Source organism: Peromyscus eremicus, chromosome 7, assembly GCF_949786415.1.
Source record: "Peromyscus eremicus chromosome 7, PerEre_H2_v1, whole genome shotgun sequence".
Taxonomy (NCBI): Eukaryota; Metazoa; Chordata; class Mammalia; order Rodentia; family Cricetidae; genus Peromyscus; species Peromyscus eremicus.
In genome coordinates, this window is record NC_081422.1 from 93,246,692 (window position 1) to 93,362,432 (window position 115,741).

The following is a 115,741-nucleotide window of genomic DNA, read 5'->3' on the forward strand; positions in this document are numbered from 1 at the left end:
TGGCATTTTGACAGAAGCAAAGGACTGCAGGGAAGGTGTCCATGGACACCAGAACCTGGAACTCACTGACTTGGAGTCGAAGAACGGAACCCCATACAGCTATGCATGTGAATCAGCTGCCAGCCCACTGCCTGAACAAACTTGCAACCCTGAAAATGGAAACCGCATGAAGACCTGCTGCACAGCCCTGTAGATGCCAGACATTAGCACAAGCCTGCAAGCATTAGGACAGTCCTGGAAGGAGCCGGCTTCTGAGCTGTGCATTCTGCTCTATTTCCTGATCTGGGAGGGAGGTACTTGGATATGTTGGCTCGCTTTGTGATGATGCTCTGACCTGGACCCCAAGAGACCTCTGAACTGTGTGTTGTTCTGCATATGACTGCTGCATTTCAACTCAAAGATGTCAGGATGTTGTTGTTGTTGTTGTTTTCTGTTTTTCTTGAGACAGGGTCTCATTATATAGCCCAAGCTGGCTCCAAACTCATGATACTCCTGCCTCAGCTTTTCCAATGTTGGAATTATGGGTATATGCAACCAAACCCAACTAAAAAGTTTTTTTTAATCATACTTTTTGCTGTGGGATGTCTTTCTGTATACTGTGAATATATATGGCTTCCATTTGATAATAAATAAAGCTGCGTTGGTCTATGGCAGGGCAGGAAGGAGCCAGGCAGGAAAATCCAAAAGAGATAGTGAGGGAAGAAAGGCAGAGTGGCAAAGCCACCACCCAAGGAGCAACAAAATGCCAGCATACCAGTAACACCACAGGCACGTGGCAACCTATAGATTAATAGGAATGGATTAATTTAAGATGAAAGCTAGCTAGCAAGAAGCTGAAGCCATAGAGCACCGTTTGTAATTAATATAAGCCTCTGAGTGGTTATTTTATAAGTGGCTGCACCTTGGGGCCGGGTGGGACCAAGAAACTTCCGGCTACAACTTTTTTTTTAAAATGTATTTATTTTTGTGGTGCTGGAGAGTGAACCCAGACCCTCATACATACTGGGCAAGTGTTCTGCCACATCCTACGTAAGTGTAGAGTCTTTAAAAAGCTAAAGGAGAAATGGGGGATGGTTCAGCAGGTAAAGTGCATGCCAGGCAGGCGAGCTGAGGACCTACGTTTGCATCTGCAGTAACCACACCTTTAAAGCCAGTAAGGCCCAGGAGCATAATCAAAACAACAAGTGTGCTTGCATGGCCCCCTGCCTTGCTCTGTTTGGTAGCACAGCTGGGTCAGTAACTGATTCCTCGATCTGGACTGAAGGCTTGCCCACAGGACTGCAAAGATTTCTCCAAGCACCATTACAATGTCTGATCCACAAATATGTACCATATTCTTTTTTGGGGGGGCGGGGGGTGGTTTCTGAGACAGGGTTTCTCTGTATAGTTTTGGTGCCTGTCCTGGATCTCGCTCTTATGTATATGAATGCTCTATCTGCATGCATGCCTTTATGCCAGAAGAGGGCATCAGATCCCACTAAAGATGGTGATGAGCTACCATGTGGCTGCTGGGAATTGAACTCAGGACCTCTGGAAGAGCAACCAGTGCTCTTAACCACTGAGCCAGCTCACCAGCCCCATATCATATACTTTTAGCCCCAAATTTCTTCCATCAGGACTATGGTTGCTTACAAAAATTTTAAATATATAATTCATAAACTAGGATGAGGGAAATGTAAATTATAACAGAAAAACAGTTAAGAGATTAAAAAATGTGCATATAGATCTTGTACAAGTATTTTCTGAATTGGATCATGACCCGAGCTTCTGTCCTCTCCTCACAGACACACTCTTCCCAGAGAACCACAAAACTTCAACCCCAATTAAAGTTATTTTTATCATGGGCCTAGGGAAATGGTTCCCAGTTTAATATTACTGGCTGGTCTTCTAGAGGACCTGGGTTCAGGTCTCAGCATCTGCATGAAGGCTTAAAACCTTCTGAAACTACAGTTCCAGGGGATCTGATGCCCTCTTCTAGCCTCAGTGGGCACCAGGCACACACACGGTACACAGACATACATGCAGGCAAAACACCCACACACATAAAATAACTACTAAAAAATGCTCATCCTTCTTCTCAATAAAAATGGCATATTTCTACCCACTCCCAAGAACTCAACATGCAGATGCCAATTTGAGATTCCTCTGGCAAAACAAGTGGAATTGCTCACCTTTTCTTCAACTTTAGAAAAAAATACGAATCACTCCACTAGGCACTAGTAATCTAGTCTCTAGAGAGGCTGAAGCAGGAGGATCAAGTTCAAGGCCAGTTTAGCTGCTGAGTGAGACAAAGACTCAGCGACCATCATGGGAGATGGGACAGAAAGATGGTGAGATGAAGGGCCTCAGGAAATCTGCTGTGAGATTGTGCCTTCTAGCCATGACAGGGAAGTGACAGCCCCAAGTCAACACCATGGCTGCCTAAGGAAGACCTGAACAATTTCAACTCCAGTTGACATCCCGACACAGATGGGGGAAATCTAACAGGACCCCACCCCCAGATGAAGAGCTTCAAGCAGTTAACTACTGCGGAAATAGGGAATTAGTCTTTCCAAGGAATGAGCTCCCTGATTGTTTATCCACTACCAAATGGTCACCCCTGAAGCATAAACATGCAGGTAAATACTGAATGGACTCAGCAGGCTGTGTTTGTGTTTATTCGTTTACCTGTATACGTACTGAATGGACTCAGCAGGCTGTGTTTGTGTTTATTCATTTACCTGTATATGTACTGAATGGACTCAGCAGGCTGTATTTGTGTTTATTCATTTACCTGTATACGTAACAAGAGTGACTAAAGAGGAGGCAGTTCATGGATTTGGGAGAGAGGAGGGAACATGGGATGGAAAGGGGGAAGGAGAAGGATGGGGGAACATTGTAATTTTATCTTAATTAAAAATTTAAAAGGGGATACATGTGACAGAAAATGAAAACCTGGAAACAAACTTTTCTTTCTTTTCTTTTTTTAATCCTTTAAATCACTTCATATAATTCCTAGGACTTAGTAGTTAATCTATAAATAAATATTTATTGAATGCAGTTAAAATATAAAAAGGGGGTGGGGCTGGAAATGCAACTGGAGTGGGAGAGTATTTCATAGCATGCCCAGGGCCCTTGATTCAGTCTCCAGGAAAGAAGAAAGGGAGGGAAGGAGGGAGGAGGGGAAATTCCCCAAATCTTGAAAGAGATATGGACATCATGGTAACTGAGGTATTTAGACCCCCACACAGAAATGACGAGAAAAGAACCCTGCTCCCATGTTATCCTAGAGTAGAATATCAAGAGTTCAGATAAATGACAGAATGCTGAAAGCTGGGGAAGGCAAGGCCATGATGTTCAGAGCCATTCAAACTGACAGGCTATAGAGGTGGGGAGTGTGATTCATTGGATATGACCACAGTGGACTCTGCAGCTTCACAGGAGTGAAGGGGTGGGAATCAGATTCCAAAGAGTAGAATTTGTGCTCAGTATCAGAATGTCCTCGGTTAAGACTGTGCCTATCAAAATGGCACTTTCCAGAAGGAAAAAAAAAAAAACTCAATTTCAGGACAGATATTATTATAGGTGACTCACTGCCTTCCACATTTCTGCTTTAGATAGCTCTAAACTATTTTTTCCCAGAGAACACAGTGTTTTTCAACCCCAGCTTGACTGTGAATGGACCAGGTAAACTGGTAATTGTCCCTTTATCTTTTCAGGAAACATTGCTGGAAATTTCAGCCAAGCTTAAATGTATCCAGAAGGTGGGAGCAGCCATGTAGACTCAGATAACGAAGAGGCTTGGCAACAGAGCACTGGCTCATGGGTAATGCTCGTATCTGTGGCATCCAGGAGTGTAATAAAGATTTTAATGGAAGCAGAACCATTCCCACAGAAAGGCTATCAGAACTCAGAACATTTAATAACAGGGGGCTCTCTATGTAACCCAGGTTGTCCACAGATTCACCATCCTCCTGCCTCAGTTTAAGTGCTGGGATTACAGGCATACATCATACAGGTGATTGGTCCTTTCATTTTTAATCCCTTCCCCACCTCCCCACCACAAAAGAGGACATAGGAACACAATGTACTTTGGTGTATCTTTTAGGAATTAACAAGTTATTCAGTCTCGTTTAAAAAAAAAATGCCATCAGCCAATGCCTTATGGACTTGAAGCAGCGAGCACAGTCCCCTTTTGCATTCTGCTCTGGGCCTATAAGAGACAGCACCACTGTGTTGTTGTTTTGCCCTTTGGTTAGCAGTCCTGACTGTGGTTGGCCTCTAAACCTAAGAGCGTGTCCACCCAGTGCCTCTCTCTTAAGGTAGCCCGAACCATCCAAGACTCAGAGCAGCTGGCTGTCCAATGAATAAGGACTTCCATCAGTCAGTCCACACATAGCCAAGCACTTGAAATCCCTGGACAGGCACCAAGGAGAGACTGAGTCTAACATGACACAAGGCAAGAATAAGTCACATTCCACACCATGAGCAACAGTGCTCTGGGAAGAAGCAAGAGGCTCACTCACATGCCCAAGTCTCTGTCCCCCAATCTCAGAGCTCAGTTCCTAGCTCTTCCATCCTGCACCCAAGCAGCTCCCTGCAGAGGCTCCCTACACTCCCAGCTTCTGTCCTTTCTCAGACCTTCGCTGGTGGCCCCAGGGAGGCCCTGGCCTCTACTCACCTACGACTCCCCACAGGAGCAGGAAGCCCAGCAGAAACACCATGGTGGCTGTCCAGTGGGTGGACAGTAACAGGAACTCAGCTGTCGTTCTGGGTCCCCAGCTTCCCCTGCATCTAGGTTATCTATCTACTGGCACCAGGATTACCTTACCCAACAGGGCAGGTGCATCTGGTCCCTGTGCCAGCTCCGCCCCAAAGTGAGGTTACCAGGGCAACCTGGCACGGCTGGGGGTGGGGTGTTAAGGGGAAATTCCCAGTGTTGCTTTTGAGCTGGGTTCCCTGACCTCACCTGTTCCGTTGTCCAGAGTTTGTGCCCCTCACCCTCTCACGGCCCCTGCCTTCCCTCCAGAAACCGAATGTAACCCACATTACCCGCCCCACTAAGTCGACCAGGTAGACATCTCAAGTCACCTGTCCCACCTGCTGCTGCTCACTGCAGAGCCTGGCCTGGGGTTCTAGGAGGTGACAGAATTGGGCAGCGGCATTAGCAATCTTAATGAGGTGGGTGAGATGAAGTAGACTGTGAGACTTTTCTCTAGTAAGGATCCCAATCCTGCAGATGGGACTTGGGAATTTCTTTGTTTTAAAGATTATTCTACCAGGGAAGTTGGTCGACACGAACTAGTGATTTAAACGTTGGAGTAGGCAGGGATGGGGTAGGGTGCAGAGTGGGAGGTGTGAGTACTCAAAGATCTTGCAGTAAGATAGGTCCCTCAGTGTCTCTTCTGTCATTCTGCTGTTCATTCTGGGTTGCTCTTCCTGGGCAGTGGCAACTGCAGAGAAACTCAGGGCTGCACCAGGAAAAGCAGCAGCTGCGATGTTGTAGGAAGACCTGGGATAGGAGTGGCCACCATCTGGGTGAGTTATTTAGAAATGGCCCCGACAGCTCAGAGTTGACATGAAAATCACACACACACACACACACACACACACACACACACACACACACACACACACACACAGAGACAGAGAGACAGAGACAGAGACAGAGACAGAGAGGGGAAGAATGTTTTCTGCCTGGCACATAGCAAGTAATTAAAACAATATATTAGAAAATGCTTTTTATTGGCCCAGAAAGCACAGGGGAAATTGATTAGGGAGATTAATAATTTAGCTGCAATACTGGCTGCATAGTAAGATTATGGGGAGAACACTTTATTTAAAGACCAATGGCACAGCCACACTCCAGGACATTCTAATTTAACATGTGTAGAATCCTGCTGACTTAAGGTGAGTCCAAATACAGACAAGAAGATGATATGATGGACCTAGGGAACTACCTCTAAGCCAAGGAAACAAGACTCCTACCCGATTCTCAGGTGCTCAATCTTTGGAATTCAAATCTTTACCTCCTCTCATTTTATGAAGTAGGAAAAGGTCAAGCACTGAAGTCATTCACTTGTTTAGTGATGATTGTTGTGGTGTTCTGTCTTACTCTGGGCACTCTGAGAGCAGAAGGTAACATTAGGTGGAGATGGGGAAGTGGAGATCAGCCACGCAACCTTCAGGTAGGCGCTCTAAGATACAGTAACAGAGAAGACATTGCTGCAGAGAAACCCAAGGGTTGGGGAAGTCCTGTTCTCCCACATAGGGTGGCTTCTCAACTCAAATCTAAAACTCAGGTATGAGCAATTGTCTATTCCAGTTTACTTACTAAGAGGGCAATAGAATTACATTATTCCGACTTCAGTTGGTGGTATAGGAGGATATGATTTTCTCCTTGTGCCTTCTACTTCTGTGATAAAACACCATGACCAAAAGTAACTTGGAGGAGGAAAGAGTTTATTTCAGCTTATAGTTCCACATCACAGTCCATCTGTGGAATACTGAAGGAAGTCAGGGCAGGAACTCAAGCAGGCAGGAACCTGGAGGCAGGAACTAAAGCAGAAGCCATGGAGGAGTGTTGCTTGCTGGCTTACTGAGTTTACTTTCTCATACCACCCAGGACCACTACCCCACGGGTGGTACCCACCCACATGATCCAGGCCTGTCCACAAGAATTAACTAATTAAGGAGAACCCTACAGGCCTGCCTACAGCCAATCTTATAGAGGCATTTTCCAAGAATGCCAAGTAACCTACCGGCAGAGATCGAGGCACAAGTGCCTGAGTTTAAGTATGCCCCAAGGGATCAAAACATGAGCTGGTTATGGCAGACATAAAAGCAAATCCAAGACTTATTTTAAGAGGACCTGCTGAACCACAGGAGACTACGTGGTGTTGTCAGAGTGTCTCAGTCACTGAAGGGAAGAGGAACTAGCTTGTAGGCAGAAGTTCTAATTTTAGGCTGGCAGGAATACAAACATTTCTGAAAATTAAATTAGAAAATACTAGAAACCATTTCTACTTGGTGGTTTGTTTTGAGTCGAGGTCTCATGTAGCTCAAGCTGCCTTCAAATTCACTGTAGCTGAGAATGGTCTCGAGCTCCTGATTCTCCGGAGTGCTGGGATTACAGACATCTACCTGAATAAATTGTGAAGAGACACAGTAATACATACACCCTAGGACAAAGAATAATCACTGTCCACAATGTGGCTTCTTGACTCTCTGTAGGGTGGTGCTTCCTGGCAATCTCATGCTAGCCTGACATCCCCCAATACTTTCACCAAGATCTCAAAGCCAACCTGAAGGAGTCTGGGCCTTTGGCTCAGAGGCAGAGAGAGAAAATGTGTTATGTAAGAAGTTTGTGGAATACAGCTTGCTCAAAGTCAAGGCCTTGTTCAAGCAGATGTTTGTACAGTCTAGAGTGCTAACTCATCTGGAGGGTGGCTAGCTTTCTGCCTTCCCTCTTCTCTTCTCAGCTAGAGACAAGCAATTCAGCAAGCGTGGATGGAGTATCTGTCAGTATCTTGCTACTGAAACACACCATTCTGGCTGGCTTTCCCACACGCATGTGCACATGAACGCAGTACAGCAGAGAAGGAAGATGGGGTTACAATAGCAGACTGATGGAAACACCCTGCCCCTTAGGCTTCTATCAGTCCAAGAGGCCTTCTAGACTGTCCATGGTGGAGCTAGGAGGCAAGGAAGCTGGGCAGAGGTCCTGAGCCTCAGCCCACTCCTGAGGTTGGTTTGTCTACTAACTTGGCCATTTTGGGAGAGTCCCAGTGGCAGTCGGTTCCAAAGACTCTGTTTCCCACAAAGAAAAGGCCCACATGTCCCCCAAACAGCCGAAACCACCCATTTATTTGACTGAGAACATTAAGAAGAACAACAAAATTAAACAATCTTTAATAAAATTCCTATAGAAAACTGAAGTCACAGGGCAAGTACTCAGTTGTCTTTCCCATGTCATTGAGGATTGAGGGCTCCCAATTTTCTTTGGAGAAGAAGCAGTAGTTTTGCTGGATCTTGACAGTACTCAGTCCGTGTGCTGCTAAGGCAAGCACTCCACCATTACTCAGAAAGAGCATCCATTTACACACCAAACCAGTAGTTCCTATTGCACATGTTAACATTACTTGTCATCTAGCACCCTAACTATATGGTACCTCAACAAATAAATTAAAGATTTCCATGTGGCATGAATCCACTTCAATTTGAACTAATACCATTGGAAAAAAAATCACATTATTATACATTTTAATAAATACAGTAAGAACAGCTGGCATATTACTAAAATACTGAAATTTGGGTTTGGAGTTTATTTCATAAATAGATTCCTTTTCATTTGCTCACTTCCTTGGATACATCTGCTCAAGTATTGTGTTCTATGACATGAACTCTCAGAGCTCCATAGAGAAACTGCATTCATATGTGCCTCAGTAGTGAAGCAGATGGAAGAGCTGAATCCACAGCTAACTGAAAAGTAACTTAGGAAAAGCTCTGCTTTTGTAAAACTTTAAAACACAGGCTGAAGAATACCAAAGAAACACCTTTTTATATAGAACTCCCACTAGAAATCTTATAAATATATATGCAGCATATATATATATATATATTATATTTGCCCCACCAATAGATTCTCAGCAAGTCTGGCTGGAATGATGCTATCATGATAGATAAATAAAACAAAATTAGTGAGTTTTCACAGATTTAAAATATTTCCTTTGAAAAATAATAAGTTCAACATAATCAATGTAATTTGTAGCTTACATAATTTAAAGGGAAGGGAGATACCTTTCTTGGAAGCCTCCTTTGTACAATCAGAACAGCCCCTAGCCCCCAAATGTCAGGGTAAGTTGTTGGCTGAGTGGCAGCGCTTGGTCACAACACTGAAAAGAAGTATTTACACCTCCCTGGTAAAGTACCAAATACTGAAGAGGGGAAAAAAATCCCAAACAGTCCCTAGTAGCATTCCTCGGCGTGCAAGGTCAGCAGGAAAGGGTCCTCCATGCTGTTGACAATGTTCATGATGAGTTCTGGAAGCATTCGAGAAACAGAGGGTGGGCATCAGGATGGTTCAGATTAGGCTCTGTGGGAGGCCTTGTTCTTGATCTCACTCTGAGTTTCAGGATTTCATTCCCTTTGCATTTCTGGCGGGGTCATGTTCAATTTAGTGCAAGTGCAAAATGGAAAGGAAGCACACTGACCAGTACATTAGGAGAAGGCCAGTGCTAAGACCTGTAGTCTTTGCGAACTGTGTGAGCCATCCAGTTCACCTTGGTGGTCCAGCTTTCCCTGAGTGCCTCATCAAATTTCTGTTTAAATTGTTTGAGTGCCTCTTCTTCACTCTTTCCCAAGGCAAGAGAGTCCTAAAGATGAAAGAGAAAAATGTCTGACTTCATCCACCCTGGACAGAGACATGCAAACATCATAATCTACAAGAGGCTGGCTGGTGTGGTTGGACAGGGTTTCACCGTTTTCTGGTCAGATGACTGAGGGTCCATTAACACAGCAAGTCAAAGGCAAACCAGTGGAAACCAAAGTGTCAGGCAGCTGCTGATGCAGAGTGTGGGCAATAAGCCCCAGCCTAGTGCCTTCCTCTGCACGCCTCTTCTATTGTGGAGAAATCACCTAAGTTAAAAACTCCTTGTGAAACTGCTCCTTCATGTGAACTTCACAGATTCCTCCTCCCCCACCCCACTCCCCTTCACCCTGGCTAAAAACCAGAGGAAATGACTTTGTTCCATTCCCTTTGGATATTTTATGACTGGAGGTTGACATCTCTTAAGTCTTCTTTGTAAAAAAAATTAATAATAATAATTACACTTATTTTGTGTGTATGTGCATGCCCCGCCTGTGTGTGTGTGTGCATGCCCCGCCCGTGTGTGTGTGTGTGTGCGCGCGTGCACGTGTGTGTATGTGCATGCCCCGCCCGTGTGTGTGTGTGTGTGCGTGTGCACACGTGTGTGTATGTGCATGCCCCGCCCGTGTGTGTGTGTGTGTGTGCGTGTGCACACGTGTGTGTATGTGCATGCCCCGCCCGTGTGTGTGTGTGTGTGTGCGTGTGCACACGTGTGTGTATGTGCATGCCCCGCCCGTGTGTGTGTGTGTGTGTGTGTGTATGTGCATGCCCCACCCGTGTGTGTGTGTGTGTGTGTGTGTGTGTGTGTGTGTGTGTATACGCGCGCGTGCGCATATGCATGCGCACACACGAGTGGCAGTTAGAGGGGATCTTTAAGGAGTCTGTTCTCTTTCCAGGGACTGAACTCAGACCCTCAGAGTTGGGAGCAGGCAGCCCTCCCATCTGGGCCATCTTGCCAGTTCCCTTTGGACATTTAGAATGGAATGGAGCTCTACCTGAGCTCTGTACCCACCACATCCAACAAACGCACAGAGAAAGGGCTTTTTACCTTCAGATACTGTATGTCTTTGACTGAGGTGAGCTCGGGAAGGCCTGCAGTCAACATCAGTGCAAAGAGAGTAATGAAGAGGTTCCCATGCCGCCGTAAAATCAGATAGGCATCTTCACAGCACTGGCGAAACCTTGAGTTCGGGTACCATCCCAGGCGTGAGGTGGGCATTTGCAAAGGAAAACAAGCAGATATCTTTAGAGCTAGGGCATCTCTGTGAGCAGAAGCTTCACCTGCCTGTGATGCTTTGAAAATAGTCCCAGACTAGAATTTACTAAAGAAATCAAGCTCTCCCTCTTCAAATCAGAAATAATTAATATTCTACAGTAATAGGCAATGCAATGCAACAACCTGGGCTTTTTACTTCCACAAACACGAAAACATTAAACGAGGGATTGTTATAATGCCTGGGCATTTCTGAACACCCTTCTGGGCTCCGCCGTACTAATCTCTGCAGTCCCTAAAAACCAAGTTGATGCTGTGCCTCCTTGTTTCGCTATCTCCCCTTTAAGACGATGACAGCCAAGAGCCATCCAACCCAATTCCCACGGAACTAGAAAGGTCAGTTCCAGCCTTTCCTGAGCATGCGGTCTAGTGTCCACATGATACACACTCTACTTCACTTACTTTTGCTCACAATACACTTTTGTTTACATTTATTTACTTATTATGTGTGTGTGGGGGGGTCAGAGGACAACTTGAGGGAATAGGTTCTCTCTTCACTCCATGGGATTCTGGGGATCAAACTCGGAGCCCAAGCTTGGTGACAAGCACCATTACCTACCGAGCCATCTCTTCAACTCCTTGTGGCCACATTTTAAGATGAAGAAACACAGGCATGAAGATAAGAGCTAGTGAACACACAAGCCATAATGTCTGCTTCAAGCCCAGACCCCTTACTCTTCCCCACACAGAATGACAGTAAAATACTTGTTCTCCCAGCATCTTACTGCCAAATATCTTGGTAGTTTGGGGATAGACTTTTCTGAAACAGGTAGAAGGTGCAATAAAACACAAGAACTTATCAAATGCTTAGGATTCTATCTCCCTTCTGGTCACTTCTGAACTGGTAGGATTATCTTGAGTGTACTTAATCAGCAGGGAGGACTGGGTGCTGCCATTCCCTGGCTGGGATTCTGGAGAATGGGAACTGAGCAGCAGCATGCTGCTCTCTGCAGACACACACACCCCTGCTACTATGACTCCCTCACTGCCAAGACTCCTAAGCTGTGAGCCAAAATAAGTTCTTACTCCTTCAAGTTGCTCTTGTGGCGGTACGTTTTCACAGCAACAGGAAGGCAACAAAGACTAAGGAAATGTGAGCCAGCTGGTGAGAGAAGTAGTTGATATTTCTCTTTGACACAAGGGCAATACTCACCTGCCAAATTTTTCTGTGTTTCCTGTTTTTCCTTGTTGAATGACATGAATGAAGTCATAAGTAAGAATAAAAGGTACTCGCTCTCTTTTAATTCCAAATTTAGACTTGAAATTTCCAAGAATATGTCCAAAATCTATGTGGAAGAGCTGTAAAACAAACGGGATTTTATTTTCCCAGTGAGTCGCAAATATTTTTATTTGGTATGACTTCTGCAGCGTTAAGCCCCAATTTAATATATCACCCTACTTGAGCCATTCCCCTGTCACAGCCTGCACAGGACCCACCTTATATATGTGGGCCATTCCCCTGATCACAGTCTGCCATGGAACAATCCTTTTCTACACTATGAATATGTATTACTCTCATTTGTTAATTAAAAATCTGACTGGCTGATAGTTGGGCAGGAAGAGACTGAACGAGAGAGCCAGACTAGGAGAATTCTGGGAAGGAAAAGGGTGGAGTCAGAGAGTTGCCAGCAAAACACAAGAAAAGAAAGATGAGAATGCCATACTGAGAAAAGGTACCAAGCCACATGGCTAAACATAGATAAGAATTATGGGTTAATTTAAGTGTAAGAGTTAGCTAGTAACAAGCCTGAGCTATTGGCCAATCATTTATAAATAATAAGAAACTTCTGTGTTAGTAATTTGGGAGCAAGTGGTCAGGACAGAAAAAACGTCCCTTTACAACAGCCTACACAGGACCCCCTTATGCACTTGAGCCATTCCCCTGATCACAGCCTACACAGGACCCCCTTATGCATTTGAGCCATTCCCCTGATCAAAGCCTAAACAGGATCCCCCTTATACACTTGAGCCATTCCCCAGCACGGCCTACACAGAACCCCCTTATGCACTTGAGCGATTCCCCTCATTACAGCCTACACAGGACTCACCTTACGGACTACAGGGTGCTTAGCATCTCTGGCCTCTACCTACTAGATGCTGTAGTACCCTCCCCACCCCAATTCATCCCTACTCAGAATAGCTGCAACTATCACTGCAAATGACAAACCATTTCTGGTTTAGACTGGTTTTGGTGGATATCCTTTTTCTGGCAACCTCCGGAGAAAAGATGCAAAGAAAGCAAAGCATGGTGGCTTAGGTCTGTAACGTCACTCCTCAGAAGGTTGTGGTGGGAGGACTGAGAGGTAGGGCCAGCCTAGTGAGAACCCACTTAAAAAACGAACAACAGAAACAATGCATATGAGCTCCAGCTCTTGAGACTTTGAATGTCTGAAAATGTCTATTCATGGGCCAGATGTGATGGCACATATCTTTAACCCCAGCACTTGGGAGGCAAAGGCAGGTGGATCTCTGTGAGTCTGAAGTCAGCTTAGTCTATACATAATGAGTTCCAGGACAGACAGAGCTGCAGAGTAAGACTCTGTCTTTAAAAAAAAAAAAAAAAAATTCTATGCTAGGGCTGGTGAGATGGCTCAATGGGTACAGGAACTTGTTACTAAGCCTGATGACTGAATTTGATTCCCCACAAACAAACATACACACAAAAACAAATGTAATTTAGAAAGTCTAGTCCATCTTATACTTGATTGCTTGCTTACTGTTCAAGGTCAGAACCATCTATCCTCCAAATTACAAAGGCTAACTTTTACTGTCTTAAAAAGTTTCCAACACAGTTATTGACAAGCTCTTGAAAGTCAACTGCCACGAAGCCAGACAACTTGATTTCAATCCCAGGACCTACATGGTAGAAAGATAACTGATTCTCACCTCCATAGATGTGCAGTGGCACACACATACCATGCAAAATAAATAAAATCTAAAAACATAAGGAAGAAAAACTCAGTCATTCTTAGCCCCTAACTCTCGCATGTAGGCTGCTATGTCTCTCGGAAAAGTCCCTTCACTAGAGCCAACTGGATTCTCTCCAGCATCTTGCAGAGGGTGCACTGGGTACCAGTGTACATAGGGGGATCATACTACAACTTCTGCTTCACCCCATTTCTAACCTGGCACCTTTGCCCTGGCCTTGACAGCACCCAGTATAAAATCAGTTTCTTCTGAAACTAAGTCTCCTAGGTCCTTTGGGAGGGTGAGAAAGGGATATGAGAAAATAACTACTGTGTAAAGTGAACAGCATGAGAAATGGGGTCGGGAGGAAGGTGAAAGACAGACAGAACCACAACCTAATGTTGTTACCCAAGCCCATGGCCCCTGCAGCACAGCGTACCTGGCCAGTTTTCTTCACCATGATGTTGTCACTATGCCTGTCACCAATTCCAAGGACATAAGAAGCTACACAGTAGCCAGCACAGGACAGGGTGAACTCCTCAATTGCTCGGTCCAGATCATCCCTGGAGACAGACACAGAAGCAATAGGAGTCAGGCCTCCAGTGATGGGGATGAGACCTAAACCATGCTGATTCTCTTAACTACGCAGAAAACTCACACCAGATGGCTCCAAAGCTGAATGAGCCACATGGTGCAGGACAGGTAGGTGAGTCAGGCTGGCTTCCAAGACACTGCCTCATGGAGCCTCAGCCATTTAAGTTCCTATCTCCTGGGAGTCCTGTGTCAGTGGGGCTTAAGCTTACATGAATGGTATTGTGAGAGGCCACCATGGCTTTGTTATATCATCCTGGGGCCTGGAAATACTTTCTTTTTTTTTAAACCAGCTTTTGTTTCAGATTTTAGCTTATTAAAGGCAAGGTCTTAGTCTATAACCCGGGCTGGCACAAAAATCACCAAGGAGCTTGCCTGATCTGGAACCCATGGCAATTCTCTCCTCCCTCAGACTCATAAACGCTGGGATTACAGGAGGAAGCCACATCAGTAGGGGCGGCCTCAGGTTAGAATCCAGGTTTCGGAGTCAAGCACTGTCTTTCTCACCGTGCTGGTCAGTGACCTCAATCAGAAGCCAGGATACAGTCCCTTTGGGGAAGACTGAAATTGATTCTATTCTCAGTGCAAGTCCCTGAACAATGTGGATGATAAAATTAAAATCTGATTTTAATTGAACTGTTTAGCCAAAATTACTTGCAAAGCACTTTCCATCACAGTCAAGTATTTCCTAGAATAGTGGTGCTGTCCATCACCCTAACCATAGATAAACTTATTTTTCTTACATTATTATTGAAGCAGGGTCTCATGGCGATAGAGCTCAGGCTGACCCTTCTGCCTCTACCTCCTGAATGCTGAGGTCACAGGCATGTGTCACTAAGTGTCCCTGGTCCTAGGGATCAAACCCAGGGCTTTGCAGATATCAGGAAAGCACTCTACCAACTGATCTATATCTCCAACCCAGAAACAAAATTTTAAATATTTTTCTTTTAGTTTGGAGAGATCATAGACTATACAGACTCATTTTTTTTAAAATATGGAACACTTCACAAATTTGCGTGTCATCCTTGTGCAGGGGCCATGCTAATCTTCTCTGTATGGTTCAAATTTTAGTATATGTGCTGCCAAAGCGAGCACCTCGTTTACTTTTTAAAATTAACCTATTAGGGGCTGGAAAGATGGCTTCTCAGGTAAAAGCATTTGGGGCTCTCTTAAAGAATCTGAGTTTGGTTCCCAGCACCCACAACCATCTGCAACTCCAGCTGCATGGCATCTGAAACCCTCTTCTGGACTCTCTGGGCACTTGTACCCATGTGCACACACACACCTACATACACACATGTACATTTATTTGGAAATAACAATAAGGCTGGGAATAACAGCACATGCCTTTGATCCCAGCACTTTAGAGGCAGAGGCAGGAGGATCACTGTGGTCTACATGGTGAGCTCAAGGATAGCCAGGACTACCCAACTTCTCCCCTCCCCCAAAAACTCCAAAACAAACCCCAAGAAACAAAACAAAAATAAATCTTTTAAAAGAATTAACCTATTAGAAACCTAAGTTCATAGGTCACATATAAATTGATGCTATAAACAACAGTTTCAATCCACTCTCTTAAAAATACTTACATTTCTAAACTTTGAGATAAAGTAGAAGTTTTAAGATTTTAATAAGGCCCATGAGGCATTCTGTCTTGACTGAGGCAATAAACAATGCAAACATGTCCTCTGTCTGGTCACTAGTGTCTGCTTGAGTATTTGTGTAAGGAAATGATGACAACAGACTCACCCAGAGTTGTACTCCTTAAGCCAGTTCAGGAGTGCGTCTTTGTTGAAGGCTGCTGTGGCAGCCACATTGCTACTGTTCAGCTGAATGTCAGCGATTGTCTCTGAGGTGCTCACAACCTCAATGAGGCCTGAGCGATCTCCTGTTGCTAAACAGCCATAGGGAAGCATCCTGGAAGGGAAAAATAGACCCAAGGGACCATGATTTCCATGGGAGGAAACATTAATCATGTAAGTTTTTCCTCTGACTTAGAAGAAAAGAGTTGCATTACTGACAGACTTGTCATTACTCAGCAACACCACAGGGAAAATAGAAGGTCTACCTTCTGCTGGAGAATCCACTGGGGCCAACAACGGAATGATTTACTGGAACGCTGCCACTAAAGCACCATTTGCTATCTAATTATGCTTGTGAAATATTCCGTTGCCTGCTCTGATGGACAGAAGCACATCAGATATACAAGGAGTCATCCATGCCCTTTTACTCTAGATCTTCAGAACCAGAGTCATTTCATGAAACATGTGATAGCATCTTTGTTAAGGCAACTTCACTCTCCAAGTATTCACACCCACAACCATACCATCACCCTTCACTCTCCAAGTATTCACACCCACAACCATACCATCACCCTTCACTCTCCTCATAAGCAACATTTAGTTTATCAGACTTAAAACTGATTTCGATCCAGGAATGCTAATCCCAGAACTTAAAGCTGAGGCAGGTTTGGGAGTTCAAGGTCATCCTGGGCTACAAAGAGAGGGAGAAGGAGTGAGAGGGGGAAGGGGGAGTGATGGGGGGAGGGTGAGAAGCAAGCGGAGGAAATGGGGAACACAAACGCAGAGCCTTAGTACTTCTGCACCCCTAGCTGCTAGCACCCCAGTCCAAGTCACTATTGACCTTCACTTCAGAACTCAACAGTTTCTTAGCTGGGCTTCCTGCTTTCCATGGCAGCAAGAGCTGCTTCACATGTCATCACACCACTCCTCTGGCAAAAGTTCTGTATGACACCCTAGCCCAACCAACCAGCAAAGGACAGGAGGAATGGGTTCAGGAAATGGCTGGTGTAGCTGTGAGATGTCAGACATCATTCAGAAGTAAGCAGTCCCTGTTCTCACGGAGCTTACGAAGCACAAGGCACAATGTGAGTGTGGTCACTGTGAGGAGATGCCCTGGCAGAAGCCCAGAAAACCTCTGCAGATGGGGCAGGGGAGATGGCTCAGCTGTTAAGAGCACCTGATACTCTTGGAAGTATCAGTTCCCAGCACCCACATCAGGCAGTTCACAACAACCTGTAACTCCAGCTCCAGGCGGATCTGATGCCCTCTTCAGACCTCTGAGGGCACCTGTACTCACATGCACAGACATATACAAATACACATAATTAAAAATTTAAAAATCTTCTAAAAATTTAAAAAGATATCTGTAAGAAAAAGAGATGGTTCAATGGGTAAAAATGTTTGCTATGCAATTATGAGGCCTTCAGTTCAGACCTCCCAACATCTACGTAAAAAGGTGGGTGTGGTGGGGAGACAAGGCTGGGGGAGCAGATGGGACTTGCTGGCCAACAACCTAACTCCAGGTCAGTGAGAGACTCTCTTTCAAGGAACAAGGTAGAGAGATAGAGTCGGATACCCAACTACCACCTCTGGCTCTACAAGTTCCTCTGTACCCCCTTTCCAGAGAGTTGAAGGCTTGTCTGAGCTACACAGGAGGAACTTAGCAAAACCCTATATTTGAGCAGACCTTTTGAGGAGGGAGGACAGGAAGGTCAGAGGACAGGGCTAGGCAGAACACACAAGCAGAGCGAGGAAAGATATGACATGCTGGAAAGATGCCGTGGGGGTCCCACAGGTCATGTGAGGATTAGAGAGACAAGAGAAAACTGTGGGGGGAAGAGGAGTGCGTTAGAGTATATAACAATCAGATAAAAGGCTAGAGATGTTTTAGTTTCTAAAATTACTTCTAAGAAAGAATTACTGTGTATTCCTTTAAATGAGAGCAACCCTGCCGAATTACATTCTGGCAAACTGAAATACTAATGAACTGTGTTAGACCTGTATTATTAATTAATTTGCTTCTCTTTCTTAAAAAGACAACTAAGGGACATTACATTTTCACTAGTGCCTGGCAGCCTGTTGCGACACAACCCACGTAAAGCAAACACTGCTGGGTTAAAGTGCACCCTCTTGCTTTCCTGCACCCCCTCGCATCCCACTTACAGCCCAAACTGGGCACAAGTCCAACAACTTCCTCTTCAAAGCAAGCAATGATGAAAGCAATCAGTGACTTAAGGATGGAACATTCACAATGGGAAGGAAAAACATCCTCATCCGAAAGACAGTTTGACAGAGTCATGCTGGGGACAAACTCCTGGAAGCCTCCCTAATCATCGCACCGAGGCCTCCTTTGCCCTGAGTGTCTAGTCTTTATAAAGGACATGACAGGACTTCTAACGGTCACCTTCCTTTCTCACACTCTCTGACCTGAGGACAATGTTACCTTCGTGGGAAAACAGGATTTTAGAATGAGACACACTGCACGAGAGGTTCTCCTAACCCTTTCTCCCTCCTTCACCACACTGATCTGAGTCAGGGTAGTGCCTCAAGAGAGTGCACACCCTCCTTACCTCGTGTTTGCACTGCTCGACCTGCTTCCTTCACCCTGACCCTTCCAGGGCCAACAGCGCTAAATGTCTCACACACAACTTCTGCACAGTCTCTCACAAGCGAGAACATTCTATCAGTACAGTCAGGCCTAGTGGCGCACACCTTTAATCCCAGCACTCGGGAGGCAGAGGCAGCAACCTCTGTGAGTCTGAGGCCAGCCTGGGCTACAGAGCAAGTTCCAGGACAGCCAGAGTTACATAATAGAGAGTTTCTGTTCCCCTTGCCTGCCTCAAAAATTCCATCAGTCAAACCCAGATGTATAAGTGAAGACAACTCCTCAATTTTTACTTTGGAATGTAGCAAAGGGCCAGGGAACACAGAGGACTGTCAAGTCTTCTAAATGTCAGACAGATTGGAGATTGACAGCTTTTCAGTTGACAGGAAAAGCTAACTGACTTCTAATTGTTCAGCCAAAGACATGGTGTCTCAACATGTTTATGCCTTATAAATGTTCTGCTTTTGACATGAAGGACACCCGAGTATCATGAGACATCCGAGAAAATGTAAATGAGCGTAAGGATTTCTGTTAACGGAAGCACGGTGTTGTTGCACGGCACTGGTGCACGGCATTGCTACTAAAATAGTAACATAGAGGAGGAACCCAAATATCTGAGACTGACTGAAGAGTGCATGCTGCACGACCCACTTTAACCTGAACACTGCTCAAAAGAAAAACAAACACAACAGGCAGACTGGAGCACAGATATTTATAGAAACGGCAGAGAAGGTTTGGTGAGAAAGATATAGAAAGGAGTTTGAAAGAACTCAAAGCCCTATACTTTAAAAAAATGGGGTCAGAGGACAAAATGCTGATACCGTCCCCCTGGACACTCATGTTTCCTGCTGCACAGGAACTGAGCACACATCCAGCACTCCACACACGGCTGCCTCTAAGGAAACAGCACTAAGCAGCCAGTCTTCAGCTGAGGCTTTGTAACTCAGAAAGGCCCATCCTACGGCCACATCTGCGACTAGCAAAGGATTGCCCAGTATCTCTGATAACGTCAGAAAGAACAAAGGAGTCACCAGGCCAGAGTTTGAAGTTTCTTTTGTTATAGGCTCCAAGGTGGTTTGAATGAGAGTGGACTCCATAGGCTCATGCTTGAAGGCTTGGTCTCCATTTGGTGGAATTGTTTGGGAAGGGTAGGAGGTGTGGCCTTGTTGGAGGAGGTGTGTCACTGGGGGGTGGGCTCTGAGGTTTCCAAAGACTCCTGCCATTCCCAGTTAGTGTTCTCTCTGCTTCCTGCTTACTGTTCCAGGTGAGAGCTCTCAGCTGTTCCTGCCACCATGCCTTAGCTCCACAGTCATAGACTCCTAACCTCTGAAACTGTACGCCCAATTAAATGCTTTCTTTTATAAACTGCCTTTGTCGTGGTGTTTTTATCACACCAATAAGTAACTAATACAGGATCCAATAATAGTCATTTTCCTGTAGTTTCTTTTACAGAGGAGAAATCAGTAAACTTTTAGGGTGGGCTAGAGGTTATTTCTAAGCACTTCAGGGTAACTCTACTGTTGAGAAATACAAGCAGCCACTGACAATTATGTAAAGAAAGGACTGTGTGCCATTAAGAGTTTATTTACCAGATTAGGTAGTCCATGTCCTACTTACTGAGCTCATGTTTCTCAAGCAGGTACATTTACTGCAATGGCTAATAATGACTGTTGACTGGTCTGAATGAAGAAATAACTATGGAATTAGTGAGGCATATGTTTGGTGTGTTGGGGTGGTGGGGGTTGGGGAGGTGGTGTTGCCAGAGAGGATTCACTGACAGGGAGGATGTGCCCTGCATGTAGGAGGCACCATCCCACTCACTGTGGTCCGGGATAGAACAAAAAAGAAAAAGAAAAAAGCCAGCCAAACGCTGCCACTCCTTTGTTCTCACATTCTCATCTGCAGAGAAATGAATAAGAGCCTCTGGCTTCCAAGGCCAGGAGCTGGTCTTGCCCCAGTGAGTTCCCCACAATGGCGGAATGACAGCCTCTCGACCATGAGCCCCAAACAAAGCCTTCTTCCTGCAAGCTGTTTCAGTCAGCATCTTCTGGGGTCTGTGTGACGCGCTTCAGTGTCTCTCCTTCCATCAGGGAGCTCGGCCACCCGAGCTTGTGCCGCAAGAGGCTCTCTACCCACTGACATGTCTCATGGGCCCTACATTGCTTCTTGGTAGGATCTGGTCACAACAACAAAAGCAACACACTCAACCCTCTCTCTGTGATGTATTCCTTATGAGTGGTTAAGGGGGGACAAAAAAGCCACCACTCATACATAACAGCGTTTTTAAGTAGTTAGTCAGAAATTCCTAAGTTAAAGGAAAACTATACCACAAACAGTGACCATTGGGTCCTTTTTGGGTGAATTTTGAGATAGGGTGCTAGAGCTGAAAGAAGTGGGCACATGCTCCCATCCCTAATCCAGAAGCAATCTTCAATTAATAACCACTTGCAAATGAAAATGTAGTTTCTTCCAAGGGAGTCTCACTGGGGAAACAAACTACTCTTAAGGGTAGGCTGCATGGCCATGGCCAACAGAAAATGAACTCAACGGTATCATAATGTCATGTCAGGGCTTTTCCTCTTTTAAATTTTATCTTTTGTTTGTTTTTTGTTTTTTGAAACAGGGTTTCCCTGTGTAGCCCTGGCTGTCCTAGAACTCACTCTGCAGACCAGGCTGGTCTCAAACTCAGAGACCTGTCTGCCTCTGCTTTCTGATTGCTGGGATTAAAGGTGTGTGCCACCACTTCCTGGCTTTAATTTTATCTTATTATTTTTTTATTTTTATGTTTTTTTTTCTTTTTACCCCACATCCTTTATGTATATATTATGGCTTCCAGTTTAGTGTTTTTAATGGAATTCCTGAGTGTGAAAACAAGTGGGTCTGTTTCTTGTACCTTCTCTTGTGGGTCTTTTCCTTCTGTTTGTCTGTTTTGCCCAATTCTGATGTTTTTCTTTTATATTATATTTTATTTTACTATTATCCCTTAGAAGTCTATTTGTTTTCTAATGATATATTAAAAAGGGGGTGGCTCTGGACGGGAGGAACTAGGAGAAGTAGAGGAAGAAGAAACTGTAATCAGGATGTATTGTGTGAAGGGAAAAAAACTATTTTCAATAAAAGGGAAAAAACATAGATCTCTTACTGCAATCATAGTTACAGTCCCATGAAAGGGGAAAAAAAAAATCACACTAGATTGTTCTAACTTAGTAGAACTAGAAAAGTATATTCTAGAAAGATCTAGAAACAAAGACTTCCTTTAAAATACAAACAAGGTGGCAGACGAGACAACTCAGTGGAGGAAAGTGCTGGCTGCCACACCTGAGGCCTGATCCCTAGGATCCACAGAAGAAAAAGAAGTCAACTTGATCCCTAGGATTCACAGAAGAAAAAGTCAGTCAACTCGATCCCTAGGATCCACAGAAGAAAAAGTCAGTCAACTCGATCCCTAGGATCCACAGAAGAAAAAGTCAGTCAACTCGATCCCTAGGATCCACAAAGAAAAAGTCAGTCAACTCGATCCCTAGGATCCACAGAAGAAAAAGTCAGTCAACTCGATCCCTAGGATCCACAGAAGAAAAAGTCAGTCAACTTGATCCCTAGGATCCACAGAAGAAAAAGTCAACTCTCAAAAGCTGTCCCTCTGACCTCCACATGTGTCCCCATGGTGCACCTATGTGCATGTGTGCGAGACACAAATGTTTAAAAAACACAGAGTAGACAATCAGGTATTTTGAGTGCCATCATATTTTGGCAAACAAAGGGTTACTGGACGTGTCTTCCCACACACGGTTTTCTCACTTTGATAGGACAGTAATATAAGAGAAAGACATGAATGTGGAGTCTTGACAATCCTGGATTTGAAATGGGCACTGTTTAATATTTTTTTAACCTTTGTTTTAAAGTCACTAACATGTTAAAAAAGAGTAACACAACCTTATGGAGCTGTGAGGTTTCCAAGAAATGATCTACATGAAGCTAACAAAGTGCTTTTGTTAGTCAATATACAGCAATGATTTCCAATCCTCTTACAAGAATTCAACAGGGTGCAAAGGGTGCAAAGACAAGTGGCTGGAATCCCAGCACTTGGGACGCTGAGGCAGGATAATAAATTCGAGTCCATCGTGCCTATAGAGCACATTCAATACCACCCTGGGCTATATAATGGACCATGTTGCTGTGGGATGTCGTTCTGTATGCTGTGAATATGTATTGCTCTGATTAGTTGATAAATAAAATGCTGACTGGCCAGTAGCCAGGCAGGAAGTATAGGCGGGGCGAGCAGACTAGGAGAATGCTGGGAAGAGGAAGGACATAATCAGGAGATGCCAGCACCACCAGGAGAAGTAAGATGTGAAAATACCAGTAAACCACCACCACATGGCAACTTATAGATTAATAGAAATGAGTTTAGTTATAAGAGCTAGCTAGCAAGAAGCCTGAGCCATTAGGCCATGGCCATAAGTTTGTAAATAATATTAAGCCTCTGAGTGATTATTTTATAAGCAGCTTCGGGAGAGATTCATCCTGACCGCAGGGCCACGCAGGATCAGAGAAACCTTCAGGCTACACCCTGTCTCAAAATGAAAGCCACCAAGCTTGAAACTGCAACCTGGCACATGATTCTAAATGTTTGTCGAAGTCATATTAATGTCCAAATCTACCCTTCTCTGGAATCTCAAGCACATGTAGTTTTAAGTATGATGAGGTTCAAGCAATGCAATGATTAGAAAGCACATTGTTAAAGACCATACTAACTGTTATTATGAACAATAATTAAAAGTGAAGGGAAGGACTCAACAGGAGGAAAACACCACAAAATAAGCAAACGCACTGGAGCACTCACCGAAGGTCCAAACCAGCCTCTTTCCAGAGAAGATCCATCAGTCGGAGCATCTGCAGAGTCAGCATGTCCTGCCGTAAATCTAAGGGAAATGCCTGCTAAGTTGCATGCACTTGTTATCTTGTGCACACACCCCACACACTTGTTAACTCAACATTAGGCATTCAGTCAAATTCACTAAACCCATTACCAAGCACTGTACTTTTTCTTCCAACTTAATCTTGCCCATGTTCACTGTAACTAACGGGCTCAGTGATGAGCAGTTCCCTGTATGGTTTCAGAAATCAAGTTTTCAACTGCTTCCCATATATGAACTATTGCACCAACCACAGGATACTGTGAAAGTACATTTCTACACATACTGTAGCATTTGTTAACTTTTCCCACCTTTAAGGCTACACAGAAAATTCTTAGGAAATCACACAACTCAGTGCATTAGGAACCCAGCAAACTGTTAGTAGTTGAATTTATTTATCATCATATCCATGAATGCTTCTAGTCTCAACACTCATGAAGCTTGAAAATTGCAAACTTGAAGCCAGCCTTGGCTATATAGTGCGATCTTGGGCCAAAATAATAAGTAATAAAAATTAAAGAGTCCTTTCAGCATGACATGATGGGATGCAACTGTAATCCCAGTACTTGGAGGTGGGGAACATAGGGGCATCAGAGTTCATTCTTGGTTATATAAGTTCAAGGCCAACATGGCTTACATAAAATTGTCTGTCCTCTTCCCCCCACTTCCTAAAGAGTACTTTCTTTTTTTCTATTTGTTTGTTTGTTTGTTTATTATGTGTGCAGTATTCTGCCTGCATGCCAGAAGAGGGCACCAGATCTCATTACAGATGGTTGTGAACTACCATGTGGTTGCTGGGAATCGAACTCAGGACCTCTGGAAGAGCAGCCAGTGCTCTTAACTACTGAGCCATCTCTCCAGCTCCCAAAGAGTAATTTCAAACAAAATAATGTCAAAGTAATAATGGTATACTATCTGGCTGGGTATGCTGGCACATTCATGTAATCCCAACACTGGGGGGGGGGGTGTTAAGTCAGCATCACAGGTTTGAGGTCAGCCTTTGCTACAGAGTGAGACACTATCTCAAGCAACATGACCCACTCTAAAGAAGTTCAATTAAGAAGTTGCAAGCACATATAATAAGTTATTTATTGCAAATCCCTTTAAGGACTCCGGTACAGAGATGTTAAACCTTCAAGACCCTAGAGTTAATCAGTTGGAGGGCTTGCTTGTGGCCATAGAGCCTATAAGCCATGACTGCCTTTGGCTGGTGCAATTACTTCAGAGGCATTTCCTTATAAAGTCTGGGTCATCAGCTCAATCCAAACACCAACTCTGGCAATGATATCAAAGTTGCTGTCACTGGAACAGGATGCGTGAATATACACTGAGATATCCTTACCTTTGCAAGCTTTCCATCAAAAGATTTAATATTTGTATTTCATAGGGCAAAACAGGAAGGCTTATTAGGTAACTAAGTAAACTGTAGAAGCGATTTCTCAGGAAGAAAGGAGGGGATCCTAGGGGATGCTGAGCTGACCTTATGAGCACTGGCAGTGGCCTCTTGGCTGCTATCATACTACTGAAACACACACCTTTCCAATATGATGTGAAAATTCCAGAACTTACCATCGCCATTTTTAAAGATCACTCCAACCGAGTCCTCTCCAAAACCTCTGTTGCTGTAGACCAGCCACAAGGGCTTCATCTTGGAGTCCATGTATTTGCACTTTTCAACACTGAAATCAGCAAGGGGGAAATCAACCACTTCAGCAAAACAATGTGTAAGACTAAAAGTGCCCCCAAACATCAGGCTTGCAAGCCCCTCACCTATTTCTTTCTGAATCTACGCAAGTCATAAAGAATTTTCTCTGAGTAGGAAAGGAACTCTGAGGACAGCTCTGGTTGGCATATAATAATGCCAATGGATGAAGCAGAAACCTAGGATCTGACCTTTTATTACCTCCACTTGAAATTTCTCCTTGTTTTCTTATACTTCCTTAACTTTTCATATTTAGTGAGTAAAAGATTAGCATACACTACTGTATTAAAATTAGGATTACAAATAACTCTTGATTTTTAAGGACATTTCTTATTTGTGTGTGTGTGTGTGTGTGTGTACATGTATTTGGGTACTGCAGAGGCTAGAATAGGGAGGGCATCAGGTCCCCTGGAGCTGGAGTTACATGCTATTGTGAGTCATCTGACATGAGTGATGGGAACCAAACCCTGGTCCTCTGCAAGAGCAGCAAGGGTTCTTAAATGTTGAGTCACATCTCAAGCCCTGATATTTTGATTTCACAATGAGGGATCAATTCTGAATACTGTTGTTGACAAAAATTATAATATTCCACTTCTGTATGAATGAAAAGATTGGAAATAGTTTAGAGATTCATATAAATCTCATTTTTAAGCAGGAAGTCAGTAAATAATGTGCCATGGTTTCCAACATTTTGTTCATACAGGATTTTCAATTCTTAAAAATTGATAATATAGCCAGGAATGGTGGCACATGTCTGTATTACCTGCACTCAGCAAGCAGGAGGATTATGTGTTCAAAGCCAGCCTGGGCTACATAAAGAGTTTGAAGCTAGCCTAGGCTACATAAGACCCTGTATCAAAACTAACTTGGGCTGGAGAGATGGCTCAGTGGTTAAGAGTACATATTACCCTTGAAGAGGACCCAAGTTCAGTTCCCAGCACCCAAGTCAGGCAGCTTACAATAGCCTTTAACTCAAGCTCCAGAGGATCTGATGCCTCTGGCCACTGTGAACATTGCATTCCTGGGCACAAGACCCCTGCCCCCCCCATAATTAAATATAATAAAATCTTTCTATGAAAGCTAGCTTATATATGTTCTTATATACAACTAAAATTATATATAATTGAAAGAAATTAATTTGCAGTATTACTAACCCCACAAATAAACCTAGCTAAGAGCTCTAGAACCTAATGAGTATAGACACAGTCTCTGCAGACTCTTAACATTTTCCTTCCTTATTACATTTGACCTCCTTGGGCTCACAGCCAGCACCACCAGTTCCCCAACATGGTAACTCAGAAATCTTTTCTGCATTGCTATGGTCACAGGCTACCCACTGTGCAGAGCAGAGACAGTCACTTACTAGAGTTCTGAGAGGATGACACATGGATTCAGAGGTGACTGCAGGTCGGAGAGGGCCTCCCGGTAAGCATTCTGCTTTAAGCAAGTGTGCATAGCCTCCTTTCCTTTAGCCCTGTTGAGCTTCATTGCATTCAGTTTGATTAAGCTATTTAAAGTTTTTAACTTATTGAGCGCTTCAACCTGAAAAATAAGGTTCCCATCCCAAAATTCATTCATGGTTAAAAATAATATATCATACAGTTACATTTATCAGTAGCTCTAACCAAACACACATACACAATCAGCTGAAGTTAAAAACCCTGCATTTAAGAAGGGTTTTACACATAGTATGTTTCTATCATTTACCGGTCAAGGTACCACTTTTAAGTTCTTTATTAATGATATTTTATAAATTTGACAGCAGTAACCAGGCATAGACTGGGTATCTTCAGACAGGTGTGAAACTGTACTCAACTCTACAGTTCACCAAGTAATGGAATCTGAAACACCTCCTCAAATCAATCTGAACCGCTCCATCTGGTCTACACCACATGACAGGCAATCTGTACAGAAGTAACCGCTGTTCCTGGTATTGAAACCTTAGCGCCTACTTCCATGTATGTCCTTGTCTCTTTTGTTCTAGACACAGCCTTTTATGTAGCCCAGGCTGGTCAGCCTCTCTAGGGCTGGAATTATAGGTATGTGTTACTGTGTCTGGTAATAACTCTCATCATGGGTCTGGAATCTCGGCTTGTTTTCTTTCCACTGCCAAGACAACAAGAACAGATTATGATTCAAGGTATTTGTTATCCAAGATGAAACCGCTTGCTTTGAAGCTGGGTGCAGTGGTACACACCTTTAATCCCAGCACTTGGAGGTTGAGGTGGGGGCAGAAACAGGTGGATCTCTGAGTTCGAAGCCAGCCTGGTCTACAAAGTGAGTTCCATGACAGCCAGGGCCACACAGAGAAACTCTGTCTCCCCATCATATACACAAAAAAATGATTTTATTTTTAAGATTTGTTTTATTTTTATTAAGTGTGTATATGTGCATGTGCCTGAGTATACGGATGTGTACCATGTGTATGGAGGTGCCCACAGAGGCCAGAAGAGGGTGCCAGATCCCCTGGAACTGGAATTACAGGTGGTTGTGAGCCACCTGACATGGGTGCTGGGAACTGAACCTGGGTCCACTACAAGAACAAGTACTCTTAACCACTGAGTCATCTGCCTAGCCCTAGAATCTGGGATAACCCTGGCTATCAAAACTTAAGCCAAAAAAAAAAAACAAAAAAAAAAAAACCCTTGTACTTGTAGTGTAGCAATAGCCAACTAGAGCAAAATCATTATTTGTAAAAGCCACTTTAGCCAAGCATGGTAGTGCATGCCTTCAATTACTGTGTATGTGGTGGTGAGGCAGTGAGGGACCTCTGTGAGTTCAAGGCCAGACTGGTCTACATAGGGAGTTTCAAGACAGCTAGGGCTACAGTGAGACCCTGTCTCAGTCAAAAAAGGAAACAAACACCCACTTTAGCCAGTTCTGACCGTGAACACCTATGATCAGGAAGCAGAGGCAGGAGAACAGCCATAAGTTTGACACTAATCTGGTTTATATAGCAAGTTCCTAGCCAGACAGGGCAATTATAGAGACCCTGTCTCACCCACAGAAGTTCCTGTTATTACTTAATAACTGAGGGTCCATTCATATTATATTATATAAAATTCATGAGAACACAACAACCATAGCCAATCATAAACCTGAAGGAACATTTTGTATGTCATTAAAACTAGAAACAACAAATGATAACAAACATATATAAAGAAAAACATAAAATATATGAGAGTGCTCGCTTCAGCAGCACATACACTAAAATTGGAACGATACATAGAAGATTAGCACGGTCCCCCGCGCAAAAATGACACGCAAATTCCTGAAGTGTTCCATATTTAAAAAAAACATAAAATATATGAGGCAAACATAATGCACACTGGTTTGAAATCTATTATCAGGGAACTCATTTTGTATCAGGTTTTTATTTTAAAACTTTGAACTTCCATGCAAGAAAACCATTAAGACGATGTATGGATGTGGATATAGTTTCCTACATGCAGGAAACTAGCATGTAGTTTCCAAAGCTAGGCTGAAACCTTGCTCATATAGAAAATGAAGATGGTTCTATGTAGCTTGCTGATAAAATCAAGATGGCTGGTGCTTGCCAAGTTAGCCATCTGTCAAAACCACAGAAACTCCGTTTTTCAACAGTTTCAGGAGCTGTACAAAAACTGGCAACAAGGAAACCAGATGAACACTGGTCTATCTGAACTATTTCAAATCAGAATTCCTTCCATGTTGTACAGTTGGTAACTGCTATGCCCCATTGATAAGCGTGTTGATATTCATTTCCTGGAATAGTATCCTAAAAGGCCATAAGTCAAAAAATACTTTTAAGCATTTCAACAAATGCCATTTTACAACTTTATAGCACTAACAAAAATACCACGGTGGGCTGGCAAAATAGCTTAGTAGGTAAGAGCACTTGCTGCCAAATCTAGAGATCTGAGTTCAATTCCCAGGACTGACTGAAAGGAGAGAACAACTTCAACAAGCCATCCTCTGACTTCCATATGCCATGTGGCAAGCTTGCACCCCCACCCACCATCAGTCAGGTAAGAGAAAAAGGGGGGTTGGGGATTTAGCTCAGTGGGAGAGCGCTTGCCTAGCAAGCACAAGGCCCTGGGTTCGATCCTCAGCTCAAAAAAAAGGGGGGAGGGGGGAGGATGGGGCTATAGCTTAGCAATAGACTGCTCACCTATGATGCAAGAGGACTTGGGATCAGGAGAGGAGGAAGGGGAGGCTGATTACATGTGCCTTGTTAGGAGTTCCACTAAATGCTCCAGACAATGAAGACAATATGCAGTCTGGTCTGATCCAATGAGTGAGGGAAGACGGTGGTCAGATGAGGTCAAACAAGTACGAACCAAGTGGGACCTTATAAGCCTTGGTAGAAGATCTGAGTTTTTCAGTGTTATGAAAAATTATTGTAGGGATTTAAAGAGGAACATGACATGAATGGAGAAAAAGATCACTTATCAGAGGCTGTGCAGGGCGAGGGAGGGACAAAGGGGAGGGTGGGAATTAAGGGCCCGAGGCAGAAGGTGAATGGAACGAGGGTGACGATTGTCAAACAAGGATGGCGGCCATGAACACTGGGTTCTGAATTGCAGGGTTAGTGATATCATCTCATGTTGTGAATAAACGTTAGCTATTACTACCACTCCCAGTGGGCTTTCCAAAAGGTGTCACAGCCATCTCATAAAAGCCTAAGGAAGTTTCTCTAACAAGGCAAAGGAGCTAGAAATGGTGGCACATTCTTGTAATCTCAGCATTTGGGGAAGGGGAATGAGGCAGGAGGATTACACGTTCAAGGCAGCATGGGTTTTACATACATACTGGTGAACTATCAGGAGAATAAATAAGACAGCATACTTAAAACAGTATGAACAGTATGATTCTTGACATAGGCTAATCATTTAATAACTTAGAGTAATATCAGCAATACCTCCAGACTGCAAGAGCATATCACAATTTTAGGCATGAACATATAGCTTGAAAAGGTAACAAAGATTCTGAATTAGAGAAATCATAGTACCTGTGGGTTTATACCTCAATAATCTGAGTCTAAAAGACATGATAAATTATATGCACCATAAATACTATACTTAAGAGTAAAAACTTTTAAAACATAAATATATTTGAAAGAATAACTGAGGGACATGAAAAACAGAGTCAAAAGACTGCCTCTATCATGTCCATTATGAAACATGTACAGACCATTAAAATTTAAGGCATCCTATTAATATAGAAAATATGAGAAATCCTGACTAATTGCGGTATTTGGCATTTATTTACACTTTAATTCTAAGCTTGCTGAAATTTCCTATATGACAGATTTTCCTAAAAGCATGTGCTGAAGGCTGGGAAGGAGTGTCGTGGCAGACTGCTTGCCTACCAAGCACAAAGCTTTGAGCCCAATCCCCATCTGAGCATAAATTAAGACACAGCACCACACACTCAAAAAGTTGGGGCAGGAGGATCTCCTGACCATGCTCGTCCTCGACTAAATAGTGAGCTCAAGGCCAGCCTGGGCTTCATGAGACTCAGTCCTTCTCCACAAAATACTGATCAGGTTAAGTGACTGAGAGGGCAATGGAGTATGTGTTCAGAGAAATCGCATTTGATGAACTTATCGATCGCTGTGCACTAAACTGAATTAAAACAGAGGCTCCTACCTGCTTGGAAAGCACCTTCATGTGCCCGACGCTTCCTCGACAGTACGCTTCTAGGATGACACCAAACTGTACGGACACGGCAGGAATGTGCACCTCTGACCTGCAGAAGTCAACATGCAATTGGTTTGTTTATCAAACACTTCAGACCACGGAAAAGGACACTGCCTTCTTTATTCTACTATGAAATACTCTGGTTCCAAGTAGGTCGGGAGCTGTTCTCCCAAGCACTTACTAGGAAGATGGTCACAGCCTGATCTGTTAAGTGTTAGGACTCAGAAGTTATGAGTATTTAGTAGCTAATTCTGTAATTGAAGAAAACCAACATCTGCACATTTTACTTGATTTGTCTTCTGAAGGAGAAAAGAGATGTAACACGAATTTAGAGAGAAGTGGGCAGAAAAATTAGTCTATTTGACTGGGGTCAGTAAAACCAATGCCTCAATTAGCCTTATCCAGTTTTCTCCTCTCTGCCTGTTGTTGGTGAGTGTGCACAGTGTGAGTGGGGCACAAGCCACAGGGAGCACGTGGAGGTCAGAGGACAACTGTGGAGAGTTGGGTTTCTTTTTCCTTCTTTTTTCTTCCTTACATGGGTTCTGGGAATTGAACTCAGGTTGCCAAGCTTGCATAGCAAGAGCCATTGCTCACTGCACCATCTTGCTGACCCTACTTTTCTTTTCTCACTTGAAGAATGGTGTAAAGCCTGGCAGAGGTGACGCACACCTTTAATCCCAGCACTCAGGAGGCAGAGGCAGGCAGATCTCTGTGAGTTCGAGGCCAGCCTGGTGGACAGAGCGAGTTCCAGGACAACCAGGGCTACACAGAGAAACACCACCTCAAAAAACCAAACAACAACAACAACAACAAAAAGATTGGTGTAATATATGAAAAAAAGAAGGAATATTTATTTTGTCATTCTCTGAGGAGTTAAAAATACTACTGAACTGGATGAGAAGACAAATTATAAATAAGAAAACAAATCTACCAACAAGGAAACTACTTCAGAGGAAATCCACTAAAATTAATACCTCAGTATTACAGAACTCATGCTTTCTTTGAAAAGCTTAGCCAAAAAGGAAGGCATTTTTTTTTCCTGGTAAATTTGCTTCAGTGGTGAACTGCAAATGAGGAGGGAAAAGGGGGACCCACCACTCTCATGGTCAACAAAGGCAACTTTAGCTTTTATTCTATTTGACTGATGCTTGACAGGCTCAGGGGCGTCTGAAAATGACCCGGTCAAGATAATAAAGTGATGGACTCGGGATGTAGCTAAATGGTAGAACACTGGCTAAACATTTGCCAGACTCTGTGTTCAAGTCCCACACCGCAAAGTTAAACGATACATAAACATGGGCTGAGACAGCTCAGAGGTGAAGTACTTGTAGTGCTCTTGCAGAGAACCCAAGACTAACAAGTGCCTGTAAGTCTAGCTTCAGGGGGATCCTAGGCCTCTGGCCACTATAGCCATCTGTACTCACATGTAGAAAGACATGTAAATAAACACAATGTAAAAATACATCAATAAAATCACTATTGTTTTAGTAAAACTGTGACTTTACTTAGTAAAGTAGTGATAACAGAATTCACAAATGGGAGCTGGAGAGATGCTCAGTGGTTAGGAGCACTGGCTGCTCTTACAGAGGACCCAGGTTGCATTTCCAACAACCACATGGCAGCTCACAACTGTCTGTAACTCCAGTTCCAGGGTATTCAATGCCTTCTGCTGGCCTCTACAAGCACCAGGCATACAAATACGTCTATACATACAGGCAAAGCACCCATACACATAAAATAAAATAGATTTAAAAGTATGTATTAGCCACAAACCTCTGAAAGGAATAACTAAATCAGCACACAGCTAACATATATTAAGACAATTCGTTTATTTTTAAAAAAGAGCACCTGAAGTTGGAAAGGAAAAGTAATTGGAGGAGAGAGGAGTAACTGAGGGGAGGGAATGGGGGGGAGTTGATCAAAATATATATGCAAGTCTAAGTATTAAATACTTAAGAAGAAAATTAGTTTGCTAGAAAGTATTATAATATATGCTACCAGTTTTAGTTTAAAATCCAGAAAGGATCATGGGATAGTTGTCTGGATTTCTTTGCCAAATGACCAAAGTAGAGTGTGGGTATGAAAAAGGAGGCCACTAAACTGTAAATGCTACAGATCGATTGGAAACCAGGAAGCCTCTGACGGCCCCACTGATGTCTTACACCCCACTGGATTAGTTATTAAAGCACATGAACCATGAAAGACTTACCTCAGATGCCAAAACAGAAACTGCCCAATCCTCCGGTTATCAAGTGCTCTTTCTAGCAGGAATCTAGAGAGGGCACAGTCAAGAAAAGGCTCGTATTTCAAAACTTGCACCAACTGTAGAAGATACTGAGAGAGTTCTTCGTCACTGAAAGAAACAAAAGAGGGAGAAGCTCAGCCCCTGTGCCATAAAAAGACCCCTCCCTGCCCAACTCACATGCTAATTGGCTACAACACATAGGTCTTCTGGGCCAGGCTTCTCACATGTTTACACTCACTGCACCACAGTGGAATACCGATTTCAGATAAAAGATATAGATTTCAGATGCAGGGAGGGGGTGACCAGCAGCAAGAACACATGTATGGGACATTCTTATCAAACCTCAGAAGATGTTATAACTGATGATGTGATGTATAATCAGCCAGGAGTCACGCCCCTGCCCCCAAATAGCTACTTTAACAAAATTCTTTATTTCTATTTTGTGTGAGACATGTATGTGGTGTGTGTGCCACGGTGTTCATGTGGGGGTCAAGGGACAACATGGTGGAGTAAATTCTCTCATTCTCCCTCTACATGGGTCCCAGGGGTCACTCAGGACATTCACTTCCTGAGCTACCCCACAGGGCCCTGAGCACAACTCTGATACTGCCAATGTATTTTGTATTTAGCCAAACAAGTATTTTTAAAATGAAAGCTTTAGTAATTTTTTTCTTTGCTATCATGTGGTTTTTAAGTAATTCATTCTTCCAAATCAGTAAACAACTAAAACCTTAACATCAGATAGCCTGAAGGCCAAGGAAATGAATGCACCTTCAGGCAGAGATTATAACAATTTCACTGCATAATACGTTATTATAAAGGGACTGAATTTACTCTGGCCAAGGCCACTGCCACCACAGGCAAGCCCAGTGGTTCTAAGGTCAGAATACCCAGTCCTCTCACTGTCCACAGTGCTTCCCAACTATTGGCTACAAAAATGACTAGCTAAGGTGAATCTGGGGTCAAACCACAGCACCAAATGAGAAACAAAACCCAGAGCACTAACATTTACCAGAGGGAGGTGTCAGAATTAGCCATATGGGGCAACATGATTATTTCAGCATCTCCCTCCGAAATCGAACACTTAACCCAGAGCACAAAGTGTTTTTCATCAGGCCTCCAGTGCAAATGCAGGGAGACAAAGCAGCTGGGGCTTCATTTTTAAAACTACCTGTACGTCAATCTTAATTGATCATCAATTAATTAATTATGAAGATCCATGTCCACTTATAAAGACCAATAGCTAGTATAAAAAACAGAAGCGAAAGTCAGGTAGTGATCGTGCATGCCTTTAATTCCAGCACTCAGAGGGCAGAGGCAGGAGGATCTCTGAGTTTGAGGACAGCCTGGGCTACAGAGTAAGTAAGTTCTGGGACAGCCAGGGCTACAAAGAGTCTTGTAAAACCAAAAATAATAATAATAATTAATAATAATAATAATGATAAATAAATAAGCAGTAAAAAAAGAAAAAGGGAAAAAACCCACAAACAGAAGTATAAAAATGTTTCTCTTATAGATCTGATTTTGCTTCTCAGACCACTATTAGAAAGTTTATATAGTTTCTTCTGCTAACAAACTATTGAAAACAGATCTAAAGCAAGAAGGGACCATAGCCAGACTGGGGGCAGGAGGATAAGTCTGAGATTGAGAACTAGCTAGCCTGGGCTACACAGTGAGTTTAAGGGCAGCCTGTGAGACCCTTTCTGAAAATAAATAAACAAACATGCCTCCATCATAAAATATTAACCCTTTTTATTTGGGGTGATTGGTGGACTACTGCAAAGGAAAGAGACAACACCGTCATGGCTGCTCACCTTGGAAAAGCTGGCCTCTGGGGTTGGAAACTAAGGTTTCAGAACTCTCTCCTATAGTAAACTAAACTGTTCGCGCAGAGCCAGCAGAGGGCACTACGATGAGACCCCACATGACCTGGCCACCATAGCTCAAACAAGCTTACCTTTCTAATGCAACATTCAAGGAGCCACCCTCTTTCTTACCCACCCAGGCAATTCCTTGCCCCAGGATGGTCCCATAAAAAGAGATACCTCATCTGTCGCAGGCAGCTTACGGCATATTCCCGGACGTACTGATCTGGATAGTTGAAATCCAGGAGCTCCAGTGCTTCCCTGGGGGGCAGTTTGGGCCAAATCTGCAGGAGTGCCTGAAGCTGTTTAAAATTAAAACTGGGTCAGAAGTTTGGTGGACAAAAGTAATCTTTCCTGGCATACGGGAATGGAGATGAGTCAAAAGGATGGAAAAATGTTAATTATTGATGCCTCAAACATTCTGGCAGATGCAGACTAACAAAAACTGTTTGTTTCTGAAACACTCTCTATATATGTTTAAAAGGTTACTAAGAGCTTAATGAACAGAGTGAGATACTGCAGACGTGGCTCCTACAACCACAGCCACCACATAATTTAAGGGGAAAAGAAGGAAGAAAAAGAAACAACCAGGAAGCTTGTAAAAGTAAAGTATAAACCGGGCGGTGGTGGTGCATGCCTTTAATCCCAGCACTCGGGAGGCAGAGGCAGGCGGATCTCCGTGAGTTCGAGCCCCACCTGGTACAGAGTGAGTTCCAGGAAGGCACAAAGCTACACAGAGAAACCCTGTCTCGAGGGGGAAAAAAAGTAAAGTATAAACATAAGTGAAGTCTCAAGCTAATTGAAGGCTTATCCACTAAAGAGGTTAATAACTCAACATAAAACTACAAACTTTACTTTAAATTGAATTATTTATCTGTTTGTTTGTTTATTTGTTTGAGGCAGGGTTTCAGATTTTTATAGCCCTGGCTGTACTGGAACTTCCTCTGTAGAACAGGCTATCTTAGAACTCAGAGATCCACCTGCCTCTGCCTCCCGAGTGCTGGGATTAAAGGCATGCACCACCAAGTCCTGCTAGTTTTAAATGAATTTTTTAAAGAAATCTATTACTTTACAGAATCTTTTATTAATCAGAACACATTTGAGTTCCTCAAGTCAGAATAAATATAATTAATCCATGAGAACTAAACAATGGCTACTTTCTTTTTAGTGAATAATAAATCTTATTCACAAATGCTAACTGGACAATGGACAACCAGGACTCTTGGGCAGGAGCTGGAACCACATGTGGCAGATGCGTAGATGTGGCCACACCTGGGTCATCTGGAGAGGAGGACTCTTAGCTGCCTCTGCCATGGCTCTCTGCAATGCAGAGCCCTCCTCCTGTGGCTATGATACATTTACAGGGCAGTCTCATGGGGACAGACAGCTAGGAAGAAAACTGATCTGGGGAGGGGGGGGTGATTTGTGGCCCTTGCAAAGCTCAGCACTTGGCAAAGCTTGCTCTTCAGTATTTGCTGTCTCTTGTTGGGTGTTCTTGAGTATCCTGTACCACTGACAGCAATTTACCGGGCAGAATCAGTACTAGAGAGCTATGTCGATTAGACTCCAGTGATCAAAAGATGTTTCTTCATCTGGCTGCTTATCTCAAAAGCAACTCAGCCAGGCATGCTGGTGCACGCCTTTAAACCCCCACACTCAGAGGCAGAAGCAGGCGGTTGTCAGTGAGTCTGAGGCCAGTGTGGGGAGTTCTGGTCCAGCCAGGGCTACATAGTAAGACCCTGCCTAAAACAACAATAAAAGCACTTGGGGTCCTATAATGAAACTGGTGACGGTACCCAGGTACCCAGGATCTGACTACACCCCCTTTGATAGATGGTGGCTCTCAAAATACTGTTACAATGGTTGTTAACATTGGGCATGGCTACCTCACCCAGATTCCAGGATCCCTGAAGTTTTGAAAGTTCCTGGATGGTACAAAGCACATGTAAGTATTTAAAACCTCAAAAATAGCTCCTGCAGGGAATTATCCAACAAGCTAGGCATCATGGTGCATATCTGCAACCTCAGCACTTTGGGGCTGAGACAGGAGGATTGAAAGTTTGAGAGCAGCCACAGTTACATAGTGAGAGCCTATCTTTAAAAAGAAACCAGCCGGGCGGTGGCGGTGGCGGTGGCGGTGGCGGTGGCGGTGGCGGTGGCGGTACATGCCTTTAATCTCAGCACTCAGGACGCAGAGGCAGGCAGATCTCTGAGTTCAAGGCCAGCCTGGTCTACAGAGTGAGTTCCATGACATCCAGGGCTGCACAGAGAAACCCTGTCTCGAAAAAACAAAAACAAAACACAACAAAAAAGAAATAAAAAATAGAAAATGTATCCAACAAATGGGGATACTCCTGTGGAAAGACACTTTACACAAGCAATCACTTTACACAAGCAATGTATACACATGTACATACAGACACACACATACACACACACACACACACACACACACACACACACACACACACGCTCACACACACAGACTATAGAAATGATTTTTTTGTTATTTGGGGAAAAGAAGGGGGAGAGGGATAAGGGATGGAGGAGAAAGGTGAAAGGGAAGAGGGAAGGATCTTGTTACCTGAGCTACATCTTCAAGTTTATTCCACTTGATCGACAGTAGGAGTTTCGGCAGAGACTGTGGGAAATTTTCTCGGCAGTCTTGCCGTAGAGTCCAAATTAGATCCATTTCATTCTCACACAGCTGAGACAGGGGGTCCCTGTCCAAGATTTCTTTCAGTACAGCAAGAAATTTTTTTCCACCACGACTCTTAAGAAAGAAAAATACTCATTAGAGAATTTAACTGTGCAAACCACAGGCAACCATTCAGCAAATTTATATGAATGAATTTATAATTGTCAGCTTTACTAGTTGAAGCACAAAACTGAAATTTTGTACAAAGATTAATAAAAGTGGATCCTTTTAAAAATTCTGCATTGCTCAATATTAAGTTTATGAGCTACATAGTAAGAAAGGTGCTTCTGTTTTTAAATCCAAGTGCAAACACTAGATGGCACTATTGCTTTTAGGTTAAATATATCTTATTTAAATATATCTTATCTTATAAATTCACTATTATTTATAAGCCCCCCGCCCCCCCACCGTGTGTGTGTGTGTGTGTGTGTGTGTGTGTGTGTGTGTGTGTGTGTACGCGCGCGTGTGTCCAGGATCTAGCCCAGGAGGTGTGAGCAGCACATATTAATAGCCCCGGAATAAATTTATGATAGATATTAACAAAGGTCTCAGAATAAATATATGGACTCTAGTCTTGCTTCCATGCTTCTGTTGTTTGTCATGTAGTAAAAAAGGAGCTGGAACAGAAATAAAGAGTAAATCATAAAACAGAAATGACATTCTCAACTTGGCAGAGTTCTCAGAGAGAAGACAAAGGTCCCTCACTATGAAGCTAGTCCATATTATACTGGCTTTGCTATGTGAAAGAACACGGCCTACTAAGTTAATTAAATGACACTAAATTAAAATCGTACTGGAAATCTATGAGGTGCGATAGTATCTACTGTGGGCCACTAACCCTGAAGCTGTACAGAAAAGGGTTTGCCACTCACATACAAGCCACCAGAAACTGAGCTGCATTTAGCCAGCGCTGGGATGTGAGACTGCTTTGGAGTTGTGTCTCCCACACACCATTCAACAGAGGAGGTGTCGGCCCTCACCCTGACATAGCTCTGTAGCGGGGAAGGCCAGACAAAGCTTGGTACTTACTGACACATTGGCACTGTCACTGCTGGCGATCTCGGCTGCCTTCTCAATGATCTGTTTTAAACACAGTAATGAAAGTTAAATTGTGGGTCTGATATTTGTAAAATTTCCAATGTTAATAACTACTTTGCACTTGGATTACAAGAGACTGCACACACTTGGCACTTCTAGCCTTTACAAATGGAAACAAATTTTAAAAATAAAACAACAAAAACCCAGTGTTTCTCTTGACAACAGAGAGGGAGGGGGAGCAAGCCTGAGCCCAGTCTAGCTACCCGCACGGCAGGGATGTGGTGAGGCGGAAAAGGACAATAGGGAGAGGAGGGAAAAACCAAACGTTTATTTAGTGGAATAAAGTGGAAGTCTAGGCTTGGCAGAGGTAGAGCTCAGTGGTAGAGCGTTTCCTAACGTGTGGGTCTGATCCCCAGCACTGCCATTAAAAATAATGTAGCAGGAAGGACATGGTGGAAGCTGAAAAGTATTTTTCAACTCCCTCAGTTTATATAGAGGGCTCATATTCTTGAAAGAATTCAAACTGCCTGACTCGGGGAAAGGAGGAAAGAATCAGAAGTTCCATGGCTGGTGACTGAGTTCTACAGTCCTAAGTAATTTACCTCCATTATCACGTGTTTAATGTGGTGATCCACAGCTTTTTAAAAATTTTAAAATGCTTTTGAGAAAGAGTCACTTTTACATGTAACCATGGGGGATTTTGAGGCAGGGACTGGCAATCCCCCTGCCTCAATGTCATCTCTGCTAGATTATAGGCGTGAGGCACCATGCTGGGCAGAGTAACCTTCTTAAAGACCCTGTAATGATACATTGGCTCCTGGGTGGGCACAATTCACTTAAAGTACAAATGAAGAAAGCAAGCTGAATTACATAATTAATTTGCATAATACTCTAAAAACCACCTCTGGGGTTTGAGTATACAGCTCCGTAACAGGGTCATGCTGGCTAGAGTGAGTCACTGTCTTAAAAGCCACTACCCTCAAAGTCCTGATAATAGTAACACTCAGCATTAATCGTCTCTTCTTTCATTGTACCTTTAATCTCTGAATCAACATGCCAGGCATGTTTCACAGAACACATTACACATTCAGAGTTATGTGTGAATACACTTAAGAGACTCTTTACATCAGAAAAGAGCTCAGAACAATTAAATCCCTCTTTATAAACACGGCCCCTGAACTGAAGAGACACCACCTTTCACTTGGTCTGTGATAAGCCAAAATCAATTGCCATAATCACACAGCCTTCCACTGGATAACAATGTCAATGTATGGAGAGTTTTGAAAGAACTAGACACACTGAGCTTGGACCGAACATTTACATCCAGGAAGAATTCACTTCCTTCATGCATAGTGGCCCTTTAGTTATCTTACCTTATCGAAGGGAGGGTAATAATAAGGCTGCTTTTTATTCTCTGGAAACTTAATATGCAAGGCAGTTGCATTTTCAGCATACGGGTTTGTCTGCACAGTGCCCATGGGATTCAGCATTTCTTCCAGCTCATCTAAAACAAGCAAACAATTTGGATCCTTGAGAAAATGGTTTTGAAAGTAAACGTTAAAAAAAAACAAAAGTCTGAGAGACAGGTGGATCTTTGTGAGCTCGAGGACAGCCTGGGCTACAGAGTGAGTTCCAGGAAAAGGCGCAAAGCTACACAGAGAAACCCTGTCTCGGAAAAACAAACAAAAAAAGTCTGGTCGGGTGGTGAAGGTGTGGGTCTTTAATCCCAACACTTGGGAGGTAGAGACAGGTGAATGAATCTCTGTGAGGTCAAGGCCACCCTGAGCCAGTTCCAGGACAGCCAGGACTACACAGAGAAACCCTGTCCCCCCAAAAAAAAACCAAAATAATAAAATTAAAATAAAGTAATTAAACAAACAAAAAACAAAAGTCTAGAACTGGTTTTCTTTCACGAAAATGTCCCTAAAAGCTGTGTCACTTGAGAAAGTTTAGCAAACTGCATCAGTAAGCATTTAGGCACATGCAAAGGGCTCGTTTATCTTGATCATCAAGCTAAATCTAACTGGAAAACAAATGCTTTTACTGTTTTCTAACTCTCCGGAGTGCTCATTCACAGGGACAGCTCTGAGCAATAAAGCTTGTTACAGAAGACACTGTTACTTAGGAGGTTTCCTTAAAAGCCTACAAAAACAAAATGTTTAAAACAAGAACACATTGAAATAAAAAAATATACACTCAAGAACTTCATGTCTGTAACAAAATAGTCACTGTAAGTCAATTTTGGAATAAATAACAGCTGGAAATGGTTGTGCATGCCTTTAATCCCAGGATTCAGAGGGCAGAGGCAGATGTATCTCCGTGAGTTTGAGGCCAGCCTGGTCTATAGAGTGAGTTCCAGGTCAGCACAAAGAGATCTTGTCTCAAAAACAAAACAAAACAAAATAAAACAAAACAACAAAAAGAATAAATAACAAAGACAATCTCTTTACTAAAATACAACAGTAAACCAAAGAAACACTGAGTAATGCACCAGTAAAACGCTAGCTGCTCTCCAGCACTAGTGGCTGTCCCTAGAATGTAAATCTTACCAGGAAACGAAGACCAGCTGTGCAGTATTATGTCTCCAGACCTCAGCTGTCCTTTGAAGTCAAAAACCATCGTATTTACCCATGCTACAGGATAATGCTGTTGAAAAAGGCATCATAACATAAATAAACCCAGAATGGACTTCAAGGCGTGACAATGCTCATGCCCCTATTCCAATGTTAATACAAGAATTTTCTGAAGTTCTAGGTAATTTCAAAAAATTCATGCAAAATGAAAAGATGATATAGATGAGAGCAATTTCAATTATCTTTATAACTATTAGGAAAAATTCCACAGGCCAATTAATATACCACAATAAAACAGTATGCCCACCAAATAGAAAATTTTGTTTTCTGTTTTTAAATGATGAATACAAAGTGGGTTGTAGAGTAAATCTAGCATGGGAGGAAGCTAGGCCTCTGGATACTGCAGGAATTACTTCTATTGCTAAAAGGGAGGCACCAGTGTCATGTGGGGACTCACACCTGCAATCCCAGCTCCGGAAGCTGAGGAAGGAGGACTGCTGGGAGTTTGAGGCCAGCCTGGGCTACAGAGCAAGTTTACAGAGCAAGTCTGGTTTACAAAATGAGAGCCTGTTTTCTGGGGTTTTGTTTGTTTGTTTTGTTTTTTTAAGATTGATTGATTGATTTATTATATATATGGTAATCTGCCTGCATGCATGCATGCCTGCAGACCAGAAGAGGGCACCAGATCTCATTACAGATGGTTTTGAGCCATCATGTGGTTGCTGGGAATTGAACTCAGGACCTCTGGAAGAGCAGCCACTGCTCTTAACCATTGAGCCATCTCTCCAGCCCCCCAGTTTTTTTGTTTTTAAAGCCAGGCATAGTGGTACATGCCTTTAGACACAGAAAAGCTAGCCATATAGTGAGACCCTGTCTCAAAACAACAACAAAAGAGGCACTACGCAATTAGGACTCTTATGAGACCAGCCTAGATCAGTCTGAGTGTGTGTGTGTGTGTGTGTGTACACATATATATTTTTCTTTTCAAACCTTTCAGAAGAATTCTGTTATCAAGATAGGAAAGCCCACAAAGGAACCAGCCCTTCTATGATGTTTGAGACATTAAAATTTATTTTTAGAAGGCTGTATCATAATAAGCAGAGGGAGTGCTTATATTCCCAGATCTTCCTTCCCACCTTTAGTGTTCTGTTGTATACTAGGCTGGTCTTAAACTCACAGGAAGATCAGGAGTTCAAGGTCATCATCAGCTAGTAGTCTAGGAGACGATCTAGAGACCTAGATAATCTCAGGCTAATCTGGGCTGTGAGCAACCCTATCTAAAGACAGACAGAAGAGAGACAGAGACAGGCCACACTTTCAGGGGAGCCTGAATGACACAAAAAGACCCTGTCTTTAAAATGATAAAAGAAATACAGGGAATATATGTATACATGTGCGAAGGTAGAGATATGGAAGATGACCATTTGACAAGTCTAACATCCTTTAAGGGATTCTGAAAACAAAGTTTGTTTATACTAAGGTGACAGCAAAGCAGAAGCAGAGACTGTCTATAACAAAAGGCTTGAATTTCACATTAGTACAAATATTCTTACTTCATCCCAAAACTAATGTCCAGTCATGCGTTTGTGTTTTTTAAAGTCACATCAAGTGTGCTGAGTGAGGTCAATCTATGATCTTTCTAAAATAAAAAAAAAATCTTAATTTTCAAATATATATATATACTTGGAAATTTAGTTAAGGTACTACAGACTAGCTGTTTTAAAAACGTCATCACTTTCCAGGTTCAGTGGCTCATACTTGCCAGTCCCATCATACAGAGGCCGAGGCAGGAGTGTCACAGTGGGTTCAAGGCCACCCTGAGCTACAGAGTGAGCGCTGGGCCACCCTAGGTTTTGTGCTTCTGTAGGAGGACATTGTATCATGAAATCCCCTCAAATAAATTGGAGAAAAGAACATAAAAAAGACATGAACGTGGAACTTTATCATCTTCTTGGAACTAGTTCTTAGGGTTCAAGTCACATGAAAGAACTTAACTTCTGTAATTATATCAGAGCCTTGAAATATCCTATTACATAAACAATTTTCTGAAATTATTGTATCATTACCACTTTCCCAGCTTTCCTGATGGTCTGATATTTAGAGGGATTAATAGTCTTTGTTGATTTCTTCGTTTTTACTTTATCCAAAACAGCGTAAACAGCAAAACATAATCGAGCCATTCTTGGTAAGTCACAAATATTAATATCAAATTCCAGCTGTTCATTCCAAATGTGGTCGTTTTTTCCTGATATCTCTGAGCTTACAACAGTCTTACACAGGAGCTCGGTTCCATGAAAAAGACCAGCTCTGACATGAACCTGTGAAGGGAGAGGGAAACAATCAGGAGTGAGGCACAACCGCAGGGCCCCTCTCCAGGCCGAGAACCCTGGAAAGCAGTGCAGCCACGTTAGACACTTGCACACAGACGTCAGTGAGCACTCACTACACGACGGTGAACTAATCCCGTGTCCCGTTAGTGAGTAGAGCAGCTACAACATCAAATACGCGTCAAAACCCCAGTGGTCTCCAGGGAGGAATGGGACTAAAGAAACCAGAAGAGGAGGCAGAAGCAGGAAGGATAGGATTTCAAGGCCAGCCTCGGCTACATTGTAAGTTTGAGACCAGCCTGGATGACGTGAGACCCTGTCTCAGAAAAACAAAATGAACAATAGGAAAAACAACATGAATTTGTCATTATCTGTCAACAGACAGCTAGAGATATTCTAACTATATGTATAATTGCCCCCCACATCACAAGATTCACAGACAGAACAATGCAGAGGATATGCAAATGTTTAGTAAGATGTCCTCAGCTGTCCTAGGGACGGGACAGCTTACCTACTAGCATTCACAAAGCCTCCAGTTTGATTCCCACCACTGCACATAAATTAAAATGGACATCTTCTCTAATTACCCTATTCCTGTACCTTCAGTAGTACCTTGACATGGCATACTGGAACTGCTTGCCAATCCAACAAGAAATGTCACAGGAAATAAAAATGAAAATGAATTAACTTCATTCAGTCACTTGTAAGTGTGTGCGCGTGGTCACGTGTGTGCAGACAGAGAAAAAGGTCTACATTGGGTGTCTTCCTCTTTTGCTTTCCATTATACTTTTAAGGCAGGTTCTCTCAGTGAAGCTGGACATTATCAATTCAGCATGGCCGGCTGGCCAGTAAGCTCCAGGGATCACCTCAGAAGAGAGACTGGGGCTCTCCTTTGAGGGGTCTGTACTCGGTATTGGGGCACATCTGACTTTCTTCTGAGCACCTCTTTCTCCCAATCCTCATGCTGAAGCCCCGACCTTTAATAAAACCTCCAGCTTAGCAGGGCGGTGGTGGCGCACGCCTTTAATCCCAGCACTTGGGAAGCAGAGGCAGGTGGATCTCTGAGTTTCAGGCCATCCTGGTCTACAGAGTAAGTTCCACAACAGCCAGGGCTAAACAGAGAAACCCTGTCTCAAACCCAAAACAAAACAAAACAAAACAAAAATGACCAACTTAAAAGAGTGAGGAGCAAAAGGAGAAGAAAAACAGCAATCCCGGGTGGCGGAGCATACCAGCTGAATGCACAAGGCCTACCGTTGTGAGCCCCAGCACGGCAACACAACACCCCGACAGGTACTAAGCAGAGCTACACCGTACGTGGCGCAATGACACACTTTTGGAGGCAAATGACCTTGTATCAACTTATTCCCAGACCTGCCTATATGGCATCAGCATGTAGCATTAATATATATCTACTCATTACGTAATCATCTAACTCTACCCTAAGCTCAGTTGATCTTTATTTCCTTAATCACTTACTCTTTTAGAAATTTTGTTTATATTGGTGCTTGTCTGTGGATGTCAGAAGGTGTCAGATCCCTGGAGCTAGAGTTAGATATGGTTGGGAATTGCCATGTAGGTGCCGGGAACTGAACTCGGCTTCTCTGGAAAGCAGACAGTGCCCTTCACCACTGAGCCATCTCTCTAGAGCTCCTTATGTTTTCTGTGAACTCCTGATCATCCTGCCTCCTCCATGCTGGCACCACAGTCATGCTCTACCATGCCCAGCTAGTTTGCCTATTAAACAAGCAGAATGAAGTGTCTTCTGCCGAATCCTACCCTAAACCCAGTTTTAAGCCAATGCACGTGCATAAAGAAGTTTTCAAAGGACACAATATTACCATTCAAATAAAAATAAATTACCACATGTCCAGTGTAGTCGCCTGAACAGGCTGGGATCTCCAATAATAATTCTGTTCAACTGCACCGTCACCTGCACTTAACCCACCTATGGTTTACATATCATATTAACTCACAGTATCATCCCTGTATCTGTTTCACGATGAGTCATTAAACATACCTTTTTCAATTGATGGCATCATCAACTGCAAGCTCATTAATAACTAGATTATGTTATGACATTATGATTATCATAGCTGACCATTTTCCCTGTTTTGTCCAACAGCTGTAGAGACAGCTAAATATGCAGCCCACCTACCAATTAACTGTGCACGTACATGCATGCATGCATGCATACATACATACACACACATACTTATGTATAAATACATTTTTTTGTTTTGTTTTGTTTTTGTTTGTTTGTTTGTTTGTTTTTCAAGACAGGGTTTCTCTGTGTAGCCTTTGCTGTCCTGGAACTTGATCTATAGACCAGACTGGCCTTGAACTCACAGAGACCCATCTACCTCTACAAGGCAAGTGCTGGGATTAAAGGTGTGTGCCCCACCGCCCAGCTATACATACAGTTTTGTTTTTTAAAGACAGTGTCCCATGTAGCTCAGGCTGGCCTTTATATTGTTATACACATAAACATGATCTTGTGATCTCCTTGCCCCCATGTCCCAGATGACAGAATTACTAATGTGACCCATCATACCTAGTTATGTAGTGCTGTGGAATGAACCCAGTTTTGTGCATGGGAGGAAAACTATCTACTGAGCTATAACCCTCACACCTACCAAGACTTTTACTATTTGTCAATTAAATACCCTCATTATGTTTTAAAAGTCAAACCTTACTGTGTACATTATAGGAAAAGAACATGTGATTCCTACAAATCATTTTTGAATGTGGCTAAACAAATCATGAATAAAGCATATAAAATAATTTTGCATCTGTCTTGTGGGAAGTTGGAAACTGAGATTTGTTATAAATATTTTTTATTCCCAGTGACCTTATAATTATGTGTACTTGTTACCTTTTATATATAACAAATTCAGTAAATTATGAATTTAAAAGTGGATACTTTCCAAGGGCTTGTTGATAAAGAGAATCGAGCTTTAAAATCCTAACATCTTGTGTTGTCTGTGCAGACATGGAGAAATGAAAACAAGCAACTACCATATAAATGCTGAATAAATATTACTTAATCATAGCTTAAAAGCAAAACAAGACAGAGCACCTTTAACCCCTATACTCAGGAGGCAGATGCAGGAAGAACCCTGTGAATTCAAAGCCAACCTGGGCTACAGAGCAAATTCTAGGCCAGCCAGGGCTACATAGTGAGACACTGTCTCCAAATAAAGAAGTATAGTTTTATCTGCACCAACAAACTTCTGCAGAGCCTTAGACATGGGGAGTGGAGCGACACTGTGGTATTATGGATGGCATGGCTTATAAAGCCCAAAAGTCACAAGTACAATTGACTAGAGAAGTCCTGTGCTAATTGTGAAGAGACACAGAGACAGGTGTAATCTGAGAAAGAATAACAAGGAACTAATCTAACTTGGGCCTGTAACAATAAAAACCTACACACTCTACAGAAACTGTCTACGCTGGGCAGACTAAAAAGCATTATTTTATAGTCCCTTTATGATTTACCTAAGAGAAAGTCATTAAGATTATTTCTGCTTGAGAAATCTGGTAACTCACTGAAATGACTAAAGTTGAAAAATGGTTAAAATAAGTAGATATTTTAAATGCTCTATAATGAAACTATGAAAAAAACTTTTTTAAATTTAGAATCTTGTAACTATAACAAAGTTTTTGTTTTTGGAAAAATGGTTTTAAATTTTTTTCTAAAACTAACACATGAAAATTTGTTTACAAACAAACACCCTGCCCCTGTTTCTAATGTCTGAGTCTGTTTCAGTATTTTCAAAAACAAAGAATTTTAAAGTGTCATCGTGCGTTTTATTATCTGACTGCGATAAAGCTATGAAACCCTTTTTCACAAGCCCTAAGACATTAGAAAAGCAAGAGAAATGGGCGTAATCATGCACAGGACTGGCCACTGTGCCAGAGCAGGAGGTGCCAAGCCAACATACAGACTGCACCCCTACACTCACCACTTAAAAGTGCTGTGTTGGGCAAGATTGGAATCTTTTCACAACATCAACACCTTAACTTCCTTCTTGTCCCACACTCTGGCCACAATCCACTACTTTTTGCCTTTAGGCATTAGATACAAAAAGAGATCAGTAGCGTGAAAAGGGTGAGTTCCCACCTTTCATACAGTTATCTCTTTGTATTCCTAATCACTTATCCAAAGGAGAACCTATTTTCTCTATACTCAGATGCTTTAGGCACCAAATCTGTGTAGTTTTTTTTCCTACATGGATGCCTACAATTTAATTCTGACACTAATTATAGGCTGAGATCCATAAGACTTCCTCCCCACTTCAGTTGCCAATTTCAAATTCCAGGTCTCATCAATACTTCTGATCAAGTGGTAATTAACTGAGGGATCCTACAATCCTGTCCCCAAAGTCCAGTAATCCAGTGTAATGGTTCACAAGCTATGGGGAGCAAGATCACCAGTTTATTTTAGTAACTATTTAAAAGGACAAGGATGAACAGCCTGATGATGTACCCACCAACCCAGAGTTCATGTGAACTCTTGGTTAAAAGTTTTCGTGGTTGTTGTTAATTTTATGTGTATAGATGTTTTGCCTGAATATATGTCTGTGCACCCCATGGAACTGGAGTTACAGGCAGTTGTTTGCTGCCATGTGGATGCTGTGCTGGGAACTGAACCCGGTCCTCTGGAAGAGCAGTCAGTACACTCTTAACTACTGAGCCATCTCTCCAGTCCCTAGAGTTCTGCTGTTTTAAGATTTTTATTTTTAATGTATGTGCATGAGTGTTTTCCCTGTATGTATGTAAGCACACTACATGCATGTCTGGTGTTTGTGGAGGTCAAAAGAGGGCGCCAGATCCCCTAGAACTAGTTATGGAGGGTTGTAAGAGAGGATTGGATCCCCTAGAAGTGCAGTTAACAGACAGTTGTGAGCTGCCACGCAGGTGCTCCAAAAGAGCAGCAAGTACTCTTAACTGCTGAATCACTTCCATAACTCTTATTTATTTTATTTTTTATTTATTAAATATATTTTATATAACATATATAAAATAAAATATATAAAATAAAATAGAAATATAAATATTTGTTATAATTAATAATAAATTAATAATTTATTGTTATTCCACAACTTTTATTAGGAGTCCAAAGTCGGCATGAATAATTAAATCACTGACTACTACTGGTCATTAAGTTAGTCTCTAGTCTCTTGCCTAATGTTGTGGTTACCAAGGGAGACTAACAACCCACTATTCACATGATTGGTGTCTCTGATAACCAGCCTTTATCCTGGAGCTGTGTAGGAGCTTTCTGGTTACTAGAAAATTCATGAATTTAACAACAAAATCAACAAAACAAGAAGACGAAACCCTTCTACCACTACACAGACATCAAGGGTTTTGGAAGCTCTCAGAACTGGGGACTCAGTCAAATTTTATAATAAAAGATGTTCTAGTCAGACATGGGATGCTCCCATGATCCCAGCACTTGAGATGTGGAGGCAGGAATAGAGGGAGCCAAAAGCCAGCCTGTGCTATATCAGATACTATCCCCACACTGCCCAACTTGTCCCCCTGCCCAATAACTACGATTCTCCTATCATTCAGGAAATGACACGGGCTTTAGAAGCTTCGTGCCAGAGACCAAATGTTAATTTGTTACATCACAATCTGTCAAGAGGATGCTTTGTTCTGACTTAGGAGAGGAAAACTACCCAGGCATGTGGCGATGTTGGCGATAGCTACATTAAACGTGCAAACTCATCACACAAAGTATTTAGTGTTCCAGACAATAAAGGAGGGAGATAAAAAGATAGAGCTTCAATGTTTTTCTACATATTTCAAATGATTAGGGGTGTTGAAACCCACATAAAAACCACATCACAAAAGCTAGGAGATATTGTGATGAATGACTAATACATGTAATGCAGAATACGCCTGTATCATCTTTGGGTACAGCCAGTTTCTTAACTCTGCATGCTTATATCCTTTGCCAACATAAAAAGGCTTCCTGTGTTACTTCTTTAAATGGTTTTTCTGAGTTGTACCCTTTTCTTCTCCTTCTGAAACCCAGAGCACAAGTCTGTTAGACCTTCTGGGACTGCCTCACAATCCTTGAAATATATGCTAGTCTGCCCACCATTCTCTTTTCCTCTGTGGTGCAAAATCTATTGATTAATTTTTGAGTTCATTAACACTTTCCTTCTTAATACCATTCTGCAACACACACACACACACACACACACCAGTCTGAGATTGAAGACTCAGATCCTCATATGCACAGCCAAGGAATAAGCTGAACATCATATGAAACTTAGCCATGCTTTAAGCTGCTCTTGACCTGCAATCTTCCAAGTATTTTTTTGTAACGTGAATACCTTCTTTATCCAACCAGAAAGCTGGAGTTTTTATTCATGTGTATTTTTTGCAAGCTATGCTAAGTATTTTCTGCTCAAAAGAAATAAAGAGAAAAGCTCATGATGATGTACCATATTCTTCAGATTACAACACCTCTAATGGAAAAGAAACTTCAACTCTTGAGATTTAAGATATATATGCCCACTCCTGAAGCTGTCTCTGCTACTGCTGTGGCCACAGTACAAGAGCGGGCCAGAGCTCAGGGGGTAAAAGTGCTTCCCACGCAAGCCTGCCTGCCTGAGGTCAATCCTCAGAACCACAGAGGAAGGAGAGAACCTACCTACTCCCCAAAGTTGTCCTGAGCTCCACACAAATTCCATGTGCCTACACTCATGTGCACATAACAGATAAAAGAAAAAAACTTAATTTAATAGAAAAGAAAAAAAGGAGAGTGAAACATGGGTGAAATCTCTGCTGCCTCCAACAGTCAGAAGATGCTTGCCCATTGGGGCAGCTCCTGGCTTCTCTCTATACTCTGATTGCCTAATGGGATCTTCTGTACTTGAGCAACAGTCAGCTGAGGCATCTGCTCAATGGTAGGATGTACATATGTGTGGCAGCACATACCTCTAATCCCAGCACTTGGGAAATAGAGACAGGAGGACCAAGAGTCTAAGGTCATCCTTAGCCACATAGTGAGTCTGTGACCAGCCTGGACCATGTGAGACACTCACAAAAACCAAACAAAACTGTATACACAAAAGATGAAAAAACAGAACTGGGCAAAGACAGACCAAGAATCCAGACATACAGAATCCTACCCCCTTGCCATGCTAGGACACAATCCAGTGTAGCCAGAGAGTAGTGAGTCATCACCGAGCATCTTGAGCTTTCTGCTCAGATCTCACAGAACCTTGTATGACTTCTGATCCTGTAACTGTGATGGACTGAACTCTGGTGATTAGATATGCTAACTTCACAGAAGGAGATTATCTTCCTTGAGCCTGGCCTACTTGGTAATTCTTTAAAGGGATTCTACAGATGGAATGACTCAGCAGGCTAAGAGTTCTTACTGCTCTTCCAGAAGTCTCAGGTCAGTTCCTAGCACCTAAAAAGGGCAGTCCACAACCATCTCTTCAGGACTCCTCCATTAACATGGCATATACACACTCATACAAGCATGCACCCCCAGACACAGACAGACACCAACGGGCGGGTGGACACACACACACACACACACACACACACACACACACTTAAAATAAGTGCCAGCTATAGTGGCACGTGCCTTTAATTCCAGCACTTGGTAGGCAGAGGCAGGTGGATCTCTGTGAGTTAAGAACACTGTGGTCTACATAATGAGTTCTAGGACAGCCAGGGCTACACAGTGAGACCCTGTTTCTAAACCAAACAAACAGAAATAAGAAAGGTTGGGGGGAATACCCTGTAGATCAGTTAAGTATTTCCCTGAAAGACAAAAAATTACCAAAATGGGCACAAAAGAAATGGAAAATTTTACTATTTATATAGCCCCTGAGGAAACTAATTTTTTTCTTTAAAATTTTTAAATTAATTTATGACAATTTATATATGTATGCAATGCATTGTGAACATGCAATTAAATGTTTAAATTTTTATATTACATTTATTTTGTGCATGCATGCATGCCAGGCTGCACATGTGCAGGACAGAAGGCAACTTGCAGGAGTCAGTTCTCTCCTTCCACGACACAGGTTCTGGGAGTCAAGCTCAGGTCATCAGGCTTGGTGGAAAGAGAGGTTACCTGCTGAGACATCTGCCCACCCAAAATTAAATTCTTTTATTTAAGTTGGAAAGATTTCATTTTATTCCTTTTAATTGTGTGTGTGTGTGTGTGTGTGTGTGTGTGTGTGTGTGTGTGTGTGTTGTGTGCATGAGAGTGCAGGCACCTGTGGAGGACAAAGTTGTCAGATCTCCAGGAGCTGCAGTGACAGGTAATGTCAGCCACTCAACGTGGCTGCAGTGACAGGTAATGTCAGCCACTCAACATGGCTGCAGTGACAGGTAATGTCAGCCACTCAACGTGGCGCTGGGAACTGAACTCTCATGCCCAATCCAATTTTCTTCTCTTTCTCTGGCTGGCCTGGAACTTGCTATGTAAGCTAGGATGACCTCCAATTCATACAAATCCACCTGCCTCCGCCCACTGAGGGCTGGGATTAAAGGCTTGCAATACCAACACCCAGCTACTCCATATTTCTTAATCAAAGGCCTTTCCACAAAGAAAAACCAAGGATCAGATAGTCTGAAGAAAATTCTTTCAAACATTTTAGCAAGAAAAAATACCAACCTTACATTAATTTATTTAGAAAACAGACAATGCGTGCTGGGCGGTGGTGGCGCACACCTTTAATCCCAGCACTCGGGAGGCAGAGGCAGGTGGATCTTTGTGAGTTCGAGGCCAGCCTGGTCTACAGAGCGAGATCCAGGAAAGGCACAAAGCTACACAGAGAAACCCTGTCTCAAAAAACCAAAAAAAAAAAAAAAAAAAAAAATAGACAATGTAAGAAGGGGGTGGGGGGCTGGAGAGATGACTCAGTGGTTTGGAGAGCGAGCTTGCTATAGTTCCTTTACAAGGACTTTCCAGCACCCACATAGGGTGGCTCACAACTGCCTGTAACTCCAGCTCCAAGGGGTTCAACACCCTCTTCAGGATTCCTGGAGTACAGGGACACATGTGACATTCACTTACACATACACACAAATTAAAAAAAAAACAAACAAAACAATTAAAGAGCTGGGCAGTGGTGGCACACACCTTTAATCCCAGCACTCTTAAGGCAGAGGCAGAAGGGTCTCTGTGTTCGAAGCCAGCCTGATCTATGGAGCAAGCTCCAGGACAGCCAAAGCTACATAGAGAAACCCTGGGGGTTGGGGATTTAGCTCAGTGGTAGAGCACTTGCCTAGCAAGCGCAAGGCCCTGGGTTCAATTCTCAGCTCCAAAAAAACAAAAAAACAAAACAAAACTTTCTTTTGCCAGGCGGTGGTGGTGCATACCTTTAATCCCAGCACTCGGGAGGCAGAGCCAGGTGGATCTCTGTGAGTTTGAGGCCAGCCTGGACTACCAAGTGAGTTCCAGGAAAAGGCGCAAAGCTACACAGAGAAACCCTGTCTTGAAGAAACCAAAAAAAAAAAAAAAAAAAAAAGAAAGAAAGAAAAGAGAAACCCTGTCTCAAAAACAAAAATAAACAAGCAAACAAAAAAAAGTCTCAAAAAGTTAAATAAAAGAAAACAGACAAAAGCTCTCAACTTTATCCATCTGACTGTTGTCTGCCTGTCTATATGGCCATCTAGTCAGCCACCCATCCACCCACCCACTCACCCGTCCATTTGTTCTCACGCCTGCACACGCCTGGCAAGCCATTCTACTGAACTCATCCCGACCCTTCCACTATCATCTGGGTCAACGCTATCCTGATACAAATGAAAGGCACCACAAGTAAGTGTGTTAGCCAGGTAGCACATGCTTATAATCAACGCTGAGGCGGAGGGCTACTGCATACTACTGTGCTGCTGCAGTGGAAGACTCTCGTCTGGCCTACTCTCCAAAAGCAAAGTGTAGGCCATTATTTCCCACAAGCAGAAGTGAAAACCCTAAAATATTAAATCTTTGTAACTGAGACGTGGTTTTCCTTGTGCCATAGGACTCCAGCCAAAACACTGTGATACATCTTGACATTCACGTATAGACATGTACATTCATCTCCTCTTGGCTGTTTCTCCAGAAAACCCTCAGGAATTCACACACTATCATCTCTTCTGTTTATATCAGACATTCCAGCCAAGGGATTCAGGAAAGAAAAGGCTGAGAAAGGCTTTGTTTGTTTCTCACTTTTCATTAACACAATCTTAGAGCACCTGACCTTTATAGCCAGCTACATCAGGAGGAAATTATGTCATTATTTCACTTCACTCACATGATCCCATGAGATGAAAGGACAAAAGAGAACCAAAGGAACAAGGTGGGTAGGTGGGGAAACATACATTGAGTAGCATGTCATCAAGCATATTTCTTCTCTCCACAAATGAAAGAATCCAGCTCTCCAGCTGATGAAAAATGACAAAAGCTTCAGACCTGAAATAATAACGACTCAGTCTGCCATTAACAAAGAAATAAATCACAATGTACTGGAGAAAAATAAGGCACAGACTGAAGGCCTGATTAACCTTCTGGATGAAGAAACTGAATAGATGTAAAAAGGCTGTTATTACTGGATAATAATATAGAACCACAAAAGAAGCGAAGAACTAGGGCCAGCAAGAAGGCTCAGCAGGCAGTGGTGTCTGCTGCCACGCACAATAATCTCCAGGACCCACATCGTGGAAGGAGAGAATGTCTGCAAGTTGTCCCCTGACTTCACATGCATGCACATGCATACACACAATAAATGAATAAAATGTAACAATTTTTAAAAAGAAACAAAGAACTGATCTAATGTGCAAAGCCTTGGGCCAATTCCCAACAGAGTTAAAAGACAACCAACACCAAAACAAAGGAACCGTTCTATTATCTTTGCAAGTCAGACACAGCAGCCCCCAGGCAAAGAACAAGGATGCAGCCCCCTCTATAACCACATACATTTTGCATCTGTAGACAAACCGCTGAGTGAAAGCACACACATGGATGGAATATAAAATATACAGAGTCCCAAAGGACCAGAAGGTAGATTTGACTATGCACACTCTACCCATGCTTCTTTCCAGGGTCTCAAGTAACCCAGACTGGTTTAAACTCTTGATCCTCCTGCCTCCACCTCCTAAGTGCTGGGATTACAGGTTCATACCACCACATTCTACCACTATGTTTGATTTCTGGTTTTAAGAATGAAATCCTTAAGGAACTCTACTGAATATTTACTAATCTACAGGAATGTCTAAGATGTCTTCAAAGGTGAGTAAAACAAATAACTGGATGTTTGTTCAAGGTTTAAACACAGAGGCTACTGATGAGGCTTGTTGAGTTAGATTTCCTTCTGATGGCAAGAAGACAAGAAAAGATGTTTCTTTTTTTTCTTGTTTCTCCATCCTGTCTGTACTTTCAAACTTCGTTGTAAAAGTCTTGATATATATTTTACAAGTTTTATTTATTATTTGTGTACATGCATGTGAGTGTTTGGGTGCGTGCACATGCACATTTGTGTATGTGCCTGTGTTAATTAAAGCACACCACAAACATGCAGGAGCCTGTGAGAGTCAGAAGAGGGTGTTCGACAATCTAGTACTGGAGTTCCAGACAGTTGTTAGCTGCTGTGAAGGTGCTGGGGACGGAACCTGGGTCCTCTGCAGGAGTGCTCTCTGACACTGACCCATCTCTCTGGTCCTGGGGTAGACTTTTTAAATTTGGAAAAATAATAAACGCAGGGTATGGTGGCATGTGCCTGCAATCCAGGGCTGGGCAGGTAAGAGACAGGGAGATTAGGAGTCCAAGTTCATCTTTACTACAAAAGGGAGTTTGAAGCCAGCCTGAGCTATATGAGAGCCTGTCTCAAAAAAAAGGGAAGGAAAGGAAAAAAAGAAAAAGCCAGGGTAGTGGCACATGCCTTCAATCCCTGCACTGGGAAGGCAGAGGCAGGAGGATATCTGTGAATTTGAGACCAGTCTGGGCTACAAAATGAGTTCTAGCAGGACAGTTAGGCAGCAGGGCTACACAGAGACACTGTCTCAAAAGAAAAAGAAAGAAAGAAAGAAAGAAAGAAAGAAAGAAAGAAAGAAAGAAAGAAAGAAAGAAAGAAAGAAAGAAAGAAAGAAAGAATAAAAGAAAGAGGAAGACAGCTGAAGATAAAGAAAAGATAATGATGAAATTTTCAATTAGAAGAAAAGGATACCGTTAAAACAGAAGAAAAGCAAACTGCAAATGAACCACAAAGACACAGCTTAAAAAGAAAGACTGAGCTGAGCCCAAGACGAAGGCTTATTTAACACCAGCTGATCAGACAACATCTGTAAGCTGTACACATTTAAGCTTTACTTCTAACATACAAACACAGCAAATGCTTTGTACATCTGAGTAACTTAGCGAGACCATAGTCAGCATACAAGCTCCTTTCTGCCAAGTTTCGGATCTAAAGCCAGAATCTCCTGTGACATACACTAAGAACATAACATCAGGCTTTCCCGTAGATCTTTACTAGTCAAATGATCCTTTAATAAAAGGCTATCAGGCTCAGTGGTTTATGCCTGTAGAGTCAGGAGGATCAAGGAGTTTGAGGCCAGCCTCAGCTACACAGCTAGTTCGAGGCCTGTCTGGATGATCTGAGATTCTGACTCAAAAAACCAAGACAGAGCAAATACTCAACAGTTTTATAAGAAGCTGCTACACTCTATCTTTCACAGTGGATGGGTATGAATGATACCACAGAGCTCACGAATTATACAAGTAAGGGCACAGGGCCATGCAGCCTCAACAAGTACTCACTTTCACGGTTTCTTCTGTGTTAAGCTTATTTCCTTTCACCAAGACAATTTGGAAAGGGTTGTTGTTGTCCCACACATGCTGTAAAGGAACAAAATAAACAGGGCTTTTCAGAGAGAGAAATGAGTATAACATGATAACTGGTGGCTAGTCATATGTCAACCTGACTCATCTAGAGGAGGGAACCTCAGTTGAGAAGATGCTTCCTTAAGCTCTGGCTGAAGGAACCTGTGGTGCATTTTCTAGATGGATGTAGGAGGGCCCAGCCCATTGTGGGTGGTGCTACCCCTGGGCTGGCGGTCCTGGAGTCTACAGAAAATCAGGCTGAGCAAGCCATTGAAAGCAAGCCAGTAAGCAGCACCCCTCCATGGCCTCTGCATCAGCTCCTGCCTCCAGGTTCCTGCCGTTTGAGTTCCTGCCTTGGCTTCTCCCAGTGAACTGTGATTCAGGATATAGAAGCCAGCCAAATAAACCCTTTCCTCCTCAGGCTGCTTTTAGTTACGGTGTTTCATCACAGCAATGGTAACCCTAAGACACTAGTCATAGAAGTGTTTCAGTTCTCACACAGGGCAAATTTATGAAAACAGAGCTCTGACCTAACATTTAAAAACCATAAATGCTGCAGAGCGAGGTGGTGCACACCTTTCATCCCAGCACTCCAGAGGCAGAGGCAGGTGGATCTCTGAGTTCGAGGCCAGCCTGGTCTACAGAGTGAGTTCTGGGACAGCCAGAGCTATACAAAAAAATCCTGTCTTGAATCCCATCCCATCACCCCAGCCCCCCAAAAATCATAAATATCAAATTAAGCACTAGAACTACTAGCACTTGATTTTATGTCTGTTAACTCTAAGAAATGAAGTGAGGGAAGAGGCAGGCAGGGAGTAAAAAGGTGACATGCTGGCTCACATCTGTAATTCCAGCTGCACATAGGAATCTGAGGCAGGAGAACTACCATGGGCCTAAACTAAATAGTAAGTTCTATGCCAGCCTGAGTCCACAGTAAAACATTGTTTCAACCCCACACTCACCCCAAAACTGTTTTAACAGGTTAAGCTGATAGAAATGAAATATACTGCACTTAGGCAGCTGAGGTAAGTTTGTCACAAGTCAGGGGACAGAGATACAAGCAAGACTCAGTCTGAAAAAAAGAAACAAAATATAACTATACTGGCTAAGCCTCAAGCTGATAAAGTATAATGTCTAATCTGCTAGTATTTGGTGTGGGAACACTAAAAGTGCCATGAAGAAGAAAGCTTTTTTTCAAGCGAATGGCGATGAACTTTTGGCAAAGATGTTGATTTTCACAGAAGGAGAAGTGAGCAAAGGAAATGAGTCTGAGAGAGCAAGTACGCAAACTGAAAACCATGTGGCTTTGGAGTTACCAAAGACTGAAACAGGAATCTTACAGAAATAACTCGCGTTTTCTTTGGTGGTAAAGGGAGAGGAAGGTTGGATGAGTTTCGGTTGATGGCAGCCTCTATGGCAATCATTTCTTGCTCATACATTTTCTTGATCTTGCAACACTCCACAAGGATGAAATGGGGCAGGGTCCTATTCATCACACAGTTCCGGATATACTGGAGTAGCAACAGAGACAGATTTTTTAGGCAAACACTGAAATCAACAAAGAAAATTAATCTGAACAACACTACACTAAATGTATAGTATAGGCTGCTACACCATTCTGTATCAAGAATATAATCATTTGAAATCACAACACAACACAAGAAGGCTGGAGATGGCTGCTTCTCCGGAGACATGGATTGGATTCCCAGTACCAGTATTGTTCACAACTGTAACTACAGGTCCAGGGGATTCTACACCCACTTCTGGCCTCTCAGGCACTGAATACATACAAATGATTCATACACATGGAGAAAACACCCATACACACAAAATAAAAATAATTTAAAAAACACTACAACACAAGAGCCAATGAGATGACTCACTGGGTAAAGAACCACGTTTACGCCTGTGGTAGGAGAAGAACGACTCCCACAGGATGTTCCCTGATCTCCACAAGCACACCCTGGTGCACACATAAACACACAAAATAAATAAATGGATATGTAATAAAATCACAACACAGCGACGGGCATGGCGGTGCATCCTTGCAGTGCACTGCTGGGAAGCTAAAGCCAGGGACCACAAGTTTGAGGCCAGCCTGGGAAAACAGCAAGTTAGGCCAGTATAAGCAATATAGAGACCTATCTGGAGGTAGATCACCTGCCCACTAGGTACAAGGAACCCAGTGCAATTGCCAGCATCAGACAAACCATCAACAAAACCCCACAGGCAACAGCTACTGGTAATTGAGCACCTAATTACCTAGGAACCAAGAGAGGTGCATACGTTATGGTTACTCTTCCTAACAGTCTCCAAAAGTCTGAAGTGCACTTCACAATTCACGGCGTGAGAACAAGAAAGGGGTACCTCACACACCCACATCTCGAAGACCCAAATATAAATGGATTTGTCTGGTGCCCAGGTCACACTCAGGCCAATCAGCCAGGAATGGTATATATGGGTCATTCCCAAAGTGCCCTTTTCCAGAACAGGATTCTAGGTGAGCATTGCCAGCAGTTTACCTAGAAAAGACCTCTGGCCACTTCAGCCTAAGGTTCTGTTTTATTTTCATAGAACCAGGAAACGCCACAAAGAATTCTTAAATAGATAGTGACTATTCATGTTTTATATCTATAGATATAGATATAGATATATCTCCCATGAATTGTTGAAAAGGCTAACTTCTTTTATAGGTCCAGAGTAAGATCCAATGGGTTTTATGCTGGCCTGATGGAGACTGCCTCGCAAGACGGCAGAGCCCAGGAAGAAGCTTGTGCTTCCAGGTTGCTCACCGAGCACTTTCACCCTCTTCCTCCTGATGGCCAAAGGTCAACTGCTTATTACCCCAAAGCTATGCATACAGCTTGTGTCCTAGCCTCCCTCCTGAATCAGGAGCCACCCCAGAACCTTAACAGTGGATATAAAATTCTGTTACTGTTAAATGAATCTCAACCCTGTTTCCTTTTAGGATGCTTGAGACAGTGTCATGTAGCCGGGCTGGTTGTGGACTACAGAGCCTCTTGCCTCTGCCTCTCAACTGCTGGGGGGGAGCACATGAGTGGCACTGCCATGCCTGGCTTCAAATCTTTCTTTTCATCCGCACATCACTTAATATTTGGCACCTGCCTTATCCCTTTTGGCAGAACAGAATAAAACACACAGGCGTGTCAGCTAACTCACTTGTGTGGTCCAGCAGCTGGGAGCTGGAGCAGGATTACTTCCCTGAGGGCTATAGAGTGGGACTTGGTCTCAAAGACACCAACACCACCACAAAACAAAACGAACGTCAAATAAACAAACCAACCCAAGCTGTAATCGGCTACTACTGACCTCTAACCTGGCCCTTGCCCAATTACTACTCCTTTAGCAACCACTCTTTAGTTTCCAAATCAATACAAGCATCCTAAGTTCCTTGATGGCAAAGCCAAAAATGGATTCTTTCCAAGAAAAATCTTGAGCCAGGCGTGGTGGCACAGACCTTAGTCCCAGCACTCAGGAGGCAGAAGCAGGTGGATCTCTGAGAGTTTGAGATCAGCCTAGTCTACATAGTAAGTTACAGGGCAGCCAGGGATTCATAGTGAGAGCTTGTCTTACACACAAAACACAAATAATTTAAAATACAGATCTCGAGGGGAGTGGGATAGTGCACTGTACATGTCTTATGTGAACGTCACTTGATTCCAGAAACAACTCAAGGCAGTTTAATTCTTGCAATGTGAGAGTTAGACAGTTAGCTGGTTTGTTTGCTTAATTTATTTATTTATGGATGGGGGAGACATATGCCATATAGCACGCATGTGGAGGTCAAATTTCCACTTCCACTATGTGGGTCCCAGGGATCAAACTCAAGTTATCAGGCTTGGAAGCAAACACCTTTTACCTACAGAACCATCTCATTGGCCACTGCAGACAGCGTACACTCAAAGAACTCAAAAGTGGAAAAAAAAAAAAAAAAAGTACATATGAAGATCAATTGAGAACCAATGCTTGCATAATTCTTTCCACGTGTGGAAGTAATAAAAAAGGACAAAGGAGGAAGAAATATGACCAAAACACTTAATTGGAATGCAGACAGCGGTAAATAAAACACATGTTCAACATACATGGCCCTGGGTTCAATCCCCAGCAACAACAAAAGAAACAAAGAAACAAAAAACTAACAGAATCTTTCCTTTTTAAACGTATTACTATTCTGTTAGCATGTATAATGTATGTGTGGGGGTTTGCACACCACGGCTTACATACGGAGGTCAGAGGGCGACTCTGGTCCTCAGCAGTGCTCAGCAACCACCTTTACCTGCTGAGCCATCTTGCTGGCCCTTAAAAACAAGAAAACTTTCCTTTTTCCAAGAGATGCTTACAAGTATCTATTTAACAAGTAGGTTTATTTACTTCCTCCAGAATATAACACTTAAATCATATGTTTTCATAAAGAAATAATAAGCAGCTACACATAACAAACTGTGTTAGAAAACGCACAGTGTTACAGAAAAATGTTAAGCACTGAAATAATCCACAAGCAGAATGCAAACACATAGTCCCACATTCACACATACAATCATTGTCCTCAAAGCAAACATAACTGGGAAAAAGACAAATATTTGCCCAAACTTTAGTAATGATTACCTAGGGGCAGGGTCCCATAATAGATGTTTAATATATAACTCTGCAAAGCTTTCTGTGGGTTCCAAATGTTCAGTCAGCCACAGACACTTCCTTAAAGATGAAGAAGTCAGAGGCACCGTGTACACTGTTCTAGTGAACGATCCGTCAGTATACATACCTGGAACTGAATGAGTGGATGCTCTCCAAACACATACTCCACTCTGCCGCTGACTTGTAGCACACAGTCATAGGGGCTAGCTTCATCTTCCCTGCCGTGAATTGTCAAGCGTTTCTGGATTGCCAATTCATTTATTTTTATAGGAGTCAAATTGGGAGACACTTGAAAACTAAATACATCCTAAAAAGAGAGAAGGTAGAAAATGTGACACATTTTATGCTTGGCTAGAAAACACAATTGTGCTCAAAGTTTGTAACAATATGTACAGTGATAAATGTGTGTATAGACATCCTTTGTGCTCTATAGTCCAGTAAAATGTTCTATATGCTAAATATGAACACACATATAATTTGTTTTCTGATAATTTGCAAGTCGTGTTCCTGTATTCTGAGGGTCACAGCTCCCAAGTTAAAATTAATATTTAGCTAAAGTTGCTTGCATGGTGGCATTCTCCTATAATCCCATCATTTGGGAGGTGGAGCCAGGGGATCAGGAGTTCAGGGCCAGCCTGGATACTTTTGATCTGTATACTAAGTTCATTCTTTTGAGGAATACACTGGTCATTTAAAAAAAAAATTATTCCTTGAGGTGTCTCCTGGTTTTATGAAAATAAAACAATGTGATATATATGATGGTTTACTATTTCTTCATGCAAACAAATTATTTAAATGCCATAATCATTGGTTCTGTTTCAAAGACAAAAGGCCCACACCAAAAATTAGCTGAAGTTTACTATCAGGTAATAGGCCAATAGGATAGTGTCCTATTAATTATTACAAAAACTGGGGCTAGGGGTGAAGCTCAGCAGCAGCCCACTGGCCTATCATGACCGCCTGGTTGTTTCTTATTGTTGCTGTTTGTTTTGTTTTATTTTCAGTTTTAGACACAGAGTTTCTCTGTGTAGCCCTGGCTCCTGGAAATAGCTCTGTAAACCAGTCTGGTTCCAAACTCAACAAGATTCATCTTCTTCTGCCTCTGGAATTAAAAATGTGTACCACTAGACCATGGCCTGGGTTCTGATTTCCAGCACAGAGTGGGGGGGGGGGGGCGGGGGGGGTGTCTGTATTGGTAATTGGTAAGAAAAGATCCATACCTTATTACTGATTAAGCCATATATTAATGAGTTCTGTCCAATTTTATAAACATGAAGGAAGGGAGGGAGGGAAGGAAGGAGTGGGGTGTGTGTGTGTGTGTGTGTGTGTGTGTGTGTGTGTGTGTGTGTGAATGCTGCTGGGGATTGAACCTATGGCTGTGTGTATACTAAGTAAATGCCCTACTTCTGAGCTATACAAACAAACATCAACCAAAACAATAACAGGGGTTAGAGCTATGGTTTAAGTGTTTGCCTGGCAGGCATGAAGCTATGAGTTCAAACCTCAGAGATGCATAAGCCAGGCTAATGCCAGCACTGGGGACAAGGAAACAGGGAGATCAAAAGTTAATAGCCTTTCACGATACCTATGTGGAAAAAATAATAAAGGTAAGAAAACGGGGGGGGGGGGGAGATTATGTTGACTAGAGTTTTCTTTTTCTCTCCTGTTTAAAATATCTGGAGATGGTTGAGCAGATAAGAGCACTCACTGGCTGCTCTTCCAGAGGACCTGGGTTCAATTCCCAGCACCACATGGCAGCTCACAGCTGTCTGTAACTGCAGTTCTGGGGGATCCAACCTCCTCTGGCCTCTGTGGACATCAGGTATACATGTAGTGCACATACATATTTGCAAGCAAATCACTCATACACACACAATGAAATAAAATTAAAACATCTCTAAATTTTTTCATTCTTTTACAACTGTAAAAAGCAATTAAGCAGTTCAGTTTGATAACTCATTTCTATACTATTATAACTCATCGAAAAATGTTTGTACAAAGGTTTTTGTTAGATAGTCCTATGTAATTATAAACTAAGTCCATCCCTCTACAAGCTTGTTTTCGTTTTTTTGTTTGGTTTTTTGTTTTTTGTTTTTGTTTTTGCAGTAGTGCTTTCTAAGCAAGAAGCACCTCCAAGAACGGAGCAGCAGCTGGAAAAATCAGAGACTAATTACCAAATAATAATAATCAAACACTACCTGGCTATTTTCAAAGTGCACAGCCACGATCAGCTTCCCTCCATAAAGTTTATCTTCCAAGTTCTCCAGGACAGACGGCTCATGCTCGGGTGGGTACGTGTGCTTTAACCAGTCAATCCAAGACAAACCCACTAAAGACTGGATCTTGTCCTCACTGAATTTGCGCATTTTTCTTCTAAATTCATTCACTTCAGGATCCTTCAAAGCATCAAATTCATGAAGACCTAAAGAAATTTTATAAAGATGTCTTTTTTTAGTAGCTAATAATAATTAAAAAAAAAAAAACACAAAATGTCTTCAATACAAACTAACTTGGATATTCGTCTTTTACCAAGCAGACAAAAGGATGACCAACACAGGCAAAATGAGTCTCATGTATAAAAATACACATGCTGCTGCATCTCTAAAACATACAGATTGCAATATTATATAGAAATATAGCTGGGTTATCAGTGTCACAACCATCAAAACTGGGCAGGAAGCACACCTGTAATACTGGTAAAATTTTGGGGTGGAGGCAGGAGAGCTGCTACAAGTTTCAGGACAGCCAGAGCCACAGAGTAAGCACATATAGACTCATAAAAGTAGAAATGTATAATAAAAAATGAAATTCATAATACACAATCTAAAACCATACGATGAAAGAGCCATAGATTTTCCTGGATAGTCTTACACCTGTTAAAAAATACATTATTGTAAATTAGCTATGAATGACCTATATTTTTAGTAGAAACATTTGGACTCCTAGAAGGTTGTCCAACCAGCCATATAATGCCCCAGGATAGTTATGAATGTGTCCTAACACAAAAATTACTGAATAATTTGGGAGGTGGTAACTTTTACATGGTTCTTGACCATGAACTCTGTAGATGATAATATCATATTGTCTAAACTGGGAGTTTTAGAGTGCACTGCTAACATTCTTCTGTTGATGGATAATAGGTTCTAAAGGGCAGGAAGCAGAAATGGGTACCCAGTAACAAAAACAAAGTCTTTACTACAATGTCTAATTCACCTCTTTTTGTGTGGTTTGGGGGTATGGGTGAGTATGTGAGACAGGATTTTATCACATGGCCAGGCTGCTCTCAAATTCAAATTCAAGGCCATCCTCATGTCTTGGCCTGACTGCTAAAACTGCTAGATGCACCACCATACCCAGCTCTAAAATACTTTTTAAATGTCTCTAAATTGTCTACCTGTCTCACTTTCTACAGCCATTAACCTAATCCTAGCCCACAGCATCTCTCCTTCAGGTGACTAACACAACTTTTTCACAGATTCCTTATTACTTGAAGCCTTTTAAAAAGTTACATACGTTTATTTGTTTGGTGAAAGGGCAGACATGCATGCACACACACAACAGAAGACAGTTTGTGGGAGTCGGTCTCTCCTTCGACCTTGTGGGTACCAGGAATCAACCTTAGGCTGTGGGCCCTAGTATCCAGTGCCTTCCTCTCTAAGCAGCCTCGCCAGCCTTCCACTTGAAGGCCTCACCTCTCCCATCTTACAGTCTGAAAAAGCTTTCTGAAACGCAAATCTGGTCATGTTACTTCCCATCTGAATTCTTTCAACAGAAAATCTCCCAGAATGGGGCTGGAGAGATGGCTCAGCTGCTAAGAGGGACGGAGTTTGCATACGACACCTACTTTGGGGAGCTCACAACTACCTGTGACTCCAGCTCCAGAGAACCTGACGCCCTCTGTTGGTCTCCACCGGCACCTGCACTCTCATGCACATACCCAAACACAATCACATAATTTAAGAATGAAAATAAACTTTTTTTTTTTTAATTTCCCAGGGAACAGAGTGAGACAAGGGTCTAAGCCACTAACTGGGCCAAGAGAATGTTCACAGAACCCAACGAAGATGAACTCCAGAGGACTAAGGCAGTACTCCAGTCCTCAGCTTTCAGCACATGGGCCTCCAGATGTTACTATCCTATTTGGAAAGGGTTTCTTGTATGAATGTTTAACTTTTGTCCATTCACTTGAATTATCAGGAGGAAAAAAATCCCAGCTGAACCAAGATAAAAATTAATCCTTCTACAATGATGAACATCCCGGGTCCATTTGCTCCACCAAAATTACAAATGGAATTTAAGGCATCATAGCAGATTCAGTATCTTCCAGTCTTTCAAGCTCAAACACTTCACTAGACCTGAGGGGGTAATGGTGGGACCGTTGGTTTTGAAGATAATCTCGATGACCCATCACAAAGTGAACCAACCACTGGGACAAACAGGCTTCTCTGAGGAACAGAAACTGTCCACTGTAAAGAAGCGGGCTGCTCAGTCTTTTCTTATAATGACACATGAAAAGGAACTGGGGAGTGGAGGGGTTCCCAAAGCTTAGTAGAAAATAGAACTTCTCTGGGTGATTTTCCCTGCTCTGAGCTACTGTGTACCTAAATAGTCTGCTACTTATCCTGTGGTCTCTTTCAACAACCATTATCAATTCTCGTTATTCTTTGAGAAGGCCGTCTTCAGATCCCATTCCCTTTTGCTCACCTTTCCTGTAACCCCTTCACCTGCAAAACTCTTCAGCACAAACACCTGTTTAGAATCACACTCTCCAAGCAGCCTTCCGACTTACCAATACACTTGAGACAGCACCTTGTGACTTGGCAGTGTACTTACTGCATTCTAATTGTCTGCTTACTGATCCATTATTTCCCACAGTGAGTTCCGTACAGCTCAGCTATAGTTCCAGGTATAAAGATTCAACACATACTGAAGAATGGAAATCACTACTGATCTGGCAATGATTTCTTCTTTACCGTGTATGTGTGAGGGTGTATGCACATATGTGGACACATATGTATGTGGGGGGCGGCAGACAATTTCAGGTGTTGTTCTCAGCAACAACCTCTACCTTCCTCTGAGACAGGACCTGTCACTGCTCTGGAGCTCACTAATTGGTTTGGCCTGGGTAACAAGCCCCCATGATCCTCTCGTCTCTGTCTCCTGAGTGCTGGGATTACAAGCATTTGCTCACCGTTTTGTTGTTTGTTTGTTGAAACAGCTCTCTATGTAGTTAGTCCTGGCTGTCCTAGAACTTGCTATGTAGACCAAGTTGACCTCAAACTCACAGAGATCCTCCTTCCATGCCTCTGCCTCCCAGTGCTAGGATTAAAGGCATGCACCACCACACCTGTCCTATGTATATACTTTTTATGAAAGTAATGCTGCATGAATTTTGAGAACCACTACAGAAATCTTTCAAAAATAAAATGTGGTGGCCAGTGAGATGGCTTGGTAAGTAAAGGTGCTTGCCACCAAGGCCGATGGCCTGATTTTGATTCCTGGAACCCACATGGTAGAAGGAGAGAATGGATCCCCACAACTTGTTCTCTGACCTCTACAAACAAGCATACACATAAATAAATGTCAAAAAAATGCACATGTGCACTGTGCACTCATGAATCCACATGTAACAATAAAAATGTAATATTTTAAAAATCAGAGGCTAAGGCTAAGCATGGTGGCAAAAGCAGGTGGATTTCTCTGAGTCCAAGACCAACCAGCGTGTTTTACATAGTAAGTTCCTGCTTACTCTGGCCTACTCTGGCCAGAAGGACATAGTGAGACTCTGTCTTTTAAAAAATTATTATTATCACTATTACTATTTTGTAAATGAAAAAAATAATTTTCTATGCCAGGCGGTGGTAGCACATGCCTTTATTTCCAGCACTCAGGAGGCAGAGGCAGGGGGGTCTTTTTTTTAGTTCAAGGCCAGCCTGGTCTACAAAGCAAGTTCCAGGACAACCAGGGCTACACAGAAAAACTCAGTCTCAAAAAAAAGAATTAGTTTTCTACACGGGAGTCTTGCTAGGGAAAGAAACTACTATTAAGGGAAGGCCCCATGCCCAGCAGTAAATGGCCAACATAAAACAAACTCAGGGGCATCTTTATCCTTGGAGGTTCTTTGTTGTGTCAGGCTTTTTAAAAAAGCCTTAGAGGTCCTTTGTGTGTATTTTATGGGATTCTCGTGGGTGGTAGCATGTGTCTCTGTGTTTATATGTGTTTCTTGAGCTTTTTCTTTGGCTCTTTTCCTTCTGTTTGTTTTATCCTATTCCAATTGGTTTATTATATATTTTATTATTATCCTTTAGATACCTTTTTGTTTTCTAACAAGACAGAAAGGGGGTGGCTTTGGATGGGAGGGAGGTGGGGAGGATCTGGGAGGAGTGTGGGGACATAATTAGAATATATTATATGAAAAAAATCTACTTCATTAAAATACAATTAATTCTTTAAAAACTTTAAAAATTATAAAAATAAATAAAAGTTTGGGGCTGCAGAATGACTCAGAAATAATGAGCTTGCCTAGCCTTCATGGGGCTTTGAGTCTGATGCCTGTCGGATGCCAGGGCTAGCACTGAAAGGAAAAACAGATGCCATTAATAGCTTAGGCTAAGTAATTTAAGTTTAAACGTAATTTTCTAATATACCTTCTCCTAGGAAAATGATAGAAAACAGTGTATGATATATGGACAAATATTAATTACATTTAAAAAGCATGAGAAAAGTTTGGTCACACTAAAAATATTACTAAACTCCTACATACTGCCAGGCAAGCTGGCAAGTGACCAGTCTGTCAGCACTAGTGACTGTGGCGATGGGAGGCTCACTCAAGCCAAGAGTTGAGACCAGCCTGGGCAAGATACTTAACCCAGTCTCAAACAAACCAAACCCCAAAACCTGGTTAGGGGAGGGTTGCTGTGTGATAAGGAAGCTGGAGACTGAACCCAGGGCCTGCCACAATTCAAGCCAGTGTTCTACCATGGGGCTACAGTCACAGCTCCCTTCTGAAATGTTTATTCTGAGACAAGGTCTCACCAAGTTGCAAGGCAGCCTTAAGGCTTCAACTTGTGATCTTCCTTCCCTGGCCTCTCAAGCATCTGTGATTACAAAGCTCCGAAACCAGACCCAGCTCAAACATTCATTCAGACTGCTGATAAAACCCATCTGGCTGTGATTCCATTTTACAGGGTGCTGTAGAAAATAATGCAGGGGAGCATGCACTTTCAAGATGGGGGGCAGTCAGAGCACAAACAGTAACTTCATAAATAATTATTTAGAATAAACTGTAAAGAAAATGTCAAGCACATCACCCTAGAGGAAACGGTATTTTTAGCCTGCTCAGGGCAGTTCTGCTGTAAAAGTTCTATTGTTTTCTTTGGACAGAGGAGGCAGCAACCTTGTTCCTGAAGTTAAACTGAAGTAATTGTTTATTGTTTTCTCAGGAGGCATGACCTCACCCAGCCCTGGATATAGCCATTATGGACAGAACAGCAACTGCCGGCACCGACCCCTTAGGTATGAAGAGTGAGGACTTGTTCTAAAGCACAGACTTCCTTCATAAAAACTACCTTTCAGCATAGGAGCTTAAAGAATTGCCAGATCTGCTAACACGTAAAATTTATAAAACAGCTGAGAGCACATGAACTGCTTACTTTGTGCCACAAATACTGTTTTTATCTTGGTCAACCTGCAGAGCACACTACACAAAATGCAGATGCAATAAGCCACAAGATACTGCATGGAATGCAGCACCGAATGCTTTACATCAGACCCTGATGCTGTAGTGGGGTAAAGGCTGCCAGATGAGAAGACACAACACTCCACTCAACCACACTCAGAGAGATCCTGAAGACATGTTTCAGCAACCATATCCTATGTAATATTTGTATTTCCTATATTTTTATTTACTAAATTTGGTGAGCTTAGGTACAGTTAGTGGTAGCTAGTTAATTCACATCTGAGATTAAAATGACCATTAAGAGCAACCAAAGTTTGGGCCTACAGGATGGCTCAGTGGATAAAGATGCTGACCATCAAGGCTGAAGACCGGAGTTCAATCACATGCATGCATGCAATCACCCAAATAAATAAATAAATAAATGTAATTAAAAAAATTTTGGGGTGCCAGGAAAGCACCATACTAAGTTATCCAATCCCCCAAAGAAAAGCTAACTTAAAGGGGGTGATACTATATTATGCTACTGTAGTGAATCTCGCCAAAGCAGATAGTCAAATCCAAAAAGCTCCAGGGGACTTTCTGATTTGGGATTAATCTTAAGGCACATCCTTAGTAACCCCGTGTAGCTCCTAAATCAGATCAGCACTTTCTCTAAAGTATTGACAGACATTAAATCTTGTCTGCTAAGATTTCTATAGCAAGAGACAATTAATTCCTCTATGTTCTTAACTTTCTCCAGAATTTCTTTTCTTTCTTTTTTTTTAAATTTTATATATATATATATATATATATATATATATATATATATATATATATATATATATTTTTTTTAGACAGGGTCTTGTGTAGCCCTTGGCTAGCCTTCAACTAGCTGAGGATGATTTTGAACCCCTGACCCTTCCAGCATGAGCACTCTGCCCCTTATTGTTTGTTTGCTTGAATGGAGCCCAGGGATTCATAAATCATCAACCAGCCCCTAGAAATAATTTTCAAGGAATCATGGATATATCTTTACTTGATACAAAGATAACTTCTAATTAAAAATAACCAGTAAAAGAGCAAAACTTTGCCAAGAACATGAATTAGTTTATAGAAATATCGATCAACTTACGGTCTTAATTGGTAAACAATAAGTTCATATTATAGGGGATTATGGGTAGTTTATAAAATTAAAACAAAAATCATCTCTTAGGAAAGGGTTTCTCAACCAAGTAAGGTAATGCATGCCTCCAATATCTGAACCCACGTGGCTGAGGCAGGATGGCAATTTCAACCTATCTGTTTGAGACAGGGTTTCACTATGTATCCCTGGCTGGCCTATACCATGCTGTGTAGACCAGTCTGGCCTCTAAGAGTGCTGGAATTAAAGGTATGCATCATCACTCATCGCTTCAGTGGACAACAATTTCAAGACCTCGCCTTGAAACAGAAACCAATCTGGGCCATTATATAAGACCATGTAGTGGGGAAATTCTCAAATTATCTGAGATAAAGAAACAATTATTTTTTTCCCATTAATTGAAGACCAATATTTTTGTAAATAAAAATAAATCAATAATACAGAAAAAGACATATAAAATGCAAGCCCTTGGGTGCTGTGGCAAGATCAGATTGCTAGAGATGTGTCTAAACATTCAACCTTCAGTTCTCACAGAGCTTATTCTCAAACCCTGAACATATTAATATTAGTCCACGACAAAATGTTGAAAATAGTATCTTAGAATATAGTTACATGTTAACACACAGAACAAAGATAAAGGTGAGACTTCATACTGAAAACTTTTAAATTACCTTTTCCTATAAGGACTCCAATCTTTGAGTCCAATTTTTCTGCTGGGTCACAACTTCTAGTCACTAGTTTTAGAACTGGAAGAAAAGGTCTGACATCACAAAGTCTTCGAGTTTCATCTTCAAGTTCCTCATATACAGCAGTCTGGTTCACACACGCAAACATGTAGGAGTCAATGTCCATAAGGAGGTTAAACATTGGGTAATTGTGAACTTGCTTCCATAGCATCTGCAGGGAAAAACAGTAAGACATGATCTGGAATACTGGCACATGTACACAAAGATAAACACACAAGGATGCCCACTGCCACGGTTTGCAAAGAGTCAAAACTCACGGGGCTAAAGATGACTCAGCAAGTGAGAAGATCCCCTGAGAGGTGGTGGCGGCGCACGCCTTTAATCCCAGCACTTAGAGGCGAGGACAGGCGGATCTCTGTGAGTTCCAGGCCAGCCTGGTCTTCAGGGCAAGTTCCAGGACAGGCAGTGAGAGAGAACCTGAGGGGACTAACAGTGAGGTGGCGAAACACTGGCTGTTCTTTCAGGATCGCAGTTCAAGTACCAGCGCCCATACTACAACTCACAACCATCTGAAACTCCAGTCCCAGAGGATCTGACGCCCTCTTCTGGTCTTTGCAGACACTGCAAGCATATCATACATAGACATGCATGCAGGCAATACCCATAAATAAACATTTGGAAAAAGTCACTGCAAGCATATCATACATAGACATGCATGCAGGCAATACCCATCTCTATGAGTCAGAACTCAGAGAAGCTACATGTTTAGCGGTAAGAACCTGTCAATTGGATTACAGATTATAATAAACTAATGAAAACAGAAATAAAAACCTGACTGGAAGCAGGTGGTGGTGGTATATGCCTTTAATCCTAGCACTCAGAAGCAGAGGTAGGTGGAGCTCTGGTTTTAAGTTCAGCCTGGTCTAAAGAGCAGGACAACACAACAAAACAAAAACTGACTTGGAAATTTACGCCATATAGACCAATGATTCTCTTTTTTTTTTGGTGGGGTGGTGGTGGTGGTTATAAGTTGATAGGTAGACAGGGTCTCAAACTGTAGCTCAGGCTGTCCTGGAAAACACACACACACACACACACACACACACACACACACACACACACACACACAGCCTAGGTGGGCCTCAAACGTACAGTAATCTAGATCCTCCTCCCAAGTCTGACTATAGACATGAACAAGCATACCTGGCAAAGCTTGTTTGTTTTCCTTGGCCATTCTTTTTAAACAAATGTTGTACACATTGTATTGGTAAGTTGTCGTGTGCTATTTGAGATCACTGAGAAGTTGGCTCTGGAAGCTATTCCCTATTTCAGACCCAAACCTGTTTGTCTTAAATGTATCTTCTAGAGCCCTTGTCCAGGGATGGGAGGGCCACCTAACTCAGAGATGGAGAGAAGAGCAAAACAGCCCAAGAGTGAAAAACACTGTGTTCTTGAGAACAGCTAGAAGATGAACTATTCCTACCCTTGAGGTGGCTGCCGGGAAAACAGAGTGAGAAATTCAACCACGGGAAGCTCATCCATGAGGCAGCTCATCCATCAGAACTCCCACTGACCGCCTTGGCTTCCCCATCTGGTTCCTGCTGGATGTTTGGATGCCCCGATTTGATGAGGTTTTGCTATCTATCTGCTACTTGCTATTTGTTCTTTTACCTTTGTTTGCTATATACTTAATAAGCTCATTCATTCAAAACCAAAACTATAGCTATTGTAGATCATTCTCCTGACCATATGAAACAGTAAATTAAAACTGCTTAGTTATATAGGGAATTGTTCTGCATTCCTATGTAATATAACACAGAACACAAAATATGCAAAGAAACTGCCCATGAAGATTAAGAAACAATGATATTTAACATTCCTAAAAACAACTTTAAATCAAAAAACAAAACTGAACAGAGTATGATGGTGAAATGGGCCTGTAATCCCAACACTTGAGGCAGAGTCAGGAGGATCAGAAGTTCAAGGCTACATCCTCTACTATACAAGTTCAAAGCCTGCCTAAGCTACAAGAAACTCTAAAAATGTCCTAAATTGTAAATCTTAATATCATACATATTTCATCATTTTTTAAAAATTGGAGAGTACCAATAGTTAACTCAATGTCAGGCAAGGTCAGATGTCCTACTTGTCACTGACTATAAAAACAAAGAAAATTGGTGTGGTGGTGTACACCTGTGATCCAGTGCTTGGGTGGAGACAGGAGAACAGTGAAGGTCATCCTCAACCACACAGTAAGTAGAGACCAGCCTGGCTACATGAAACCCTGTATCAAAACTAAAAACAGACAAACAGCCAGGCATGGTAGCACATGCCTTTAATGCCAGTACTGGGGGAGGTGGAGGCAGGTGGATCTCTGTGAGTCTGAGGACAACCCGAGCTATATAATAGAGACACTGACTCAAAACGGACAGACACACAGACACTCAGCAGCGATGCAGTGGCTAAATTCTGTATTTTCTTTTTTCTTCAGAAATTATAGTTTTAGAATTCTCATGTATTGGGGGCTGGAGAGATGGCTCAGTGGTTAAGAGCATTGACTGCTCTTCCAGAGGACCCAGGTTCAATTCCCAGCAACCACATGGCAGCTCAAAACCATCTATCTGTAACTCCAGTTCCAGGAGATCTGACACCCTCACACAGACATACATTCAGGCAAAAGAACAACGCATGTAATTTTAAAAAATCATTAAAAAATTCTCATGCATCAATTATTATAAAGTATATTTCACAACTTTTCTGATCTTATTGTGCAACTTTCCATTTAGTCAAAGTTGAATCATGTAATTTAATGAGACTTTTTCCCCCAAACATCTGTGTTTTAGATGTAGTTCCTGGTGAACTTTCCTCATGCTTAGTCTTATAATAAATGCACCGTAGAGAGCAGACAAGGTGATTCAATGGATAAAGGCCCTTGATGCCAACTCTTACGACTGAGTTCAACCACCAGAACCCACAGATGAAAGGAAAACAACTCCTGTGACCTCCACGTGTGCACAGTGGTACATGCATACACAGCCACACACACAAGAACACACACACACATACACACACACCATACACGTAAAAATAAATAATCGCCGCTGAGGAGGCCCTCAGGACAATTAGCAATGCCTGCTGTAAAGGTTCTAAGTGTTTTGCTTTAGACTTGCAATGAACCGGGTTTTAGGATCCAGAGTACATGACCTTGGGCAGGGCCTCATGCCTCTCCCCAGACATTTCCTCGGAATCTCAAACAACTGTTAACTGTGTTTACAGTGAAGATATGCTAGCTTCCTGCATCCCTGTGATCTAGACTTTCCCTTATCAACTGTAGTCCCTCCCGCCAGGTGCACCCGTCTCCCACAGGATCCATCTGGTGATCTTATTTTAATCGTCATTAGCGACAATTAAAAGAAAGAGCCCTCCAGGTCTTAAACTGTATATGTGACTGTTGTTAAAAATAACATTAACAGTATTCTTATCTTCAAGAAGCCCACAAGCAGCTGGGCAGTGGTGGCCCAGGCCTTTAATCCCAGCACTCAGAGACAGAGGCAAGCAGATCTCTATGAGTTCAAGGCTAGCCTGGTGAGTGAGTGAGTTCCAAGATAGCCAGGGATACACTGAGAAATCCTGTCTCGAAAAACCAAAAAGAAGCCCGAAAGCATCTTTGTCAAGCATGGTGGCACATACCTTTAATCCCCCATTTGGGTAACAGAAGAAGATTTCTGTGGCATTTAAAGCCAGCCTACTCTATAGAGCAAGCTCCAGGCCACCCAAGGCTATATAGTGAGACCCTGTCTTAAAGCCTATACAGTCTTTATTAAATCCCAACTCTGGAACAGGAGAGATGGTTGAGTAGCTTCAGTTGGGTCCCCAGAACCCACATGGTGGAAGGACAGAACCAACACCCACAAATTGTCCCCTAGGACCAGAGTTTGATTCCCAGTACCCACTTGTTAGTTCACAACATCTATAAAGGGTCTCGAGGGATCTGATGCCCTCTTCTGGCCACCACACACACTACACACACATGCAGGTAGTCATACACATAAAATAATTTTTTTTTTAAAATTAGGGCAAGTTCCTTGTGCTACTTCACTCAGCAGAGTAGGGAGCTGTGCCTGTCTCCTCACAACCGACATCAGCACTTGGGAGGCTGAGGCAGGAAGTTGGCTATAAGTTCTAGGCCAGACCAGTAAGGGGCAAGCCATGCCAGTAAGAAAAGACTTTGTCATCCCCCCTCCAAAAAAAAGAAAGAAAAAGAAAAGGAAAAGGAAAAGAAAGGAAATGATTTCATGTATCAGTTGACTTTTAGTGGAAACTCTTCTCCGGGATCATGACAAGGATGTTGGGGGGGGACAACCAAAACATCACACAGAAGAAAGAAGTGTGACAAGCTCAAAGTCAGGAATTACAGTAGAAAGTGTTCAACTTTCTTGCCCTCCCACAGCAGTGTCTACTAGGTAGCCCAGGCTACCCTTGGATTTACTATGCAGCCAAGGATAGCCTGGGACGCCCCATCCTGCTTCTGTCTTCCACCCCACCCCCAAATCGAGGGCTGCGATTACAGCATGTCACATGACCAGTGTCAATCTTAATGCAGCTTTCACATATGGATCAAAAACAAAGGTGGGAGAATAAACATGTTTATATATAAAAATAGGACATAACAAAAATTTTAAAATGCAGTAGCCTGAAAATTAAACATCTCTCAGCTTTACCAAATGATTTACACAAATATGATTCTTTAATATTTTTCTACTAAGTCACACAGAAAGTAAGCTAAGTCTTGAGAAATCCTAACTAACACATACCTGTTTAATATAAGAAATGGTAGCTTCCCGAGGTACTTCCAACTGGATATAAATCCCAGTGGGCAGAAGGAAATCCACAGATATGGCGCCATCAGATGCAATCTGTGAATCCACTGCCCAGATGTCAAGGATGTCTGCCATAGCAGGAGGCATTATAGAGCTGAAGCACATTCATAACCTCTGGGCCCTGGAAATCAAGTAAAATGGAAAAACAGTCTTTAGTTCATTTTTTACTTAAGACACAACAATCCGACTGGAGAGATGGCTCAGAGGTTAAGAGCACCGACTGATCTTCCAGAGGTCCTGAGTTCAATTCCCAGCAACCACATGGTGGCTCACAACCATCTGTAATGAGATCTGGCAACCTCTTCTGGCCTGCAGTCATACATACTGTATACATAATAAATAAATAAATCTTTAAAAAAAAAAAAAGACACAACAAAACAGGCATGTAGGAACACACTTACAGTCCTAAGCTATTTGGGATGCTGAGGCAGGAAAATCAGTTGAGTCCAAGAGCTAGAACGCTTGCATATAAAGCACAGCAAGACTCTCAGAAAGAAAGTGGAAACCATCAATCTATAATTAGTTCTGTAAAAAAAGATTTTATTTTATGTGTTTGTGTGTCACAGTGTGTATGTGCACCATGTACATGCCTAGTGCTGAGAAAGATCATGGGTGCCCTGGAGCTGGAGTTACAGATGATTTTGAGCTGTTCAGATTGGATGCTGGAAACGAAACTCAGGTTTTCTGTAAGAGCAGCAAATGGTCTTAAACCTCTGACCAGCCCCTATAATTAGTTCTTAATTTCAATATAGATAATAATGTAATAGGACCATTTAAATGTGATTTGTTTTTCTTATTTTAAGTACAGGGCAGGGGGTTCTGTGGAATAATACTTTTGTACACTGTGAATATGTATTACTTTAATTGGTTAATAAAGAAGCTGACTGGCCAATAGCTGAATAGGATAAGGTTAGGCAGGAGAACCAAACTGAGAATGCTGGGAAGAAGAAGGGCGGAGAATGGAGTTGCCAGGAGACACAGAAAGAAGCAAGATGGACATGCCGTACTGAGAAAAGGTAACAAGCCACATGGCAAAGCATAGATAAAAAATATGGGTTAATTGTAAGAGTTGGCTAGTAACAAGCCTGAGCTATTGGCCGAGCATTTAAAATTAATATTAAGACTCTAAGTGGTTATTTGAGAGTGGCTGTGGGGCAGGAAAACTCCGCTCACAGGGGGTATGTGAATGAAGGTCCCCATGGAAGACAAAGGCATAAGATCTTGGAGCTGGAATTACAGGCAGTTATGAGCCACCCAATGTTGTACTGGGAACTGAACCTGGGTCCTCTTGAAGAGTAGCAAGTGTTCTTAACCACCGAACCAATTCTCCAGCCCCCTAAATGTGGTATTTAAAAAAAGCAAAGGGGAGGTCAGAGAGCTGGCTCAGCACCAGGACCTACATGGGAAGAAGAGAACCAATTCCCACAAGTGGTCTTCCTCTAGAGTGCGCGCGTGCGCGCACACTCACACACACGCACACACACACACACACATAAATCTGATTTTAAAAAAATTAAAAATAATCAAATAGCCAGAAAAAGGCAGGCATGGTAGTTATGTCTGTAACCCCACTACTTGGGAGGCTGAAATGGATAATCGTTGAGTTTGAGGACCACCTGGGCTACACGGGAGACCTGGCTTTAAAAAAATAAAAGTACATTAAAAAAGGAAACCAGGGCTGGAGAGATGACCCAGTGGTTGACCCTTTTGCTGCTCTTGTAGAGAACCCAAATTGGATTCCCAGCACCCAGATTGAATGGCTGGAACTCCAGGGGATTCAACACCTCTGCCTTGGTCAGACACACTGACATATATTTAAAAGTAAATACTTAAAAAATAATAAATAAAAAAACTAAAAAAAAGAGGAAGTCACTAGAAATCAATTACTTAAATTCACTTTCAGTCCTCACTATTTAAAGTTTACATAGACAAATGTAGACATTACACTGAGTCAGATTTAAAGATACTCAGCTGTGTGTGGTATCTGCTTACAAGCACATCTGACAGACCTTTAACAACTACTAACAGAGCAACGGCAAAGACAATAAAACTTCCGTAGAGGTTTCCTTGGTTTTGGCTTTGGGGGTCTTACTTGAAACAGGGTCTCCCTATACAGCCCAGGCTAGCCTCAAACTGGAGACCCTTCTGCCTACCATAGAACTAGATAACAAGTGGGTGCCATCACATCCTGCTTTGTAGAGACTTGGTTTGGTTTGATTTAGGGAGGTAGTTGGGGAGGCCAGGATCATGCTTATATTAGCCTAGGCTGGCCCTTGAACTCACAACAATCCTCCTACCTTGATTTTTCAAGTGCTAGAATTACAGGTGTGTTATCACCATGCTCAGAATTTTATTGTTTCAAATGCTGGTGATTAAACCCAGAGCCCTGAATAAATATTCCAAGCAAGCACTACACATAGAGCTATATCCCCAGTACAAGAGAAGATCTTATTATTTAAGAGACAGAGCGTCATGTGATGCGGAGTAGCCTAGAACTCCAGTATCTCTTGCTTCCACCTTTCAAATGCTAGAGTTACAGACTTACACCACCATGCTTGCTCCTATTAGAAATACTTTTAAACTGGATGTGGTGGCTCACCCCTTTAATAACCTAGCACTTTGGAGGCAGAAAACAGGCAGATGCCTGAGTTCAAGCCCAGCTTGGTCTACAGAGGGCTACACAGAGAAACCATGTCTCAAACAAACAAACAAAAAAAGATTTTTAAAACACAACATGATAGCATATGCAATTAATCCCAGCATTCAAGAGGCAGGGGCAGGCAGATCTCTGTGAATTTGAGGCCATCCTGGTCCACAGAGAGAGTTCCAGGACAGCCATAGGTGCATAATAAAGACCTTGTTTCAAAAAGGGCACCCCACCCTCCCCCCAAAAAAAACTAGTGTTGAGTGTGTAGTATACTGGTAGAGGACTTGCCTAGTATTCCTGAAGTTATGAGTTCAAACCCTAGAACTGAACCTCTCATTGCTGCATCCAAATTGAAAGTAAAATGTTTAATTCTCCCTTGTCTTTGAGAGCAAGAGACAAATGCAGAGTCCAGTCTATGAGTCGGAAGCTGTCTTAGGACTGACAGACTCCTCATTTTAAAGGTAAGAAAACTAAAGCCCAAGAGACATCCCTATCCAGGAAGACAGAGGCAGGAGCAGGAGGGTATTGTTTCACTTTCCAAAGCAATTAGCTGTGTTTCCCTTGCCTCCTTTAAAGGAAATGTTCTGCACAGGGCTACCAAGTCTTCAAGATCTTCAATCATTCTATCTTTCTTTCTTTAAGTATGAAAGCATAAGCTCAAACACTGAAAACAAGAGACATTTTTAAAGTATGAAAACTATTTTTCAGGGACGCTCTAGGGTACAGACCACAGCAGGGACAACTAGCCCCACTGAGCCTTTGGACAGTAATTACAGCACACAAGCCGCCATCTGTCCACTGGAGAAAGAGGAAGAGTTGAAAGACCTCCACTTCCCCAGCGACATGCCAGGAAAGCCACTGAATGTCTTTAAATCAGGAGACGGGGGAGACCAGCACACATTTCTGACATGTGTGAACAAGCAACAAGCAAACACTCTGACAAATAATGGAAGAAACTTTGAGAGAGAATGAAAAGAAAATTAAAGAATACTATTTCCTATTTCCACGATAAAATGAGAAGAAAAGCGAGTGCCCACTCTTCTATGTGTGACTTAAGTTTAGAGGGAACCCACTCAGCCTTCCAGGTTCTTATGTCCTGGAAGAAAAAGCTGGCCGGGGAGCACATGGACAGCAACAGAAATAGTTTCTAACAGAGAAAGGCACCCCTGAAACTGAAACACACTAGAAAGCCAGGACAAAAAGCAAATAGCGGGGGTCCCATAGCTCTCCATAGATTGGGCCTTTGAGCATACCATTTTTTCATGTAGCCCTGGTGGTCCAAGGTTTCCTGTCTTCCTCTACCAACTGGATTCTTTACTGTTGACCCAATGCCTCTGTCTAGGCCCTCCTCTCCAGGCACTGGAAGGTGCCGTACACACTGCAGCAAAGGCTCCTTTTGCTACTGCAGCCTCAGGCTTCCTTCAGAGGTAGCATACATGAGGGGATGCAACTAGGGCTCGTTCCTACTCCACTGCTTATTCTGCTCACTACAGTAATCAGCCTTGCTAAAAATGGTTTGCTGTTCTGTGAATGAGTTTTCACTCTGTACCCTAGGCTAGCTCAAACCTGCTGCAATCTCCCTGACTCTCTGTGGCAAAACGACAGAAGGACTACATATAACTGCCACACAGGACTTGAGTGCTTCACTTTAAAATCATTTCATGTGATTCTATAAAAGAGATCTCCCTAAAGTAATTTTTAATTTTTTTCATGTGCACATTGCAAAATGTAAAACAAAAGGTTATTATAAAGTTAAAAAGTCTAATTTTACATGTCATTAGACACATATTTGACTTTTAATTCTATGATTATCACCTTTTTTTTTTTTTTTTTTTTTTTTTTTTTGAGACAGGATCTCTACATAGCCCTGGCTGTCCTGGAACTCTCTATGTAAAGCAGATTGGCCTTGAACTCATAGAAAGCCACCTGCCTCTGCCTCTGGAAATTAAAGGCACATGCCACCATGCCTGACGAATTAACACTTTTTAATGCGGTACAAAACTCACTAATATGGGGCCGAAGGGATGGCTCAGCAGTTAAATGTGCTGGCTGCTCTTCCAAAGGTCCTGAGTTCAATTCCTAGCACCCACAGGGTGGTTCACAACCATCTATAACTGTAGTCCCATGGAATCTGATGCCTTCTTCTAGTGTGCAAATGTACAGACAGGCAAAACACCCATATACATAAAGTAAATAAATTAATAAATAAATCCTTTTAAAAAAAACTCACTAATACTGAACCAGATCCATAGGTATTATTTACTAAAACACAGATGTAGGGGTAGTTGTCTGTGAAGCACCAACCCTAGAAGGCAGCAGATAACTGCTAGGTACCTGCCCTGCCCAGGGCATGGCTGAGATGGAGACCCCTTAAGACCAGAGGTGCATACATGTTCACTCTCTTGGCTACCTCATGATCCTGGATGCTGGATTGCAGACCAAGTCTCCACAGAACTGTGTTGGACTGCACTTCACCTCTCCTGGATTCTGTAACCTATCCCTTTGCTGGTTGTAAGTCACCCCAAAATAAACCTCTTTTGACTATCAGACAAACTACATGGAATTGCCTCATTATTTGCTGCTTTAAACAGTGCCCAACGTGGGACACGAACCCATGACCCTGAGATTAAGACTCTCATGCTGTACAAGCTGAGCTAGCCAAGTAATGGTTATAGGGTTGGGGATGGAAGAAAAAATGGACTCAGTATTTTCTTTTAGAAAAGAAAAGGGGGAATGGATAGGTATAGGATATTAAGGTAGATTATTATATTTACCAGTAAACTAATTCAGTAAAATATCAGCCTTAGATAATTTACACTGATATGGATTCTTGTATATTGATAGAAATGTAAACTATTCTTATATTCCTATTTAAGATCATTTGTATATTGATACAAATACAAAACTATATTTGTTGTATTGTACACATACTCCTACTCCTGTTTGAAATATTTTGTATATTGATACAAATATTATATCTGTCACACTATATGTATGTTCTACCTCTGTTTAGGATATTTTCTATATTGATACATATTTAGGATTATTGTCATATTGCATATTGCACTATACATTCCTACCTCTGTTTAAGCTATTTTGTGTATTGTCACAATTTTGAGGTCATTGTCCTTTTTACCATACATTTGCTTACAGACTGTTTACCTTGTTTACATGAAGCCTTAGTCCTTAAGTTATTTAGGTAAATAAGACTTACAGATTTAGAGTCACCTATGCTTGTCATCTCTATAGTTATATTAGTTAGGCTGACCAGATTTACAGATATATAGGTCAGGTGGACAGGTAGTCTTCAAACACTTCATAGATCTAGAGAATATAGCATTTAAATAACTTAGAATCCTGTTGACATGAGACATGATTGCTCCTGACAGCACTGATTTGATCCAGAGAGAATGTTGGGCTTCTGAAACATTTCCTTTTGGAAGTTTGTCTTCTTCTTGGCACAAAATGGACTACTTGGCAAAGAACTGCCCTTGCCTCGACTGCTGACAGTACAAATACTGTCCCTTCTGAATGAGCGGGACACAAGTGACTACTGAACTCTGCCAAGACAGAGTAAGACAGTCTTTCAAAATACCTGCTTCTGAAAATGATCTGTCAGATACTCTAGGCCTGTCACCAATTTGATTGTACCAACGATGCTGAGAAACTTTAGGTGACTATCCAGGCTGCCAGCTGTCTCTGTCTACTCTCACAAGACTCCCAAAAGTTGCTTGTGTCCTTCTCCTGTTTCTCAGGTATTATTATATTCCTTCTCAGGTTTTTGATGGGATTGAAGACTAACAGTTAAAGTTACAATCTTGTAACTTAGCTAGATCATATTAAGTATTACATTCAGGTTCTTCAGGATAGGACACCTTTTGGAATGAGTTCTGTAACGTGCCATTTACCTATGCTCCAGACTTCTCTGGATTTTAGTATGTGTCTCTTGTATGATGTTGCTCTTGTTGGTTGCACTTCCATTTGTTTATGTTTTTACCCTTTATTTCTCCTTGATAATTATTCCTATTGTATATAATTTTGTGTTAGGCCAGAACTTTCTTCCTTAGACAAAAGGGGGAGATATGGGGGTAGTTGTCTGTGCTTCACCCCTGAAGCACCGCCCCTAGAAGGCAGCGGGTACCTGCCCCTGCCCCGGGGCATGGCTGAGATGGAGACCCCTTAAGACCAGAGGTGCATACATGCTCACTCTCTTGGCTACCTCATGATCCTGGATGCTGGATTGCAGACCAAGTCTCCACAGAACTGCGTTGGACTGCACCTCACCTCTCCTGGATTCTGTAACCTATCCCTTTGCTGGTTGTAAGTCACCCCAAAATAAACCTCTGTTGACTATCATCAGATAAACTGCCTTGTTAGTTGCTGCTTTACACAGTAGGTGTCTATGGGATGACTCATCCCTAACAGGCTTGAGGGCCAGCTGGCCCAAACAAGTAAAAAAGATACTTTCTGAGAGCCAACCTGGGTATGCCTAAGGGCCTTAACAACAGCAGCTGAAACATGATCTGGAAATGACCTTGACCAATGAGAGGCAGCCATGTCACACCAGCAGATACATATTCATCAGACCTCCCCCAGGGTAGGGTAGAGGGTACATAAGGCTTGCCTCTTCCTGAATAAACTGAGCTTGTTGTTTTTACATTCTCCCAGAGTCTGTGTCATTGACTCTGCGCCTACTTGGCCCCCTCCCCCAAAGGGAACAACAGCACAGGACCCTGCCACAGTTGTCTTTTTTCTCTGTGTGACTTTTTCAAAATTTATTATTCTTTGACAATTTCATATGTGTATATAATACAGTTTGGCCACTCTAGCCTCCCTCCTGAGAACCCTCTCCTGATGAACCCCTCTACCCAGCAACACTGTCTTCATGTCTTTCTGTTACGGGGTATTTTTGGTTGGTTGGTGGTTATTGTTGGTTTTGAGACAGAGTTTCTCTGTGTAGCCTTGGCTATCCTGGAACTACCTCTGTAGACCAGGCTAGCCTCAGAGATCTGCCTACCTCTGTCTCCTAAATGCTGGGATTAAAGGCTTGTTCTTTTTGTTCTTTTTTTTTTTTTTTTTTTTTTTAGTGGCCCACTAAGTTTAATTAGTGTTGTTTGCATGAACATGGGTGGAAGGGTATTGACTGGAGCGTGGGCAACTAACTTGCAGCCACTGCTAAAGAAAAAAACTCCCTATCCCCTGGCAACCATGAACTGTCAACAGCTCCTCAGTGATGCTAAGGACTAAGCCCCTCCCCTCAAGAGATCTTTTTGATAATCTGGTTTTCTGGAGACTAGCTGTTACATACTTAAACTATTATAACCTTGAATAAGCTGCTTAATCTCTTTGGCCTTCAGCACTCAGGAGGCAGAAGCAGAAGGAGCTCTTGAGTTGAGGCTAGCCTGGGTCTATATAGCAGGTTCTAGACCAGCCACAGCAATGTAGTCAGACTGTCACAAAAAAAAAAAAAATTAACTGGATTAAATTTTTAAGGTTATACCAAAAAGGTACCTGGAATGGCCCCTGGCATTTAAAAAGCACTAGAAAGAATGTTAGTTTACCTGGGGGCTAAAATTAACAAGACCTGCCATTCTTCAATGAAAGAACAGTGGTGCCTCTCATTCATGCTTCCAGTCATCAGCCCTGATTGCTAGGTGGGAAAGCATTTAGAGCAGTGTTTCTCAGCTCTGTTGTTATTTAATTTCTCTTGGGCAACAATCAGATTGTTAATGGCATGCGATGAGTCTTCGTGATGACATTTTGACTTCATTTGTCACAGAGTTTTCTTTCATTAATTTGAATTTTCTGTTATTACTGTGTTGTACCACTCCTCTGGGATCAAAGGCTGGTGGGGTGTCACTCTGTAGCAGAGTGCAGTGGATTAACAATTCAAAATCAGCTGAAATAAGAAGGCAAAAATTACAAGATAGCAAGCTAGCTCAGCAATGCTGTGCAAGCATGGCAAACTGAGCTTGATCCTAAAACCCACATAAAGGTAGAAAGAGTCTACCCATGGCACCATATAGCACCCAGGCACATACATAATGTTTTTAAAAAGAGAGATCAAAATGAGGAGTATACTTTAAAATTATATTCCTCCTGACCAAAACAAATACAATTTACATAACTACTTTACAATGTTCCAAAACTCAAGATAATGTGATAAAAATGCTCAGAACAAATATAATGGGCTACTACAAAAACTCTTCCTCCAATTACAGGGGCAATGTATCAAGTGAATACGCACAGCAAGGCCACTCCTGCTGCTTATGTACATCCTAGAAATTCTACCTTGGAACACGGGTCTTTCCTTAGTACTACTTATTTGAGGGACAAGTAGTCAATGGCTTTTTGTCCTGTGTGTGAATGAAAGCCATGCAACACGAGTAAGGGTTTTTTTTATTTAGGTTGTTAATCTCTAAGTCAATACACAGAATCAAAAGCAGCCATGCCCTGGTCATGAAGCTGCTAGCATACACTGCAGTCAGTGTGTACTTGTGAAAGACACAATCAAAGGTGACCAAGTCCAAACATAAACATCATCTACTACAGTGTGCCTAAGGAGTTCTTTAAAACAACAACAAATACATCTTACTGGTGTTTAAGCCGTCGCTTACCACCAGACACTACCTTGCCTGGCACAAGGGGTCACATGGTCTTAGAAGATGGAAGATAAGGAGAGCAGGAATAGAGTCCAAGTGGGTTTAACAAAGAAGCAGAGCTAAGCATGGTGGTGCACACCTTTAGTCCCAGCACTTGGGAGGCAGGTATAGATGGATCTCTGTGAGTTCAAGGTCAGCCTGGTCTACACAGAAAAACCCTGTTCCCAAAAAACCAAAACAACCCCAAAAGGCTAGAAAAATCTCAACCAGTATAAAGGAAACTATCCCGAAGTCTCACTGCTTGAGTGCTGGCTTCTGTTTCTCCAGTGGTTGTGTTTGATAGGCTCCTAGGCACGTTTTTGTGAATGTCGGCGAATCTCCCAAGGACTTCTGGTCCTTGTAAGATACTCTCATGGAACTGCTGTGAGAAAGAGTCAAGAGCCTAACTGTACAAGTGCGTAGCGGAGCTAGTGCGTAACCGACAGCCCTCACATCTAGGAATTGAACCAGGGCCAGAAAGCCATCTGGATGGCAAACAGCAACATGAGAAGAATTTTAAATAGCTTCAGCTGTAGAAAAAGCACCGCTACAGGCTCGGGACCTTTTAACTATTTGCCTGCTGCTGTCATTTTGAAAATAAGAGATAATACCCACAATTTAAAAGAGTGTGTTACCAACACTGGATTTTCTCCAGTCATTTCAGGACTTACTATTGTTGTGCACAAAGGTTTAACTTTGCTTTGCAAAGTATTTATTTATTTTAAATTTTTTCCCTTGGTGACCAGTTTTCCTCTTTAGATATCTAGCCCTGAATGACAAAATGCATCTGTGAGGAGCTTTCATTTCCCCTTTATTATTGACAGAGAAGCAGGAGTAGGTAGCCAAGGATAATACAAGGGTATCTGTAGTCACTGGAGTCTTCTCTCTAGAGGGTACAGTAAGCCAGGAAAGGGAGGCTGACAGTGTCATTCAGTGCAAGGCATTGAACAAAGAGGAGGAGAGAGGCTAGCTCAGAGGCAGAATTCCTACCTAGTCCTGAGTTCAATTAACTATTTATTTACTAAATATTCACTCTGTTATAGGCACACCACACATTTGACTGAGGAAAGATAAGGTTTAAAAACTAAAACACTGGGCTGCTCTTCCGGAGGACCTGAGTTTGATTTCCAACCCCCATGTGGCAGCTCACAACCATCTATAACTCTCTAGTCCCGGGGATTCAGTGCCCTCTTCTGGCCTCTGTGGGCACTGCACACATGGCACACAGACATTCATGCAGACACTTACTGGATGTTAAGTGGAGTCACGGCTCATCTGCTTCCCCGGGAGGGTGTTCCTTCTTATATGAAGGAAACACGTGAGAGGGTAGGTAAGGCTTAACTGGCTCACGGCCTACAGGAGCCGTAGATGAGGATGACTACTGGCAAAGAAGACTGTAGGGAGAGGGAGAGTATCTGCTGTCCCAAGGAGGTGGGATGGTAAGGTGAAGCGGAAGGGCCATTAGGAGCAAGCATGGCAGGTGAGTGGAGGCAGCACCCTCTGAAGAGAATCAATGCCGTTTTCACGGGGCCTACTTAGTGTATGTCTGTGTTTGTGTGGCTGTGTACACCCTTAATCCCAGCACTCCAGAGGCAGAGGCAGGCAGGAGGCCAGACTTGTCTATATAGTGAATTCCAGGCAAGCCAGGGCTACACAGTGAGACACTGTCTCAAACAAAAAATAGATAAATTAATTAATTAAACAGTCATATTTTCCAAAGAATACAGACTATTTAAACAAGTTCTTAATTTAATAGTTCAAAACCGGTTAGCATAGTACTAATATGTTTGCCAACAACTTGCATAAAGGCATAATCTCAGATTTATTTCATGTAATAACTTCTATTTGCTATAAGATCGTAAGTAAATGTTGTTTCTGTGTTTTAGTTTTTTAGACAGTGTCTTAGTATGTATCCCCAGCTGGCCTCAAACTGGCAGCAGTCCCCCTGCCTCAGCCCTGAGTACTGAGATTACAGGATGGGTTGTGATTCCTGGCTCCATGATGAAGCCTGCATCCAGGGTCATGAAAAAGCTAGTGAATTGTGACAGCTGACTGTGGTAACAGAGCCGGTAAGGACCACCAATTACAGCCTGAGTTCCTACGACATGGGAAGTGAATGGAGATGCCTGGAAACTCTTCGCTTTTGTCACTAAGGAAATGCTCACATGCTATAAATCTTAAGAGTATGGTTTCTTAAATATATTTTTCTTTACTTTGAAAATTATTTTTACTGGGCTGGAGAGATGGCTCAGAGGTTAAGAGCACTGGTCGATTTCCCAGAGGTCCTAAGTTCAATTCCCAGCAACCACACGGTGGCTCACAACCATCTGTAATGAGATCTGGTACCCTCTTCTGGCCTGCAGGAATACACGCAGGCAGAACACTGTATACATAATAAATAAATGAATCTTTAAAAAAAAAAGAAAGAAAGAAAATTGTGTCTATTTTGTGTGAGCATATGGGGGGTCACATGTGTACATTATGTGTGAACAGCAGAGGACAACTTACGAGAGTTGAGCTCTTCCTTCCACCATGCCGGTCTCAGGCTTATCGGGTTTACTGACAAGCACGTTCACCCACCGGGCCATCTTGCTGGCCCTAGAGTATGGATTCCCCTCCCATCTCCACCCAACCCTGGCTAAGACAGGGTTTCTCTGTGTAACAGCCATGGCTGTCCTAGAACTTGCTTTGAAGATGAGGCTAGCCTCAAGAGATCTTCCTGCCTCTGTCTCCCTGAATGCTGGGATTAAAGGACTATGGATTCTTAAACATTTAAAACTGGGGCTTAAGGAATAAGATAACTACACCACTGTCACTGTGACAGACTTGGAATTGTGGTGGGACACCAGGTAAGCCAAAGATTCCAGCTTCGTGTGAAGTTACAAGTGGCTGTACATGGAGCTCTATATGAAGCTCTCTCCACGGGAATGCAAAGTGGAAACAACTGCACCAACCTCAGGTCAGGAATGTGCAGGATGACTGCAGCCTGCATCATCTCATTCTCCTTCCAATGGCAACAAATAACGAACAGCAGCCACAAGTGGAAGAAAGAGATCACTCCATAGCAACTGCTTCTTGAGTGAAAACAGAGGCACAGTCTGCTGGGTTTGGCCATTATTAATTTTCAGTCTGTTACAAATGATCTTCACTGATTTAGTCAAACACACGTAGTGGCAAGGCTATGATTAAAACCCACAATCATTAGTCACAGGTAGTCTAATATCAAGTGTTTTCCTTCTCTGTCCAAAGAGGAAACAGAATTATCAGTAAGAGTGTAGAGACTGTCACCATGATGCCAGCAAAGCCCTTGCTTCTACCCCTGGCAGAATCACCAGCATCCTCTCTGGGCATTGCTTTGCACTCTGTGTTTTAGAGCACCTCCCCACCCAACCCCCATGGAAATGAACACAGTGACAGTTCTCCTCTTTTAGCCCCTTCTGAGAATTACTGTTGTCACAAACAGCTGCAGAGGCACAATGAATATGAATCTGACTTAAGGCAGACATGAAATTAGGCAAAGGGAGAAAGGACATCAGAAGCCTTAAGTATTTTAAGAAATGCAAGATCATTAAGACTGCAACTCAGGCCAGGCAGTGGTGATGCACACCTTTAGTCCCAGCACTCGGGAGGCAGAGGCAGGCGCATTTCTGTGAGTTCGAGGCCAGCCTGGTCTACAGAGCGAGATCCAGGACAGGCATCGGTCAGAGAATAGGCACAGGCAAGAGGCTGAGTACATGTGGTGTTCTTCCTGATGTAAATAAACAGGAGGAGACCCGACGAGAAATATTCAACAGGTGTGTACAAAATAATTAGATGAAGCATGTTTTAGGGGTAGGGATATAGCTTAACAAAAAACCTAATTTCAACTGAACATGAGCCGAAGCACACAACTTATACCATTGATAAGCTATAAGTTAACGGGACTATATAAAGAAATATGAATCCAACATAAAAAGCAAAAAACCCAGAAATTTACCAAAGCCCAAATAACCCAAAAGCTTACAGGTAAAACTGCTTAATGTAATTATTCACTACAGAAATGATGACTAAAACCACAATCAGGCCAGTGGTTGCTCACATCTTTGGTCTCAGCATGGGAGGCAGAGGCAGGGGGATCTGAGTGAGCCAGAGCTACACAGTGTCACCATGTCAAAATAAAAACCAAAAACAAAGAAACAAAATCCACTGGTATTCACAGATCACTGTTAGCAGGTGAACAAACTAACTCATTCTTCTCTAAACAGAACATCAAAAACTCCATGTTCTTATTCTATGACACTCTCATCCAAGAATATCAGAAGCACATGAACATTTAAGCTAAAAATTTTCATAATAACCAAAAGAAGTCTCAACTCAAAACATACATCAATAGAGCAAGAAATTGTACAGAATTTTTCATAATATGGAAAAATAATTAAATAAATACAACTATATACACCACCATTAATGAACCTCACAAGCACTGTTAAAGAAACAGAAAAAGGGCCAGGCATGGTAGCTCACATCTGTTGTATCCACAGTACTCAGGGGCCTGAGGCAAAAGAATTGCTACTCAGTTTCAGACTAGTTTGGAATAATGTGAGACACTGTTTCACTTAAAAAAAAAAAAAAAAAAAAAAAAAAAAAGGAACAAATGCCATAAGACTCAATTGACTTAACTCTAAGTAACAGTTGAAATATCATTAGAGATAGGCATGGCGGCTCACTTAGGAGGCTGAGAAAGGAAGGTCACTGCTGGTTCCAGGCCACAAAGTGAGTTCCAGGCCAGCCTGGTTACAGAGTAAGACCTTGTCTCAAAAAGCCAAAATCAAAACCACTGGGAATGGTGATACACATCTTTAATCCCAGCACTCAGGAGGCAGAAGTAGGTGGATCTCTGCAAGTCTGAGGCCAGCCTGGCCTACAGCCAGCTGGGGCTACACAGGTAGCCTGTCTCAAAAATTATTAAGAAAGTAAATATTATTAGAGATGCAAAGACAGAGTAAGATCATAAAGACATAAAAACAAACTAAGGAAATGAAACAAAATTCAGGGCAATGTCTCTTGCAAAAGGAAGCAGCGGAGGAAAGCACTAATATTGCCCAGGGCACCACACACAGGTCCTATTTTCTCCGTAAGTTGAAGTCTTCCCGGCATGTCTCCTTTCTTCTTGTGTGTGACGTGCATGTGTGTTTCTATCTGAAAGTGTGTGTACATGGAAGGCTCATTTAAGAGTCTTCCTCCATGGCTCTCCATCATATCCCCTGAGACAGTACCTCCAATTAAACCCCAGCTCACAGGTACAGCTGGGCTAGCCAGCTTACATACGGGATCCCATCTCCACCTCCAAGTGCTGGAATTACAGGCAGCCTGAGGTCCACCCAGCATTTCCTGGGTTCTGGGGTCTTCTTTAATCACCGAGCCACTTCCCGAGCCCCACTGAATGTTTTTATGCATGCAAATGTTCACAGTGACAGCAAATGCAAGGTGAGGCATGAAGAGTCATGTGATGGGAGCTCATTCTCTAGTCCACTCAGCCTGTGGTCTGTGTTGGTGTTCACAAAATCAAACTCCAGCCTGCTCTGGTCCCTGCAACTGTGCCCTCCCAGCACTGTTCCCACCTCTAAATTCCTACCATGCACCTGTGTAGCTGCTTATTACAATTTTTGTCTTTCTCTCCAAATTTTAAGACAGAAGACAGGTTACAGACTATAGCAAGGCCTTGCTTGTATCCTACTAATTGTTGTTTACAACACCACTAATGGTACCTGAGCTCCAATAAGGCTCTGGGCTCAATTCCCAATACCACATACACACAAAGTCTGGATTATGAAGCATTTCAGATTAGGAAACTCAATCTGTACTATCCATTTTATAAAAATTACACTTAGAATAATATCCAATGTTATGAATAGGATAACCAGTAAACTTCGGGCTGGAAAGATGGCTCCTTAGATAACAGCACTTCCTGTATAATCCTGAGGACTGGAGTTAGGATACCAGCACCCCAACAAGCCAGCATCACTGCGTATCAGTACCCCAGCTCTGACAAGGATGGAGATGAGGGCTGCCCAGACTTGATGGCTTCAAGCCTATCTGTCAAAGTGTGAACCTCACACTCAGGAAGAGACTGTGCTGCAAAGGAACAGATGGAGAATGACAGGAGACCCGAAGTCTTCCAGCTGGAATGTGTGCACACAGGCTTATAGACTCCCATACATGCGCGTTTATAGTCACACAGTCAGACACAGGCACATACACAAGTCTTTAAAAAACAAAACAAACACCTTTGGGGCTGGAGAGATGGCTCAACAGTTAAGAGCATTTGTTCTTACAGAGGACCACAACTGTCCACAACTCCAATTTCAGGGAATTCCATATCCTTTTTTGACCTCCATAGGTACCAGGCACATGTGTAGTGCACAGAAATACACACATGGGAGCAAAATAATAAGATAAATTATCAGACAGTGGTAGCGCATGCCTTTAATCCCAGCACTCAGGAGGCAGAGGCAGGTGAATCTGAGTTCAAGGACAACCTGATCTACAGAGCGATTTCCAGGATATCCAAGGCTACACAAAGAAATCCTGTCTCAAAAAAACAAAAAATAAAAGAAAATAATCTAAACAAACAAACCTGGACCAGTGAGATGGCTCAGACAAAGGTGCTTACAGCAGCAGCAGCAGCAGCAGCAGCAACAGCAGCAGGGAGAGACAGCCAGAGTTTGATCTCTGGAATCTACTTAAAGGTGGAAAGAGGGGACCAACTGGACAAAGATGCCCTCGGAATACATGAGAGTCATAGCCTGTACTCACTCCCCCACACACACACACACTGATGATGATGATGATGATGATGATGATGATAACAATAGATAATACAATTTTAAGAATGCCTTAACCTAAGCTTTCACATAAAGCTGTAAGCATGTACCAGCACGGACTATTCGGCACCCTCTTCCACTGGAAAACTGGACTGAGAACAAGGCAGACATTTATGCTGCCCTTTATCTACTACTTCCTCTATCGTGTGGCTGTCAAAAGGCTAAATGAGATTCTGGCAACATAAAAAAAAAACAGTTTTGAAAGGTCATGCTATGCAGACAGTCACAGCTTTCATAGTGTCCTTACTGTCTAAGGCAGACTACATGACAATCTGACCAGTTATGTTCTGAGTAAAAGCAAAACGCACATTGCCATTACATTATCAAAGGACCAGAACTGTAGACACTCAATAATATCTTTATGAACATCATTTCCAACTGTATAAACATCCAGTGCATATTAGTGAAACGGATCCTGGAGCAAAGAAACAGAACTGGAGGTAGTAACCAGCTCCCCCAAACTCTGGCAGGCAGGCTGAAACTGGACCACTCTGTTCACTCAGGGTTTATAAACATAATAAATTTTCAAATTACAACAGATCAACATCAGGCCTGGTGGCACCTGCCTATAATCACAGCACTTAGGATGGGGAGACAGGAGGTTCAGGAGTTCAATGTCATCTTCGGCAACACAATCACTTTAAAGCCAGCATGGACTAAATAAGACCCTGTCTCAAAAAACCAAAAACATGGTGGTGAATGCCTCCAATGCCAACGTTTGGGAGGTAGGGGCAGAAGGATCAGGAGTTTAAAGTCAGCCTCAGATACAGAAGAGAATTAGAGACCAGACTATGCTATGTGAGACCCTGTCCCAATAAGCAAAAAACAAAATCACAAAAAACAAAAAACAAAACAAATTTCAAATGCGTCATTTTCCAAGGAGCAGCATAAAAGCTATATTCAGCTGGAGGTGAACTTGGTGGCAGAGCACATGCTTAGCATGTGTGAGATACTAGGTTAAAGCTGTAGCACCTAGAAAATAACACTAACACCGCTCACAGACATGGTGGTGCACGTCTCTAATGGCAGCACTCCGGAGGCTGAGGCAGTAAAACAGCCCTGAGGTAAGGCCAGCCTGGGCTACAGAGTGAGCCCATATTTCAAATGAATAACCCCACATTGATCGTTCTTTTCTAATTAGCACATAAAGTAACAAGTTTCCTCATGGCATACTCATGCACAGGTATTGAGTTCGGACTGGCACCCTGACATACACCCTGCTCCACACCCACCCTATGTTTCCACCCTGTCTCTGCCTGTTCCCTTCCGCTCCCGGTATTCCCCTCTCCACTTACAGATCATGTGTTGTATTACTCTTCCTGACTCACCCTGATCATTCTTCAAAATTTCCCTAATTTGATCGCTTCAAAAACCTGTCAGCCAGGCATAAGTGGTGCGTGATTTTAATCCCAGCACTCAGGAGGCAGCGACAAGCGGATTTCTTTGAGTGTGGAGCCAATCTACTCTAAGAGTAGTTTCAGACCAGGCAGAGCTACATGAGTGCGACTGTCTCAAAAAACAAAACAAACAAACAAACAACCCAAATAAATGGGGCTAGAGAGACAGCTCAGTGATTAAGAGCACCAGCTACTCTTCCAAAGGATGCGGGCTTAATTTCCAGCATCTACATAGCAGCTCACAACTGTCTACCACTCCAGTCAAGCATGCAAGTGTTGCAAGGGCTTACATGCATGCAAAACACCCATACGCATAAAATAAAACAAACAGTTGGTAAAGTTAAAGCTATGTGGTAAGAGCACTTGCCCACCCATGGTTCAATCTCCATTATTGTCATACACCAAAAAGGGCAATAAATCAGTAAAAGTTATCTAGCTTCTTCTGAAATGTCCAAATTGTGTGGCTGGAGAGATGGCTCAGAGGTTAAAAGCATTTGTTGCTCTTCCAGAGGACCCAAGTCTGATTCCCACCACCCTCATGGTGGTTCACAATTGGCTGTAACTCCAGTTCCAGAGGCTCTCACGCCCTCTTCTGGCCTCCACAGGCACTGCACATACAAACATTCAGACAAAGCACTCAGACATATAAATAAAAAATAAAATAGTGTTCAAACTCATGGGTTAATAACAGCAGTCTGGTTTTATGTTTGCTTTTGTTATCTGAGCTAGGAATGGCCTTGTGCTCTCAAGAACGCTACCACCTGGTGAATCTTTATTTAAAACAACAACAACAGAAACACCTTTATCCAGTAGCAGTGTCTCACGCCTGTGGTCCCAGGACTCCAGACTCAAGAAGCTCAAGTCCCAGGCTAGCCTGTGCTATCTGGGCAGTTTCAGGCCAGCTTGGACTACAGTTTCAAACAAAAAACAAAAGCAAATAAACCAACAGAAAACCCCTCTGTATTAAGCAGCCCTCAGTAGGCCCTCAGTCTACCTTAGAGAGGCTAGGCCTGCCCGCATCCAAACCCTGTCTCCCAGATTAGAAAAAAAAAAAGTGAACTAATACTCATACTTTCCTTCTATATTCAACTTGGTAAGAGACTAAGAAATAGAGTCTACAAAACTGGACACTTACCTCAAAATAAGAGCCCCCATTTCAGTCTCTTAGGAACATATGACATTACTTATGTTAAAAGTGAAGTACTCATGAAGCCTTTTTTGGGTTAGAAGATAAACTGAAAAAGAAAAGGGAGAAGACAAAGCATTAATCAAGATGGATAATGTTAAGTGTTTACTGTGTGTGCGGCATCTGACTGCTTACTTATAACCACACACACTTAATAAACAGGCTGAAGATCTAACACAGTTAAAAAACTTTGATGTTGAGGATCCATGCTTCAATGTTCTCAGCTTTGGACCATTTTAAAAAAATCTCATACCTTTCCCTTATTAGTAGGTTTATACATTCAGGATCGAGTCTAACTAAATAATTTATAGGATGCAGTACAAAAAAGAAATGCAAGGCCCCTCAGGCCAGCCAAGGCTACGCAGCAAGGCCCTGACTCAAAAAAAAAAAAAAAAAATTTATTTAAAAGCAACAACAAAATGCAAAATGCAAGCCCCTTTCCAAGATGGTTCTACAAGGAAACACGTCTAAACCCAAAGCAAAGCTTAGAGGATAAGAGTGCAGACGAACAGAGTCCACCTGTCTGTCTGCATTCCGGTGGCCCATTACCACTGTAGTTCAGAGGCCTTGGAAAACCATCCCACAGGAAAAACCAGCTTAGCCAGGATGCTACCACGAGGTGTCCCCTGACCACTGAGAGGGAGAAGACACCGGTGACCCTTAGCTCACTACAGATGTCAAGGCTGACAAGCACCCGATCAAACAGGATGTGAAGGCTGCGTTGGCTCTGACGTCACCAAGGACAACACCTTGGGTCCAGCCTAAGGGAGGAAGGCAGCATCCGTTCAACTGGCTGCTGACAAGGATTCTCTGGACACTGTCAACAAAGCCGTGACCACCACAATCAGCTGGCTAATTCTAAATGCAAACCTTTCATCACCATAAGAATACTTAGTGCGGGACAAAGAAATTTTTAGTATTGCTATTTCAGAGGACACAAGTTTGAGTACCAGTACCAACATCAAGCAGCTTACAAATTACAAAGCACCTGTAACTCCAGCTCTGGGGAAATCAAACACCCCCGGCCTCTGTAGACACCTGCATTCATGTGCACACACCTACTACATACAGGTGTAAATGTAATTAAAAATAAATTTTAAACCAATTTTTAATAAGTCAGGCATAGTGGCTCATGCATTTAATCCTAGAACCCGGGAGGCAGGGAAACACGGATCTCTGAGTTTGAGGCCAGTCAGGGCTACATAGTTGAGACCCAGTCTCAAAAATGAATGAATGAATGAATGAATGAATGAATGAATCGATGAATAGTACAGAGCTACTCGTTCAAAAATTAAGAATCTCAAGACAGAGGATAGCTTAGTATTAAATTAAGCACAGTTCCTCCTTAAGTAAGGAGTCCTGGTAACTACACAGATTACATCCCCATGATGTCAGCTACAGTCAAGACACAAATTCAGGGTATGATGGAGCATGTTTTTAATCCCAGCACTTGGAGGCAGAAGTATCTCTGAGTTTGAGGCTAGCCTGGTCTACATAGTGAGACCCTATCTAAAAAAAGCAGAAAAAGACACTAACTCTCTATTAAGTGAACAAGTATTATCTGCACAGCATGGTGCAACATCCCTGTAATCACAGCACTTTGAAGTGGAGGCAGGAGAATTATGATTTCAAAGTCATCCTCAATTACATAGTAAATTTGGAGCCAGTCTGACTACACGAGACCCTATGCCAAAACCAACAAAGCAGAGTCAGTGTTTATCCTGCCATTCCCCACTTCCCTCAGACTGGAAGTTGACCCCAGCACCTCACTAGGAAAATCCCCTACCCACTACCAATAGGCTACCTCTCCAGTCCTGTTTGCACTCTTTAAGACAGTAAGTAGCTCAATACATTTCCAAGGCTTGACCTGAACTCACTCTAGCTCAAGCAGACCTTGAACCTACAGTCTTAGTGCCTCAACCTCCCAAGTGATAGGCTTACAGGCATGCACTAACAGTCTTAATTTCATTTTCTTCACACAAACACACTCTACTTTTCGGTTTTTAAAAGCAGTGTCTCATGTAGCCTATATGACTTTGAACTCCCCATACATATATACCTGAATGAACATGCCAATGTACACACTCATGCCACACACACAAATGGCCCCTAAGCCCCCTTACTTTTGTCCAACTTAGCATGTGGGGTGTAGCCTGCTTTCTACAATGAGCTAAAATTTACCTGTTTTCAAACATAGGAAGCTGGGAATAAGATTTTAACAAAATTCTCTAGAACCCAGTTTCTTCCTTATATATATAACTTATTTTAACATGTTCATTGGTGTTTATCTGCATGTATGTCTGTATAAGGATGTTAGAAGCCCTGGAACTGGAGTTCCAGACAGGTGTGAGCTACAATGTGGGTGCTGGGAATTGACCCAGGATCCTTTGGAAGAGTAGTCAGCGCTTTTAACTGATGAGCCATCTCGCCAGCCCCTAGAACTCAGTTTCTTAAACTATGGGTAATGACTCCATATAGGGTTTTTCTGGGGAACACAGAAAAACTGGCAACAGTAAAAGGTCTGTAAACATGCAACCACCAAATATTAATTGGAAATGACCTAATGAATCGTAGGTGTTTCTTCAGCATGCACTGCGTTGCATCAGGAGACTGCTGCAACCCTGGGTCTGGACAAAGCAAGAGTGCTATGCAAGGCACCCAATGTCATCATGCTGCCTGAAACAGCTCAACACAAGTCTCTAACTGCACACACAAGGCTTTCTGCTCTTATTAACATAATGATTTAATTATGGAAACAAACACTTTGAGTTATTTCCTACTGTTACTCCTCAGAAAGTTAAGTACCAAATTAGTATAACCTTAGATTGTGTTAAAATGTTCTTTTCTGTCACCAGGCATTGGTGGCACATGCCTCTGATCCCAGTACTGCGAGGCAGAGGCAGGTGGATCTCTGTAAGTTTGAAACCAGTCTGGTCTACATGGAGAGTTCCAGGACAGCCAGAGCTACACAGAGAAACCCTGTCTCAAAAACCAAAACAAAACAAAAGTTCTATTTAGGTGACTGTCACCAGAATACATTGTACACATGTATAAAGCTGTCAAAAAAAGAAAAGAAGTTTATTTTTTAATTGCTTTTTGAGTTGCTGTCTTGAGTTTCATAAGAAATAGATACATAGATTTTGGCTTGGGACTAGAACATGAATTTCAACAAACTTTTAAGTGGCCCTATACATACTTCTGATATTAAAAATAAATAAGTGCACAGGGCAGTGGTGGTGCACACCTTTGATCCCAGCACTCGGGAGGCAGAGGCAGGTGGATATCTGTGAGTTTGAGGCCAGCCTGGTCTACAGAGCAAGTTCCAGGATAGGCGCCAAAACTACACAGAGAAACCCTGACTCAAAATAAATAAATAAATAAAAATAAAATAAAATAAACAAGCACATCCACCTGTTGTTAATGAAATTTTGCTTTCATCTTAATACATAAGAAAAGTAACTGTATAACAAAGAACTATTTTAAAATAAACACTATTATCAGTAAATCTTTGGTTTGTATAGCTATTCCACATGCCTATATACTGGGGGTCATGTAAAAGTATCTTGGATGAAAAGTCCCAAAGGGAAAAGTACAAGAAGCCTGCTCTACATTGAGTAAAAAGGGAGTCATTAATCAAAACAGCAAGAAGCCAGGTATGGTATCAACAACTGTAATCCCAGTACAGGAATGTGGTGTGTTTGAGATATATAGAACCCTAGTTCAAAATTAAAAAGAGGTAAATTTAGGTCCCAAGAAGTTAGCTTCTTATTAGGTTCTAGCAACTGATATTTACTGAATTGTAATTAAAACTAATTTTAAGATATACTTTAACTGCTAGACATAGTGTGAAAGTCTGCTGTCCTGCCACTCAAGAGGCAGAGGAGGGTCATTGCAAGCTTGAGGCCAGCTAGGCCTACAAAGCAAGTTTCAGGTCCGCCAAGGTTACAGTGAGAGCCTGCCTTTAAAAAAGAAAAATGTTATGCGCACGCCTTTAATCCCAGCACTCGGGAGGCAGAGGCAGGCAGATCTTTGTGAGTTCGAGGCCAGCCTGGTCTACAAAGCCAGTTCCAGGAAAGGCGCAAAACTACACAGAGAAACCCTGTCTCGAAAAACAAACAAACAAACAAAAAGAAAAATGTTATTAAAAATTTTTTCTTGCTCTTTTTTGTGGTCCTACCCAGGGCCTTGAACATGGCAATCAAGAACTCTACTACTGGGTTGTACATCCCGCCCCATTAAAATTATTTTTAGTGGCCGGGCGGTGGTGGCGCACGCCTTTAATCCCAGCACTCGGGAGGCAGAGACAGGCGGATCTCTGTGAGTTCGAGGCCAGCCTGGGCTACCAAGTGAGTCCCAGGAAAGGCGCAAAGCTACACAGAGAAACCTTGTCTCGAAAAACCAAAAAAAAAAAATTATTTTTAGTAATTAATATCTTAATCTTTTTAGTAATTAATATCATCTTAATAAAGTGCTCACATAAAAATAATAAACTAAAACTTTTACATTAAAACTTTTTTGGCCAAGCATGGTTATGCACATCTTTAATCCCGGAACTCAGGAAACAGAGATAGTTAGATCTGAGTCCGAGGCCAACCTGGTCTACACACAGTGAGTTATAGGCCAACCAGGGTTATATAGCAAGACTGTCTCAAACAATAACAAAATGTTTGTGTGTTGCTGTGGAAGAATCCTTCTGTACACTGTGGATATATGTTACTCTCATTCGTTAATAAAGAATTGACTGGCTAGTAGCCAGGCACTAAGTATAGGCAGGGCGGCCAAACTGAGAATTGGGGGGGAAGAGGGGGCAGAATCAGTGGAGTCACCAGGAGACAGAGTGGGCAAGACATGCTGGAGGACAGGTAAAGCCATGAACCATGTGGAAATACATAGATTAATAGAAATGGGTTAATTTAAGTTGTAAGAGCTAGTTAGTAATAAGCCTAGGCTACCAGCCAAACATTTATAATTTATATTAAGTCTCTTATGGTCATTTGGGAAAGACTGCTGGGACACAGAAAAACTCTACCTATAGTGTGTTTTATACAACAGGGTTTCATGTACCCTAGGATGACCTCAACTCCATGTAGCTGAGGACGAGGTAACTCCTGATCCTTCAGACTCCATCATCCAAGTGTTGGAGTTATAGGTAGGCTCCACCATTGTGGAGACCCACAGAGGTTTCCTAGTGAGGGCTTACTCAGGGTCCTAGAATCTGAGCTTGCTTTACCCATCAGAGCTGCATAAAGGGACGATTTGACCACAGGCCTGGTTACCAGGTGTTTGGAAGGGTCTATACTTGGCTGTGCGGTATGCTTTGATCTAGCAAGGGAGAGGTCTTTTGCCCTGCCCCTTGGCATTGTTATAAAAAGTCCTTTTGAAGCGGCAAAAGAGACTGTTGGATTTTGATCCAGGTCCTCCGGAAGCTATCCTGTGTTTCTGGCTTTCTCCTCTTCACTATCTTTCTATCTAAGTTTCTTCTCCCTCTCTCCTCCTCATAGGAACCCTTTAAAAGGTGGCAGCTGGCCTCCTACACACCATACTTAGCTACAATTTTTTATTTTTATTATTTATGTGTATGAATGTTTTGCCTACATATATGTCTGCACAACACATATGTGTGGTGCCAAGGAGATCAGAAGAGGTTGTGGGATTTCCCCAGATCTGGGATTTCCCCAGATCTAGGAGTAGTGAGCTGCCATGTGGGTGCTAGGAATCAAATCTAGGTCTTTTGGAAGAGAAACCAGTGCTCTTAACCACAGAACCATCCCTCCAGCTCCTAAAACGTTTTTTAAGGAAGGGTCTCACCATGTAGTCCTGAAATAAACCACCAGGTTGGCCTCAAACTCAGGGACATACCTACCTTTGCCTCCTGAGTTCTGGCATTAAAGGTATGTGTGCACCATGCCCAGTGTACTGTGACTCTCAACCTTCATTAGCTTTGCATCCTCAATGTCTCACACAGCATGAACACATCCTCTTAACAAATGCTCCATGAAGAAATTAAGAGAGGAAAACACTCACATGTTCTAATGTTCAAAGTGTGTGGATGAAGCACACATCCCCACAACCAACAGAAATGTACAAAAGAAAACTCGTGATAAATCAACAGCGATGCCAGAAGGAGAATAAAGAATACATTCAGACCTGGTGTGACACAGTAGGTCAGACCTTCAAAGTTCTACCCTACGGCAACAAGGAAAGCTGATCCCAAAAGGCAACTCCACTCCAAACACCCACAGCTCCAGTCCTCTGACTGAAAAAGCATCCACCTCGGCCGGCACGGAGACAATCACACCACTGTTCTTAGAGGGTGGGAGGGGCGGTGATGAGGAGGTAGGGAGAACACCAGTGACTGGTGACTAAGAGAATTCAAGTATCTGCAGTCTACGAAATCCATGTGGATTGGAAAATTTCGTCAAAATGTGGTGATAAACAGGGCTGGAGTGTAGGTCAATGGAGGGGGCAGGCGTGGCCCTGAGCTCAATCACTACCACCCAAAATAAATTAGTGTAAAAATTTGGGCTAGGGATCTACCACAGTGGGAGAGTGTGTAAGGCTCATGCTGTTCCATTCTCACTAACACACACACACACACACACACCCCAAAATAAGCAAATACATGTGGCCTACTACCTTGATCAACCAATATACCGAGATGTGTTCACTAAATATCTGAAGAAGCACGTGTACCATGGAGAAGAAACTATTGGTAGTAAGGACCCAGGAGATTGGAGCAAGATGCCACACTAGTGGAGAGACTCACAGGAGATGCTCAGCTTCCCCCGCGGCCACGGCAGCCTTCGCCACGGCTGCCGGCTTCAGAGCTCTGCGCCGCCACTCTCAACAGTAAAATGAAGGCCCAGTGCAGAGGCTGTTGTGATTTTCAGAAAGGCTCTTTAACTCATGTACCAGAAAGCTTCAACCCCTTGAACAAATTTGGTATCCCAATGATTTGAATCCTAATCAGTCAGTTCACTGATGGTGAATATCATGTTGGAAAAGCATCCAATTATGGTTAGATCATTTACAAACAAGCTAATACTGCTACCACATTTTCCTTATTACATCTAATTACTTACTTAATGTCTGTATGTGCACAGACACATTCACAGATTTTTCTCTTTTGCTGCTATACATGCACTAGTATCTCAAGTAAATGAAATATAGATGTTTCCGAAGGAAATCTTAATTTCTGGGCTGGGGAAGTGACTCAGTGATTAAAGTGTACTTGCTGTGAAATCATGAGGACCAAAGTTTGGATCCACACATGCAGACACATACAAATAAACACTTTTTTTTAAAACCAGGGTTTCTCTGTGTGTAGCCTTGGTTGACCTAGAACCAAATAATGTTTTTTAAAACTTTAATTTCTACTGGGTTTCCTGTTGTATACTTAAGAACAAAACACTTGGGATGTAGTCAGAGAATAAGAAGTTTAACACTACCCCATGCTACAGAATGAGATCGTGTCTCAAAAACACAAAACCAAGTATGTCTGCAGTTCCTTCTTCCAAGGCAGTGGTTCTCGACCTTCCTAATGCTGTGACCCTTTAATACAGTTCCTCATGTTGTGGTGACCACCAGCCATAAAATTATTTCATTGCTACTTCATGACTAATTTTGCTACTGTTATGAGTCGTAATGTAAATATCTGGTATACAGGCGATCTGATATGCAACCTTTCACAAGGTCAGGTGATCCCCACCACCCTGTCCAGACCACAGGCTGAGAACCGATGTTCCAAGGTCTGCCGTAAGCAGCCTCTAGAAGATCTGAAGAAGGTGGAACACATCTGTAATCCTAACGCTTAGAAGGTGGAAGCCGGAGTTCAAAGTCAGCCTCCGCTATTACTAGAGAGTTTGAGATCAGCCTGGGCTACAAGAAACTCACAGGGCTACAAGAGACCCAGTGACAATAAAAGTTTTGACAATAAATAAATAAATAAACAAACAAATCAGTAGTATGAGGTCTATCTGCATCGATTAACTCGAAAGAACCAATAATGTCTACATAGACTGAGAGAAAGATGTTAACAATTACAAGCACAGTGTTGGGGGTTGCTTTTTTTTTCTAATACAATCTTCAGTGATATTTTTCAGATGTAAAGAGAAACATACAGGGCCATCACTGCTGTATTCACTCTCCCACACTCCGCCTAATGGAAGATCCAGGCCCAGCTGAGACCCAGCGTGGTTATGGCTAGGACTGAATGATGAGAGCTCTGAAACTCAGGAAAGCCGAGAAGAGACCAAGAGCACGTGAAGAGCTATAGTAGCTATGAGAAAACCAAGCCCTTAGGAGCTGCTTTCTGGGCTCAATCACCCTGCTGTGACATACACATTTTGGGTCTTGACCACTCCCTCCGGAAAGCAGACACTAGAATTTCCAGGGTAGATCATACAAATCTTATCTTAGCTGGACATGATGCCTATGTGCTGCATCTGAGACCTGATGGTTAAGTACCAGCAGCTGGGAGCATAGTGAGTTCTAGGCCAGCCCAAGCTACACAGTTAGACCCTGTCTCAGATAAATAAACAGAATTCAAGTCTGGCTTCTAGGGTATCTTCCATTAGTAGTCCAGTTTATACTGACTTATCAACTCCTAATTTTATTGCTTACATCTACAACCCCAGCCTTGAACCTTGCGTATATACAGAGTTTGAGACCAGTCTGGGCTACATAAACTCATCTCTTTTTTTTTTTTTTTTTTTTTTTTTTTTGGTTTTTCGAGACAGGGTTTCTCTGTGTAGCTTTGCGCCTCTCCTGGAACTCACTTGGTAGCCCAGGCTGGCCTCGAACTCACAGAGATCCGCCTGGCTCTGCCTCCCGAGTGCTGGGATTAAAGGCGTGCGCCACCACCGCCCGGCTCATCTCTTTTTTTAAAAAATATTTATTTATTTATTATGTATACAGAAGAGGGTGTCAGATCTCATTGCAGGTGGTTGTGAGCCACCATGTGGGTGCTGGGAATTGAACTCGGGACCTCAGTGCTCTTAACCTCTGAGCCATCTCTCCAGCCCATACACTCATCTCAAACACACACACACACACACACACACACACACACACACACGAGGGGGGGGCACACTAGAGAGACGGCTAAAGCACTTACTGTTCTTACAGACGACCTGGATTCAGTTCCCAGCACCCACGTGGCTACTTACCACTGCCTGTAACTCCAGTTCCGGGGATCTGAGATTGTCTTAGGAAACCATCTTCTGGCATCTGTCTTCTGACTTCCGAGGATGGCAAGCGCATACATGGTACACTAGCATGCATGCAGGCGAACACTCATACACATGCTCCACTTCTATACACACAGGCAAACGATCACATAAAATAAAAAACTCTAAAAGAGGAAGAGAGGAAAGCGGGACGAAGGTGGAAAGTGGGGAAAGAAAAGGAAAGAAGAGCCCATGAGATGGCTCAGTGGGTCAAGGTGCTTGCTCTTCTTGGCAGCCTGAGTTTAATCCCCTGAACCCACATGGTGGAGAGACCCAGCTCCTGCAAGTTACACACACACACACACACACACACACACACACACACACACACACACTCTCACACAGCAAATGAATAAATGTTTAAAAAAAGCAAAAACAAAAACCTTTATGGGGGCTGGAGAGATAGCCCAGCCCCACGCCAGGTGGCTCAAAATCATCTGTGACTCCAACTCTAGGGAATCCAACGCCTCTGGCTTCCACAGGCACCTGCACTTACACACGCATACCCACAGGCAGGCACGTACACCTACACAAAATTTAAAACAGTCAAAATAAATCTTTAACTAAAAAAAGCAAAGGAAAGGGAACCCCCTTATGGGCCTAGGTAGTATTGATGACAGATGTAATGTTAATACATCCTCTCCCTTCTCAAACATGAATGAGAGAAGAAAATGGTCTAACAGTGTAAATGTTTGCTCTATTCATCTTTTAAAGTGAGTAGTTTATCAATTACATTGCATGGTTTATCTATTGCAGTTTATCGGTATTCAACAGCAAATCTGTTTCCTTCCTCTGTCCAGTACTTTAAGACTAAGCTCAGGAAAGTCTCATATCACCCACAACTGGCAGCCTAGCAAGATTAAAAAAACAAACACTCACGGCCTTCTGACCCGAAAAACCTTTGATTTGTACACGCTTACTAGAACATTTAACTATGTTGACATGATACATTTAAGACTAGAAAGTTTTTATTTGCAGGGGGGGTGGCGGCAAGATCTCTCACTTCGTGGCCCTGGCTGGCCTGGAACTCACTATGTGGATAGCTGGAATTGCAGGTGTGAGCAACTTCATTGCTAGTTACTTATTTTAAAAAAGGAGAAGCAGCAAGGGGCAGGAGTATAGCTCAGAGTCAGGGCACTTATCTAGTATGTACAAAGCCCTGTAGGGCCTGTTCAGAAGTACTCTGGAGCAAACTACACTTAAAAAGAGACCAAGAAGTAAAGAGCTACAATGGCTACCAGAAAAGTACCACAAAAAATAAGTAGGTGATCAGGGTGTGGTAGTACATGCCTTTAACCTCAGCACTCAGAAGACAGATCCCTAAGAGTCTGAAACCAGCCTGGTCTGTGACGAGTTCCTGGCCAGTCAGGGCTACATGGTGAAACCCAGTATCAAAAACCCAAAATAAATAAATAAATAAACAGGAAGCTGGGTATGGTGCCTTATACCTGTAATGCCACCATTCAGGAGGCCGAGGCAAGAGGATTCCCCAAGCTCCAAGTCAACCTAGGCTACAGTTGAGACTTTGAATCTCAACAAAACAAAACAAAACAAAATCTCTTTTAAGACCTGAGGCTATAACTCAGTGGTCAAGTGTTTGTCTAACATGAATGAAGCTGCCCTAGGCTCAAAACAAGCATAGTCTTGATGATGATGGTGGTGATGATGATGGTGACGGCCTGGTATGGGTCAGCCTAGACTACACACCCGTCACTGGGGCAGGATAGTAGAAAATCAGACAGACCTAGGACTAGAGAACTGGCTTAGTGGTTAAAAGTACTGGCTCAGCTAGGGGTGTACATGCCTTTAATTCCAGTACTTGGAAATGCTGTGAGTTCGAAGCCAGCCTGGGCTACAGAGCGAGTTCCAGGAAAGGCTCCAAAGCTACACAGAGAAACCCTGTCTCAAAAAAACCAAAAAAAAAAAAAAAAACTGGCTCCTCTAGGACTCAGGATCAATTCCCAGCACCCACATGGCAGCTCCCAACCACCTGTAACTCCAGTTCCAGTCTCTCATGTCCACTTCTGGCCTCCATGGGCATTAGGCACACATATGATACAGACATACATGCAAGCAAAACACTCATACAACACATGTATATATATATATTTAATGTATACATGTATATAAATTATATACATGGGGGGGATCTGACTCTCAGAACCTGAGAGATGGCTCAGCAGTTAAGAACACTGCCCTTCCAGAGAACCTGAGTTTGATTCCCAGCACCCACATGGCATGGCAGCTCACAACTGTCTGTAACACTGGTCCCAGGAAATCAGATGGCTTCCTTGATCAGCTGACACAGTGATCCATAGACAAACACGCAGGCAAAACATCCTTACACATAAAATAGTATTTTGTTTTTACATCTGACTCTACACTTAAAACCTTTGCTCCATTTGACATGTAATTTCCTGAAATTCCAGTTTCCTCCAGTGGTGATGTCTTCAGTACTTTCATTAGAGAGTTGTTAGAAAATTACAGAGAAAGCACTTAGCACAGCCTGACATGTAAGCAAGCATTCAATAAATATCTGTTATTCTTAGTCTATCTAGCTCCATACACAGTAGGAAAGCCTTGGGAGTTTTTCTAATATGCTATATGCACAGTCACAGCTTTAAAACGCAAAGGCCGTAAGAGGAAGCTGGTGCTAGGTACAGAAGCGAGCATCGAGCATCGTTAATACCAGCCTAGGGAGGTAGAGGCAGGAGGATCAGGGGATGGAGGATGGGCTCAGCTACAGAATGAGTTTGAGGTCAGCCTAAACTACTTGAGACCTCGAGTCTCAAAAACTAAAACCAAAAGACAGGCCAGTGACTGGCTTGGCAGAACGCTTGCCTAGCATCCATGAGGCCTGGGGTTCAGTCCCTAGCACTTATAAACTAGACAAGTGTTGCTGCAATCCCAGCACTGAAGAGACCAAGACAGTCAAAATGCTGAAGCTCCAAGGAAGCCTGGACCACAAGGCGAGTACTAGCCAGGCCTGCCAGATCTACATACCAAGACTGTCTCTAACTCCTCACCTCCTCTATCCTGCTCCAAACAAAAACAAGTGACAAGTTGGATGACCAGCTCATCGTAAAGGCAGCATGAGAACCTTTCACCCAGAAGTTCCTCATCAAAAAAGACAGGGTGGTGGTGGTTCACAGGGAGGCGAAGGCAGAGGCAGGCAGAGCTTAGTGAGTTTGAGGCCAGCCTGGTATACAGAGTGAGTTCCAGGACAGCCAGGACTACAGAGAAACCCTGTCTCAAAAAAACAAAAAAAAAACAAAAAACAAAACAAAACAAAAAAGACATTAATAAGCCGGGCGGTGGTGGTGCACACCTTTAATCCCAGCACTGGGGAGGCAGAGCCAGGCGGATCTCTGTGAGTTCGAGGCCAGCCTGGTCTACCAAGTGAGTCCCAGGAAAGGCACAAAACTACACAGAGAAACCCTGTCTCGAAAAACCAAAAAAAAAAAAAAAAAAAAAAAGACATTAATAGAGGGCTGAGGTGTACCCAGTGGTAGAGCACTTACTCAGTGTGTATGAGGCCTTGGGTGCACACTCAACACAAGAATATTAGAATAAGGGTGAAGTCATCCAGCAGGAATGGGCTGGGTGTGGTGGTACACAGGCGGGAGAGAAGGCCACCTTGACTCTGAACACAACCTTAGCTACACTGTAGGACCCTACTTCAAAGGGAAACAAGAAGAATATGGCAGTGAGGTGTGGCTTAGTGGCAGAGGGCTTGCCCAGAACTCAAAAAGCCCTGAATTCCAATCCCAACACTGCAAAAAACAGTAACTTTAAATTCTATGTCAACTAATTGACAGAAATGATCCTGTTATTACATGGAATGTGTGTGAGGCAGTAGTGACCCGGCCTCAAAAAGAGCATCTCTCAACCAGAAGCTAAGGCAGGAGAATGACAAGTTTGAGGCCAACCTGAGCTCCAGAGTGAGACCTTGGGTGGGGATGGGGGTGTCTCTCATACTTCAGCAAGCAGGAAAGCCTCCTGGGTATTTAATTTCTATGAAAACTGCCATAGATTATTTTAAATAAAGCAAACTCCAACTTTGATCATATCTATGATTCTGATCACAAATGCCAATTATTCAGATCTGAAAAATTCAATCACTTAAACTAGTAATACATAAATGTGTCCAAACAGCTTTGAGCTCTTGTTGACAGCCACGGAAAATGCCTTCCAGTGGCTCAGCAGGTAAGGAATTCATGGAATTCAGGTCTTCAGTCTAGCCATCACTTTGGTTGACCAGAGTCAACACTAAATTATTTGGGCAATGCTGGTTGATCATCTAACTCCTTAAATGCCTTCACAATCAATGGCCATTACTTCAAATGACAGAAAGAGCACAATTTGCAAATATCATACAGTTAGGAAATATTTCTAGTTAGTTATCACAAATGCCCAGGAAGAAACCATGTCAGGAATGCGGAGAAACTGTAGTTTAAACTAAAGCTCCGGATTACCACCGATTTCTTCTAATCTACTTAATCCTCCAAGCAGGCATGGATAATCAGGATCACAGTTCCCTCTAAGGCAAATGATCACTTGCCTGGTGGTCTCCCCAGTGGCCGCAGCACTAGAACAGCCAAGCCACAGAGCAAGCAAGGGATGGCATGGTGTAGCCCCTCCCAGGTTTTCACTAGAAGACTGGGAACTGGAGACGTGGCTCTTAATAATACCACAAAACAGGACTGCTTAATTCCAACAGTATATTACTCCCAGTTAAGGACCTCAACCTCAGATTACCTGCCCAATATTCAAAGAACTATTTTGTTTGTCTGTTTGTTTGTTTTGTTTTGTTTTGTTTTGTTTTTGAGACAGAGTTTCTCTGTGTAATTTTGGTGCCTGTCCTGGATCTCGATATGTAGACCAGATTGGCCCCGAACTGACAGAGATCCACCTGGCTCTGCCTCCTGAGTGCTGAGATTAAAGGTGTGTGCCACAAGCACCCGCAGAAGAACTACTTCATAAGCTACACACTTATTTATAGTCCTAACATTGTATAGCCATGAGTTTCAGGCTAGCAACAGAGACCCTACTCCCCCACCAAAAAAAAAAAAAAAAAAAAAAAAAAAGACAAATCAAAGATATATATATATATAATTTATATTCTGAGAAAGTAACAGAACCCTAAATAAACCATGTCAGGCTGGAATCAAGGAAGAAACTGGGTGGCTACATTTGCAATGCACCGAAGGCAGAGGTAGTGTATCATCCCTTAGTCACCAGAAAACTGACCACCTAAAAAAAGTGCTGGAATAAAATGAACAGCCTAGCAGAATGTATTCACAAGGCAAGAGAGAGAGATCATGAAGAAAAGTTGGGCCAGGCATAGTGTTTTTATTAATTTCATCTACTTACTTATTTTGGATTTTTCTGAGATAGGATTTCTCTATGTAGCCCTGGCTATCCTAGGACTCTGTACACCAGGCTAGCCTCGAAATCAGAGACCCACCTGCCTCTTGCCTCTCAAGTGCTAGGATTAAAGGCATGTGCCACCACACCCAGCTGGTACTCTAAGCCCAGCACAAGAGGCAGAGGCAGGAGACTTTCTGTGGGTTCAAGGCCAGGCTGGTCTACATAAGGAGCTCTAGGTCAGACAGAGCTACAGAGAGACCCTATCTCAAAAACAAAACAACAACAACAAGATGATGAGGAGAAAGGCTAGGACTTCAGAACATAAATAATCCCCACACTATGTGGCATGCTAACAATAAATACATGGGAATTCCATTTTATCATAGATGGGGGGGTGGGGGCAAGACTATGACTCAACAGGTAAAGGCGTTGCCTGCCAAGCCTAACCACCTGAGTTTGGTCCTCAAGACCTGTCAGAGCCCATTTAAGTTTCTAGTGGCTTTACCCAGCAGGTCTGCATAAATAGGATGATTGGACCACAGGCCTGAGTACCAGGTGTCTGAGATCGTCTGCACTTGGTTGTGCTGGGGGAAGGTCTTTTGCTCCACCCCTTGGCATTCCCTTAAAAACCCTTTGGCAGAGACAGACAAGGACTGATGGATTAGGATTCAGGCCCTCTCGAGGCTATCCTGTATTCTCTATCTTTTTTCTTCCTCTATACTTCTAACTAATATTTCCTGCTGCTTCTACTCAGGAATACTCTGGGGAAATGTGGGGGTGTGATGGTCCCTCACAAAGATCCACACAACATGCCAGGCAGTGGTGGCTCATGCCTTTAATCCCAGCACTTGGGAGGCAGAGGCGGGCAGATCTCTGTGAGTTCAAGCTACACAGAGAAACCCTGTCTCAAAAAACAAAAAGAGGTGCACATAACAGCAGAAATAACTCCAGAAAGTTGCTCTCTGCCCTCCACACATGTGCTGTGATCTCCTCTCCCCACCCTTAGTCACACAGGAGCGCGCGCGCGCGCGCACACACACACTAAAGAAAAGTATTTTAAAAACTAACAACAAAAACAGATGGCCAGGCATGACATCAGAAAGCCTATATTGTTGGCACACTCTGAGACAGAAGGACCTGAATTCTAGGCCAGCCTTGGATACATTAAGACCCAGTCTCACCGGGTGGTGGTGGTGCACACCATTAATCCCAGCACTCGGGAGGCAGAGGCAGGTAGATCTCTGTGAGTTCAGGGCCAGCCTGGTCTACAGAGCAAGATCCAGGACAGGCACCAAGCTGCACAAGAGAAACCCTGTCTCGAAAAACCAAAAAAAAAAAAAAAAGATAAAAAAAGATCCATTCTCAAAGCAACAAAAAAGTCTTAATTTAAAAAAAAAAAAATGTCTTTAGTCAGCCAGAAGTGATAGTGCACACCTTTTATCCCAGCACTTGGGAGGCAGAGAGAAGCAGATCTCTCTATGATGAGTTTGAGACCAGCCTGGTCTACACAGCAAGTTCCAGGACATAGACAGGCCATCTAATCCCAACCATGCATGTAATCTTTGACTTTCCCTCACTGACTACAACCTTGTGACTCAATTATTTAAGCTGGAGATAATAAAAAGACAACTATGGAATATGTGCAAGAATAAAACCAGTAGTTAGAACCACTGTGAAGGCCAAAGTAAAGCCAATGTTGAGACTATGAGAAAGGCAGACTGATTACAATAGAGCAGGAAGAGCCCTTGCAATTGGAAGGATGCCTCTCACAGGTGTGCAGGCATTGTGAACTGCCCCAGGAGCATAAGCTCTCCTTTCAAAAGTAGCCCAAACAAACCAGGAAATACACGGAGGGGAAGAGAGGAGAAAACGCAAGAGTCAAAAATCTAGGGCATAAGTAAGTCGTGGAGGGTGGGGGAGGGGTTAGGAGCTGTCACACACACACTGGTAATATCTCACACAGCTTGCTTACTTCCCTTGTACTTTGTGTTCATTGAAAATTCTTCTTCTGAAACTATAAATCCCAACGTGTTCCCCTATATTTCTACTTTACAATGGACTTGCAGACTTCTGAGTGTTTTCTGAGACAGGGTCACATACGATAGTAGCCCAGGCTAGTCTGTGACTCGTGGCAATTCTTCTGATTCAGTTTCGTGTACTGGGATCACAGGCACAGTCCAATTCTGACTTTTCTATAACCTTTCTTTGCTTACAGACCTGCTGAGCAATTTACAGGATTGACATTCAGGCAGACCCAGGGAGAAATCCTAAGCAATTTGTTCAAGTAAGTAGTCAGTAGAAACCAAATGACAGGGATTTTTCTCCAAATAATGTAATATGTGGTAATTGAAACAAATGACTGAGATTACACACACTGCTGCCACAGTGCATGTGTACACACACACACACACATTTATTCTCACACATATACATACATATAATGGAAGGTTCTCAGATTTAAAAAACAAATTGTCTAACTGAACAAAAAATTCCAAGGTAGGCATGTCCAGCATTCAAGAAGTATGAGGAACACACGGTTGAGACCAGTCTGGAACACAAAGGAGGGTTCTATCTCAAAAAATAGTAAATAAGTAAAAAACAGCAGGCAAGATAGGTAGACTAGTTAATATTCCAGGCAATGATCTGACTCTGAGAAGACCTCAAGGCGGACAGAAAACGTCTCTGTCATCAGAAAACTCTTATTATATTGAAGGAACAAGACCGTAAACAAAGTAACAAGAAACTAAGCAGAGCAGGCCTGGTGGTACACACCTTTGGTCCCAGCAGACCACTGACAGAGAGGGAGGTAGCTCTCTGTGAGTTTGAGGACAGCTTACACAGCAAGTCCAGGCCAGCCAGAGCTACACAGCAAATTCTGTCTCGAAAGAAACAGACAGAATAGGCAAAATAATTAGAAGATATGAAAATAAGGTTTGGATTTTCTTCTCTTAATGAGAAGCTTTTGGTACAACAGAATAGTAAAAATCGCTCTGATTGCTATGGTACATAACTATAATCCCAGCACAAGGGGGGAATAGGCAGGGAGATGATAAACCCCAAGTCAGCCTGGACTACACAGCCAGATTCAGATGCAAAAAGACATGATCGAAGGCAAGAGAGGGAAGGAGTGGAGACGGGCAGGAGAGAGGGGGAGGAGAGACAAGAATGACACCCTAGGAAGAACAGGGACGGTCGCAAGCAGGGATATGGAGAAAATTCAATTGGGATATATTCTAGATGTAAATTCGAAAGGGTTAAAGAACTGGGTATGTAGGTAGAAGGAACAGTGAGGCAAAGAGGTGATTTGCAGATGCATAACTGTAATCCTAACCCTTGGAAGACCAAGACAGGAGAATCACCAAGATTTCAAGATTTCAAGGCCAGCCTGGGTTATACAGCTCTAAAGGGAGATACTGTCCAAAAAATGTTTCACCACTGGAGTTTCACTCAAGGATTGAGAGTGGAGAAGAGGAAGACTCATAAAATGAATAGGTTGCTGGGCATGGAAGTACACACCTGTAATACCACACTTGAGACAGGGAGGCAGAAGGATTGGGAGTTCAAGGCCAACCTGGGCTCCAGGAGACTCTATCTCAAAAATAAACCAAAAATTTAAAAATGTAATAAATAAGTTGAGGACTGGAAATTAAGAGTTCTCTATTTGAATAGTACATACATACGTATACACACACACACACACACACACACACACACACACACACACACACACTGGGGGGGGGGGATATGATGAAACTCAATCCCAGCAAACATGCTAGGCAGGTGCTCTATCCACTGAATTAATCCCAGTCCTGACCATATTACATTTAAAATGCCTACAAATGGGATGAAGAGATGACTCAGTAGTTAAGAGCACCTGCTGGTCTTACAGAGAACCCGGGTTCCTGAGGTGGTTTTTTTTTGTTTGTTTGTTTGTTTGTTTTTTTAAAGACAATTGTCTCTCTCCATCTATGGTCATGGCAGCCTAGAATTCATGTGTAACGGTAACGCAGGCTAGCCTTGAACTCTTGCAAGTGCCAGCATTACAGGTATGCATTCATAAATCACCTCTTCGATCACTGTTCCCTCTACATATAACCAGTTTGAGTTTTTTTGTTTTGTTTTGTTTTGTTTTGTTTTTTTGGTGTGTGCTTTTTTTTTTTTTTCCTCTGTGTAGTTTTGGTACCAGTTCTTTAACCCTTTCAAATTTACTTCCAAAGTCTACCATCTGCAATTCCAGAACCAGAGGATCCAATGCCCTCTTGGCCTCCACTGGCAACCTCATACAAATATACATACATAACTACATACATACATACATACATACATACAAGCAAAACATTCATAGCCACAAAATAAACGTTAAAAATAAAAAATAAAATAAAAAAGGATACCTATAAACAAAACCAGAGGCCAGAAAAGTAGCTCAATAGTAGATCACATGCCTAGCAAGGACAAGGACCTGGATTCCAACTCCAAGACTACAATACCACCATCATATCCAGGACACCCCCTCCCCACCACCCACAAAAAAAAAAAAAGAAAGAAAAAACATGCATAGGCCTAGATACAGCAGAAGTGTGATGCTCAGTACTGGTGATAAAAATCGGAGAGTCAACAACATGTGATAATATTTAAAGAGGGAAGAGAATGACATCACTCAGAATGAGCACAGGTAAAGAAATGAAGAGGGACAGGCAGGAGGCCCTCAGGGAATTTGAATGTTTTCAACTCAAGGAGTGAAGGCAAAGGAAAGAAGGAAAGAAGCCTTAAAATTCTAGGGCCTAGAAAGTTCCTTGGCATTGTATGATTCTCAGACCACACAGCTCCTCCACCAAGACCACCTCTTCCTATCTGCCACATATTTATCTAATTCTATAAATTAAAAATCTGTAAAGGAAGACAGTGGAGGGGGGAGTGGGGGAGGGGACTGGGAGGAGAGGAGGGAGGAGAAACTTTCGAAGGAATGTAAAAACAAAAAAATAAACAAAAACAAACAACAACAAAAATCTGATGCTTAGAAAGACTGGGCCAAACCCTTGCAGCCCCAGCTATTTTGACTTTGACTCAGGTCAAGGTCTAGAACCAAACCAAGGTGTCACTTCTGACTCTTAGCCTTTTCCTAGTGGGTAGCAGGAGCAACAATCCATAAAACAGAATGGGAGGGTCTTAAAGAACATTTAGGCTACAGGAGTCGCCTTTGCTTTCCATAGTTTGCTGACATTCACAAAACAAGTTAGTTGACCAGAAGCCTTTACGGATCTACCTGCAAAAAATAAAAATAAAAACAGAAAAGCAGGGCTAGGGATATTAGCTAAGTGTATGCTTATCACGTGTGTAGACCTGGGTTCAATCCTCAGCATGCACCAAAATGGGAAAGGAAGGGAAGGGGAGGGGAGGGGAGGGAAGTCAAGGCAGGGATAGGGATGTAGCCCAACTGGTATGAAAGTGCTTACCTAGCATACAAGGAAGCCCTGAGTTTGACCCCTAGCTGAGCTTAAAACCAGGTGTGGTTTACAGGTGTGTGGTGAAATTCCAGAACTAGGGAAACAGAGGCAGAATGGCCTAGAGACACAAGAAGCCAGAGCTCCAGAATAAGTTACAGGCCAACCTGAGCTATGGAGCAGCATTTTTGTTTGTTTTAAATACACCAGAGGGCTGAGGACAAATATACTCTGAAGTAAAGCACTTGCCTAACAGCATAAAGCCCTAGGTTCAAAAAAATAAATCAACATCTAACTTGTTGTCAGGCCAATGATCTTTAGCACCACAAAAAAACCAACCTGATTTTTCCACTTTGTGAAAGCCCCTGAAGGTGGAATGTCCTGTCAGTGTGGTAATCACAAGGGGAAATTAGAGATGGTTCTCAAACCCTTTCGGCTTTAGTGAATACAATTTCAGTTTTACACTTTCAGACTTTTGCCTTCTGAAACTTGGGCAGTATCTTAACCCAAGGCATTTGATCTCTGCCACATTATAGACTGTTCCTATACAGTTCTGCTTACTTTTAAAAAAAAAAATCTGTGGGGTGTGTGTGTATGAGTGTTTTGGGGCTGAAGGCCAACCTCAGATGTCCTTCCTCAAGTGCCACACATCTCATTTTTTTTTTTTTTTTTTTTTGAGACAGGGACTCTCATTGACCTAGGGTGCCATGATTCCGCCAGGTAGACAGGTCCACCAGCAAACCCCCAGGACCTACCTGTGTGCCCCTCCCCAGCACTGGGATTAAAAGTGGATGCACCCAGCTTTTTTTTTTTTTCTTTAACATCTACTCTAGAGAGCCTCTTATTTGCATAGAAAGTACTTTACAGTCCTAGTACTTTACAGAGTTCTGTAATCCAAGGACAAGGGAGAAAGAGGCAAGTTCAAGGCCAGCCTAGTCTGTAGAGTGAGTTCCAGGCCTGTGAAGGCTAACACTGCAAAACTGTCTCATAAAAATCCAAAAACAAAACAAAAATCCTCACACACAAAGTAGCATAAAAATCCTCAAGTGATAATTAACTCCTGGAAACTCAGACTCCTTGGAGATGTTATTAGGAATCATATTTCCAAATATCCATTCAACACTTCAGAATAAATACTCATCTAATTTAATTATGATGACTTCACCAGACAGTAAGTAACACTGCCCACAATGATGTTTACAAAAGCACTTGTCACTCCCTTCGGATGTAGCAATGCAGAAAGAAAAAAAAAAAAGGAGTATGTTTCCATACTCTTCCTGTGTTTATACTCTGTAACGAGTGACAATTTAAGTGTCACTTTAGATGGGTTTAACAGCAAAGCAAGTCAAGTTATATGTCCCACCATCTACCGCCTTTCGTAAATGGTGATTTTGATGGGTTTCGTTGCACTAATTCACTCGTCCCTAAGACAGGTTTCCAAGTCAGCCTTTGCAAGAGAGAAACTACAGAATTCTAAGAAGAGACTACTACTGAATACCACTCTGGCCGCTGTAAGATAACAGGTTCCTGCAT

General features: G+C 42.5%; 1 protein-coding gene and 2 non-coding genes across 3 annotated transcripts; 1 reads left to right on the plus strand and 2 right to left on the minus strand.

The window, feature by feature from the left end:
* Positions 1-7,866: 7,866 nt before the first annotated feature.
* On the minus strand, positions 7,867-94,222 carry Pik3cb (phosphatidylinositol-4,5-bisphosphate 3-kinase catalytic subunit beta). Its single transcript, XM_059268422.1, has 23 exons — positions 94,120-94,222; positions 75,371-75,557; positions 70,542-70,767; positions 63,271-63,494; positions 61,200-61,379; positions 57,757-57,927; positions 56,354-56,431; positions 43,309-43,560; positions 41,219-41,315; positions 40,043-40,173; positions 38,661-38,711; positions 37,518-37,706; positions 35,114-35,235; positions 33,033-33,176; positions 30,773-30,872; positions 26,506-26,684; positions 25,010-25,119; positions 23,368-23,446; positions 15,867-16,034; positions 13,966-14,089; positions 11,773-11,918; positions 10,395-10,527; positions 7,867-9,353 (listed from the first exon to the last, which is right to left on the minus strand). Exons 2-23 carry the CDS (start codon positions 75,539-75,541, stop codon positions 9,216-9,218), a joined length of 3,213 nt encoding a protein of 1,070 aa, XP_059124405.1. The 5' UTR covers positions 75,542-75,557; positions 94,120-94,222; the 3' UTR covers positions 7,867-9,215.
* On the minus strand, positions 15,106-15,212 carry LOC131915802 (U6 spliceosomal RNA). Its single transcript, XR_009380443.1, has one exon. It is a non-coding gene; the product is annotated as a U6 spliceosomal RNA (small nuclear RNA).
* Positions 28,326-28,433, plus strand: LOC131915809 (U6 spliceosomal RNA). Its single transcript, XR_009380450.1, has one exon. It is a non-coding gene; the product is annotated as a U6 spliceosomal RNA (small nuclear RNA).
* Positions 94,223-115,741: the final 21,519 nt, after the last annotated feature.

What these genes read in the sequence shown, in the direction of transcription:
- Pik3cb (XM_059268422.1), bottom strand. Translation starts at nt 75,541, where the DNA reads ATGTGCTTCAGCTCTATAATGCCTCCTGCTATGGCAGACATCCTTGAC. An exon ending in AGAAAACGCGAGTTATTTCT is followed by an intron (nt 56,432 to 57,756) that starts GTAAGATTCCTG and finishes GTTCCTTTACAG; the next exon opens with CATGTGTGGGACAACAACAA. An exon ending in TTTCTGTTTTGGCATCTGAG is followed by an intron (nt 30,873 to 33,032) that starts GTAAGTCTTTCA and finishes TGACTTCTGCAG; the next exon opens with GTCAGAGGTGCACATTCCTG.